Source organism: Leguminivora glycinivorella, chromosome 17, assembly GCF_023078275.1.
Source record: "Leguminivora glycinivorella isolate SPB_JAAS2020 chromosome 17, LegGlyc_1.1, whole genome shotgun sequence".
NCBI lineage: Eukaryota > Metazoa > Arthropoda > Insecta > Lepidoptera > Tortricidae > Leguminivora > Leguminivora glycinivorella.
Window position 1 is genome coordinate 11,925,094 of NC_062987.1, and position 108,566 is coordinate 12,033,659.

The following is a 108,566-nucleotide window of genomic DNA, read 5'->3' on the forward strand; positions in this document are numbered from 1 at the left end:
GCCTCTCATTGTTTGTATTGCTGTATTCCTTATTTCTTACTGCCGGAGTATTATGCTTCCAATTTTATCACTTATCTATGTGGATAAAGTATCCATCACGCTTTGGCAAGTATGTCAGTGTGAGGGTGACATATGTCTTATCGACGTGGATAAGTGATAAAATTGGAAGCATAATACGCCGGATGCAGTAATGATAAGAAACCTTTTGCTACAAAGTAGATTCACTCTTAAACAAGTATTGCATGCACTTCATGTCTATGCAATTGCCATCGCCTGATAGCCGCAAAGATTGCAGGCCGGTGACATTTCACGCCCCCACTGACCGTTCGACCCATAATGATAGGCCGCGATGGTTATATATGGCGTATTGTGACGTCGGCATTCCGTTTTGTAAAGGTCCCTTTAGGTTTATGTCCGATTGGATATTCCTCGATATGCGTATTGGGGAGTAAATGTTATTTTGTATGTAAGACAAGTAGCGGATTGTGGCGGAGATACAGATGTTCTAGGGGGTACTTTATAGATTTGCTTACGGGGCAAACGTTACAATATTGTCTTAGAAGCTATGAACTGCTTGCCTCATCAAAATTTATGATCTGGTGGAAAGTTGTAGGGGAGACCGGGGCTATGAAGTTGACTATAGGGGTAGGTTGACTAACTATTAAAAAATTGAGCCAAATATCAAACTTGAACCAACCAGTGATACGATATGAGGTACGAGAGGCTCACCGGTGACTGAGCGGGGGGAGGTGACGGACTTTCGTACCTCACTGGTTGGCCCAAGTTTGAATTTTGGCTCAATTTTTTAATAGTTAGTCAACCTACCCCTATAGTCAACTAGCCCCGGTCTATCATAACGAACGTTTTGGTACATCTTTTTCAATAGTGAGATGGAGAGTGCTGTCGATTCTGAGTAGAATGAGCCCTAGGAGACAGGATTTTTGAGAAACAGGTTTCACTATATTTTTCTGAAACGCCCAAAATAGACCACCAAGTAAATCACTAGTATCACTACAATATTGGGACTCTTGTCATTGGTGATCGCAACATTCCGAGTTTTTGTTCAGCGTAGAAGGAAGAAAATAACAATGTAGTCGAACAACCGCCCTATTACTAAACCATTTCATAATTCCCATCACAATCAGTAAACACCATAAACACCTACATCTGACCGCCGCATTAGGCTATACATCGTGGTCATACATCACAGCAAATGTCACCTACTAATTGTAGAGATTAATACTGTTCCTATATGCGAACATCGTGTCGCGGCCTTATAGAGATGAGAGGAAGCGTGATTACGTACATTGGGTGGCTTTCCATTTCCATGCATGCGCAGTCAAATGGCATGGGGTTTAGGTTTAAGTGATTGTTTTGTTTCTATACAATTCATTCATTACCTGCGAGTATTCAGTCTAGATTCATTCCAATATGCTGAAAGTAAACGGTTGTCTTTAGTGCTTTCTTCACTTTTTAATTTATAATTACTTATCCCGTGTGGTGACGGGTTAAGAATTTCACCACCCCCGTTCTTTCCGTGGGTGTCGTAGAAGTCGACTGTGGGATATGGGTTAAATTGAAATGTCACTATTAGAGTAGCACTGAAACTTAGTAGTTCATGTGCTCTGCCAACCCCTTTATGGGATACAGGCGTGATTATATGTATGTATAAGTATGTATGTAATTATAACAAAAAACGATATGTTTTTACTATTAAACCTATCTCTCCTGTGTGCTAATAATGTTCCGAAGGTTCTCAAGAATTCTATCCTAGATCATACTGATGAGTAACCATATACAATATTTTTGTTAATGTAAGCGTCTTTGAAAAATCGAGAAACATCCATAAAAAAATAAAAAATTCCCCTATTGAATAATATGTTTTCAAACTGGATTTTTTATTTAATGACATGATAATAGTTAAACAAATTCAAGTTCAATACGTACTTGTGCACATGAGGGATATCAGTTATAAATACTTACATATAATCCATCAACCTGGATATTTTGCAAACAAGACCTAGATCGCACAGTCAGATCAAACAAATCGCTATTGTTAGGGCCACTATCTTTATTAGCCTTCATAGAACCAAGGGCCGACGCACTACGTCAACAAAACATGTGGAAAATCCGCGAATTATGACTACAAATACAGAATAGGTATACCTAAATATATAGCTTTTGGCATACTATAATATGTATAACATACAAACATGTAATAGCCTATACAGAGTGGGGCCTGTAACAAAGGCGAAGAATTGAACTGTAGGATATTCTCCTTATACTGATCAACATTTGTTCAGTGACTTTTAAAAATTATGAAGTCTTGAAATTTTTAATTTTTCATATAAAATAAATATTAGCTTCAATGTACGCCATTATTGTTGTCATTGACGTTGTCTGTCACACTTTAGACTTAACAGAATTCGCAATACATTACCTCTTAGAAAAAACTTTCAAGGGTGATAAAAATCAAAAACAAGTTATTTTTAAAAGTCGCCGAACAAATGTTGATCTTTATAAGGAGAATAGCCTAGAGTTAAATTTTTCGCCTTTGTTACAGGCCCCACTCTGTATACAAATACTAGAGCAGGCTTATGTCATTCATTGTCATCGGAGCTTTGTCAGGAAGTGTTTTAGTAGGGGCAACTTACCTACTTTATTGACATTTGTTTTGCGAACCGACAAGGAGTGGAAGGCCCTGCCTGAGTCTGTGTTTCCACATGAGTACAATCCAGGTCTCTTTAAAGCAAGATTAAATAGGTATCTCATAGGTAAGCGTGCTCCACCGTAGACCGCATCATGACTTACCATCAGGTATGATCGTGGTCAAACGTCTACCTATTCACACAAAAAAGGGGTCTACGCTACGCTAATTGTAAGCAATATAGAAGATACAATTTTCATAACCCATAAGTCCGGTTAGAGATTGTGTAATAAGTACACCCAATCAAGATAAAAACTCAAAACTTCTAACACGCCAACTCCATATCTCGTCCATAACTAACCTAAAGCGCAAACATCCGAGCAACTAGCACAAGTCCAAAAACTTTGGCACTTATAAAGTTATCTCTGGTTATCTCTCGTAAAGGACGCTATTTTAAGTTTCGGACAGTGCCCGCATGCGACTGAAGTGGGGTAAAGAATATTTATCCGTACGAACGAACGCTCGCGAAATCTTTGGCAAAACATTGGCGTTAATGCATGACGAGTCATGTTATATTGATTTTAAAATGCGTTAATGTAATTATGACCACCGTTCACCAAATTGTTTGAGTTCAGTAGTTGACTAAGCAATTAAAACGTTTAAAATTACTGTATAACTTTGGTCGTCATATTGCTTTTTGCAACGATTGTACATAAACGAAAAACTTTTTATTTTAAGATTCAAAGGAAAATCAAATTCGATGCATGATTTGGAATTACAATGTCCTGAATTCCAAATCATGCATCGAATTTGATTTAATGAGGTAATTGACGAAATTATTTTTTATGTTGTTGATGGTTTTTGTGTAATGATTATCCTAAGCTTCCAACTTTTCCGAAAGCAATAAAAATCTTATCTGAATTACTCAGAAACAGAAAGTTAAAAACCGTATATTACCTAACATAGGCATTTATATTGCCATGCTCCTAATAAATTCATAAAACCTAGTAAAAAACTCAAAGCCGACTAAGTAAATAGATGTGGCATAATGAAGAGTATGAAACAGCCCCGGCCATAGATTAGGCTGTTCAGCCGCGCTGTCGCGGGCTAATTGTTGGTTGTGCAAGCGGAACAATGCTGCGTGCATGCATTTACATCCAGATTAGGAGGTACAGAGAGCTACTAACATCAGGACTAATCTCAAAACTCTCAAAACATTTCGGAAGGAGGTAGGGCATAGCGAATGTCATTTCGCTTTGTGTTGTAGGGCACAGCACAGCGGATATAATCTCGCTCAAATCTAGAGAAAGAGCCCAACTGGGAAACTACCTCCGCCTTACAGAAAACCGCAGCCAAATAGCACTAGACCCTACTCATATAGTATTGTGTTCCTGCGGGTGAGTAAGGCTGCCAGAGCTCAAGGAGGGTGCGGTGTGTTGGTGACGGAAGGACCTATGGAACTAATTTATTCCGTCTATTGTCCTTTGAGTCGTCCGCAACCCGAGCCCGTCTTGGAACTTGTACACTCCTTTTTGCTGTGTACTTAACACAGCAAAGGGAGGGTACAAGTTTCTAATGGGTTGGGGGCATGTGACACTCCTCGAGTTGCAGGCGTCATAGGTTGCGGTGACCGCTTTCGATCAGGCGGATCGTATGCTTGTTTGCCACCGACGTAAATAGTATTAAAAAAATACAATTTGAAAGGTGCATACTATGGATATAGTAGAATCACACATTGATCACCCTAAAGTTGGTTAAAGGTTAAGCGCCTTCTTTAAAGCACGGCCTTCAAAGATAACAAACACTAGATAATTTTAGACCGATACCACGGCGGCCGAGGTGGTGTAACGGTAAGGACTTCAGCCGCGATAGGAGGAGACCCAGGTTCGATTCCCCTCAGTGGGCTTGCTTGCTTTTTTGCGGTATATGTGGTATCTATTTCAGTTTATTACTATAGATAGCGTTCAGAAAGATCCACTGGCCTGTGTCCTATGACATAATAACCAGATTACATTCACAATCCGTTTAGTCTTTCTACCTTCCGATACTCTTTGATATGACTAACATTTGCCTTAGACTTATATTGCCCGGGATATAGACCGTGATTACCTTTTTGATTTCTGTCGAGCTCTCGATATTTCGACGCAGTTGCATGCATCATGATCACGGAAAAGGTAATCACGGTCTATATCCCTGTCGATATAAGTCTAATGAAAATAACCGTGAATCAAAACTCTTAAAATTTGCCTTCTCCTTTAAGATCTTACCTCCATTCCTCCCTGTAATGTAATTTAATGTAAGAATTTAGACAATGCCAGGACCATTATAAGTTCCATATGACGGATGGTTATTGCCAGCGGAGTTGTCGACGCTGGTCACTTTACATTTGTATCTGCTTATTGTGCTGATTAATAGCTATTGGTTTGAATAATTTAGGGAGATCGTGTAAATTTATATTGCGAATACGATTTAGAGTTATAGTTAGAAGTTAGAATCGAGTAGGTCTGGGTTGCTGTAAGGTTGACGTATTTGTCGAGATTGAGCTTATACAGGAAAATATGTAATTTAATCTAATATCAAAGACACACAGAGATATTATCGGTTTATCTATGGCAAACCGGTTCATAAAAACGAGCTGTACAGACGAAATAAAGAAGAAATTTGCTTATTTAATTTATTAGTCAATTCGGGCACATCAATACACACCATTCTTACGTTATTGGTAAGCGGGTTCTAATAGTCGAATGCCCCTTGTAGAGCACACATCATATCTACCTGATACCCGATGGGACAAGAATTTCAATGTCTTGACTGATTCAGCCGCATTGACATTATGTCAAATTTTGCACTCATTTACAATATGGCACGTATATATAGTCCACGAGCATACCCCACGCATCCTTTGCATTAAACTTATTCAAGGCGGTCGATAAGGCCCCTGCCAATGGTTCAGAAAAATACTCTCGTGTTGACTGATTTCGCCGCATTGACCTCATGTCAAAGTTTGCACTCATTCACAATATGGCACGTAGATATAGTCCACGAGCATTCCCCACACATCCTTCGCTTTAAAACATTATTCAAGGCGGTCAATAAGACCCCTGCCGATGGTTCAGAAAAATACTCTCGTGTTGACTGATTTAGCCGCATTGACCTCATGTCAAAGTTTGCACTCATTCACAAATTGGCACGTAGGTATAGTCCACGAGCATACCCCACGCATCTTTCGCATATTAAAACATTATTCAAGGCGGTCATTACCATAATAAATGTTAATAAAGTCGCCGCACATGCGCATTAGCCGCTCGTAAATCTCTCGTTCGCTATTGGTTTTCAGAGCGGCCTGTATCAATTATGGCGCGGACTTTGGTGCGCTCGCGCAGGCATGTTGCTCTGCTCTCTCTCTTGGTGGTCCTAGATTCGAGGTTAGGATAAAGATAGGATTAATGCCGGTAATTACACAAGCTTGCTTTCTTGCAAAGTTAGTTTTTAGGCTCGTTTTGATCTACAACCCCTTGAATGATCTTAGTGTGTATAATTTGACTTTTTTTTTTGTAATTTTCTAATTATAATATATTTACTAAACTTACCGGATCGGACCACCAATCCTCTCAGACAGCTCTCAGAGTTTAAGTTAAAACATTGAAATGTTGGAATGTGCTCACAAACCCATCACCGGGATTCAGCCCTAAGAGCATCCGAATTACAGGCAAACCTACTACACGATAAAAATAGAATATAATAGAATAGAATAGAATAGAATAGAATAGAATAGAATAGAATAGAATAGAATAGAATAGAATAGAATAGAATAGAATAGAATAGAATAGAATAGAATAGAATAGAATAGAATAGAATAGAATAGAATAGAATAGAATAGAATAGAATAGAATAGAATAGAATAGAATAGAATAGAATAGAATAGAATAGAATAGAATAGAATAGAATAGAATAGAATAGAATAGAATAGAATAGAATAGAATAGAATAGAATAGAATAGAATAGAATAGAATAGAATAGAATAGAATAGAATAGAATAGAATAGAATAGAATAGAATAGAATAGAATAGAATAGAATAGAATAGAATAGAATAGAATAGAATAGAATAGAATAGAATAGAATAGAATAGAATAGAATAGAATAGAATAGAATAGAATAGAATAGAATAGAATAGAATAGAATAGAATAGAATAGAATAGAATAGAATAGAATAGAATAGAATAGAATAGAATAGAATAGAATAGAATAGTAATATTTTTATTCGTGAGCACTTAACAACGATAACAATACCTCGGTTTATAGGGAGATCGTAGCCGAATGGCATTTCTGCGACGCGAAACGCCTGTAGTCTGGCTCTGTCGCGCCAATACGCAAGAGCGATAGAGATAGATAGCTACGAGAGAGATATTATCGTGAGCGTTTCGTGAGCGTTTGTGCATTCGGCTACGCACACAGTTTACCAAACATAACTGATGAGTTTTAACACGTCATTGCTAAGAAGAATCGAGATCCCTACCGAGATACTTAATTTAGAATCGTCATCCTCCTTGCGTTATCCCGGTATTCTCCGCTTTGACAACTAATCAAAATTTGGCGTAGACACTAGTTTTACGAAAGCGACCGGCGTCTGACCTTCCAACCCGGCGGGTAACTTAGGCCTTATTGGGATTAGTCCGGTTTCCTCGCGATGTTTTCCTTCGCCGAAAAGCGATTGGCAAATATAAAATGACCGACATAATTTATAATACGTTGTATAAAAGTGGAGCATACATGCCGACGCCCGGGGCGTGCATAATCCTGCGCCCACGTGTGATGTCCCCGGGACTCGCCTGTCGCTAATTGCATGCTTTTAACTTTTTCGCCTATTTTTACATTCAATTTAGTCCTAAGATAGTCCTACATTTTTTTATAAAAGTACAGGGCCTGCCCAACTTAACAATTGTTGATCTTGTGATGATGATTTTAATTATCGTAGCATCATGATAGATTTCGTCGATGTATCTTTGGCTATGAAGGCATGACCCTGATATGTAACTAGTCCAATCACAACAATTGTAATGTTTGACGAAACATGGTTATTTTATTTATATCAATACTTACACTGGTGGGTATAAATTAAAATAAATAAGTATGTTGTTTACGTTTGTGTTCTCAATTGTGCAAAAAAGATGAAGCGAGTTATCTGATAATCAATTAATCACATACAGAATGGTTACTCTATTAGTACTCATGTTTATTAAATTCGATAGGTACTCTTTTTAATTTTTTAAGGAGTATGGAGGTAAGGTGAAGCACGAAGTACGACTTTACTGGTGTCGCTTAACTTCAAACTCGGGTTTCCATTCTGCTTTAAGGTTGATTATGTATAAAATATATATTATATAATTTGAAAAATAATCAAGCTAGTAGAATGGAATTACCCGAGTTTGAAGCTAAGCGACACACTGGAGGACGTACAACCGGTAAGACAGAATCGTAGATATATTTTTAAGGAGACGAAGTGGCCGATTTGAACGTAACATATTAGCATGATATCCAAAAAATATCATTAAAAACTATTAAGTGATATGATTCCAATATCATTCTAATATCGTTTAAAATCAGTGCTCGTTAGCCTGACAATATTAGTCGCAGGCAAAGCCTAAATACGTAGGTATGGGAATAGTTGTAGGAAACATAATAAAGCCTGACCCGGGTTCCATCGGCGCATTGCATTGCATGGTGCAACGCTGCAGTCGTTATCGGTCAGGCACTGACCTTTGAGGATGGCTCGGGCTATAGGTCAACCGTGGTGAATTCGGGACTCGGAGAGGCGTAAAAGTGCAGTGTTTTGGAATGTACCTCTATCATAGAAGAGGATGTTAGTAATGTTGTAGTGTGTTATAGATGGATTAGTAAAAGCAGATACCAGAGCACATATCGTGACTACTTTGAAAAAATCTCGTATCTCATGCTGCTCCTCAAAGTTAAAACGCAGTAAGTCTATATGCATTCCATACATACTTACTACAATTTTCTTTTTATTGACAGACGAAGATACAAGTTTTTTTAAAGTAAGTAGTGACGATATTTAAAATTGCAAACGGGACTTAATCGCATATTATTATGTACAGAGAGCAGAGTCTGGGGGCCGATTTTTGAGTCTCACGGCGTTCGAATTCAGAAAATTGTCACTGAAAATAATAGGCAATTCACTGTTTTCAACCGGTATTTTAGTGACAGTGAGACTCAAAAATCGGCCCCCTGATCTAAGACCACGGTCATCCTTGAAACGTCGGAGGTCAGTGTTAAAAACATAAGAATACCTACGCGATGAAGTCCCGTTTGCAATTTTAAATAAGGTACAGAGGGACAATTTCGACTAGGGGTCAATTGCAACTGATCCATTATTTTCCATGTTTTTTATTTAATAGAGTATCCAACGGTTATTATATGGCACGTGTGCGTAGTGGATACATGTGGAACTCAACTTAATAGTGTAATAATGAAAAAAATGGATCGGTTACAATTGCTAATTGTTAATTTTAACATGTCCTAAGATGGCTGGTGGAATCGACTGTATCATAAATGTAAAATATCGATGAAATTGATTTACATTGGAGTTTCACAATGTTGTTTACTTATACCTATAGTGTTACTTGCAGTCCTATCCTACATTTTTCTCTTATTAACATATCGGACAGCGGGTATGAAAATAAAAGCAATGGAAAATTATAAGCCAATATTTTGCACGCCAGTGCATCACGCCAGCCGAATTCCGGTCATTCGTCGCACTAAAAATACTGCACTTGGGGCCACTGCTCGCCAGTTGAAGCTTTTAAAATTGGGTATGAACGTGTTAAGAGGAAACAGGACGACCTAAAAACCAGTTTTTCACACAAATGTTTTAACAAACTTGATGTTTTCCTTTATACTTTATCGGTGACAAACGAGCATACAGCCGTCTGATGGTAAGAAGTTTCCGTAGCCTATGAACGCCTGCAACATCACAAGTATCATGAGCGTTGCCGACCCTAACACCCTCGTAGAGATGCAATGTTACACCTTTTGGGGGACGCTCGGCTAGATGGCGCTAATATTAATATATCGTCACTACTTTGAAAAAAAAACTTGTATCTTCTTCTGTCAATGAAAAGAAAAATGTAGTAAGTGTGTATGGAATGCATATAGACTTACTGCGTTTTAACTTTGAGGAGCAGTGTGAGCAGCGCCGGCCCGTGCACTCGATCAGGGTAGAGCGAGTTTGAGTTTCGGCGCCCTTGGGAAGAAATTTTACTGCGTAGGAAAATAAATCGCGAGCGTAGCGAGCGCGAAATTTTTTTCATAGTAATGCCGTAATTTGAAGATGAATGCAATACAGAATTTTATGGATTTCATCATATAAAAGGGACAAATGGTTGAACAGGTTGAACTTTCGCAGTCACACCCTTGTATAGTTACGTGTGGCTGAACATGGATATCATCAAATAAAATAACAAACAAAATGGAACACTATAGTGGCCAAGTCAGGGGAGCACATTCGGAATTTTTCCTAACTAAAAGAGAATATATAAATGTAAGCGCGAGCGAAGCGAGCGCGATTTTTTCCCTATTGACTCGATTTATTAAGACTCACCCCGCCAGCGGGGAACCCGCGAACTTTCAAGCTTTTATCTTCTGCAGAGCTGCGGGCTTTGACATACTTTGGGGTATTTTGACTTCACAGGGCGCCTATGTTCCCGACTCTTAGGTCTTATATTTCGCCATCACTATTGTTTTTATAATATTAAGAGTTAATTAAGAGATTAACTGCGGACTCGATTGTCACCGTGATGCCCATTTCGGTATTTTGCCATTGCCACTAAGTGATCTTATTTAAGTTCGCTCACCATCTGCTGTGACTCTCAAAATTGCGCCTCTCTGAGACGTTTTGAACCTTTGGCTTTATGAGGAACTCCGCTTTGGACTATCGGGTACACATATTTTTGCATTTGGATAGCGACGTAACTTTGTCGTTCACCGCACCGCGCAACAATGTGGTTCGTCAAGGTCTAGAATCCTCCTTTTACGGCGCCCAGCAACAGCGCCCTTATGAATGTTGGTATATATATGTTTGCAATGTGGTGCAACTTTCCACCTAATCTGAATTACAAATCTAGATTTTCAATAGCTGGATTCATTCCCGACTCCTCTCGCCATTTTGTGATTTGTGCGCGCCCACGCAACGTATAATTTTTTTGAATGGATTTTTCCACATTCTCGATTTTGGCGCCCCCTTACCATGTGGCGCCTAGAGCGGCCGCTCCACTCGCTCTACTGCCCTGAGTGTGAGATACGGGATTATTTCAAAGTAGCGACGATATGACATTTTAACACATATCAAGATAAGAATATGGGCCAAATTGTCAAAACTGAGGTTCAAAAGTTTTAAGCTTGTGTCGAGAGATGGCAGTCTATGCACTGTGATTACACATTTTACTTTGACGTAACTCTCTATAATACTCGATCCTCTTTGCAAAAACCTAGGGACACAGATTTGATTGAAATACGTCAATTTGTGGAGGAATATTTCCGAGCTCATACGAGTATAACCCAGCAACCTTCAAATCAAGAGTAAACAGGCATCTTCTGGGTGAGCTCACTCCATCGTAGGCCACGTCTTTGCCTTTGGCTAGTCTGTGGCCCATTTACAATAAAAAAAAGGAAAATGAAGACTACATTTATAAGGAGAATAGGTCGTCTAGGTATAGGTCTCTTAAGGATGTCCACACGCGGTCAACACATGTTTTATGATGTTTATAACACCAGAGTGTGACGCTGTTTATTTTTAAGTCTGAAAGCGCATTTGTATAGTGGACTACGGGTATGAAGATTGATAATGAGTAGTTGAACTGTAAGTTTAAACTCATTATATTACTTGGTAAGTCTTGCACATGACTGGCACAAATAAGTCCAGAACAATGTTCAGTCAATAGTAATTTGTACTGGTTTTGCGTTCAATGTAAGGCGTTACAGCTAGTCTAGTTACTCCTATCTTCATACCTAATATATATTTTTCATTACACCCGCACTTTAAATGTGCTATTGCACGCAGGCGGAGCGTGAGTTATAGAAAAATCGTTCTCCCAAGAGAATAATGAATTTCTTGTACCGTACTTAACTTTTCTACATCTATTTACATATTTTTTACATTGCGAGTGTGATGAAAAATATTGTGAGTAACTCGGGGAGTATGAATATTACCACAGAATATATAATAGTACAAGTACAGAAGGCTCACTCCTTTGATGTTCACAAAACGCGCCGCCATTCTAAATTCTTACCTACATTAACAAACGGACCGCACGCGTGCAGACGACATTGAATTTTATTGCGCCGCGCGAAGGTCGTCGCCAGTGAATGGGCCGCGAACTCGCGGCCGCCGGCATGTACTTGTAGCGCGGCGAAAGGATCGCGGAGTGAGCCGCCCTTGATATTACAAACTCGAGTCTTTCAATCGCTCCGGCAAGCCGTCGCGATTTAACTTAGTCTCGTTAGTAATATTCAACTTCCTCCCCTTGTTGCACAATGTACTATTAATGTTATCACCGTTATAATGTAATGATATTATTCCGATACTTGTTACTAAAATGCAGAAAGGTAGGTATTACTGGTATTAGATTTGGTATTAGTTATTAAATGACAGTAAATATACAGATACATTATTTAGCCGATACTGTGACTGACAAATGAAATCGAAATTTCGTTGCATAAAAATATTATTTCTTGTCAAAAATTACAGTCTAATTAAGCTTTAATAAACAAGACCCTGTTTTTCAGCATATTTCACCGCTTTGCCTCCACATTTCAAGTGAAATTCTTTCAGAGCTATAACGAGTCATACAGACAGACAAAAAGACGTCTTTATGCGTCTGCCGACCACTGGCTGGGTGCCAACAAAAAACATCCGCAAATAAATGGTCACCGACGGTCAACTGAACGGTCTTACAGGCCCATAAAAACATATGCTGACATCATAACTGTATCTAAAGATGTCATTCAGTTAGCATGCGTCTTGCTCGCGCCAATACAGCTATGGGAGAGCACGAGTGAAACGCACGATATTTAAATGATATCCTTTAGATGTCCTAATGATATTAGTGGAAGTTAGAACTGGCTTGTTGGTGGTAAGTATTTTAATGCTGACTGAAACTGATTTGGATGCATTTCAAAAGTGCGTTAACATTGCAAGGCTATTGCCCTTTATGGAGAAATTTAAATGGAATTGGGTTAGTAATGGTTGGTTATGGGTAAGTTCTTATAATTTTATGAATAATGTAAAACACGAAAACACGGGGAAAAGACTAAAGGAGCCCACTTCAATTCCATTTTAAGGCGTATATTTAAAAATCCATATGCGCTATGAATTCAATATTGAGACCACATTAAACTCCATCCGCGCTCCATTTGTTCCACGAAGTTCGTTTTCATAGCTTTTGGTTTCTTAAATTCAGTTCTCATAATATGGCCGATAACCCCAAGAATCACATCGTGAGGAAACCGGACTAATTCCAATAAGGTCTGGTTCACCCTTCGGGTTGGAAGGTCAGATGACAGTCGCTTTCGTAAAAACTAGTGCCTACGCCAAATCTTGGAATTAGTTGTCAACGCGGACCCCAGGCTCCATGAGTCGTGGCAAATGCCGGGATAACGCAAGGAGGATGATGATGAGCCCCAAGAATGTATTGTTTGCGAAAACGATAATAAACAGCATGACGAGGCTTATTATTATACTTATTACTTTGAGTCATGGAAACTTTGAGTCATGACACTAGTTGCATATGATCTAAACATATAATATATCCGTACCAGTCTTTTTTGTCCCATTTGCATTGCCATATCACTCCAGCTTGTTAATTTATGTATGTTTTTTAGGTTAGACCACGCTGCTTTCTGTGTCGCGGAATGCCCATTTTACTTGAGGCTGTAACATTACCGCAACCGCATATACACCGATATAATAGTCTTAAGGATGTTTGTTACATGACGCGACCACATCAGTAAAACAAATTATATTTGCTTGTGCTTTGTAGCCTTTTTCGCTGCGAATTGCACCAATAACACGTTAGTTACGTTTGTTGCCACCGGGCTGGGTGGCGCTAGATGCGGCAGGCTGGGCTGACAGCTGATGTGGTCGCGTTCAATGTAATGTAGTTGATAATGTTTTATTAAAATTTGTGTTCTGTTATGTTTTCCTTTTTTTCCCGTTTTTTGTGATTTATGTGTATTCTTGGTTTTTTTATGTAAATAGTTTTATTTTTTCTGTCTCTTTTCTTCATTTTCTTTTTCTTTTTATTGTTGTGTGTTTGTTATCTGTCGTGGCATCACCGAATGGGCCCTACGGAAGACCAGCGCTGGCTTCCAGCTAGCATTATGCTGAGTTGGGTCCATTTCGTGATGCGCACTTACTTAATGTTCTGTTCTCTGTTTTTTGTCCTATTCTTGTGTGTACATGTACGTACGTGTTTGTGAGCGTCATGAATAAATGTCTTTTATCTTTTATCTTTTATCTTTTATCTATTATAAACGTTATAATAATCACAGCCGACATGCAATGTTACCAAAAATGTAAGTAAAAAGGTCAACACGGGACAATATGACGATGATTTTGCATAATTTTATTGATCTAAATATCCGTAGATCATTGATCATTCGGTCAATAATACGTGTCAAACGTTTCGCGATTGGGTAGGGCTGTTCCGGTATGGATCGATTGTAACTTATCGACTTCCTTTGTATCAAACCATACATAAAGAATATTTTATTCTGTCCCGCTATATTACTAGAAATTACACTAGTCTTAAGTATCTTTAAATTGCGAAATATATTTTGCGTAATATTTAAAAAAAAATGCCAAAACCTATACATAATTCAGCTATTTATACCAGAATGCGTAGCCGAATGCCCAAACGCTCACGAATCGCTCTCGATAATATCTCTTTCGTAGCTATCTATCTCTATCGCTCTTGCGTATTGGCGCGACAGAGCCAGACTGCATTTCTGCGGCGCGAAACAAAAACGAAACGCCGTGAGTAAATTTATTTCATTTCTGCGGCGTTAGGCATCGCAGAAATTCTGTTGCGCGTGTGTGAGCGTACTAAATGTACTAGAGAGCAGAATCATTTGCGAGTAGATCGTTCTAGTACAGTGCAGGGAATCGTGTCTTTTGTACTATTAGTACATGTACTACACAAGCCTAATAGTTAATGCAAAACCTAACTACCGACAGGGCACCTATGGCCTATGGGTACCTATTATATGTGTAGGGTAGTGTAGAGGTTTCGTTTTCCAATTAACTTTAACTCCTACGCCATTAAGGCCCACTTACACCAACCACTTAACTCAGGGTCAGTGGGCTGTCAACTGTCAAATTCCATTTAACCCTCCATTTTCGTTGGTGCAAGTCCAGTTAATGGGCCCACCTTAGTTGGTAGGTAGTTAGAAGGTTGTCAATGGATTATTATGCAACCTGTACCTACATATGTAATGTAGGAATTCGAAGATGTATCAACTTTCATTGATATTACCTACAGTCCAGAATATTTGTAGTACCTATATTTTATAAAACGTACATCCACATGTATTCAATATCAAGTTTATCGATAAAAAGCCACATCCCTATAAAGTTTGTGCAAATCTCAGTGACCGACGGTGCGTGGCAAATGACTCGATCGATCATACACCGCTTTGTACTCGGTCCGCACTCCGCACCTGGACGAAAGTTCGGTAAACGGAATAACGACGCGAGCACGTGTCTTGGTAAAAATATGTGTGAAATTAACGGAACTAATCGAGGTAAACCTAAGCAAAGTAAAAATTGTGACACACATAACAAACATTAATAATCATTAGTTAACGGTAGTCATCTATATAAACGATAGTACTCAATTTTTTTTTAATTCAGTGCTTGGTGAGGGTCAATCGGTCCTCGCTAGGAGTACGGGCGGCCGATTGCCATTAGATACATCATGGCAAGTACATAGCCCGTGCCATGAGTTGTTTGAATGTTTAAATACGTCACAGAAAATGATATTCACTTTATGGGAAAGGGAACAGCACCCCTAAACGCAGCACTCACTAGAAATAAAAATTTCATACATTTGCAGTCTTTCGACCAACGGTACTCCTACTGTTTAGGTACAGAGTACGCAGTTAGCAATATACCCAATATTACGTTCAAGTAGTTACTACTTAAACCTGGGCCTAATGTCGGTTATACCTAATAAAGCATATTTTACACTATGGATCAGGGTTAAGTATATAAGTACTAAGCAGGAGCGGCTTTCCAGTGGGTTTATAAACTAACTACACTGACCTTCAAAGTTTTCATCTTCCGATCAAAATAGTTTTGATGTACCCCCAAAAAACAAGTATTCCAATAACCAAAAGAACCCTCATAAAACAAAAGTCATCAAACTTTGAAATCAAACATCACAATTGGGCCAATACCCACCCCCGCATGTCCAAACTTCGCGACCCGCTCACAACCCTAGTTTATGCCCAATAAAAATAACCGGTCCAGCTTGAGATATTCCGGATATCGAGAATTTTCCCACCCTCAAAAATTTATTAACACAAAAACCAACACATACTCAAACCGATCTATTCTGAACCCTTTTCACTATAAGCTTAAGTTGAAGCAGACTGCAATAAATGTTGTAGATTTAACAAAGTCTCTCCCTCACAGGCGATTTGCCCCATATGTCGAGACAAGTGAGAAGGCTCCTTAACGCACTGGACACCCCAAATGAGGGTATTTGGAGGAAATCGTCGGGTTTATTGGAATTTCCTGTGGGTTGTTCTCACACGTGATTTACAGGGGTTGATGGAGCGGAAGGGACGACGGTCGTGGATGAATAAAATTTAAATAGAAAAGTTTTACAAGATTATTGGAAATAAAGTTGTTCTATAAAATACTAATTGTAAAGTTTTGTCTCCCGTAATTGCGTAGGTATTTTAGTAAACTTTAAAATATTTGGTAACAAGCCTGTCATAAATTCATATGTCGATTTTTGAAAAAGCAAATTAGCAAATGCGTCACGTAAAATTTGTCTGGAAGAGGTCGTTTTTTTTAACCATAAAATCACATCTAATATCATGTTTTTTTTTTATTTTAAAGTATTTGTTGTAACGTCCTATGTAATATTAAATTATATGCATTATGGAACTCGTGTCGGGAGCACTTAGTCACTTAGACTCTTGGTTTGCATTACCACATAGTCAGCATTATCGATATTACCATGACTATTATTGATTTGAAATCAATCTTCATAAGGTAGCGTAAAGAACACGAACATTAAGAACAAGGGTTTGAAATTGAATTAATAAAAAGTTATGTTAATGGGTTAAACCGCAAAATTTTGCAAAAGTCCTAGGCCGTATGAGATAAAATTATAATGAACAAAATAGATATTTATCGATAAGATAATCCACGGAAATAAATCAGATATCAATTCGTTTATATATTTACAAGTATATCGATACCAAAACCTTACATCCCTTGTCAAAATCATGAAAGGGCAGGTCACCCTCACAGCCTTATGATTGAAAGGCGACACTGGTCCTAGGCCGTAAGAGATAAAATTATAATGAACAAAATAGATATTTATCGATAAGATAATCCACGGAAATAAATCAGATATCAATTCGTTTATATATTTACAAGTATATCGATACCAAAACCTTACATCCCTTGTCAAAATCTTGAAAGGGCAGGTCACCCTCACAGCCTTATGATTGAAAGGCGACAAGGCAAGGGTCACTCGATCCGCGGTCAAGCCCTTTCGGCCCAATTGAACCCACTTCCGGCCCGAGCGGAAGTCTGAATAAAATGAATTATTCAAGGGCCATGTGTGATCGAGGGCTTTTCTTGGGTTTTTGTTACAAAGTTAATAGGGGATAATTAGCTGGCTTTGATTAGCAGTTTTTGTTTTGCGACAAAAAAAATAAAAAAGTGACTTTACATTTTTTAATGGCCTATGCTAAGGGCCAACATCAGGGTACGTAGCCGAATGGCACAAACGCTCACGAAACGAAATGCTCGTAGATATCTATCTCTATCGCTCTTGCGCATTGGCGCGACAGAGTCAGACTACCTTTCGCGGCGTTTCGTTTTCGTTTCGCGTCGCAGAAATTCCATTCGGCTGCGGCACCAGATGGACTTGAGATTGAACCTACAATATATGCAAATTATATGGGAACTGCTCGGCGCCGCCGACGACGTTACAATCATTCGCTATGCTGTCGGCGATCAGGGGCCCGTTTTTCGAAAGGTACAAGCCTTGTATTACAAGTGTGTTTCCTTGACAACCCATACGATTTGACAGTTCGCGCACTTGTAATACAAGGCTTGTACCTTTCGAGAAACGGGCCCCAGGGGCCATTTCTCGAAGCTACAAGTTACAATTTACAAGTGGTCGGACCGATATCACGTGTGATTTAAGTTTTATTATTGGCAGTTTAATGAGGTACAGTTTAAGCACAGTTTATTGATATATGTTCCAGAAGAAAGTTCCCACACGTTGGGGCGATACGAGGCTATGCGCCAAGCTGACGTCAGAACGGCGTGTCTATGTAACTATCTATTTAATGTTTAATTGCTGAGGTACAGTTTTCTTCGCCATAAGTACAGTTTAGTACAGTTTAGGTACAGTTATTTGGTGCAAATTTTGTGATTATTCAGATATCTCTCACGCCATCCTGACAGATACACCACTTTAGTGGTTCTTGATGTTAAAAGGGTCAAGGAGATATCGTGAGGATTGCTTTGGAGGCATACTTTAACACCACAAATGCTGGTTACATTTCATATCTTTGTCAAGAAAAGACTGTTGAGGAAACCAAAGTGTTGAAATGGAAAATACGTAATATTGATTTAAATTTATTACAAAATCAGTGTACAAGACAGTAATAAATATATCACAAAAAAAGCACTAACACTTCACATCATTGTTAGTCTAAACTTTTACTTCACGTGATGCTAATTCATGGTTTCAGTCGTTTGAATCTAATGAACTATTTCCTTAAAACGTGGGTCGATCACTTCAAGGATAAACCCACCTTTGAAAAATAACCAAAATGTCTTTCTATTTCTATGGTTCTAAAAGCGTAGTCATTTTAATCGCACTGCTTTCTTTTTCTAAATACCAAGAGCGCGTAACTCTGAAGGAGAAGTAGAAGCATTGTGCCGAACGACGTGGGTTAGATTTCTACACTCAATAGACAGGTTTAACAAGCACTGCATTGCGACATTGTATCTGTCACACGGAAGCCTCAAATAACATCTGCAGAAGCAGTGGCACGGTGATAAAGCAAAGCACATTGGAAGGCGTCTTCCCAGCAGTAGATGATAGCGGTTTGTGCTTACTGTGCTCAGGCACTACCTACAAACATGTTTATTTGTTACACAAAAGCTACCTTGGCCACTGTATGCAGTAGCAACAGTACCGTGACGAAGAACAGCACGTTTGACGGCGTAGTTTTAGTAGCTGTGGATAATGCCTCGGTCTCCGTTCCTGTACTTTCGGAATGCGCGCGAGGTACTATGGGCATCGCAAACGCTTGGTTGTTGCAGCGGTCCCGCTAGAACAAACAAAGCTTGTCGAATAAACGAGAATAAATACATTAAGCAGACAAAATCAAGTTAAGACTAATATGATCGTTATTGATCATAAACTTTTTTCGTGTCGGACTTTCACACTTTTCTCACATAATACATCTTGCATCAAGAAGTACCTGGGGCCCGAAGCAACCGATGTAGCTTACGCCTTGTGTTTTGTAAGGTCCCTTAGTAGACTCTGGACTGCATAATCTTTTTAGGTATACTTACCTCAGTCAGTCCTACGCTCGGCTGTGTCCGGGAAACCAACGCACCGGTCGGCGCAACTTATTTTAAGTTGGATATCACAGTTGTGAAGCACTTGTCTTCTAAGATCTGATGTCAATGAGTGGACTCTGTATAGTTTACCTCACAGCACGTAGTGTCCGGTGAGCCAACACAGCCGGTACGGCAGCCTCGGATGACGGCCACATACGCTTTGTCCTTCGATATTACTGTTGTGAAGCACTTGTCTTCTAAGTTGTGACATGTCACTGAGTGGACCCTGGAAAATAAATACATAACATCACTTACAGTTCTTTGGTGAGGGTTCTTCATTAAATGGATTGTAGTGTCTACCATGACTTTTTACTAAAACTCGATATCATAAAAACGTACGAGTATTTAAGCTATCATAACCATGGTAGGTTTTGAGATCTCTGTTTTCATTTTCCATATATTATTATATGTCTATTTGTCGTTTATGTGTCAACGATAATTGATACTGGATATGTGGCTTGTCAAAAATATCAGGCTAACCTCGAAGCTAAAAGAATAAAAGAAGAATTGCGCATTAAAAGACGCCCGATTCCCGTCTGGCCTCAGGTGAAAAGTTCCACGTTAGAGTCTTCAATGTATGATAGAAGTCTCACCTATATTTAGCAGGGTCGAGGCACGACCGTAGCGGCATCTCGCTTCTGTACCCACACACGTAGCACTCGAGGGGAGCCCTCTTCGTTGTCCTGTTGAGCAAATTTTATTAAATTCTACACTATAGTGACTTGGTGACATATATTGAAAATATGTAGTATAAGATGTCCATTTATTGAAAGCTAGGCATAGGGCCCTCTGAGACAGGCGTTCATTTAACGCTCCTACGCTGTCCTGGACGCATCGTCCTAAGTGGTGCAGGCAGGTGCAGGAAAGAGTACGCAATTTCAGGCTATTCCCTCTAATAGTAAGGGCCAGGCAATAGGTAAGTTAGGCTTGTTAGATGCCCGAAGGGCAAACAGTGTAGAAACAGTTGTCGTGTCTGGTTTCGTACAAAAAAGCGAAGTCTTACAATCAGTAAGTCTATGGGGAAGAAAATTTCCAATAGTTCAACTGGTAAGACTACGCGGTAAGACTATAGGTCCAAGTTCGAGCGAGGAGCAACGTAACCTTGGAGCTAAACATGAGCTGAAAACACGCCACCACCATTACCTACCTGGCTTATCCTCAGGTGCCATTAACGTGCTCCACCTTCAGGCGTCTACTAGGTAACTATTTTAATCAGCTTAAACTAACCTGCTAGGCGTAGGGCCCACTTCTGGGACAGGCGTGCCTAATACCCGCGTCCGCCGTCCCGGTGGTATGTCCATCGTGTCCGCCCGTTCTTCGTCTTCGTCCGATTCGTCCGTGTCGTCGTCTTCCTCGTCATCGTTATCCTCACCTCTGTGACAGCTGAATATATGTTAGTTCGATGACAGACAACCGGGGTCAGGATCATATGTGTCTAATGTGAGTAATGTGTCTATGGTTACAGGTAAATTCACAAGAGTTAGCACGAATGGAATGATCGAAATTTGCATTGTGTGTGTCACCTGTATCGGTATTTCATTCGGTTAATCTTTCATACACATCTTCTTCCTCGGTTCCTCATGGCTGAGGATCGCGACCACATGGGTTCATTTTGCGCACCAAAGCTCTCCCTTCAACACGATCTGCTACAGTTCTAAGTTCTAATAATAGGCGCCTGTGTTCATTGGCAGGCCTTCGTAAAGTTCATACACATAGATATTTTCATTTACTCATTAGTTCCATTCGTGCCAACTCTTGTATAATTGGTCTGTACACGAAATAAAAATATACCTATACCTGTCACATTAATAATCTTCAAATGCGTATTTTCAAAGAAATGTTAAAGTATGATTATTTCAATATCAACTTTGTATTTTAATATCACGTAGATTTGTCAAATGTGGCCTACCTACCAATTGAAACAGTCCTTAGGCTCGATATGAAGTTAATAATGGATCCTAAATCTACGTTATATACGCTATCTAAAGGTGCGTTTCACTTAGTGTACTGAACAGTTCTGAGCGAGCATTCGTTCGTTCGTGCGCAGATGCAAACACTTGACTTCCATACCTTTATCGGTGCGGTCGTGCGAACGAATGCTCGCTCAGAACTGTTCGGAACTATCAGAAGTGAAAACGCAGCTTAATAGTAGGTACTTATAGTTCCTTGAGTCTTAAGTAAAATTAGTGAGTGTCACTTGGAAAAATATAAAACGTCTGGTAAAAATTACGGCCGCCAAAAATGGCAACGGTAAAGCGTAAATGGCCGTCAGGTCGAACTAGCAAATATTAAAACATTAAACTTTTATACTAACTCTACATAATATTTTTAATCCTAGATGTTAAGATAAAATATTGTCTTCGGTTACCGCGATAGTTACTCATGAAATAAAACTATGGAAACGGATTAAATCGCGTATAATGAATTTAAAATACATCCCACGTATGGATGTATTTTAAATTCATTATACGCGATTTAATCCGTTTCCATAGTTTTATTTCATGTTAAGATAAGTTAGATATTAACATAAGCTGTAGTCCGTACAAATGTAAAACTTAAGTTTAGTTTTATACCTACTTATCTGAAATAAATATTTTTCATTTTCATTTTTTCATGTTATAAGAAAGGTATTTATGGTCAGGACTCCTGCTATAAGTATTGTGTTTTTCTTTGGAATGTACCTACTCGTACCATTGTTTATTTTAACGTTACTTACGTATTGAAAATAATTTCACTTTTATTACAGCAAGTCTCCCAGGCACTGAAACTAAAAAAATCTTTGTGTGGAAATTATATTTCAATATTTTGATATCTTTAACGCAGATTATAATACTTTAATATATTTTTTAAGTAATAAGTCTTGACATGAATAAAATCAACAATAAAAGTAAATAATTTTAATTTAAAAATCCACACAAAGTTTTTTCTACTTTCATAGCCTCGGCAATTTGCTGTAATGGAAACCCAATTTTCTACAATGTATAAATGACACTGAAATTAAAATTGAATTGCATTGAATGTAAGGTCTTTGACTCCTCTTTTATCATACAGAATACTATGATGGTTAAAAGTGCATCGAAACATCTAGAAATTCGGTGAAAATTCGTGCTATCTTTTTCTGCCAAAGAACTGGATAAACGCCCGTCATTTAGAAAAAAATACTATATCAACCTTTAAATGCGCGTTTGTGGACGAACAATTCCGACATATAAATGGATCCTTAAATTATACCAATGATTTCAAAATGACAAGCGTTTTTATGAGCCTTGGAAAATAAAAGAGCCGCCATAATAACGAACTACATAGGTGTATTATAATCGAAATCCTAAATATCTGAGCGGCCGAGACGCGCAAAAATATCTGCCCACGCCTTATCGCCTTGACATTAGAAGAGTATTCAGGCCCCGTAGCCGAATGGCATTTCTGCGACGCGAAACGCCACCGAAACGCCGCAGAAAGGTAGTCTGGTCTGTCGCGCCAATACGCAAGAGCGATAGAGATAGATAGCTACGAAAGATATCGTGAGCGTTTGTGCATTCGGCCACACACACAGATATTTGTGAGCACCTTGATTACTCCGATATACACGGTGTAACATAAGGAAAACGAATAATTTTAACAGCGTATTCCTCATCATATTAGAAGAGTAAAATGTCATAAACTTTTCTGGTTTTCGCCTACTTTCAGAGTTATAAACACTTAAAAAGAAAACAATTATTATTTCTCAGAACAATAATATAACTATCCTCGTTGATAGATGTCAAAAAATAACTAGTAATTCATTGCAATAAAGTGTTTCTTTTGTAAAAAATAAATTTTAGTGCCACTTTTACGAATATTTACTTTTATGTGAAAATATATCCAAAAAAATACACAAAAAAAATTTTTTTTGGTGAAATTTGCTTGACGTCATATTACATTTTATCTTTATTATGCCCTTGCTCATGTTACACCGTGTATGAATATGATGGCGACTGTACTAAAGAGCATAAAACAATACTAACTCTTCATCATCGTCGTCGTCCTTGGCATCGGTCCTCAGGAGCAGCAGCGCCAGCACCAGGCAATACTTCCACCGTACCATGGTGTGCGCTTCGAGCCCCACCCTGTGTAAATAAATTCAATTTTAGCACGTTCCCTGTCCAAGCCCTGTAGCCGAATGGCATTTCTGCGACGCGAAACAAAAACGAAACGCCGCGAAAGGTAGTCTGGCTCTGACGCGCCAATACGTAAGAGCGATAGAGAGAGATATCTACGAGCGTTTCGTTTCGTGAGCGTTTCGTGAGCATTTGTGCCATTCGGCTACGTACCCAGTGCTCGGCGGGGCAATTAAGACGATACGGAGGGGTCAATTCTCCATACAAACGCTCTCGACTATTTCCTCCCTGGTTTTTGAAGATAGAGCAATGATTTTTTCAACACAGATTGTTATTATTTTTTCAGTACAGATGGTGTTTTTTTTACGCACTAGTGCGAGAAGTGGTTCATTATATGCCAGGTCGAAACTTCGGAGGCTCATCTGTACTGAAAAACGTCGTACGATACACGTGCGAAAAGGAAATTCGTAACTCGTGTCGATTTAAAACACTCCCTTCGGTCGTGTTTTAATTTATCGCCACTCGTTTCGAACCTCCTTTTTTACGCACTTGTATCGTAATGTACTATTATCTGTGTCGGACCGTTTTGATTTTTTTGATATTCTGCTTTTTAAAGACTCTAGAGCCAATCAAAAATTTCCAAAAACGGCCTTTTTCATTGTGGCGCAAAAAAAGGTGTGATACTCAAGATTGGTAACAACTAACCAAAAAAGCTAAACGGTCCGACATAGATTATTTCATTGTTATTCAGATTCTCAAATTTCGTTCCGATTAATTAAGTTTTGAAGGAGGAAAGAGTCGAGAGCGGAACATCGATTTTAAAGATTTTTTTGAAATATCTTTTGACTGAGTTGATCTTAATGGACAATTTTTTTTCGATAAATCTAGTTAATAACACTTGTATATTTAACTAAAATTCCCAAGTTGAAAGGGGCCCCTCCTTTCCATTTTAGCATTTTCGCTACCGTATCCTCTTAACACGTGCAATCGTCAAAGGTCTACTCAGATGACGCCATCATCTCCTGTTTAAAGATTTGTTCTATGAGACTTGGCTTAAAAGGCTGGTGTCCAGAAAAATCTTCGGATAAAAACTATATATTTTGACGCAATAGAATTGTAGGGAAACACAGTGCAAGCAGCGATGACGCCCTCTGAAAAGTAATTCGACCATCTAACCTCTTACGATAAAAAAACTTAGGTACGCAAAATTGGAACCAACTTTCACCAATAAGAGTTTTGAATGATTCACGGTTATTTTCATTACACTTATATTGAAAAATCAAAAAGGTAATCTCGGTCTATATCCCGGTCAATATAACCAGTTCACCAGTTCGGATTTATCACTTCGGTCGTCATTAACTAACTTACTACGTTAGGTGACACTCTCCGATGTTGAATGCACTTAAATCGCTAGAAGTATATGCCTATAAATTCGAGGAGGAAAATGCGAATAATGATGTTAAATCTGCTTCTTTTAAACTAGTTTAAGTGCAAAATCGCTAATATTGACGTAGTAGTCAGCACAATTACTGCTACATATGTATAACATTTAGTTATCCCGAAAAACTACTTACATTCATTCTCAACTAGACAATCGATAACCGATTTACAATATATTCGCATTCACCCGGTTTTTTTAGGATACAACTATACAGCTAGATAAAAGATATGATCAAGTAAAATAAACAAGATTAAATGACTTACCCTAAATTCAAATAAACATTAAATTTATCATTTCATTTTCCAAAACAAATTAGCGTATTTTTATTTTTAAGACGGCTCGTACACGATTTTGACACGGTTTTCAATTTTGTTTTCCGAATTTCTTTGCTCTTTTAAAGAGTTGTCATAGACTCTCGTCTTTGATCGCCCAAACCACGGAGGTTTACATCTGAGAATGATAGATATGCCGGGACAGAAATAAATAAGGGCAAATCAAAAAATATTTCTTATATGAAAGGCTTATCTGCTGTTTTTATATAATCATATACGGCATACCTAATAAGAAATTGCTCCGAATTCAGGACTGTGTACGGCGTAAGTACCTTTAAAATTATTAATTACTTCTGAAACATTTTAAAGGAAAAACTGCTCCGTTTGGCACTTGTCATTTTCCTATAGTCACAGGATAATAATATTGTCTTCAATTAGCGCGATAGTTAGTTGCTCATGAACATAATCATAGATAACCTAACCAAAAAATTAAAATTTTGAAAAAATCCCCGACATAGTGACCGATTTTTATGAAACATGGCAACATGAAACAAAATCTAAAACCTAAATCGGTTCATTCGTTCGGGAGCTACGATGCCACATACAGACACACACAGAGACAGACCGACAAACAGAAAGACAGACACGTCAAATTTATAACACCCCGTCGTTTTTGCGTCGGGGGTTAGAAATAATATGTCAATAAATATGAGTCTAAAGCGAACTATATAATCAAATATTTCATACATTTTTTTCTAATAAGAAAATATAAATCGTTCGTAGTTTCAAAATGAAACATACGAGTACATGTATCACATGTGCTCAAGTGCGTCATCTACATGTGTGGTGGAGAACTAGCTATTCGCCACTAGGTGGCGCTTTGGATGTAGGGGCTACTATTATTTAAAGAGTAAGCGCTTAGGTATGCCATCCTTTTCTGCAGTGTTTGTGAAGTTACGTGGTTAATAACATTCGGAATAGGTTATTTTCCTATACTTAATAGTTTATGCAGTGTACGAAATACAGCACTACATAAATTATAATGAAGAAAAATATGGACAGTAGTTAAAAAACTGAAAAAGAACAACAATGTTTCCACAACTCCTTAGATGGCTCAGGATTGGATTAGGTACACTAAATTAGAAACAAATAAAGGCATTAAGGCGTTTTCCAATTTACTGGGAATTAATTCCTGAAAAAAATCGAATAGGACGGGTCTAATTAGGAATTGTAGTCATTAATTAATATTGACGAAATGTAAAGTGAGCTTAACTCTCTCGAACACACAAACTACGCTCACTTTATAATTTATTTGAAACTAGCGTTTGCCCGCGGCTTCGCTCGCGTTGGAAAGAGACAAAAAGTAGCCTATGACACTCCATCCCTTCAACTATCTCCACTTAAAAAATCACGTAATTCGTCGCTTCGTTTTGCCGTGAAAGACGGACAAACAAACTCACACACTTTCATTTATAATATTAGTATAGATTATTTCATCTACCGTAATAGGTGCACATCAAAGCATTCCGTTATTGTTATACCTGTACCTACTTGTTTATATTAGTATAAAATAACGTGTTTCTAATGACGAGTCTATTGAAACACACTTTTGAAAATAATTTTCGCCATTTATTTGAATCTTTTAAATATCCTTATCAGATTTTGATCTGAGTCTGGGAGCCGATTTTTAATTTAGACTGCTCGATTCTATCATTTATAGTTAAATTCTTGAATGTTTTGAAACCGATTAATAAAAGCTAGTCCTACTTACATCCCAATTTTAATCGCTCGTACCTATTTCAAAAACAATTCGATGAATTGACGACCTAAATAAATTTTAAAAACACTTGGAATAAATCCACAATTTTGGACTAGAAATAGACGTTTAGATTTTAACTAATATTAGGTACCTACGTACGATCTAGGTATATTAAGTTCTTCCTCTAACATGTTAATTTAAGCCCGTTGTGCCTTTGAAACTGCTAGATAATAATTCTATTTGTGTTTAAATAAATCATATTTTTATATAATGAAATTTTAGTAGGCGATTTTGGCCCGAGTTGCAAGCAAATCTCCGACCACTGATAATTACCTAAGCAAGTATAATATAATTATTATAATCTAACTTCTCTAAGATAAGTTCGCTGAAGCATGGCATGCAATGATTATGCAAATCGTCTTCGCCACTAACATTAATATTAGTTTAAAGAAGATACAGTTGAGTTCACCAACATCTTTAAAATATTTATGGCTTGTAAACATGCTTGTGAATTCTATCAAACATAATTGGAAATTCATTCAAAACTAATTGAGACGGACAGGAATTAAAATTAATTTTAACGAATTTAACTATTACTGAAACTCCTGTACTAAAACTTTTTCAAGGTAGGTATAGTAGCGACCCCTAAAATATGACGGAAAATTCTGAAAAAAATTACAAACGTTTTTAGTGGCAGAGAATATTTTTAGGGGGTGAGACATAGAACATTCTAAATTCGATAAAATAAGCAATACCAAATACGTGGGTATAATATAATGTTATTATTTACGTATTCATAATAAAATAGTACATTACGATACGAGTGCGTAAAAAAGGAAGTTCGAAACGAGTGGCGATAAATTACAAACGACACGAGTTACGAATTTCCTTTTCGCACGTGTATCGTACGACGTTTTTCAGTACAGATGAGCCTCTGAAGTTTCGACCTGGCATATAATGAACCACTTCTCGCACTAGTGCGTAATAAAAATACCATCTGTACTGAAAACGATTTTTAAATGGCATGCACCTAGGTAGGTACTGCTTATACCGATCAGCCTACAGGGTGTAATCGTTAAGTGTAGCTAGGGCAATAATTCCGTAAATATAATACATATCAGAAGACTTCCAATTTATATACACACTGCACAGTATATGCGATTAAGTCCCGTTAATGTAATAATAAGATTATGCACACTTGCATTTTTACCAGTATTTCAAAAAGGTTATTAATGTTTTACTCTTTCGACATCAGTTGGAAGTTTTCTAATATCTCGTATATTATCGGAATTATCGCCTGGCTACACTTAATAATTAAACCCTGTTTAAGTATGTAGAATTGTAGATACGAGTAGGTGTGACGTTTAATAACGTGATTAAGGTTTTCTTTTAACATTTGACCTGCCGACCTTTTTAAATTTGGATTTCTCTCAGTGATTTTAATAATTTTCGACTCTTCGTACCTTCTTATTACATTTTGAGTTCGACTTACAATACTGCTAATACATGCAAAATACCTAAGGCCACCTAGCTTATCAAGCTCTCATTGCAGCGTAAAACTCATGAATAAATAAACAGCTACGTCATTGTAACTCTTTCATGCACGCAGCTCTTTGCGGCGCCGTCACAAAGCGACCGGCGATCCCGAATGCCGGTCCTCATTAAAAAATGAAACCCCGCAAACATCAGCTCCACAAAACCGCTGACTCGTCAAAGCCAAAAGCGCTACCTACCGGCGAGTAGCGGAACTATGCGGAACTACACCACTCGCGGAACCAGCCTCTGTACTTTTTTAATTAGCCTCATACACTGAGTGAATGCGTGAAATACGTTAGGTTTTTTCCGTACGCGGTTAGTTTGGTAGCTTTGAGCAAAGTATGTTAATTCACGAGTGTACTCCGGCCTTTTGAAATGTTCGAAAAAGGATTTTCCCCGCGCAATAAAGCTTATTTGAACGCTTTGAGTGCGCATAGTGCTTAATTAGCGACAAATTCAATACGCTCCATCTTTTACTGTTGGTTACATTTTATACTGCGTTTTGGCAGAGTCTTGTTTACGCAAGTCAAGGTGTCGACGGCGTCGCGTCTGAACTTGGCAAGTCTCAAACTTCTTTTATCTCAGTCTAGGTTCGTTCAAAAAGTGCAAACTCTGTACAAAGTTCACTTTCGCCTTGTGAACTAATTTTTCGCTCGGTGTCAAGTTCAGGGCTGCGGGGGGTGTCGCGGGGCGGTGCGGGAGGGGAGGGCCCGTTATGATAAAATAAAATATTCATTATGATTTGCTCAGCGCTTGTTCGCGGCTGTAGTCACGCCGTTGCGGTTTGGCTCCTGCAATGTGTACGTTACATTACAACGGTGATAATTATTTTATTAATGGCGACTTTTATTTCAAATTTAAAAAGAAAATCAGGCTATTTTTGACTAGATTTGATTAATATAATGCAGCAGGTTACAAGGAGATGCAAAATTATGTGTCTACTTTCTAACCAAAACTATTGTTATTGCATTTCATATTCCAATCTGTATAATTTACTACCTGGCAAATCATACCTCCAGAATAATTTAATACAAAGTATACAGTATGTAAACCAACGAAAACCATTTACTGAAGCCTGTTAATATTTAAGTTACACAGAGCAACTTTTACTATGGGACCAACACCCAAAACGCGAAATAAAAATTTACTCTCCCATAGGAAATACTTACTATAAAATAAAACTACCTATGAAACTGTCAGAAGATATTTTCGTGATTTCGGGGTTGATCCCATAGTAAAAGTTTCTCAGTATCACCTGGACATTTACGGGTTACAGTAAATGGTTTTCGTTAGTTTACATACTGTATATATTATCATTAGCTAGGTATAGATTTGCTTCTAAATGTCCTATTTAATTTATAAATAAAGATATTTATGGTTTCATAGACTTAGTCAATAATAATATCTATTTATTTAGGTATTAAATATTGATTAATGCACGATTAATGGATATTACTAACAACTGAAGTTTAGTAACCAACTGAACAAAAATAACTCAAGTTAGATTCCAATTTAAAGTAGCGCTATCACTGCCATCAGTTCTCCGTCTCAAGAGGAGCCAATCCTCACCGACCGCACTGTTTTAAAGAAGACTGACGTAAAAATCTTCCCTGACCTATCCCACAGCGAAAACGAGAGCGTCTCTAAACGATTTTTTCCCTTTCGCCCTAATTAGTCCATTAATCGGTGGAGACGAGACGGCGAACCAATTTGTACTCGATTATCGTCGATTGTTGATTTGACGACTTTATTTCTTCGTTTCTCTGTTCTTTCCTTTCTGAGAATTTTTGTTTTAAATTGAGCGTTTAAAGTTTCGTGATATTTCTGTATTGCCTATTTTCACTTATAATTAGATTTTCTGATCCTTATGGAAGAAAAAAGTTTTCAGAATTTCATGTAGGTATATATTTTTAATCCATACTAATATTATAAATGGGAAAGTGTGTGTCTGTTTGTTTCTCCGTCTTTCACGGCCAAACGGAGCGTCAAATTGACGTGATTTTTAAGTGGAGATACTTGAAGGGATGGAGAATGACATAGGCTACTTTTTGTCTCTTTCTAACACGAGCGAATCCGTAGGCAAAAGCTAGTGTACATATAATTTGTCCGTTTTATAACTGTAAACTTTACTAAAGGGAAAAAGAAATAGAGAAATAATTAATCACAATCCTAACACAAAAAAACAGTGTGCAATTAATATACCTACCTCTGGAGTTGCAGGTGTCCTTAATAGTCAGGTGTTACGGTGCCTATTTTTACTATAAGACAGACCGCATGATTGTTTATTGTTACCGTCATGAATTCATGATATAAATAAATGCAACTAATTTCTTGTTAATCGCTTAGCTTATGGATTCGGAAATACTTCCTAAGTTAAATATCCGCTGTATTATTATTAAAGTTTGGTCCATGTTTCTATGTTACGGCCTAAAGACTATCGTACTATACAAATATCTCGTGATACTTCTAAATAGATTAGAGCAACAAACGTTCTCTAACTACGTACCTACTCACGAATTTCAATCAAAACTCCAAGAAACAAGACGAGGATAGGAATATCAACCCCCCAAACGTTGCTCAAACTAAACCTTCCCTAATTCAACCCCGCCAGTAACTAACATCGGCAAATGAGACTCGCATGCCAACCGCCGACACAGTATAAGGATAAATCAGTAGTTAATCTCCGGCAGCGGCCACGCGGTCGTTACTACTGCGCAAGGTCACGCAGGGTTGTACCTGTGCTACTGTCCTACTCGTAGTAACTGTGTATGGCGCTATGCTAGTACCAACGCTCTTTCTACCTTTTTATCTAATAAAGATTCAAGTACGTGTTTCTTTCTTAAATACTGACGAAATCGTATTTACATAAAATGTTTGAATAGATGTTTGCACAATATTTAAGTAGGTACCAAACTTTTGAGCTAGATAGATCGCAGCATCTACCTAAATGTCGTTACAGATAAATCCTTATTGATTTTAATGTGTCATTCTAGCTTTAAATCTCACTTTTACGCCATTTACGTAAGCAATAATGTACCTAACACTGCAAAAATATAACAACCACTTACTTTTCTGTGTGTCTAGGAATTCTAAAGAACATTCTGACATTTCCGAATTTTGAGAACTGTTCTCCATACACCCATAAACACTACAGTAACGAAAATATGTCTTCGGTGCTGACGTCATTTTCTCCCGAACTCAACACGTCAACACAGCGCGCGAACGCGGCCCCGACTGTCCAGCCCAATACTTACCAGTTTCGCATGTATTCGGTGCATATATGGAGAGTAGTTTTCGACACACCGCGCGGAGTGAAGTTTGTTAGAAGAGTTATTACTGCTTTATACTGTGCCGCCGATTCACAGAGACCTGTGTTCCGCCGAGCGTGTTTTACAGATTAGGTACGTAGACACCAAAACCGTTGGGTTTTTGCTAAAATAGAGAGCGACCTGATTCTTACCATAAATTGAATATAACAAGATCATACCATCCCATACATTAAAATGCGACCGCCTACGAACGCGCTTACACTCCACCACACATAGATGGCGCCACAAAAAAATGCCTTGTTGCCACCGATTATTTGTAGATTGGCATTAAGTGTCAATTCCGAGCCGTAAATCTATGTCAAAAGTGACACTTAACGCCATCTACAAGTATAATCGAAAGCAACAAGACATTTTTTTTTGTGGCGCCATCTATGTGTGGTGGAGTGTAAGCGCGGTCTTAGGCGGTCGCATTTTAATGTATGGGATGGTATGATCTTGTTATATTTAATTTATGTTCTTACAGATCCGATTTTGGGTTCGTGTACCTCAGAATCATTAGCAGATTCAATCCTGTTTATAAAAAATGGCCCACAAATTGGCGCGACTGTATGTCGCCGCGACATCAGTCACACGTATTTTGTAACTGTATTATAGCAATTCCCGAAATGTTTGTACATTTGGATCCCGTCTTTGATTTTGATAAAAATTGGTAGGCTGATAGAGACCATGATGCTGAGCAAGATCCACTAGGTTTCCTTTTTTTTACCGAACATGTATAGAAAACTGGTAACAAAAAAGGAAGGTTTTATACAAACTACGTAGGACATTTTGGGAAACCTAGTGGATCTTTCTCAGCATCATGGACTCTAGAATCAGTCTACCAATTTTTATCAAAATCAAAGACGTGATCCAGATGTACAAACTTTTCGGAAATTGCTCATTAATTAATATCTTAAAGATGAGTTAAATAGACGGTGAGACAATCTCGCGGCAATCATGTGCTAGCCCTGCTGTGGGCTGTTTCACCAAAGCACATCTCGGACACTGGCGATCAAATATATGAAAGAGGTGCGTTCTAGCACACATTCTAAGCTCGTGTAGGTGAACGCGTACCATGCTTGTATCAGTGAGATATGACAGGTCGACTGTTCGCGTTTTTGACAGGGGGTAACTGTGAGGTAACCGAGAGGAGGTGGGCGGCACTTTCAGCGGGGATCGGGAGTGGCCAATGGCCATACTGTACGATAGTACTCTTTATTATACTGTGACCAAAGTGACATTGACACTTGACACTGACATTGATGTGCCTATTTCTGGGTTGACAAGTAACATTGTTACTCAGCGTCAATATTTCCTTGTGGGACAGGCAATGAACGGCGAAGTGTCAATGTCGGGCGACAAATTGTCACTATTCTGAAATAGGCCACCGATAAAAATAATAATTACCGATCAAAACGTCCTTACGACAAGCGACAAAGTGGGAGTGCGGCGTTTTGCTGGAAAATTATACATACCTATACTAGTCATATTAATTATTTTTATTTATTTATTATTTATTTATTTATTACAATAATTAGCACTAACAGTTAAACCTTACGTACTAATTTATAATAATTTATATGGTAATAAAATAAAGTAATAAAATAATATAATAAGTGAAACAATTACAATTAAATGACATTTAAAACAATTCAATTACATAATAATAATAAATGGGATGTTGAATCAACGATCATTGTTCCGATAGTCGTTTCAGCGAACGGTCTCATAGCGAAGAGTCTCGACCAACATCTTAAGAGACTCTCGCTAGGTGGCTGGATCAAGGGCCAGATGCAGAAGGCGGTGATCTTGGACACAGCGCGGATAGTTCGACGGTTCCTCTCTCTGCAGCCCTAACCAGTGGCACCCTAGGTTAGGTTTTTTATAATAATTATGTTTATTGTCCATTAATATCCTGAAATTTTAAAAAGTGTGAAAATCTTTTAAACCATATTTTACTAAACCTTAAGAGAAAAGATAAATAAAGGAAAAAAATACAATTGATAAAAATACAATTTCGCGATTCATACAATTAAAAATACAAATTATGTACCTGTGATATATTATATATGTGCTCTATCTAGTATATGAGGTGGTCTGTGACCCAAACATGTAAGCCAGCAAGCTAGGGAGGGGAAGGTCTCGCAAAACTGGCGTTGTCAGTGTCTGTCGAGTTCACATCCAAGTTATTAGACATTTCGGAAATTCGGTTTCGGCAAAGCCTGCGGCGCTGCGGTGATACGAGCTCGATATATAACGGGACCGCTACCACGAGTATTACGTTACTCGATAGCGTGAACGTCAAGAAAAATTACATGTAGAAAATACACAGCGTCCTCAAACGACGACGAGTTAACGGTTACTTACCTACTGAAACCAACGAGTTGGCTAGAGTAGTGCTACCCCGTCTTTTTCCGAATAATGGGCGCGATGGTCACCAGTTTGCGACATATTACAAATACCTAACTAAAATACTAGAACCGAAAATTATGTTTATATTTTCTGTGACTTTTACTATATCGGGTAACGGAAAATTTCGTGGTTGGGGCTTTGGGCCGCGTAGTTTGGATTCTCCAATGTACAAAGCTTTGAAAGTTGAGCATTAACTTATCGATGAGGTATTGTATGATTACTGAGAGTTTTAGTGTAAGGTTTGGTGGATTACATAATACATGAATAAATAAACAAATAATTAATACAATTATTACTATATTTGGATGTGTAACACATTGGTACGTACATTACATTGACGACTAAAGTACAAAAACAAAATTAATATTTCAGGTGACTTAAATTGAAAGGCATAAAATAAAATCTTATTGAGGTCCAAAATGAAATTACTTTCTAAGATTTCGAAAAACACATGGGGTAAGTTATTTAAGAAGATGTACAAAACGCAAGAAGATTAGTATGTTTTGTACCTACTAATAACACAGAATGAACACAATCCCAAAAGTAGGAGTAAAAGCAAAAGATCCACCGGCAAATGCTGTTCCGCAGTGCAAGCACCAAGTCTGGCTCTCTGTCGCGCCAATCTAGCTCAGATAGCTACGAAACAGATATTATCGTGAGCATTTGTGCATTTAACTACCTACCCTGAACATCGTCACCCTAAGAAAAATAAAAATATCGACAGATACTATCGACAGTGTCCCACCCCTAATTGACATCCGCTGAAAACGCTGGAGCCCGCAGTCGAAGCACTTAAACACAATCTTCATATCAACCTGAGAATAAAAAGCATCGATAGAAACTATCGACAGTTTCCCTTCCCTAAGTGACATCCGCTGCAAACGCTGTAGCCCGCAGTCCGGGCCGGCAAACACGCTCGGTAAATAACAGTACATAACATACGTATATGTACGTATAGCACATGCTTGTCGGGTTTACGGTTTACATTGTAGGGTAGGTATACGGTTACGTAATTAAAGTTTTAGAAGGCTTTGTAAACTTAGTAAAGTACAGCGGGGCAAATCTCGACTGAGGGGCCAATGTAACTGGTCCTTTTTTTCCATGTTTTACAATGTGTTTAAGAGTGTCCACCGGTGATATATGAACCGCGTGTTCAGTGGATACATGTAGAACTCAACATCAAGAAGAGTATGATTTTAAAAGTACCTAATAAATAAAATAAAAAAATTTACTAGCGTGCAGTATTTTTATTTAATTCTGTTTTCGTGTAGTTTCTTAATTTTTAGTGAGGCCAGTTTTCTAATGAATAAATAATAGAATATGATGCTGCGTAAGTTGCGTTCTATAGACTGGTCAGTGGTCACAACATTTTTATACATATTTATTTCTTCTGTAGATAAGTAAAATTTCTAAAGAACAAAAGGAACGCCATACTAAGCTTGATATTTTGGTTATTTCTAGTTATATTCAAAAACGTTAACCATAAAAATTACTTACATTTCATTGGGTAAAATGTCATGATGTCAAATGGTTAGTTTACATTTTTTACAGGTATACTGCATATTGCATGCATAGGTATATGTATAGGAGTTTCTATTAAGGTTCAAACTGAATGTGGGCCATTTTTTTTTCAAAGTTGTCCATCCCACTTTTTTTGGATTTGGAATTTGTATGTAGTTTCCACTCAAAATCGCGAGATCTTTCAGTCCTAATAGGAGAAGAAAAGTGTCCCAAGATTTTTTTCTCATTCCGTTACCATTTTTTCGTACATTTTGTATGGCGGTAACGGAATGGAATGTTTGAAAAATGTATGGAAATCTTAGGACATTTTATTCTCCTATCAGAATCGAAAGACCTCGCGATTCAATTCAATTCAAAACCTTCAATGTCTTAACAACACATGTCAAAATACAAAAGTAATAATACAATAAACAAGGAATTAAAATAATCTTAAACAACTTAGTAAAAATAATGATAAATACTAAATATAAATAATAAAAAAACACAAGAAATTAAAATAAAATGTCAAAAGAAAAAAACACACATTCATCATCACTTACTATAGAATTCACGGACCGTAAAAAATGCCTTATCAATTAAAGAGTCCTTCAGCTTTTTAACAAACAACTCATAAGAAGCCGCTTCTTTAATGTCACGGCTCAAACTATTGTATTATATTTTGATACCCACCACCTCCAATGATTTTGATGATTTCGCGAGCCTGACTAATACTGATTTAATATCACGATCAGTCTTTCTCTGGTCAGGTCGACGTAAGAAATATTCATTCTTGTGTCGATACATATATTTTGCCACCTCAAATATCTATAAACATAGCACCGTCAAAATTTTTAATTCACGAAAAAGCCCTTCAGTCGGAGTAAACGGCGGCACCCCAGCCAACATCCTATCAGCTCTTTTCTGCAGTAAGAAGACCCTGTCTCTATCAGCCGCTAGCCCCCACAGGTCAATACCATAAGCAAGGATTGAATTTACGTATGACCTAGTATTGATTTACGTACGTGAAGGTTTTCACATGTTTTCACATGTAATTCTGAGTATGAATCGCGTAAAAAATACCCATGTTACAAAAACAGTGGGGTGGACAACTTTGAAAAAAAATGGCCCATGTAAGCCTCGAGAGATTCAGGGGAAATTCGAAGCCCGTCTTTGTCATGCAACACGCAAATATTTGGCAATACACGGAATATTGCTCGGATACGAGCTTCGAGGCTGATTTCAGGAGGAATTATGTACCTATTAGCTTTTGCCAGCGGCTTTGCTTGTGTTAAATTCGAAAATTGCGGAATGCTCCATCCCCCATATTAGAAAAGTGGGGAGTTAGAAAGAGACAAAAGTAGGCTATGTCTTCACTTCTTGTTTTGCCGTGAAAGACGAAACAAACAGACGCACAATTTTCCATTTATAATATTATTCGGTGTGGATAGCGTAGATAAATATGTTTTCGACATGATAATGTTTCATTGATTAAACACAGTAGTATACCTACAGCTTTCAAATTTGACTGTGGGTAAAGAAAGAAAGAGAAGGAAAGAGGGTAAAGAGAAGAGAAAGAGAGGTGTGGCAAAAGAGAAGAGTGAATAGTAGTAGAATGTACATCCGTACATTCTATCCACTCTGGACATTACAGAGAACATGGATAAGGTACAGCGGGGCAAATCTCGACTGTTTTTTTTTCTTCCTTTTTTCCATGTTTTACAATGTTTGCATTATTAAATAGAGTTTCCACCGGTTATATATGGTAGACGTGTTCAGTGGATATATGTAGAACTCAAACATCATAGTGTAATAATGAAAAAAATGTATCAGTTACAATTGCCCCCCAGTCGGGATTTGCCCCACTGTACCTTACAATATTTTAACCCGATCGCTTTTGATTACAAAAGTATGAAATTTCAGAAAAAGACAAGCTTAAGAACCGGGCCTTTAATGATGAACCTCACATAACTAGATACCACCCGATCGATAAAAATGCAATAATTAGATTCTGATTTTAACAGTCATTTCAAAAAGATACAGTTTAATGTACTTTGCTTGATTTTCTCAATAGAAAGACCCGATTTTTCTCATCCAATAGTATTTTAAAAGCAGCTCAACCACAAGAATCAACAAACTTTCAGCTAACAAACGGTCCAAAAACATACATACGAAATGGCTTGCAAGACTTAAAAATATGACGCACTACATCCTATACAAATTTTTGTTAAAGTTCTCAGAAATAAAATGTCATAAATGCTTAAGAAATAGATTAGGCGTTAACGCCTCCTTGATATTGCGGTTGCGGTACCCAAGGCTAATCAAGAACGAATAAAGTTTTATAAGACCTAGAAATGTATATGAACTTACATCCTTTTTCTTTTGCTACTTACTCTCCAAGGAGCTCTAATGCCGTTGATTTTCCATCAAGTTCTACATTATTCATTAGTTGCCGACATACGTATATATAGGTACTACATATGTGTGTAGATTGTTCTAGAAATTCGGTGTAACGTGGCTTTGTTTCCCATATTATGTATTCTGCGGATGTAGATGTGTAGGTGCGCTTTCAGTTTTGCTGAGACAGTGATTAATTGCTGAGCAACTTAGGTGCTACGAACCGGATACACCTATTTCAAATTAACAATTTTGGCTAATACAATGACTGAATTTACACATTAAGTACTTGAGTTAGTTTTCCAAAAACATACATACATACGAAAACATACATACGAAATGGCTTGCAAGACTTAAAAATATGACGCACTACATCCTATACAAATTTTTGTTAAAGTTCTCAGAAATAAAATGTCATGCTTAAGAAATAGATTAGGCGTTAACGCCTCCTTGATATTGCGGTTGCGGTACCCAAGGCTAATCAAGAACGAATAAAGTTTTATAAGACCTAGAAATGTATATGAACTTACATCCTTTTTCTTTTGCTACTTACTCTCCAAGGAGCTCTAATGCCGTTGATTTTCCATCAAGTTCTACATTATTCATTAGTTGCCGACATACGTATATATAGGTACTACATATGTGTGTAGATTGTTCTAGAAATTCGGTGTAACGTGGCTTTGTTTCCCATATTATGTATTCTGCGGATGTAGATGTGTGGGTGCGCTTTCAGTTTTGCTGAGACAGTGATTAATTGCTGAGCAACTTAGGTGCTACGAACCGGATACACCTATTACAAATTAACAATTTTTGGCTAATACAATGACTGAATTTACACATTAAGTAATTGAGTTAGTTTTCCAAAACCAAAGAGGATCGAGTATTATAGAGCCCCCATCATGTCAGCAACACAAGGCTCCTTGGGCTTACTGTTGAACTTCTAAACCTGTCAATGTTTAATGTAGGAAATTTTGTGTAGTTTATTTAGTGTTACGTACACAACTGGTGCAACGCAAATTCCAGGAAAATATGTGAAAGCGTTAGATCCGTACCTATCCATGTAGTAAATATGTACCTATCAATAAAGTATTCTACACCAACTGCTTAAGGGCTAAACTTATACCAACTATACGTACACTATTCACATCAGTTACCGTCTATTCCTTACCAACACTAGCACTATCAAGTAATCTAAGTCAGTTCAAAGGCCTCATTACGCTAAGAAATAACGCAACAGTTTATCCAGAAACTTCGATTCAGCTGCGAATTTCGCCAATTTAGGAGAATTCGTGCAATCATAGAAGACTAGGTACTTACTCGTCGGCAGCGACGGCAACTGATTTGACTGCACTTACGACTCCACATCTATGTTAAATATTTAAACTACCTACAATAATCGCCTAAAAGTACTTACTTATCTAATATTGTAGACTTAAACTTACTTTTATCAGCGATGTTGGTTGTGAAGTGAAGTAAAGAAAGGAGCGAAAATATTATCAACAATACAAAACGATACGATACTGTTTATTTACCCAGACAACCAAACATAAATAATACGTTCAGTAGTAGTTATAACTACTGAACAAAATTAACAAAATTATGGAAAACAACATAATACAGAAAAAAGACAAAGATATTACATGCTTTTTTTTAAACTATAGTTTAAAAAAAAGCATGTAATATCTTTGTCTTTTTGTCTGTATTATGTTGTTTTCCATAATTTTGTTCATGTTACCTGTCGTGAATGTTTTTTCACCGGATTAGATGGTTTGTCCGGAAGATCAGCGCTGAAAGCCGCCAGCAATATGCTGAGGTCAAACCATTTCGTGGCACCTTCTCGTTTTTGTTTGTTCCTTTTTGTTATATTTTTCTCTTTTGTGTGTGTGCAAATAAAATTAAAAAAAAAATATTTTGAAACACAGTGGACCGATTTTCATCAAACATGGCTAAGAACACTCCCGACTATGTCAGCTTTCAAACAAAAAAAAAAACTAAATCTAAATCCGTTCATCCGTTTCAAAGCTACGATGCCACAGACATGTCAAACTTATAATACCCCGTCGTTTTTGCGTCGGCGTAATATAAGTAAAATACGAAAATACACAACACACATTTTCTGCTTGTCTAAAAAAACTAAGCCAAAGGCTATTTCCACAACCGCCCCATCTCAAAACCTACGTCTTTCATCGTGATCAAAACCAAGTTACACCCCCTCAAACCTAGGCAACTAAATTGGGGGCGGAAGGGGTGGGGAGATGGAAGCCCGAACTTGCTTAGATAATGTGCATACATTAAACTAAGACGGAACTAACGCGTACCCTGATGAAGGAAGTTCTCGTCTAATTACGGGGTGATGGGGGGGGGGGGGAGCAATGAGCGCTTAACTGATAATCAATGGGTAAAAAACCTTTGGTGTAACTTGACTATGCTTCGATAAGATATGTGTGATGCTGATGATGCATAGCGAAGTTTTGACAACCAATATATAGGTATATTGATTACAAAGTATTTAATTAGAGCTGTGCTGAGCGTGGATTTGGAATAAAATTTTAATGATGAGGGTAATTAATGTACCTTAAAAAGGTAATTATTTTGTCAGTCGTATACTTTAGTCGGAACAGTCGTGGCCATTGGGGTCGTAGGTCAAATCTATGTCTGCTCATCTTAAACATAAATGCCCTTACCGGAATTCGAAGACAGGTCCAGAAGACAGTAGTAGATTGATAAGGAAGCTTTAAATCGAACAATGAGAAGTGGTACTAATTTCGCTTACAATGTTCGACCCAAACATTCAAGTTGAAGCTTGTAGCAAGGATCATGTAATACGGGACAGACAAAGCCTGTACAAAAATTCGTACCCCTGAAATGTATGCCTTTTAGGCTTAAAACTATATAGCGCTGTTCCGCAGCCTGGAAGTGGCCAAAATCATATTTTCCCGAAATATTTTTGCGTGTTTTTATTTTTTATAAAAACAAATGACATGCTTCTTTATTTTAATATCATGATATCACATTAATACACATTTTTGAAAAAAAAATAATTTTAGGTAGGTACCATCAATGTAGGCTTATGATAGTATTTAATAGGTGGCGCTAAAAAAAATGAGGTACGATTCTTAGAATGGAGACTATAAATCCTATATTAAATTATCCCTGCTTGTAGAAATATCGGTGCTTTTTGCTAATACTTACATATATAACTAATATATGACCTAATTTCCACTTTCCTCCACCAGGAATAAGCCTTATCTTCGATTTCAGGAACGTCGGAGCATATTTGCAGAGATCATCCAGCTTACAGCTCATAAGTCGATCCACGGGAGACGTTAGCAAACAGCCTTCAAGACTGCTGATAAATCTAGTATTTACTTCAAATGTACGGGGATCTTGTAAAACTGCTTGCAGAATTTATAAAGGTAGAAAAGTTACAGATGCTTATTGTAGTGTAATCTGGCAGACAGAGCAAGAACACAAGTTTAATTACCCTCAAGAAATATTTAGGTAAGTAACGAATATTAGATTTTCATTTTTGCCATAATCAGTAAATTCAGCTAATTGAGAATACCTATACTTTACAGTTACAGTTAATTATGTCGACGGATTAACGACTAATCTAAAGGAAGTTTTAGGTAGTATATCGCAAAATGTTAATATTTTCATCTGTGATACTGCATGAGTCGGCAGAAGCCTGATGCTACACAGGGCTTCTTGAAGTTTTCCCTTCCGATGTCTGAAAATTTTTATCTATTGTGTCAAAATTTGTATTACAGAAGGATAATACGACCTGCCTGCCCTCTCCACCGCCGTTGACTTCTATGTATGCAAGTCATCAATATCTTGGTAATATTCATTCACGTAACACGTCTTTAATTTCCCGTAAGTTCATTAGACGTCACGTCATGGTAGCAAACATGTTCGGTTGCGTAACGGCTGATCTATGCCGCACTAAACCCCGAACACAAACAAAGCAAAGCGATTGCACATGTCCCCCGCAAGATAAATAACCCCGCGCCTGCCACCCACTACAGTGGGCTGAGTTACAGTAGGATACCGTAGACTTACCGGTCACTGTCAGTGTCAACACTGATATATATACGTACCTGCGCTAATCTAAAGTCAGTGTAACGTTATTTAATCATAATCAATGGAATCAAGCGTTACTTTGAGGAAAGCAATGTTATTCAAAATCTAGAATATTCCTTTACTAACAATCATTGGTAACACGTCTTAGTCATTCAATGCAGTGGTAACCCGTATTTTAAACGTGCAATTAATTTTCCCACAACAAAAATAAATACGCAATTAAATATAAAAACCCACCACCAAAAATATAAGACATCAGGGTACGTAGCCGAATGCCACAAACGCTCACAAAACGCTCACGAAACGAAACTATCGCTCTTGCGTATTGGCGCGACAGAGCCAGACTACCTTTAGCGGCGTTTCGTTTTGGTTTCGCGTCGCAGAAAAGCCATTAGGCTACGGCGCCAGATGTCAATTGCCGGAGTTCGAACCGTCAACATCTCCTGAAGATGCCTCGTGTCGAGTTTTTTGTCGTGTAGTAAACAAATTAGTTAATAAGGACGAGGAGCGTATCGGGAGTCGATAAAATGACAGACTGTCAAACATATTATTATTATTTATTAATAGCCTACATGGTATCTCACTGCTCAGCAATATGCGTCTAGGTCATCCCGACATCTCCGCCTGGGTCTGCCAGATCCTCGCCCGTCTTGCGGCACCCAGACCGTGGCAATTTTTGCCCACCTCTGTGGGTGCATGCGACAGACATGGCCGGCCCAGTCCCTTTTCAGCTTGGCGGTCTTGACTTTCAAACATATTGTAGTTATATAAATCCACACTATAGGTACGTCGTAAATCTACTGTTCCTGTCTCTTCCACACACAATTGCTTCCACCCAAGGCATCTTAGAAACGCTGACAGACGGCATTTACCTGACGCGAAATAGAGCCCATGTAGTGAGCGGCTCAAATTGCGCCCCCGGCCAAATTGAGAGCTCACTACATTATGTACTATCCTGTGTGTAACTACTCGTGTACACTGTACATAGTACACGCTCTAGATTGCAGAAAGGTAAAGGAGAATTGTAATGATAAGAAAGACGACTTGGAAATGGCTTGCATAGAAAAAATATCTACAGCCGAGACGGCCTAGCCGAAGTGAATCGTTGATACTACGTGTCGATCGAAATACAACTGGGTCTGTCGCACCAATATAATACGGAAGATTGATAGAGATAGTTAGCAGTTAGCTACAATTCGTAGGTTACTTATAATTGGAATTTCCAATTTCCACCTGGCGGCGGTTAGTGGGAAGTTTCAGAGCGCCAATTGAAATGATTCTTATTGGAATCATACCTACCAGTTAGCCGTCATTCGCGCAAACATTTTTCTCGCACAACACAAATGAGTAACGATGACGCTAAATAGGGACTAAAAATACCTACTCATATTTTTTCTGATATTGTTCATTGGCTATTTCCATCATCAATAAATTATATTTATACGTAAATCATCCGAAGCGCTAATTATGCTACTTCTTGCAATTTATACTCTTAGAATTACACCACCATTACTTTTGCTGCTTCTTTTTTGTAGACAGGTAGTATTTTGATCAATCGAATCACATTTTTTTCTAGACACACATTAGTCTCCGTATAAAAGTACCTAAATAATAAAGCAAAATACATTCATTTTCGTGTCACTTCAGCTAAGCCGTGTGAACGTGGAATGAAAGAAAGATGAAACATTCATTCAAGTGAACTGAACATGAACCCGAGTGAAATCACAAAAAAAAATCATTGCCATTTGCATTCTAATTATATTAAAATGTTTACCAATAAAAAGGTAATGAAATAATAAGAAAGAACATCTAAGAAAATGTGTTATGGGTTTCCAATAAGATCGATATTAGTAGCGACATCTTGTGTCGAATAGCAAAACTACATACACTAACTACAATAATATAGACTCGGCAGATGGCAGCACTGCACTCTACCAATTAAGTGAGCTATCGTGCCATCGTAACATGATGAAAGCGCTAAAAGCGCTCTGCATAGGATTACTCATTACTCATAAGTATATGCGTGTGTGCGTTGTGCGTTCAAATGTAATTTATTTCAAACAAAAAGTCTCTTGTGTTTGTACGGTTGTACACAGTGTAGCAAATAGTTTATTTTTCTCGATAATATGTACAGTCAGCGGCATAAACAAGTGATGATATCTGTACCTTGTCGCTTTAAATCGTTTAACAATTTCGTATGACAATTCAAACAAGACGTGACGTTAATGTGACAAGGTATAGAAATCATCACTTTATGCCGGTGACTGTACCTCAAGTAATTGATCGTCGATTAACGATAGGTAATAATTTTTTGTTAACTGTTTTGAGTAGGTATGTAATTAATTGGTGATAGTGATGTCGAAAATTGCGCCCCGCGCGAACGGGACAAGCGGATAAGACGGTTGGCGAAAACGAAATACGACGAAAGAAAATTTACGATATTTCCACTTTCAAGAATTTCACATAAAATACAGAGTGATTTCATTAAGTGTTAGTTTGCTATTCAATTTGATCATACTAGCCCTGCGCTGGGCGGGATTGGTAAGCCGTCCCGCAGGATTGGGACAACCGGATAAGATTGACGCCTGGTAAAACCAAAGCGCGGTGCATGTTTCCGCTTACAAGAATTTAACATAAAATACAAAACAGTTTGCAGGGTTTCAGAAAGTGTTAGCAAGGATTATTTATGTATAGGTACTTAGGATTTACATATACTTTATACTAAGAATCGTATCCTCGATTTTTTAGCGTCACCTATTAAATACTATCATTAACATTCATAACTACACTGATGATGCCTACAATTTTTTTTTTTTCAAAATGTGTATTGACGTGATATCATGATTTTACAATAAAGTTAAATATATCATTTGTTTAAAAAAAATAAAAGCACGCAAAAATATATGGGGAAAATATTTTGGCCACTTCCAGGGCTGCAAACAGCGCCATCTAGTTTAAAGCTTATAAGGCCCATACATTTCAGAGGTACGCTTTTTTGTATGGGCTTTGTCAGTCCAGTATTAAATCGTTCTTGGTGTTAGTTTGCTATTTGATCGTAGGTAAATCCTACTTCTATCACACAATTCACGCAGCACCGCTCCTGGGGCGTGATTGATAAGCCGCCCCGTGGGATTGGGACGAGCGGATAAACTCCGACGTCTCCGACAACGGGCGAAACCGAAGTGCGGTGGAAATATAATGGGAAATATTTAAGTAGTTAAACATTCATGAATAGGCTAGTTCCCTATACTTAAAATATTTTATGCGGTGCACGAAATAAAGCACCTCATAATTAGAAGAAAAATGTGGACAGTGGTTATGTTTAAACATAATTGATATTTAATAAGTCAAAGAGAAAGATATAAAGTAAATGAATTGACCGTGACGTATTTCATAGTAATTCCATATTAGCAAATCGTTTCGACAGTTCTTAAAAAGAAGCTGATTTGACTAGTAGCAAACTAGCCTATTTTGTGTTTTTACTGTACCTGCTAGTGGGTACCTAAATCGTTTATGTTTAAATTTAGTAAATTAGTCGACACATTGAAGCGTAATTATTACCTAATTAATATTTACCTGAAAAAGGTACAGTCAGCTGCAGGGAAAACTGATCCATGGGCGTTGAATTTTTGTGGCAAGAAGGTCAACTAAATAAATCTCTTTTATAAATACTTACCTAGGCCCTATGATAACCCTAACAACCAATAAAATAATAAGATTATACTACAAATCACAATTAGATTCCACAAAAGTTTGTTGCCGTTCAAAGTAGATTTTATATATATATCATAGTAAATTTTACTTTTTTCTCAATGATGTTGTGTGCAGGTAATTGAAATATTGATTGAGCTTGATCGTGTTACTTATTCTAAAATCATCGTTTAAATATGTCTAGTATCTAGATTTTGTAGAATTATAGCCTTAAGTACCTACACAATACCTATTAGGCAATTTCAGTCCTACCGAAACCAGCCGTCGCCTACTTAATCAAATCCTTTTATTATCCTAATACAAAGTCACCTCACAACTCAGTGATTTACCTTAAAACTTTAAAGCCAACTTAAGCAAGCCCAGGAGTAACATAACAAATGGTGCATATCTCCACTACGGCTTACCTTCTAACATTATTGATGACTAAAACAACCCCACACCCCCGAACGGACCAAAATCATTGATTTATATAGTATTTTGTAAGGACCTGGCATGGTGCTGCCAAAAATGACGCCAGCACAGCCGTGTCGGTAACACCAAAGAGAAGAAACAAAAGAACTTCTGAGATCTACCTATGAACCTCATCTTCAGCCACATAGAGACGGTCGAGAAGCTCCTGAATATCTGAAGGAACTTAGGGTCGTAGGGGTATTGCACAAAAGATCCCAATGGGTAGAAATTTATCTGTAAGGATCCCCGCAGATTTAAGAAAAGATAAGGCACCACCAAAGAGAATAGATAGACGACTATTTCAAAGTAAAATATTAAGTCACAGTGCATCTATGATTCACACCTTTGATTCATTTGGTTTGGTTTAGTTTTTGGACCTGGTGTGGCGACCTTTGGTTGACGTTGTCTAATAGCGATACCGTTTCACAAAAGCTCCCTCGTGAATATTCGCAGTTCCGTTAAAATTATATAAATTGCATCATCCTTACTTTTAAAATCTTTACCTAAAATACGAAGTGGGGTCAAATGCTAACATTTAGCTCCTTAGTCCGAGATCTTATAAACCCACACAAGCAATAACAGCCTTCAAAATAGGCGAATACAGTTGGATTTCGTGTGAAAACGTTTGTGTTTAAAGCCTCAAGTTTTCGTTGAAGTTTTGGGGAGTGAGGAGTTAACCCCCCAGGTGGTTAAGCCATTTTACCACGTTAGGCGGTGACGGTCGCCTGTAATTTTGGGCCTAATGCGACTATTCCTATTTCAAGTTACGCTTGGAGGGTTAACTGAGGGCTGGTTGGTGAGATAAGCGCGAACGACGCATATGGGGGTTATGTTCTTATGTTTAGGTAAATTGCCTTTGATATAGTGGATTTTAGACTAGTAATACTAGAGGCTAACGTCTACTGAAATAAAATGTTTCCATTTTTGTGTTTTTTAATAAAATTTTCTATTTATTCAATCAATCAATCGTTTATTGCAAACCATGGTACCTACCTACTTCAAAGCACATTTTAAATATCAAAAAATATTATACCAGTTCGTTGGATTGTGGTAACTAAGCAGTTTGTGAGTTCTAGTGGTCTACAAGTTTCGACCCCATAGAATAAATGTTATGTTTTATGCTCAATAAAGAAATTATGCATAGTTAGGGTTCCGTAGTCAACTAGGAACCCTTATAGTTTCGCCATGTCTGTCTGTCCGTCCGTCCGTCCGTCCGTCCGTCCGTCCGTCCGCGGATAATCTCAGTAACCGTTAGCACTAGAAAGCTGAAATTTGGTACCGATATGTATATCAATCACGCCAACAAAGTGCAAAAATAAAAAATGGAAAAAAATGTTTTATTAGGGTACCCCCCCTACATGTAAAGTGGGGGCTGATTTTTTTTTTTCATTCCAACCCCAACGTGTGATATATTGTTGGATAGGTATTTAAAAATGAATAAGGGTTTACTAAGATCGTTTTTTGATAATATTAATATTTTCGGAAATAATCGCTCCTAAAGGAAAAAAAGTGCGTCCCCCCCCCCTCTAACTTTTGAACCATATGTTTAAAAAATATGAAAAAAATCACAAAAGTAGAACTTTATAAATACTTTCTAGGAAAATTGTTTTGAACTTGATAGATTCAGTAGTTTTTGAGAAAAATACGGAAAACTACGGAACCCTACACTGAGCGTGGCCCGACACGCTCTTGGCCGGTTTTTTTTCAATGTTTTCACCTCCTCATTACGACTTTGTCACCATCGAAGCGCATGTCTTCAATGTTACTCGATTCTCAAGGAACCAAAATTGACTGTAGACAACACAAACGCATTTTCCATTAACACTTCCAAAGCCCAACAAACCGTAAATGCCTTTATTTGTATATACATAGATATATATGTAAGTATATACCTACGGAGGGGTAAACTCTAAACAAAGATAAGGTACCCAAATAGGTGCGAGCGCGGCCAGAATATAAATTGGTCGAACTTGGTAATTAAAAGCGTTTCTGAGCCCTAGCGGTCTACAAGACTATTTATTAAGAGGGGGTAGAGCAGGGAGAATTTTCAGAATCTGTCAAATTACCCCATTACACACACAAACACCCTTCACTCACACTACCTCAATTTACTGTGAAAGGTCAGTGACCCTTAATTTTTTTCAAGAGTGTTATTTTGAGTTTGTAGTCAACTACTGACCTCCTTTGAGAAATTAAAACTGTAAAAAAGGTAGCATACAAGAAGACTGAGAAAAAATACGCGTCATCTAGCTTTCCTTCTCTGTCCATGTCTCATGTGACTTTAATTTACCTAAATATGTAGATAACGTTCCTTACTCAGTTGATTGTTTACCTAGGTGTATTTCAAATTACTTTGCACTTCATTTTGCGTTACTTTTCTATACTTAGATTAAAAATCGTCAGCCTGCCTATCCCCGCAAACATTTTTCAAAGACGTGTGTGAAGGCCGATACCTCCAGGCAAACAATTATGGTCGCGTGCTAAATGATAAAATTGATAAAACATCAGCCCTATCGCTTTATTTGTAAGTGCGATAGGGACGGCCCGATGTTTTATCATTTATCGCGCGACCATGATTGCCCTGCAGGTCTTCAGAGGCCTGAGCTGTGCATTACGTATATGCGGGTTGTATTAAAGACTATCAGATATTTTCTTTATTCTTTTTGGTCGTTAGGTTTTTTTATTTAGTTTATACAAAAATAAAGCATGTGTATAAAATAAAAACCTAATGAATAGAGTACAGCTAGCAGCAGTCAAGTCAGAGACCCAAAGGAAGACAGGGAATATCGACGCATATCTTATCATATCCAATACCGCCATCGCTATCTGCATCAGACTCTTGATCTTACCCAATTTCCTAGTCTCTTCTCTTAATTTCAGTTTCTTGAGTTGAAAATGTTGAAACTCATACTTAGCATTAAATAAAACACAAATACATATAAAAATCACAATATAATTTTAAATTATGGCTTAGGCCCTGTACCAGTTGCAGTCGCCACGTCTGTAAAGCCACTTGTAGTTTCTTTTAAATGGCTAAATACCTAGATGTTATGTCATAAACATCTGTGACGTGACTGAAAATTAAAAAACATCGCTCAGAGATAAGGTTCAAATTAGCATGGCAAAAAATACAACAGTGCAGTCAAAATACGAAAAAGCAAATAACAATGTCGCCGTATTTCAGGCAATAAGGGCTGTTTTCTCAAATATGAAAAAATCTCAAAAGCAGAACTTTATTAAGACTTTCTAGGAAAATTATTTTGAACTTGATAGGTATAACAATTTATAAAAGTTTTACAGAAAAAAATTCTGAACTAAGTTTGTAACTATATGAAAAGCATTTTTATCTCAGATTGCATATTTTAGTATCGTAACGATTTTTCTTTCAAATAAAAAGAGAATTATTAGAAAAGGTTCACGGTGTCTGCCGTAAACTGGGGTTACATTGACCAATTTGGGAATTTAAACTTCTCTAGCTTCTACATTTAATGGGTATTTTTACCCATTAAATGTAGAAGTTAGAGAAGTATAAATTCCATAATTGGTCAATGTAACGTAACAAAGAAAGAAAAAATGGGACCATCAACTTTTTTAGTCTTTTCCTGCTAAAAATCTAGAAAGGTAACAAAATAATGTACGCAAAAAAAAACGATGTTATCAAACTTAAACTGACATTGGGGTTACTTTGATACCCTATGTATTTTTTTAATGGTAATCGAATGTAATCCCTTACAAAAGTATTTTATCTCAAGAAAAGATAAAAAACGGTTCGCAGAGTCAAATATTACAACTCTTTAACGCTATTTTGGGGTTACTTTGATTAAAAATAAAAATTACCATCTTCGAAAAACCACCTTTATTTGCAATTGTTTCAATATTTATCACAAGAAGAGATCAAATTATCAGTCTCAACAAGTACCGTGACATAATCAGACAATAATCAACTATGTGTCATTATGGTCAATGTTACCCCATGCAAGTGATCAAAGACACCCCACATAGTAAATAATTAGTAATAAATGCCTAGTTTGACTTTATGATACAACACTCAATACAATGGTATAGCTAAACACATGTCTGGCAAGCTAATATTCACTGAGAACCTTTTACTTTAATACCCACTACGTTAGTTAAGAAGTTATTTAAACATGAAAAATAGCAACAAACTATGCTTATATTTTGACACGTTATCCGCACTGCCCACGACCATACTTACTTGTTCACTGCGTCAGAGCACCATATAACTATAAAGGTTGGTTTAGGGTTATCATATGTCTAGATTTCGATAAATTTATTTTATTAATACATTACCGACTACTCATAACATATTAGTTCCTTATTTTTTGATAAAATAAATATAATATGCTCGTGACAGGTCAGGTTTTGTTCGTTCAAAAATCAACCCTAGCACTTTTCTCTATTCACCCCCTTCCCGACCCTATTCACCCCAACGTTAGGGTGAGCGAAAATTACTAAATAAAACGACATATTTTCAAAGACAACCCGAAGTTCACACCGCTGGTAGATTTTTTGTATAAAAAATTAGCATAGCACATATAAAAAAAACTGCTATCGACGTTCAAAAGTTGGTTTTGGCCCTATTCACCACAAATTAAGTTAGTTCATACCCGTTCCGACCCCATGAACCCAAGTAGCCCAAAGTACAGCGCCATCTCTAGGTGAATTGGGTTACTAATTTATGCAAACTACTTAAGTCGCAATAGATGTCATTTCATTTAGTATTTTGGAGGTAACTAGTAAAGGTAATTTAGTTTTACAATTGTGCGAAAATAGATTCTCATTTGGCCGGATTTTTTAACCGAATTCCAAAATTCAAAAGGTTATAAATGTATAGTTTTTTTTAAATATCACTTCTGGTCCAATTTAATATCCCACAAATATTAACGGCAAACTGATAATGACTTAAGTATTTTTGAAATAAATTTGTGACAAATGTGGGTAGTTTAGTAATTAGGCGCCGATTGATTGTGGGTAGGTTATATTTTCGCTCTCTGCTAATAAATCTTGTATGGAACGGACGTGTTTTCTTTGGTGCCTCTTCATCAGCGCTGATCTTCGGCTGGGAGCATACCTTACAAAATTGAATGCCGAAAAAAAAGTTTATCAGCAAAAATTACTTACTTGAAAATAAAGTCATAACCGTTTTCATACTTATGCATTGAAATAGATATCATGCACGAAAGTAAGAATGACAAGGCCTCCTGGTAGTCCTGGTGGGTGAGCCGGGAATCGAACCCGCCATCTCTCTCGCTATACCCTAATCCTCTAAGTGCCACTTGCACCAACGAATATGGAGGGTTAACCTGAGGGTTAACCCACCATTTTACATGGAATTTGACAGTTGACAGCCCACTAACCCTGAGTTAAGTGGTTGGTGCAAAAGGGCCTTAAAGATTCATATACGAGGTGGTCAAAATGTGCCTATCAGAGATAACATACACTAGAGAAATTTCGTCGGGTGCCACACGGCGGGCGGGTGGCCTAGTGGTAATGACGTTAGCTGCGTAAGCTGAAGACCCGGGTTCGATTCCCGGCTCGGCCACCAGTGGGCCTTGTCGTTTTTTCTTTCGTGTATGATATCTATTTCAATTTATGTATGTATGTATGTGAACACTTTATTGTACATAAGACAAGTTAGGACATAAAAATACAGTATAGTTATGGTGTACAAAGGCGAACTTATACCTATAAGGGATCTCTTCCAACCTTTGAGCGAATTGAGAATTTATTATTTATATAAACTTGAAAATAACAAATCAAAAATTATTCAATAAAATAATTTTATTTCTTCCCTAGATGTATAGTTTCATACTTATGATTTTTATTTTAAGGTAATCCGTTTATATTATAGCAACCATGGGTGATTTTTGTGGACTTAAGTAGAAACGTTGACTTGTGGTTGACAGAAGTGTGATTAACATTTCTAAATGTTAATTTATTGTATCTAGTCTAACTACGAAGCAATACATTGACGTATAAATTGCGTCCATATACAGAGAGGTCATTCATAAAAACATCACTTTAGGTAAGTTATATATCTTTTATACAATTTGACAACCATTGACTACACATCCCGATTCACCCCTCTTCCGACCCTAATCACCCCCTTCGTAAACCTATTCACCCCTTTGCGACCCGTTTCCCCCATTATTGATCCTATTCACCCCTCAGGCCGCGGATATTTGTTCATCCCGTAAAAGTTCCCCAACACAGTTGCATCGCTTTCTTCATGAAAACCATTATAAAAATGAAAATATGTCTTATGATTTTCTGTTAAACATAAACTTTAGAAGTGTAGGTATACACTACATTCAAAAGGATAATGAACAAATTCTTAGCAAAATCTCACACAAAAATGAAGTTAAAATGAGTAAAAAATCCAATAAATTTGAATGCCTACTTTGACAGACATTTTCATGTCTGTAAATATATTATTTACATAAATCATAAAATATATTATTTAAATATAATAGCATTATATACCCCGGGAACCCTATTCACCCCAAATTACGGTATTTATTAAATTGTCAATATGTAAAATGTCGGAAACTACGGAACGGAACCCTACACTGACCGTGGTCCGATGCGCTCTTGGCCGGTTTTTCTTCTTAATGATATGTAGAGATAATATAAAAATTCACCTCCCAATTTATAATTATTAATATTATAATAATTAATTATAATTATAATTTATAATAAGTTTTAAAAAAATCATTTTTGGCACAGGCTTTACCTTAGCCGACTGTACCTTTCTTTCAAAAATCATCTATTGCTCTCCGAGATGTTTCTAAATACCCCTTACTCAATGGGGATACGACGTTTCATAACAGAGTTCCTCTGACCACCTTTCTGCTCCATCATCAGATCACCTCCATGATACCAGAATATTGCATTGTCACGTGATTTACATAAGTGTGCAAAATTTCAGCTCAATCGCAAATCGGAAAGCGGGTCAAATTTAGCTTCTACGTTTTGGCCCAAACTAAGATATATTATACTAACAAGGCAAGTTGAATAAAAGCTTGTAAAAAGGCTTCTGATATCAGATTTGTAATAAGTTTACTTGTCATAGTTTAACAACAGATGAGACAGACATATGCACTGACAATACTGCACGTGTTTCGTGAGTCTGATGTCAAATCACCTCATACAATTTACCGCTCTAAGGCAACTAAGGTAGGGTTTGTTATTGCACTTTAATTACATATTAATGATTTCTAGCCCGTAAGATATATATTTGTTTTAACAATGGATAGATATTTATGCGAGTGAGAGTGTAATTTAGATTTTATTTATAAGGAATCAAATATTTTTAAGCTACCCGATCAGATATTTCTGCGGATAAGGACACTCCCCACATCTGCCGTCTAGCAATCGTAGCGTCGGGCCAACTGTATGGCTAAGCCGCGCCGACGCGGCGTCTTTTTCCATACAGTTGGCCCGACGCTACGCTCGCGAGACGCTAGAAAGAGAGACGATGTTTTTGCCGGTCACGGAGCATCACAAATATTTGCCGGGAATATGTCGTCATATACTTATGGTCCCCTATAGAAAATTAGATATTTTTGCACGGCCGTTCATAGTCATATAATATGCTGGTGACTGTTCCATGAATATTTGGTCTAGTCTAGTTGAGTGGAGAAGTGCCATTCAAAACGAGCGTTAACTTTCTAAACAACAATATATTTAGGTACTTTATAATTATTATTGTTTTCAACTTACGGTTACGTGTTCGTGATATGCACAGAGCAAATCTTTAATGAAATTGAGACATTTTTTTATATATACAATTAAATTTGAACTAGAAGCACTAAACCTATACCCGCTCGCATTCCCCTTTTTTCTATTCTAAGTAAGAATCAATTAATAAGTATCTGAATATATGTATGAATAAATTAAATTGTAATTGTTTACATACAACCTGTGAAGTTTGGTTGACAAAATTTGACGTAGGTGCTGTCATATATATTTTTAAAATGACGTACTGTTAATACCAGCGTAATGAAAATGTATTCCGATGAGTAAAAGAAAACATGAAACTTTTTTCAATTCAACCGAACTAGAATGAAATCATTTATACTCATTCGGTTGTGTTCGTTATTTTCTTTAATAATGTGATATATTTTTATTTATTTTTTATGCACAAGCCATGCACCTTTAAACTTTAAATGAGATTGGATCTCCACCTGACATTATTGATTTACCCTATTTATTTTGAGCACAGTTTTACACTGGTATGGTTTTTCGTGTACGTACACTATTTTCTGTCAAAATATTTGTCAAATTTAAACGTCAACGCGGAGCGACCGGCGACACGTCTGCCTCCGATGAGCCGCTCAGGGCGTCTAATCGAAAGGAGAATTCTGACAGCAATGGCGAATGTATGGAAATTTTACGATAGTTTAAATTTAAGGTAAAATTTCTTTGTTGCCTTTGAGAGGAAAAATATAAAAAACCTCAAAACCTGTAGTCCATTTATCTGGCTTTTAGAATCACTTAATGTTATAACTAAAGTATTGAATTTTTTTAACAAAGTTTACTAAACGGCGACATACGTTTTTCTCATTTTAGGTCAACTTTGTGTGGGTTTAGTTATTACACCGCTAATAATTGGAGATTGTGAATAGTCAAAAGTTGTAGAGACACTCTTTAAGATAATAACTACATTTATTTTATTTCATTTAATTTAGAAATGTGAGCAGCATTTGTTAAACGCCGAATGCACTTTTCGAGGATTTCGTACGACCCCCTCTTAACTGATTCGGATATTTTTTATTTTGTTGCATTTATAACACATTTTGATAAGGGGTAACGCTGCCAGCCTTCTGGGCACCATAACATATAGTGACGACTTAGGGAGTATTTTTAACCCCCGACGCAAAAACGACGGGGTGTTATAAGTTTGACGTGTCTGTCTGTGTGTGTGTCTGTCTGTCTGTCTGTCTGTTTGTCTGTCTGTCTGTCTGTCTGTCTGTCTGTTTGTCTGTCTGTCTGTGTGTGTGTCTGTCTGTGGCATCGTAGCTCCCGAACGGATGAACCGATTTGGATTTAGTTTTTTTTGCCCCAAAGCTGAGTTTATCGGGAGTGTTCCTAGCTATGTTTCATGAAAATCGGTCTACTATGTCGCGGTCGGGGGTTTTTCAAAATTTTAATTTTGTGGTTATTTATTTATAAGTTATTTTTAAGTTAGTACACAGTTTAGTTTAGTTAATGTATTGCCTTTATTGTATATATTTATATTACTTATCTTATAGTATTTTGTTGGAGGAGGAAAATCTGCTGCGCCGACCCCAAATAATGGGAAGAGGACAAGAGAATGATGATGATGATCTTATAGTATTTTATAATTTTATGTTATTATGTAAATAATTATGTTCATGTAAAAAAAAACCTTTTGATAAGGTTTTGTGGTTACATGTAAATTCAGTGAAGAAACATAATAGTTGACCGCTGTTTGACCGTAGATATATTATGTATATCTTGTAAACCCCTAATCAGCGGGCGTGCGATAAACTTTATCGCATCGGTGCGTCCCTGTCGCAAACGACATCGCCGAAAAAGACGGCCTGACGTATCGTTTATCACGCGACCATGCTAGTTCAACACACAACAACATAAAACATAATACATTTATGATTAACTACAGTATGGGGTTCTTCAAAAAGGAGTGTACAAGTTTCTAATGGGTCGGCAACACGCATGTGACACTCCTTGAGTTGCAGGCGTCCATAGGTTACGGTGACCGCTTTCCATCAGGCGGACCGTATACCTGTTTGCCACCGACGTGGTATTTAAAAAAAATGATGTTTTTCTCCTCAGTTGGGATGTGTAGGACTAAGGAGTTCTTGAAAACTACCTACAAGACATAATCTATTATTATAAAAAACTGGCAAAGTGTGAGTCGGACTTACCCGCTCCGGGTTGCGTACAAACTAAGGTGAGCATTTCTTTTTTTTTTGCCACTTTTATGAAGTGTGATATTTTTGAAAAAAAAAATGCTATTTCTTCTCAGAATTACTAGCCTTTTCAATCCTAGTAGTTAAAAAAATTGTCCCATATGATTTTTTCTTATTTTGTTACCATTTTCCGTACATGTTGTATGGGGTAACAAAAGAGGAAAGTAAAAAAAATGTATGGAAATTCTGGGACACTTTTTGTCTCCCAGTGAGATTGAAAGTACTCGTGATTCTGAGTACAATTGACCTAAAATTCACTAAAACAATAAAAAAAAATATTAGCAAAAAGAAATGCTCAGGTAACTTTTTATGTAATTCAACTCGATACTTTTACCGATATTCTCTACCTATTCTACTTCGGTAAGAAAACTAAATTGCTAATCTATGTACCTATCTTGAAATATTTTTTTATCAACGCGTAAAGTTTGTCATGACGCAGCAAAAAATATGGAAATTATTTTTATCTTCCTGTAAAATATACTTTTAAGTTCTACACAAAACAAAACTGAAAATGACACTATTAAGAAAAAAAAGCGGCCAAGTGCCAGTCGGACTCGCCCACCGAGGGTTCCGTATCCGTACAAACTTTTAAAAGTTAAAGTAATTTCATGTTTCTCATATAACTCTAAAGACTCGAATAGAAGTACAGGTACTAATGAGCATTATTGTGTATAGCGCCATCTCTCGGTGAATTCGCTAACTAATTTGCGCGACCTGTATAGTATGTTGGTTTTTCAGGGATAATTCTTTATAATGTTAACCGATTTCGATAGTTTTTAGTTTATTTGAAAGATGAATGTATTACGTAACACCTCGTATTCATTTTAAGTACGATATAATTATATCTGGAAGGGTGGTTATATTGTAAGTTAAAATCTGAAAAGTATTTTGTCAATTAAGAAAAAAGTTTCCAAGATACAGACACGATTTTATTTTTCTTGTAATATTTAGCATAAAACCAATATTCTGTAAAATTTTCATGATTTTTCGTTGGTAATCTTCGCAGATAAGGGGGGAGGGGCGGTATTTTTTTTACATTTTTCTTAAAAATTCTGTTTTTATTCACAACAAAAGAAAAAAAAGTTTATTTATGATCAATTTGAGCTCTTTTTAACGATACCCCACTTGACCTAGTAACTTGAAATTTACAGTTTGCCCCCCTTTCATTTTGGCCATTTTCTACAAATAAAATTATTACATTAATAAAAATTATGCTTTCGATTTGTAGAAGTTAACAATGTTCATAACTATGCCAAATTTCAAATCGATAGCATAAGTAGTTCTCGAGATATTTAGTAATGTGACAGACGGACAGACGGACAGGGTCGCACCATAAACCTTTTGTACCTTTTTGGTACGGAACCCTAAAAAGGTGTAGTTATGTGACTCTGGAATCACTATTTGCGATAGGTAATAAAAATACATGTTGGTTATATATTTTTTTCCCCTCACTAGCTCGGAAACACGTGTTTTGTCCTTCAATACCAGCTGGTAAAAACGCATTTTATCCACTAGTGGGTAAAGTTATTTGACCTTGAATAAAGTCAAATTAACTGCTTTAAAATTGATAAAAGCAGGTGAATCTAGTAATAAAGATGATTTACCACCTGTGTAACTACTGGAAGCAGTGATAAACGCATTTTTTGCGTTGTAGTTTCCTCGCTATAATGAGGGGAAAAGTTTTGTGTTACACTCGGGTGCAAAATGTATTTTTCCCCTCACTAGCTCGGAAACACGTGTTTTGTCCTTTAATACCAGCGGGTAAAAACGCATTTTATCCACTAGTGGGTAAAGTAATTTGACCTTGAATAAAGTCAAATTAACTGCATTAAAATTGATAAAAGTAGGTGAATCTAATAATAAAGATGATTTACCACCTGTGGAACTACTAGAAGCAGTGATAAACGCATTTTTTGCGTTGTTGTTTCCTCGCTACAGTGAGGGGAAAAGTTTTGTGTTACACTCGGGTGCAAATGTATTTTACTTCTCGTGTGTTAAAAAACTCGCAAGTTCAGGATTCTATTATCGAACCACTCGCTTCGCTCGTGGTTCAACTATAGAATCCTTTCACTTGCTCGTTTTTCAATTCCACACTCGGCGTTAAAATACAACTTTACCCCCTTGTATAACAAATAACTATTACTTCTCGTGTGTTAAAAAACTCGCAAGTTCAGGATTCTATTCTCGAACCACTCGCTTCGCTCGTGGTTCAACTATAGAATCCTTTCACTTGCTCGTTTTTCAATTCCACACTCGGCGTTAAAATACAACTTTGCCCCCTTGTATAACAAATAACTATTATTAACAAGGACTCTAAACAAAACAAAGGTAATAATTAAAAAAGAATGCAGCATAAATCATATTATGCCACATCAAAATAGCCAAGTTGCAAAATCACGAAAAATCGACGCCAACCGCCTCGACACCTGAACGACCAAAACCAAAAATTAAACAACGTCCTTTGTCGGTGAAAACGCTAAATTGAGGAAATTTCCATCCATTCTCCATCCAGCCGTCATCCGCGCCTAAGCCCAGCTTCAATTTCAATAGAACCCCCACATACTCCCTACACCCTTTAGGACGCCCCCACTCAGACTATCACACTCACTCTTATGTTAAAGCTTCTAAGTGCGAGCGGGACGCGGTTACCTACAGGGCTGGTCCGAAAGTTAGACATATATTATTGTATTATATGATCGTAGGTGGCGGGGGTGAAGATTGATGCCGCGGGCGGGGGGGTAGTTTAGGCAACCCTACGTAACGAAATTTACTCAACGTGTGTGCGTGGCCTCATATATCTCAAGGAAAATTAGGTGAGGAATTAATTTTCAAGTTTTCAATAAAGAGGGAAAAATTGGTGTATGAATATCAGAATATTAAACGGCTTCGGGCAAATTAGATATGTGTAGGGTTTCAATGTTTTCTTAGGTGGTTTTGTTCGTTGATTTTTGGGTATTATTAGTGATTGGTGAAACCGTACCTTTATACCTATTTGATTGGTAATGTTTTCTTCGATTCGATTTATTTCGTCAGACTTGTAAAAGTACAATTTCTAGTTTTATCTTAGCTGTGAAATTTTAATATTTAAGTTGTAGTTTATTCAGTGATTAGAGCGGTGAGAATAATAATTTGAGTGCCTAAATTGGTCATAGATATCTAAAACATTAGTGTACACTCAACAACACAGCTTTGAATACAAAGTGCCAAAAATATATATACACACTTTAATGTACAGGCAATAAAGTTCTGTATACATATGTTTGGGACGGTGTATTCATAGCTGTATGGTTGACCGTACAGAATAATCATAGCAGTGTGTGCTTTTAGATATTTTTGAGCTACTCAGCCGCTCTGTGTGCGTAGCCGAATGCACAAACGCTCACGAAACGCTCACGATAATATTTCCTTCGTAGTTATCTATCTCTATCGCTCTTGCGTATTGGCGCGACAGAGCCAGACTACCTTTCTGAGGCGTTTCGATTTGGTTTCGTGTCGCAGAAATGCCATTCGGCTACGGCGCCTGATTTCTTTATAAATTTCTTTTAGGTTTTTTTTTATAAATAATCTTTTTATGCCAAAAAGTAGATAAAGCATTATTACCTTAAAGTACACGGCAAAATCCACAAAGTAAATTCAATAGGGAAGTTGGTAAAGTTAGCAGTCGACGTTTAAAAGTTTAAAGTCTTAGCGATCGGCTAACAAGTTTACGCGAACTTGAGATTTTCTTGTTTTTTCGGTAAGTAAAAAATATAAGTTCGAAAAATAAGTACAACATCCGTCCTTTTTCTTCACGTTGGAGAAACACAGACACAGACCTAAGATCATATTTCTATGATAAACATATGATAGTGAACTATCGGCCTAAATCATCTCCGTTTTTATTTTAATTTTATTGAACTAGATTTTTTAATTTATGTTTTCTTACTTATGCTTTCTTTGTTAAAATTATTTACACAGGCAATTTACACACTTAAATAAATAATATCTACATTAAAAAAAAGAAAATACATGCAAAATAGGTTCGTCTAACGTTATTTTGCTGGCGATATTTAACCAAAATAGACAATCAATAGTATATTCCTTTTTTCATGAGACTGTACCAACATCAAGGACTTTTAACCTTGAAGCTCGAATCATCTGGCCACTTACAAAGCAAGCCATAAAAAAGAAAAATCTAACCGCTGATTGGGATTTAAAAACAAAAGAGCAATGATAGCGTTCGATATTCAAAAGTTCAAAGTCAGTGGAAACTCCATACTCCGTGGTACGAGTACTATCACCGTCTGCTTACTTATTCGACGGTAGCGTATTTTTATCAGACAATCAAAAGCATTCCTTTTTTCATGAGACTATACAAACTTCAGGGACAACCTTGAAGCTCGAACCATCTGGCCACTTACGAAGCAAGCCATAAAAAAGAAAAATCTAACCGCTGATTGGGTATTTAAAAACAAAAGAGCAATGATAGCGTTCGATATTCAAAAGTTCAAAGTCAGGGGGAACTCCATTGTACTAATTACGCAGCAGACGGCGCGCTTTCACTTTCGCCGTCGCTCGTTTTAATTATTTTTTTCAGCGTCTCGGCGTCTGGCGGGAGGTCGGGAAAAATGGCCGTTGGGATTGGGTGGATACGGCGAGAGTTGTCTGGGGAAAACACGTTCCAGAAAACGGGTGTCCTAAATAATAATAGACCAACATTTGAGTACGTTTTACAAATGCTTTGATCAAAACTGCTTTAAAGTACTTAAAGAAGGTTCTACCATAATTCCTAATACGGATTCACGCTTAAAGTTGGGGAAAATAATAAAATATATGTAGATAAGGATCTGTTTAAAAATAACACTTTCAGTACAGATAGTGCTTTCTGCCCGCACTAGTGCGCAAATTGGTTAATTTCTTGTCCGCTTTGTGTGATAGGGCACAGCACAGCGGATATCATCTCGCTCGAATCTAGAGCAGAACCCAACTGGGGAAGTACCTCCGCAACACAGAACAGAAGACCGCAACCAAATAGCACTAGACCCTACTCATAGTGTTGTGTTCTTGTCGGTGAGTAAGGCTGCAAGAGCTCAACGAGGGTGCGGTGTGCTGGAGACGGAAGGACCTACTCGTACGTACGGAACTAATTTGTTCCGTGTACTGTTCTTTGAGTCGTTGGCAAGCCAAACCCTCCTTAGAACTTGTACACTCCTTTTTGCTGTGTACCTAACACGCAAAAAGGAGTGTACAAGTTTCTAATGGGTTGGAAACGCGCATGTGACGCTCCTTGAGTTGCAGGCATAGGTTACGGTGACCGCTTTCCACCAGGAGGACCGTATGCTTGTTTGCCACCGACGTAGTATTAAAAAAAAGTGCAAACGGTCATGTGTACCTACAGGAAAACGTCGTACGATACAAGTGCGAAAAGGAAATTTGTAATTCGTGTCGAATTAATATGTGACGAATAAAATCTGATCAGGTAAAAAAGTACCTACTCTATGACTTGGCGTACCGCTTGCGTTTACCCAAATTTGCAACATCCTAAGTAAAACAGAAACTCAAACTCCCAGCTCGCGCTCGGCATATCCCCGCTATCCTGTCTCCCGCGAACTTCGTTCAATATTTGATACTTTCTTCGTGCATTTTTTTAGCCCGCCTTATTAATGAAAAGTAGGTTAGTAACTTTAAGAATGAAAGTTACTACGTTGGCGTAGGTCGACGAACTTCCAGCTGTTTTTGTTTTGTTGACATTTTCACCTGCTATCTGAGACTGGGGGGTAAATTAAGAGATGGGAAAGGGATTGCAGGTACTTTATGGGGTAAACAAATTTGAATGTTCTTGATTTAAATGTTGCCGAAGCACAGCGAATGGACAATAGTGATATCGCACTTTTATAGCCCTAGAGCTATTTTAACACATTATTTTTTCTAAAATACTTATTTGAGACTTTAAGCATCAATTTTATTCTCGACCAATGTTTCTTTCGGTCTAATATGGATGAATTATAGAGAGAGATGACAATAAAATTGACTGAACTACGCTAAGGAGCGTAAACGATTGATATGCTTGCTATAGACCACCATTATCTGACAATATAACAAAAGGATATTAATCTAGATTGAGTTCAACTAAACGAACTGTAAAAAAAATGTTCAGTACATAATATCTTGTTTTTTTCGCACTAGTTCGCAAAGTAAATAGTACATTTCATGTCAGGTCAAAACTTCAAAGGGCCATAAACCACTGTACTGAAAAATGTCGTACGACAACTTGCAAAGAGGAAATTCGTAACTCGTGTCGCAGTCGTATTTTAATTTTTCTACTCGTCGACTTTAATCTGTCAATTAGGACACCACAGACTAAACTATACGTGCTGACTTTTCAGTGTTGGATAGTCTTTGACACTTAGTCAACTATAATATTTCATTACACTTCACATTAGATAACTGAAAAAATTTCAAAAACAGAACTTCATACAAGTTCTATACTAATTTGCGATACCTGGCAAATTTTTCTGCATCTGAAACATATTTTTTTTATCTACCGCATTATCGACCAATCAGAGACAGTTATTACAAACAATTGGTTGCGAGGTAATTCGATGTTGATACAACGGTGAACGACGCTATTAACATTAATTTAAACTTGAATGATGATATGTTTCGTCCATTGATGATGAACATGATGACTCATAGAAAAAGTATTGTATACAATAGTGATATAATTAAGCTTTTCACTCTCGTACCGTACTATTACGATTGTATAAAATACTATTATCGCCACTCGTTTCGAGCTTCCTATTTTCCGCACTTGTATTGTAATGTACTATAATCAAATACTTCATTAATGTCCAATGTATTTTTTAAACAATCATAATCAAATGTTTATACCTGACATCAACTGACATGTAACTTGGCGTTATCAATAAACTATTGTATTGTATTGTATTGTATATTCTATCATAATATGTATTTTATGGAAAAGTGTCGGGTAGCAGATACTTTAAACGCGTTGTTTCAACCGCTATCTACTTACTATTTATACTGGCTGTACAAACGTCAATAACATATTTAATACCGAACCAATAAAAATATTAATCCATACCGTTCAACCAGACCATGACAGGGACATCATTAATTATCTATTAGAAAATAATCCTTTTATACGTCAAAACCCATTGGCAGCGAGTGGGATTACCTGACCCGATACCCATAAAAAAAAAACAAACAACGCGCGCAACCCTATTCAACTACCGGTTTTTTTGCCAATCGAACGTTGACGCTAATTGCGAATTTGAATTTTGTTATTTTTTTTATAAGTACGCAAAGTATACTAGTTAATTAAAAAAATAGGAGATTAATAGGCGAAATAGTTAACGTGCAAGTATTTTTAGCACTTTAGATAAACTTAAAATGTGTTTTAAAAATATGTTCCGTAAGTTATGACGTTGAATATGACCCAAAAAATAGTGGTAAATTAGCAATATCTAGTGGTAAGTTTTATTCATAATAATATGACGGCTTTTAAGTTAGTGTGAAAAATGAATTCGAATATTATTTTTTTTTTTTTTTCAAATAGGGTTGTCAAGCATTCCGTTACGCAGCTTTTAACCCTAAGGAAGTACTTTCATACTCTCCACGCTTGCCTCAGGCGACATTTAAATCTTCCTGAGAATGCATAATAACCGTCAGAATCAATATCAACCGGCTTCGGATTACCCTTGCACTCAAAAAACCCTTGGGTCACCCCTACCTGAGGGTGACATTTTTTATTTTTTATTCACACTTCCGTCAAAGCATATGCAAAAAGGACTGTTATTTTCTTTGATAGATCGGAAATAATAATTATATGCATAATAGAACGGATTAAGGGTTACGCACTTTCTGTCGGTGACGTTTTCTAACCCTGTTCCTGTCACCTTGCCTGTGTCAGATGTTCGAAACTGTATTCAATACAATTTAATAATATGCATTTTGCAAGCTGAACGTACCGATATTTCACTAATTGATAAGCTTGGATTTAAATAAGGGTGGTTTACAAAAGCAGTTTCATTTTATGCAAATTGTATCGATTTATTTGTTGAATATATTACCTCACGATCGCATATCGATTTTATTATTATTTAGAATTAGGTGCGCTGAAATTTGAAATTCGAATTTCACGCGACGGTTAACCCTCCAGCGCCGTAGGTGTAAAAGCGGCACGTCGTATAATAAAAAAAAGTTGAAGCACTCGAGGCGAGACCAAGGCGCGGGAACTACAATGCCGCCCGGTCGGTATCTCGGTATGCGACCTCTTGACTCCAATCAAATAATTACTGGCCCACGGTCGAGAACACCCTCCGTGGAATATTCAAAATGGCCGGCCGCTCTAGTTTAATTTATGCGCCTGATAAAATCTTCGGGATGCTGAATGCGTGCGGAATTTTTATGTGTTTGTAGAAGTAGGTACTTCACATTTTGCTATAGAATATAGAGTAGTGCCGGTGTTGGTGCACTGCTTCAAGTATTTTTAAATTAAAACAAACGATTACCTATCCTATATTACATTGGTATTTTTATTGGACGTAAAAGTATTTATTATGATAATTATTTGCAAGGCACTATATTACTAACATTTTGGTTCTAAATGTTGAATTTTTAAAGAAACAATCTCTATTTGGGATTTTTATCTGTATAGTATGGATAATCCTTTATTAAGCAAACTTGTATTATTATTTGTTACTTGACTAAAGCTGTGTCCCGTAAAACATTACACCCTTGACACACCGCATACGAGACTAACAATAGGATGCAGATTCAGGCACCGTATAGATAAATAATACATTTTGATTTATAATAGACGTAAAAAAATACTCTTCATTTATCGGGAATGCATAAATAGAGTCCATTATTCGACTTTGGGAAGTGCAAAATATGGGTGTAACTTTTTTATAGCGGCGTCTGAATGCGTGTCAGTGAACGGGTTAGGGACGATTTTTTTTAAAACACATTCAAAATAGTTCGAAAATATTTTACGGGTGCATTCATTGGTGATTTGATTTATTCCAGTGACATGCAGATATGAGTGCTCGTTAGATTTATTTGACTGCTGTTTTTGCATTGAATCTCGCGTTACGCATGATCGGTCATGTCAATTGGCAGTTAGTGTCTATTGACGTTTTCGGGGGATCAGTAATTCAATAATGTCACCCGCATGGATGCAAATTGTAACTGGCATAAAATAAAACAAGATATGAGAAAATACACGCGAGAAAACTGAAGGTTGAGGTTGTAAAAAAAATACCTTGGTTTATCTGTGGCATTGTTCCACAGATAACAGAATCCGTGTTCCGCAAGCCCCTAATCTACATAATAAAAAGCGTAGAGCCGAATGCAGAGATAATGCTACAATGGCTGAGGCCGCAGGAAGGGTTACCATTGTCTAGCCGGAATAACTCCCAAATTAATGAGCAAATGCAAAAAATGTTGCACAATCGAGATATACGATCTGTAAGTGTGGTTCTCAAAGTTTGAAACTAGGTGAAGTGCGTCGATTTTTTTTTTCACCAAAAAGCTTATTGTTTCTTAATTTTCCGCCAAACTGTAACCCGTTTGCTGGCGAATAATGCGCAAAGTAACTCTGTAACTGATTAAAGTAAAACCTGACAGCAAAATTCCTTATATATTATAAGTATTATAGTGAAGGATGAAGTAGGATGATGTTATTTTATACTTGCCATAGTAGTACCTATATTATATAGCTAATAATAAGAAAAAATCTTCTATGTAGAATTCTTATTTTGACTTTAGATTATTGTTTCCATTTTAGTTTTAACTTATTAATATAAAAAATCCATATTATTATAAATATTAAAGAATATGTAGGTACAGTATACCTATTATTAATTAAGTTAAATCACACACGTTTATTTTCTTAGCTCGCTTTACAATAAATTAACTAACAGCATTCAAATAAACTTAAATGTACGATATCACATTCCATACAAAAATGTACCTGCAAAAACAGCTGGCAAGGTGCGCAAAGTTTGACAACCCCTGCGCTACCTACTGATCTAATTTCCATGCGCATACGCAACAAAAGGGGTAACTTTTATTCACACTTCTAACGTATTAACATTAGTGTGTTCCTGCTTTTTGACATGTAGACATCTCGTGAGACAAGTCAGATCAGAAGTGAGAAAAAAAAAGATAAGATTAGAAGTGAAAAAAGAAAATGGAAAGTGAAGAAAATAGTGATTAGTGGTGTGATGGAAAACAGTAAAAAAGGTACCTAGAAAGACGTTTAGCGGTCTAATGTGTTTTCAAGACCTGTGGAAATTACTTTAATCATAACTATTCTGATAGTAGTAGGTAGTAGTAGTAAAACACTTTATTGTACCAGAAAACAATAAAACACACAAGAAAAGAGCTTATCACTAATACAAAAGCGAACTTATCCCTTTAAGGGATCTCTTCCAGTTAACCTTTGAGCAATTGAAGTTACCTATGTTTTGACGTAACGTGAAAAACGTGAACAAAATATTTTAAAAATAACTTTAAAGTGCGTGACGACTGATATAAATAAAGCATTTAATATGGAGAATATCGCTAACATGTGATTTACGGTGGCTTATATTTTCATATTGTATCACAACTGTCAAATAGCTTACGTACCAAAAACACGAAAAGGGCGCCACTGTCGCGCATGCGCCAATAGCTTCCCTTTTTTTAAACCCATATCAAAACGAGTCGAAAGACCTCCTACAGTATTTATGATGGTTAAGTGCGAGTAACACTACTGCTTCAGCGATAGTGTTAAGAATTAAGACCAATATCTACCTAAATTTCGGCACACTACATATAATAACAATGAGGAGAGGACTGATTCAATCTCTATTTTTTTTATATGACAGTTATATATTTAAAATTAGTAAGGGCAAAGACATATAGACAGATAAAGTTTAAGAAAAAAACTTACCTCAGTACCATACAGAAAAAGGTACAGAGGCCTAGATGGCATTCATTACACCTTTGGGGTACGCTCAGCTAGATGGCGCTAATATTAATATTTGACATTTTAAAACATAACAAGCTAAGAATATGGGCCCAAATTGTCAAAACTGAGGCACAACATTTTTAAGCCTGTGTCAAGAGATGGCAGTCTATGCACTGTGATTACACATTTTACTTCGACAGTAACTCTCTATAATACTCGATCCTCTTTGCTAAGGGCCACTTGCACCACTCGCTTAACTCAAGGTTAGTGGGCTGTCAACTGTTAAATTCCATATAAAATGGTGGTTCAACCCACCATTATCGGTGGTGCAAGTGACCATAACGGGACTTAATCTTGTATTTACTATCTTTTAAACACTACTATTGTGGCGTAGGCGAGAGGCTGGCAACCTGTCACTGCAATGTCACAGTTTCGTTTTCTTTCAACCCCTTATTTGCCAAGAGTGGCACTGAAGCTTTAGTAGTTTCATGTGTTCTGCCTATCCCTTTATGGGATACAGGCGTGATTGTATGTTGTTGTTGTTATGTAAACACTACGTTTACAATTTGCCGTTTGAAATTTTAAATATGTGTAAAAATCGTTAACGTTTAAATCAGTGTCATGACAGTTATAGGTATATTCACCTTAAGGGTCAATTCAATACGCGGAAAGAGTAAGATTTTAAGTCACGATTTTATAGCATGTTCTATTTATTCACGATGCGAATTCAAGTGATAATCTATCTCTAAGGCCCACTTGCACCAACCACTTAACCACACCTCGGACACTGGCGATCAAATATATGAAAGAGGCGCATTCCTAGCACACAGTCTAAGCTCGTGTCGGTGAACGAGTACTATGCTTGTATGAGTGACATATGACAGGTCGACTGTTCGCGTTTTTGACAGGCGGTAACTGTGAGGTAACCGAGAGGGGGTGGGCGGCACTTTCAGCGGGGAGCGGGAGTGGCCATACTGTACGATAGTACTCTTTCTTATACTGTGACTTAACTCAGGATTAGTGGGCTGTCATCTGTCAAATTCCATATAAAATGGTGGGTTAACTCTTCTTTTTGGTGCAAGTGGCTCTTAATAAGTGTTACTTTCCCGATATATGTATAGATCCATTAATTTCCTGCTGTAGTTCAAATAAACACTCAATGAAGTTGTGACGCACGTTAAGTAGATTCAGGGTATAATACATTTTTTTGTGATAATAACAATCAGACGAACATAAGTACCTACGCGACCTGTTTTATAAAAACCATTTTCAAGTCTGACATTTTCGGATTGATAAAAATTTGATCTGAACCTAAATATTCCTGGGCGTTTTCCAAAATAAATCTCGAAAATCGAATTTCACCAGATCTGGACGTGTCTGGGCTCATTCTTCTAAGAATCACGAGCTGATTCGATCCCGACGATAAAAAAATGTGTCCTATTTTTTTTTCCTTTTACGTCACGATTTTAGTATGAACTTACCTACTACGTGCGCGACGTATTGGAAACTCGAATTTTGTATGGAAAATTTGGGACATATTTTTTTATCGTCAGGATCGAATCAGCTCGTGATTTTGAGAAAAATGAGCCCAAACACGTCCAGATCTGGTGAAATTCGATATTCGAGATTTATTTTGGAAAATTTTGTTGACAGTCCACAGATTGACGGATTTCCACACAAACAATACATGACATAAATTATGGATACAAATGGACGAAGCAAATGATTAATTGGATTTTATAAAACTAAATTATGATATAAATAAATAGGTATACAGAAAATAACTAAATAATAAGATTCCTATATTTCGGCGGCGATGACTGCTTTCCATCAGGCGGCTCGTCTGCTCGTTTGCTGCCAATTTCATAAAAAAAAAAAAAACTGCGATATAACCATTGGCTTAACATAGTGCACATCATTTCATTCAGTTTCATATGTATACAGAGTGGGGCCTGTAACAAAGGCGAAGAACTCTAGGCTATTCTCCTTATACTGATCAACATTTGTTCGGCGACTTTTAAAAATAACTTGTATTTTTATTTTTATCACCCTTGAAAGTTTTTTCTAAGAGGTAATGTATTGCGAATTCTGTTAAGTCTAAAGTGTGACAGACAACGTCAATGATAACAATAATGGCGTACATTGAAGCTAATATTTATTTTGTATGAAAAATTTAAAATTTAAAGACTTCATAATTTTTAAAAGTCACTGAACAAATGTTGATCAGTATAAGGAGAATAGCCTACAGTTCAATTCTTCGCCTTTGTTACAGGCCCCACTCTGTATATAGTAGTTTCATTTGAGAGATGCGACATCAAACCCCCCTATAACCTTAGGCGTGTATAAATTTTTATCTGGACCCTCCACAAATAGCCCTAAGCGAATATTCACTTACGACTCATAACCTTCATACGTTTATACATAGCGACTTTCATCTCCCTTTGCCTTGTGTTGACGAATTCATACTAATATTATAAATGGAAAAGTGTGTGTGTCTGTTTGTTTGTCCGTCTTTCACGGCAAAACGGAGCGACAAATTGACGTGATATTTTAAGTGGAGATATTTGAAGTGATGGAGAGTGACATAGGCTACTTTTTGTCTCTTTCTAACGCAAGCGAAGCCGCGGGCAAGAGCTAGTTTTTAATAAATATATGGTGTAACATGAAGAAACCGAATAACTTTAATCACGCATTTCTTTTTTTTTTATATTGTGGGGACACCGTCCTTACACAGATCAACTTAGCCCCAAACTAAGCAAAGCTTGTACTATGGGTGCTAAGCGACGATATACATACTTAAATAGATAAATACATACTTATATACATAGAAAACATCCATGACCCAGGAACAAATATCTGTGCTCATCACACAAATAAATGCCCTTACGCCTTTACGCTTACGCCTTTTTATGCTTTTTTAACATAAAATATGAGTTTGAGGTGAAAACGCAGAACACGTGTCCCTTATTTTTTCATGTTCTCTAATATATAACGAAATCGGTACTTAATTATCAATATCATTGAACAAATCTCCCTGAAGAATTTAGAGGGTTTTGTCACTTTTCAGGACTTTGAAGGACAATTTCTTCCAACAAGATGAGTTTGGGCCGCTATAAAAAAATACGTGTCTGCTATTTTTGACTACTCTATAACATATATAAAAATCAATAAAATCGGAGGGGGACAGAGGGTACCTTTCCTTGTTAGCTTTGTTATACCGATCGAAAGGCTTCATCATGAAGATTATTTTTTTTCTTAATAAAATAGTATCGGAAATAAAAGGAAGACCATGTTTTAACGTTATTGGTAAGGCCATTGTTGTCCATACAATTGAAAAAAAAAACCTTTGAATGCAGTCTTACAAAGTTTTAAAAATAAAATAAAGTCTTCTTGCAGCAAAATATCCTATCTATGATATTTTAGTAGTTACATACTTTCCCTCCATGTGGCATAGCAATGTCGTATTCCCATCGAGTAAGGGGTTGTTAGAAACGTCTCGGAGCTCAGTAGATGACTGTTGAAAGAAAGGGACAGTCGGTGATAAAAGCTTGTGCCAAAAATGATTTTTTTGCAAAAAAACTTATTACGTACATCTGTATTTAAATACATAATAAAATATATACATAAACAGCTGTACATGTACTTACATAGCCCCTCGTATCGCGTAGGACGGCACTTCCGATCCTCCCTCGCTAAACACCGAGCTTCGCGTCTGTGGAGCGTCTAGCGTCCTTTCTCACTGAAAATGTAGCTAATGAAGCTATCCTGTTTAAAAACTAATTTAAAAAATGGGCTTTAAACTTGTTACTAAAACACTTTCAATGGAATTGTAGGTAAGAAAACCGGATATTTGTAAATGACATGTAAAATTATCAAAATCATGAACTCTTTGTCATTTGAATAGTGTACATACAAACTGGTTGCTAATTTAATTTTGGAATTTAAAAGGTGCTTCTTAAGTGTGTACCTAGGTATTAGAGCGGCTGCGAGCTAGCTTTAGAGTCAAAGGGGTCAAATTCAAGTTTTTCATTTGCTCGTCGGCTGCATGCTCCAATTGCCCAGGCTCCCTGAATATGTTTGTCTAGGTATTTACAGGTAGGTACCAGGATTATATACAATTCGCAGTTAAAGAAACAAGACACAACACAACAACAAGAGCTATGAAATTAAATTACACAATACTTTTAGAAAATGAAGTCAGCTTCTAATAATAAAAACACAAAACAAATGCCAATCTACGTACGATCCACGCCACTTCTATTCCAGTCCGTCCGGCATAAGCCAAACAAGGCGAGATGACGCCCGAAATATCCAATAACCATAGTTTTACAGCCCCTCCCGCATGGAAAATCGATCAGCCACCCCTCTTGATGGATTATGGCGCCTTTATAAAATAAAAAGAAAAACATTAGCTGCCTCCTTTGGGAAGCCTTTGCCGAGATGTATTTTCGAGGCTGTCAGTCCTAATATTTGTTTAGGCTTTAATGTAACGCATGCTCCTTTATGTTTTGAGAGCCTTTGTGGTTTGTTTTTATATGTGAAAGTTGGTGCTTTTACATGAGTGACTTTATAAAAATGCTTTATTTACAAAAACACAAACGCAGTAATCGAGTTCATCTGAGGTAAATGCGTCGCTTGGTGCATATGCATCTTTTGAAGATATCTTCGGATCGCAACATAATACATATACCCAAATCCTGTACATTAAAACCTTCAATGACCATACTTTTATCATAGTACCTACTCACTTTATAATGCTAAAGTTGGGAGACATATTTTAACAAACCTATGCTTTTAACCCGAATTATCAACTGAGCCTGTACAGAGTAACTGCTGTAGTGTAGTACTGTAATATGTACGAGTACATACATTTTCCGTGATTTTTAATCTATCGAATAACGTATTCTAAAACGTCAAAGATTCATCGTAGAGGCTCTGGACCGGCTACAGAACAAACCAACACATTTCAAATTTAAATCCACGTCGAAATCTAAGTAAACACCGCCCAGGTACATTTTCAATTCCCGAAACCGTGTCCAAGGCAAGGTTTATATACAGCGGGGGTGTCACCCCCAGATACGGGGTGATTTACCGAGGGTCCCCACGACCCTTATCAGGCGTCGTTATGACCATGTGAGGGTGAAGTTATTGTACGGTTACAGGGTGGGGGGTGGTGGGAGGGAGCACTTTGAAGGGACATAATATGTTATTATTTTTAAGACGCGTGGTGTTTGCTTTCGATCTAGCTTAAGGTTTGGAAATGGCGTTTGCGATAAAGTTATGTACATAGTAAATTTTCTAGAGATACCTATATGGACTCTAACTACTACATACTTAGAACTGAATCTTGTGTCTTTCTTCTTTTAGTGTAGTGATTTACTTAAAGAGTTACATTATATTTTGTGATGTGCTACGACAGATAATCCTACGGTACTATTTAGACAGATTTTTAGCTTGCTATTTTTTAAAAACTACGCTATTGTATAAATAAACTAACACATTTTAGAAGGAGGAGAAGAAGCATCAGTGACCATACGTATTTAATTGAGACAAATGTTTTCATAATAAAATCACCTGAGGAAAATTTGTCACTTGGTACACAACAAATGCGTCTTTAACGAAGTCTCCCAAAAAAACAATAAAGAATAACTTTGAGGTTTTCAATAACTTTGCATACAATCATTAATTCCTACTCTGTAAGTAAGACCAACCAGGTTTTTTAATGCATCTGGATTTTACAATGAAATCCGTATTTAATGCTTTTAAACGCGTTAGGAATGAAATTTTGTACACAAAGAAAACAATAAAACATTACCCGAAAATATTTCATAAATTACAAAATACGAAATGCCCGACATGTTTCGCAAACCATTGGTCCCTGCAATAAAATTATATACGCCTACCAAATAACGGTCCCCTCGTCATTTTGCATGCAGAATTTAATTTTAGAATCCGCGCTCGTTTCAATATAGGTAATATTCGAAATTTATGTTCCATGTTTGAATTTGAATGTTGTCCTTCCGTCGTAAATTACGTCCCTTGTAAGTTTTATTTTTATGCCTTGAAATATTTTGGTCGTTATAGTATTTTGTGATGGCTTTAAGGCGTTGCCGTGAGTTGCGGATTTACATTATTACCTACATTTAAAAAATAGGTAAATAAATATCTGCGTATTAAAGTTATCTAGTATAAACGTTTTTGAATGATCTCGGAGCAGCTTTTGCAAATCTTAAAATCTTAATTTAATGTTAACATTTCCTCTTCGTCATAACAATCATTACTAATATTACACGTTTCAATGTTACTACAGAAAACAAATGAATTCAATGGTTTCAAATTACAAAATAATAAAACACACACAATTAACCCCCAACACCAATAACTAGTAAATTAATACCACTTTTGGGGAGGAAAACACCCTGTTAAAAACGCGTTAAGAGCAGAGCAGACTAATATAATTTTTCTGCATTTTCTCCCCTAACTAATTACGAGTCATTTTATTAATAAAGAAGATCGTTACAATTAGGGTGATACCGCTTAATGAATGTTAATCATTTCCCGTATTTTATTATTTATAATTAGGACAGATAAAGTTAGGGAAACATGAAGCAACTCTGATGACACAAACTTTGAGAAAAAGGTAGACTCCTTTTCTAAGAGCCAACAAATTTTTTTATTTTAAAACTTGTTTGACTGACAGTGCAAAAGTACCTATTTTTTATCTATAGGTAAGCAAAGATATGTCCATGCTTACAACATCAAAAATACATATAATAAACAAGTTCTATTAGTCTTTCCAACAACAACTACGAACATGCCATTAACATTTTATCACAAAGCATCGAAATCCCGTTCATTTTTCTCCAATTTGCTGGTCATAAATTTCACCCGGGCGTGTTGCCTACTGAAAATATTTAACCATCAATGGTCGCGTGGGCTCACGGGTCAACCATTCTTTAAACTATTTGAATAACGAATGATATACGGTTTGTTTATTGGCGGGCCTGTACGTTCCTTTTTTGAATTTCATTATTCGTTGACCGACGCGCGTCGGGTCGCCGTTGGTCATTCTAGAAGGGGAACAAAGTTTAAAAATAGAACGACGTATGTGTTCACAAACTTGTTAAAAATGCGCTGTTTTATAAATATACTTATGCTACTAACCCTCGCATGTTGCTACATTATGTACAAAAGTTTTAATATTTTCGCAGCTTGGACTGGACTTACCGGTTTTTCGGTTTGGTTTATTGGAAATTTTACGACTAATTTAAGAATATGTGAGCGCACGCGTTCTTTCTAAAGGTTAATAGTTTAGGGTTCAAAAGTTCAAGACGCCGGTTACTAGGAACTGGTGGAACTTGTATTTAGTCTTTTGTCAGATAAATTCAAAGCTCTGATTATAAATGGTTAATGAAATATACGGCTTGGAACAAGATAATAGTATCTAGAAATCGGTATAATTTCTAAATCTGGATACTTGAAACGTTAAATGTGTTTCAAGATTAAATCCAAACGTTATTACGTTGGAGATTTCCAGGAAGGGTCCCCTAGGAAAACGGCGAAAGTTTCCCTTTCTCCCCGCTGTTTACTTTTACACTAGTTACAAGGGGAGACGTACGGACAACTTGAGATGTTTCAAGTTTTCGCGGGATGCGTACATTTTTATCTTTTATACGATTATTTTTCATTCCAGTAGCTCTACCATCGTTTAGACTGCAACAATAACAGGAGATCCGTTTAACATATTCATTTGCAGACAAAATCTCGATGCAAAGTAATATTTTTGGTCCTCAAAAAAAAGGTTGAGTATGGCTGGTTCAGAAAAAAAAACAGCGTAACTATTTGGGTTTTCGGCAAATGATTTTTTAAAAAAAATGATAAGACTTCGATTAGCATTAAAACCACAACTATTTTTTTTTTAATTCAGGCATTCTAATAACCTTATCTCATTAAATCGGCCATTGATGGGAAGTTTTTTCTAGACATTTGAAAAGAGATTTTTCTATTTTTCTAACAATGGCATTTATAGGTATAAGGTCAAGTTTTTATTTTAAATATTTATGTTAGACTAAGACCTACTAACCGAAGTCATCTAATACCGGTATTCTAAAAGCCAGTAAAAGTAACCTTCCAGTAATTACCGGCACTAGCCGAATGCGAGGAATACTAAGCGGGCCCGTAATTGCTTATGTAACTTCGTTACCCTCTACGTGTGAGGCGTGCATAATTAAACTGGTCCTGGTATTTACTGTCAAGTAAATGTCAATTTGGATTTCAGTATTTGCGTGTGAAGAGTAAGAATCAAAAGTGACAGATGATACGTCAAAAGTGACTAACATTCTCTAATAACAACAAAGAATATCGACCCGGTTTAAAATTTTATTTGCGGTAAATATGAAATCTACGTGTATCAAACTATTTTCACCAAGATAACAAACATTCACCAATTAAATCCAGTCGAAAAAATAAAGAGTATCTATACTCTGTCAAACAAGTCTGTCAGTAAATAAGAACAAAGAAAACTATAGGTATCCTTTTCTATAGCATCCTAAAGAAAAGGATGCATATAGTTTTCTTTGTTCTTATTTACTGACAGACTTGTTTGACAAAGTATAAATGACAAGAATTGATGACTTTCAACGCCTTTTCCATGCTTTCTTAATACTACTTTACGTCCAACCGATGTTTGAGACAATGTTTCGGTTATTTCAAAGATATATGTACAGTCTAAGAAAAAAACGTACCTCAGAACCATATAGAAAAAGGTACGGTGGTCTAGATGGCGTTACACCTTCGGGGGACGCTCGGCTAGATGGCCCGAATATTAATATTTGACATTTTAACACATATCAAGCTAAAATATGGGCCACATTATCAAAACGGAGGTTTAAAAGTTTTAAGCCTGTGTCGAGAGATGGCAGTCTATGCACTGTGATTACACATTTTACTTTGACAGTAACTCTCTATAATACTTGATCCTCTTTGGTTATGGCGAGAAAACTGCCGATCATTCCCTTTGCCGAAATTTACAATTTACTATATTGTATTTGCGGTACCCTGAGTTTGACCAAAGTTTTGGTTTCTGCAAGTACTTTTACTGCGATGTGATATTAATATCAATATGTTAGTGTCAAGAGTAATAACGGTTCTTTAAACAAAAATGTCTTTCAAACCCGTCATTGCAACTGTCATCGCTCTGCTAAACGCACTAGCACTCGTTTTTAGACCCATTGGGAGGCGCTTCATTTGGTAGTGCTTATCAGCCAAAAATGCCGTGTATTGCCTACTCTTAGGGTCGAGTTTTACTTGATAGTATCCTTGATTAAGGTCCAAGGTGCTGAAATAAATTGCACCAGACAGTGAATCCAATATCTCGGTAATATTCGGTAATGGAAATTTGTCATTCTCTATACGCTCGTTAACTTTTCTGTAGTCAATTACGACCCTCCATTTCTTTTCCCCGCTGGAATCTGCTTTTTTAGGTACTATTAACAAAGGACTAGCCCATTCCGAATAGGACTCTTCGATTATGTCATCTCGTAACATTTGATCGATTTGTTTTTTAATTTCCGCTTTTTGAGAGTGAGGCAATCTGTATGGCTTACTGTAAACTGGAGATTCATTAGGCTTTAAATGGATTTTTTGTTCGTAAAGGTTCATGGTATTCAGCTTATCACCTGGTAGGTGAAAAATATCGGCAAACTTAGCGCAAATACTTGAGATGCTGGCGTTTTCTTCCGAATTTAAATAATTCAATTTTAACAAAGAAAGCAACAGTTTCACTCTTTCGGCGTTATTTGGACATTCATCAAAATTAAGAACGTCAAATTCCTCCAGTCGCCTAATTTCGGGAGTAACACACTTAATCCTCACAACCTGCTCTCGCGTGTTCAATAGTTTAACAGTCAAATTACCATCCGTACTTCTAGACAAAGAATTTGCTATGAAAATACCCTCGCATACTTCGCTGGCATAAACAACAAAATCTCCCGCGACATTAATGGGAACTTTTACAAAAATTTCACTTCGCGAAGGTAACTCAATGAATGATTGTTCGTTACTGCTATGTGTAGAGTAAACGCGTACCGGTATAAAGGATGTGCGGTTACCGTTTTTCAATTTCAAAACGTCCGTTTCAAAATCTATATTGCCTCTATATTTTTTAAGAAATCCTGACCCAGGATCCCGTCCGCGTCAACCGGTAAATTTTCAAAAACATGAAATTTGTGACTAAATGATTCATTTGTCTCATAAAATAAATCGAGATAGCTGTAACCAACAGATGTAATTACACCGCCTAGCCCATTTACGTTTGTTGTGTGTGGGTGAATCATCGGAGCTGTTGGTCTTATCGAACCATATTTGACTGCACTCAATGACGCTCCGGTGTCCAATAGCCATGTCAACGACTTTCCATTTACGTGAAGCTGAACTGAATTCACGTTACCGAAGGCCATAATATAAGGTAAGGTGTTAGTTACGAAAAAACTGAAGATCAGACGATCTGGCTGGTGACTCGTTCGTGTCATTGCACTCACGAGCCGTGTTTACGTACTGCTTATTATGGGGCTTACGGGGTCCGAAACCGTTACCATTATGCCCGTAGCTCTTACGATATCCATGGCCGCGTAAACCACCCCTGAAAGCGCCACCGCCTCTGCCTCTGGGCAAGTAGGAAGCGCGTCCTTCGGTTTTCCTGTACTCGTACTGCGGGTGTCTCGCTGCACCTACCCTACTGTTGAAATATACATTTCCACGACCCGAAGCTATTTGGGCTCTTGCACCCCTACCGCGCACCGCGAACACCTGCTCTGAGGGTGTTGGTGTCATCGCAATCTCTTCATCCTTAGCACCCTGTATTTGCGTCTTTAAGAGACGTGTAATTGCGAGCCGATATTACCGTACTTAACCGGTCATTTCGCAAACCACTGGTAAACCTGTGAATAGCCTGCCTTTCATTAAGGGGTTTTAGAACACTGTAAGCACTCGAATCACCATTGGCTTGTGAAATTGTCAGCTTGACAAAAATATCCTCTAAATCTCTACCGAACTGCTCTATACTCTTTCCCGCCTGCCTAGCCGTCTGCAACTGTTTCTGCAAAGCGGTATTATGTTAGTGTCAAGAGTAATTAAAAATCCTTTTCCAGACGAGATAGACGAAGATAACGGTGATCATCACTCCCATAGCCAAAAAAAAAAAACGAATTGAGAACCCGCTTCCTTGAGATTTGGGGCAGCGGTTAAAAATAGCAAAATTCGATCAATCTTGTACAACCTCCCCAAATTATTATATTTATTGAACTAACTACTTATCAGAAATTAAATGTTCATGTAATTTGATAGACTAGTATTATTCACTAACATTATTACTAAGCTAATTTATTCAAACAACAAACCCTTTACGTTTAATAAGGAGCAGAACGCAAACTGTAATCCTTTCTCAAACATTTACTAAATCCATATACTGCGGCTTCGCCGACTATATACCAAAAGTACATACAGTGTGACCTCTGGCCTAAATTACACACACACATACACACACACATATCCATAAAGCGAAAGCACGCGTACCGAAAATTTTGCGTACATGTTCGGACCCCAACGCACACATGCACACCTACACATATGCACGTATGTCGTGTGTGAACGTGGGAGGGACGTGGAGTGAGACAGGGTTATGGGTAGGTGGGCCAGTGTGAGAGGGAGGGTTGTTGCAGGACGAGCGATACAACAAATCAATACGAGCGGTGGTGACCGGTAGCCATGTCACCCCCGCTCCCCGACCGCACGCCCCCCCATTGTCAAACGGCACAGAGTATCCGAATTTCCACAATGAAGCTTTTGTGGCTTTTCTTTGTTCTGCAGTTGCTTTATGTGACAAGTACCGCTTTTGTATCGGGAGGTAAACGATGTTGAGATTGATTTTGATTTTATTAGGAACTTGTGAACGTTGGATAGCACTCTCATATTCAAGCGTAATAAAATAATAGAAAATTTACAGGACAGAATTTAAAAATCGTGTTGATTTAAATTTCTCGTTGATATTTCCTATCGTCATAATTATTCTGCTAATGATAAGTAAGTTTGCATTTTATTTTTCCTTTGGAAAATAATCAAGTTAGAATCAGCAGATTATTTGTTCCGAATTTATCTTCATATCTTATGTTCATATGTGTCGGTAAATATGTTTAATAACGTAGAATATATTTTAAAATAAATTCATACTACAATCGTACTATACTATGTTGAACAGTTTAAGAAATTGAAGATGGTAAGATCTTCAACACCACTTTAATGTTGTCTGATGGCCAATGATAGTAAATAAAAATAAAATAAAACAAAGAAAAAACTTAAAAAAGGTTGTTCTGCCCTGCGCTACTCTGTGGCAGAAAATCCGCTTGACCGCGCGTTCGGGAGGCGCGCCGCGCCAACTTTAATACTTCGAGAAAAACGCACTTCGCTACTTCAAATCTAATGGATTTGCCTACGTTCTTTATTTAAAACGAATTCATTTCGGATATCTTTGATAATTTTGCTTTAGTTCTTTGTTAGAAAATGTTTTATAGTCGGGAGAGTATTACTATGGAAAATTGAGTCTTGAAGGATTTAGTTAAATCTGTAGAGTTATATGAATAACATTTGGGTGAGAGAGTCAGACTCGCATTTGGCAGGTTTTTTTATATTAGACATGGAATTTTGCAAGGTTTGAAAACGTAACATTTCTCTACTAATATCGTCCTTATTTGTGTTAGAAAACATTGCCTATTGTTATCAGGTTGTGTATAAAAAAAGTTACCTACCTACGAGGGACGTTCAAAAAGTAATGAGAATGGATATGTTCCTGTATCTTGATTTAATTTGTCTTAACTTGTCCATGTAGCAGTACTAATTAAAGTGAAATTGCATAATTCAAATTTTTACTACTTTCATTTGTTTTTCTTTGATATGTAAATAATTGACACAAGGTGGGGGATGAAAATTTTCAGTAAAATAAGAGCATGTTTTCATGAATATTTTGACATGTCGTGAGTTCATTTCTGACATGAATATCAAAAATAATCATACTTTAAATTAAAGCTGGGTTTATCCTTTGTTAGTATAAGTTTTTTTTTTATAACAGCAATAAAAAAAGTTCGTATAGATACATTTTCAAACGGTATGGTATCCAAAAAAAATCTAGGTGCTGTTTTGGGTCATGTTCACGATTTTTACAGATTATCACGAAAATTGAGAATATAGATTGGAAACAAAATTACGTTAGTATTAAAGAAGAACATATAATCATTTTAATATTAAAAAGAATGATTAGTTACAATAAGAACATTTTAAACAAACAAATAATGAAGTGAAGTGCTTACTGACATGGTATTTAGACTATCGTTAAGATTTTAATTTTTAAAGGGGGCAAAAATATAATAATTGGAAAATTAAATATGTAAATAAATCACAAAAGAGTTACTTTTATTTATAAAAATATAAGGATACTTACATTCTTATGTTTTAATACTCATTATCATTACTCATTGAACACCCCTCGTACCTATTAAAAATCTCTTTAAAATTCAGACTGTGGAACCAGAATCATGCACTCCAGAATCATCTATTCAAAATCTAAGTACCTACATACAACAACGATATTCGTGAAAGTTTTGTCACTTTTCTAGAATAAAATGGCCATAAACAACATCAGTCTAGAGCCTTTTGACTGTTCTTATACCCCCTAACACTGCATTTTCATACATAAAACATTGAAAAAGTCCCAAAACATCGCAAAAATACTCGAGGTCCCTAAATTCGGTCCATCCGGGGAAGGGTTCTAGGTGTCATAAATTACTGGGCTGTTTATCAGGGTGGGGGTCGCCCTTAGGGTTGTCACTGTTATTTAACCAAGTATAATATACTATATTCTTCTTCTTCGTTTTGCACTTTTGCAGGCTTAGCGCTAGGGTCCGCTACCCTGCTCAGTCTTCTCCACTTCGCCCGGTCTTCGGCATTCTTAGGTGTGAGATTGTTCTCTTGGGTGTCCGCTCTCACGACGTCCAGGCAGCGCAAGCCAGGCTACGTAACCGAATAGCACAAACGCTCACGGAACGAAACGCTCGTAGATATATATCTCTATCGCTCTTGCGTATTGGCGTGACAGAGCCAGACTACCTTTCGCGGCGTTTCGTAGAAATGCTATTCGGCTACGGGGCCAGTTTACTATAGTATAGGTACAAAAAGGAAAATATAAGCTTACTGACGGTCTGAAGTCATTCTTGGCCTCTGCCACCAAAAATTGTAATGCTTCACTATCCAGCTGACGGTGCCCATTTCGCTAAGTAATTTTTACATCAGGCTGTTTTTAATCGCTTGCATCTGAAAGTGACAAAAGACAACCCACATTGGGTACTCCCAGAAATATTATATTTCGATGAGACTGGACAAAGTAACTGACTAAGCATGACTCGAATTTAAATCGACGTCAAAAAAATACTAAACGACGTTTCCTGAAACAAAGACGTACCTAATTATTGACACTTGCATACGTATATTCTATGTCGTATGTGTAGATACGCGTATATTAAAGACCGAATAGGGTCGTTACTTGTCATGTATGTGTCTGACATGATTTCAGATCCCAAATATGATGATGATCTATGATTTCTTCACATAATCGTCTTGATTTCAGATTTTCTTAGCCACAAATTTTCACGCCCTAAAACAGTGGCAGCCCTATTGGGGGGTGGCCCCCGCGGTTTTGCAGTTTATCGTCCCTCTGTATGAGGGTGAATTACAGGAGGGTAGGGAGGATTTTGTATGGTCATTGGGGGCAGTGAGGGAAAATGGCGGGTTTCCAGTGAAGTAGGTATTTGGATGTTTTGTGGAAGATTTAAATATTATGTTAGAATACTTAGAAGATTGTCTCTAGTGTTCTTTCATTCAGAAACGTTACATATCGTTTTCTAATTCATTTGTTTCAGATAAGCTATTTCCAAAACGACCCGTTTGGCGCGCTATTCTAAATCACATACAAAAATAGGGTAACCGATATGTACACTAGAGAATCAACACGGGTGCAGAATGAATAGTATAGGCAACTTGCGGTTCTAGACTACCGGTGACCGCTTACCAGTAACCCATTATATTACGCGTATAAAATAAAAAAAATATTCTGAATTAATAAAAATATAAAACAAACTCTGTTCGAAATAATGTCAAAGTACCTTACAAGCCGCAAAAGAAACAAAACTAAGCTCACCCGTAAACTTGTTTAATGCGTTAACAAAAAACTTCCGAAGTTCGGGTGGTAAGGGAAAAAGTTCCCGTTCATGACTTTCTTTACGAGCTTTCAACACTAAAACTTCATTTAGAAAAAAAAATTCAAAACAATTTGAAGTCCGAACTTTCGTCTCACTCTTGTTTATGGAATACAGTTTTAGTGCGAGCGAGCGCAGAGAGTCAATACGTTTTCAATATCAATTTGATGCGTCGAATAGGAATCCATCGCGATATTGGAGGTTCGCAATTGGATTCAAGTAGACGATTGATCAAACTTTTTTAAATGTTCTATACCTATATACGTGGGAGTTCTACTTATCTTAAGTGCAATAGTATATCTGTAAGTAATAAAACTACTACCAACATAATTATTTCTAAGAAGTCCCCTTTTGTGTGGTATCTTGACGATGGTACCATTGGGGGAAAGCCAAGCGAAGTCATGGAGGACCTAGGTGTGTTGATACCAGCATTGAAAGAGCTGGGTCTGGAAGTAAACCCGACCAAGTGTGAGCTCTATACGTGCGGGTCGGTGTCAGTGTCTGATTTAAACAGCTTGCACTGTCTGCTGCCCGGGGTTAAAACGGTAGATAGATTAGGGTTATCTTTGTTAGGAGCGCCCATTTTCCCGGAAGGAGTCGGCGCGGCTCTTCAAGTCAAGAAAAATGCTCTAGTTGCTGTTCGGGACCATTTGCTTAATTTATCATCGCACGTTGCCTTGACTCTATTGCGGAACTGCTTTGCCACGCCTCGGATGACGTATATTCTCCGAACGTCCCCGACGTGGCAATTTGTGGACGAAGCGAGGAATATCGACCGTGAGCTCAGGGCGACTTTGGAGGTGGTCTTGAATGTAGAGCTGAATGATACGCAGTGGGTCCAGGCGGCTCTTCCCATACGATATGGTGGCCTAGGAATACGCGCGGTTGAGGGATTAGGACTAGTCGCGTTTCTTGCGTCGGCGCACGGGGCGGCGGATCTTGCCACTCGCATTCTCCCCTTAAATGGTGGCACTTCCGCGGTCCCGTTGGTTGCTGATGCATTAGCCAAATGGTCGGAAACTATCCCAGGCGATAAGCGTCCGGATAACCCAGCGATTCAAAAGCAGTGGGATGACTTGTGGAGCAAGCACGTCTACGATTCCTTATTGGGTGATGCATCGGATTCGGACCTGGCACGTCTTAAAGCTCTGGAGCGTCCGGAATCTGGGGCTTGGCTACACGCCCTGCCTTCGCCTCAGCTTGGAACGCTCTTAGACAATGACTCTTTGAGAATCTCGACGGCTCTCAGGTTGGGGGCGAGGGTGTGCGAGGTTCATCGGTGCCGTTGTGGAATATTGGTGGGGGAAGATGGGCACCACGGCCTTAGCTGTCAGAGGTGTGCTGGCCGATTCATTATTTCTATGGTTTTCATTGTTTCCACTACTTATATTGAATCTCTGACCACTGATTGAATCACCCGTCTAAACTAATGAGAATTGCACCAATGGAAATTTTAGTAGAATATTCCGAAAACAAGTGCCTACCAAAATCGTTCAAGAAATAAATTGAATAAGGGGACTCTCCCAAAATAAATCTTACAGACCGCGCCACCAAACTTGTCATTGATAGATTCAAAACCGTCGTCGTAACTTGAAAACTCGGAGTAGGCACCCCTTCCAAACTTCGGTACAACATCGATCGCTGACCAAACTTGCCATACCTATAGATAAATAAATGCTCCTATTTTACCCTTATGGCCGGCACGGACCGCCGCCATCTTGGTTACCCCCCCGCCCCGCCCACGCTCAATCTTGCCGCACGTGCCCCCTCGATCTAAGGGGCCTTTGAAAGGCCGAATCCCACTAATACTAATGTCATCTACATGTGTGTGTACAAATATGTGCTTTGTTTTTGATTAATTTGGCAGCATTTGGCAATAATGTGTCCTGATATTTAGTTGACAAATATGTAAATCAATCTACTATCTATTTCTGATACACTTCTAAATTACATTCTTCAAAAATAGAGTCTTATAAAAAATAACTAGGTAACTTTGGGGAAACAAAAACTTAGTTTGGAATGATTATACAATCATTGTTTATTATTTGGTTTATTTAACAACCTAACTATACCAGTGCAGCATCTACTTCACAGATCATTAACGTGAAGAATGAAGATTATATCCTTTTCTATAGAAAAGTATGAATACGACCCATGCATTCCTCCTTGTCCGCTTTATAAATAAGCCTGCAGCTTTAATAATAAAATTGCAAATGCACGTTTGAAAGGAAACTCGAGGCAATTTGCTGGATCTTATTGTGCTCGGAATATGTCTTATCTAACGACTTTATGTACGTCTCCGCTATGTTTATGTATGCTACCCACACATGCCAGCCGGTCGGTAAATATTTATAATAATTCCGTTATTACGAATTTTATGACGGGGTTTATGACGTCGGTTTATGACATGTTACGGGCATAAAAGTCGAGATTTACCCGTAAAGGCTTCGGTAGTGAATAACTTAGTAGGTCACGCGATCAAGCAGTGAAACACTGTTATCTACTCCATAAAGAACAATTACCCGGCTAATGATTTGACCTGTTCAAACAAGAAATTCCAAAGACCAATAAAGCTTAAAAGCAAAGTCCTTTTCAAAGCGAGTGATAAAGAAGGGCTCTCAAAAATCGGGATTAAATAAATGCCTACGCTATTATAGCAACTGGCACCAAACATTTGGTAACGCGAAGCCGACGAATCCAATCAGTCACCTCAAAGATGTTTCAAACATAATTGGCACGGCGCTCAAAGAAAATACGCGGTTACCGACGCCCCCAAGGCCCAAGAGTCGCGCAACGCATTACCTAAATAAAAAAATCACGTCAATTTCCGAAAAGGATTTCCATCAGAGCCGATACGGTGACTTAGCACGAAACCCGAAGGTGGCGCACACATGCACACGTGAAATATTCACTCGCCACTCCGATACATCATTCATTCGTCCGCTGAGTACGGCTCGACACCAATCTTCCATTTGGCAAGAAAATCGATACACGTCGTGGCCATATAAGCATTCCGGGGGAGGCAGACAGGGAGACTTAGAGGGAGTTAAGGTTTAGTCCCGAATATTGAATTTCCCTTGGGACAAACCCGTTTCGCTTTGTCCCTTCGCTCGGGGTCGTGTGGGCCGTGAGATGCCCGGGCCTCCGCCTACCTAGCTACACTACCTATGACGGCTTAGATACGTACACAATTACGTATAGATGCGTGAGTGTACGTACGTGCGTAAGTGTTGGATAATAATATTGCGAGGCGGCCAGGCATACGTGACTTTGAGCCCGTTTGACGGGCCCCCGGCTATGTGCTCTCTAGCTGTATATACCTGTGCGTATAATATGCGTGTATTTGAGTAGGCGTTTTACCCTATATGTGATATACGGGCCTCCCTTTTACGTGAAAGCCTTTGAATTAGCTCTCTTTTAATAAAATGCCGTACGCACGCTTTTTTGTAGAAACACGTTACTTTCAAAATTAATAGCTTCTTTTCTATAAGCGAAATGATTGGATGTTAAAAGGGCTTTCACGTATTACGGTAAAGGTGAAACGTTGTTGGAAAGGTTCTTGAAAATAAGGTTACGTCACAACAAGGACCGAATAAGGAGAACCCATCAGCATGTGATCTACCACTAAAATAACATAAAAGAAGGTAGTCGGCATATTATGTAGGACTTGTAGGATATGTCTGTGGGTTTTTATACAAATATCAAAGAAGTTCTAGCAAATTACACTTTTTCTGGGCCCTGTTAAAAAACAATACATATTTTATCTAGTATAGTCTGAGTCTAATTAGATTCTCTCTGGGAGCGTAGGTTCGTATCCTACCGGCTGCGCCATGTAAAGTAATAGGGACCACACAATGAAACTACATCAGTTGATTATAGACTGAAAATATCAAAATTAGTTTGAATGATTTTTGCTTGCATTTCGTTACCGGCCACCCTACATCACCTGCTTCAGTGTACTATTGACACACCATTTTCAATTGAAACTGATTTTACTTAATTTTGCTTAACTTCATTGCATAGTAAATAAACTCCAACCATATTTCCACTATCGAAAAGTATCGTAGAGCCTAAACTAATATACTCATCTAGTCATACTAGCTCTCTATAACCCTTTACCAATCAAATCCGTCGCATTAAACTCGTATTAAACAGACTGTTAAAACAACTTAACTATCCCTACACCCTCCATATATTACAGTCCCTCAGCCCCCTTAGTGTACAGTACCGTACAGGGTTCATTTAATACTGTCTTTGGCAATTCCCTTGTAGCGTGACATCAACTTAAGTACAGTCGAGTACAAGTTTTATATTGTAAATATTCTTTATAGCCGCTAGCAAAGAAGATCGAGTATTAAAAAGCGTTACTGTCAAAGTAAAATGTGTAATCACAATGCCATCACTACCATCTCTCGACACAGGCTTAAAACTTTTGAACCTCAGTTTTGACAATTTGGCCACCAGTCACGAAAAAATGGCTGTTCCATAGAAATGAGCGGCATCATGACAGTCGAAATGCAAATTTTTTTTTGCGATCAGCATTGGTTCCATAATATTCATTATGACATCAAAAGTCACTATGCAAAGTTTGAACGGTCCTTTTTATTTCAGTCTATATATTAAAGTCTCCGCCATTTATATTAGTCCCTCAACCCCCTCATGGCAGGGTTTATAATACTGTCTTTGGCAATTCCCTTAATGTGTGACGTCAAGTTAAGTGCAGCCCTTGGAGGGTTGAGTCGAGATAGTCTCGGTGGAACGCCGATTAGCTATTTAATTGATGTATATGTAAAATGATTTAATTATGTAGCTGTGTGTTTGTATAGGCAAAGAAAATTAAGGTTTCTGTTAGATTACCAAAGGCGTTATGGATCACAAAATTGTTGTTATACCTCATAATTAATAAAGATTATGTATATATTATATTATGTATGGCAATCATGGTCGCGCGATGTACGATAAAACATCAGGCCGTCCCTATCGCACTCACAAATAGTGTGAAAGGGTTATATCATTTAGCCTGATGTTATATCATTTATCGCGCGACCATTGATTGTCTGGTGAAAGAAAAAAATAAACGACTTTAATTTGTTTTTTTTTTCAGGTCATCAAGAGCAGACAAGACAGTCATGGAAAGAAGAAAATGCTTCAATTAGAATCTTTTTTCTTTTTAATTAGAAATTTCATAACTATAATTTGAGAAACTATGTGTTTAGTTCCAAAAAGCGGTTGTATATTAATAAAACAATATTTTTCTTAAGTACTTAATTTCTGTTAGGTACTAGGTATTTGAATTTCTTAATTACCTAAGAAAAAATGCACAGAATTTATTGACAAAGCTAATTGTATACGTAACCGTGATCGTACGAGTTATCAGGTTTGTAAGATAAGATAAGATAAGATAAGATTTATTGTCAAAGCTGTGTAGGTACATAGACAGAATCACCAACACAAAAATTGTATTTCTTTTAGATTTCGCAAGATATAATCCTGCAAGATAATATATACTAGCCGCCAAGCCAATCTATATCTGCCACAATAAGATAGAGACAAATTCCCGCCGCTTGCCACCGAGGTGCCAGTTCATATATTCACTGGTTTTCTAAACATCGTGTGTATAAATACTGTTCTTGAAAAATACATCTTGTCTCACATTACTTAAAGTTTATTTCTATTTGCGCAATGTAGTAACATACGAGGTGTCGAAAGTAATTGGCACAGTATTATATGTGTGTACCGTCAATATTTTACGTAACTTCGTATTAACTTTTGTAGCTTTTGAAAAATTTACTTTAAGCTTATATAGTAAAGTACGTTTTAGATTCAATATGTTGATTAAATATGAGGTTGTGAAGGTAAATATATGGTGTTATGTGGAACTAGTGAATTCGTACCTGCTGTGGTTAATGCCGTATTGTTGGCATGTCGTAGATTGAAAACTAGAAAGCTTAATTAATGAGAAATACTTATTGACTTCATAAACTGTGATATTTGAATATTATGTTTAATAATCGGAACTATGGGAGCAAAACTTTAACAAAACCTTAGAACTGACATAAATTTAAAATAAAACCAAGATTATTATTTTTACATCAGTGTTCAATTTGATTCTATACCTGAATCCAAGATTTCTAATACATTACTACAAGGATATTAATATTTTCATGGCTGTAAAGTACTCTAAAATGTTCACTTAGCAAGTTTTGTTAAAGTTTTGCTCCCATAGTTCCTATCATTAAATTTATGTTAAAGTAAGACTGTGATAATCGGTTACAATCAAGGATAATTTATATAGGATTTACATACTTCATATTAAGAATCGTACCTCGATTTTTTAGCGCCACCTATTAAATACTATCATAACTACAATGACGATGCCTACATTTTTTTTGCAAAATGTGTATTGACGTGATGTCACGACTTTAAAATAAAAAAGAAATATGTAATTTTGTTCTTATAAAAAATAAAACACGCAAAAATACTTGGCGAAAATATGATTTTGGCCACTTCCAGGCTGCGAATAGCTACATCATCAGGGGTACGCTTTTTTGTATGGGTTTTGTCAGTCCAGTAGGTATTAAATCGTTCTTGGTTAGAATTAAGGTATAACTTTGAAATATAAGTAAATAATTAATGTAATGATGAGAAGACAGACTGATATTTTATTTAATTATTACGCCAATCGTTTTAACAAAATGTTGCAGATCACATACGTTTTTCCGATGTTTTTTTTTTTTGGTTTGACAACACACGCTGTACCTTATCTACAGTGGTGCCATCTCTCTTAAATTTTCAGTGTGCCTCCTTATTATCATTTCATACAGTCAGCAGCAGAAGTGCCGTAGCGGGCAAGGTGTTCACAGTTATCCTAACACGCTCTTATTGACTTAAAAATAAGATCGTGTCAATGTCAATTTCATTTTGAACACCTTGCCCGCTACGGCACTTCTGCTGCTGACTGTACCATATCCCTATACTGTACCTAGTACCTGTTTTGTGTTATATGTTATATTACATGTCCATTGGAATTATTATTATTATACATGGTTTTAATACAAGGTTCATCAGGCAAAATGACCTAACAACTTTATTTACCTAAGTCTAACTAATATAAACTAAAACTACATACTAAACAAAACTATAACTAAAACGCGCAATGGCAAGTGATACTCCTTGAGTTGCAAGCGTCCATACTTCCATAGGTTACGGTGACCGCTTTCCATTAGGCGGGCCGTATGCTTGTTTGCCACCGACGTAGTATTAAAAAAAAAAAGAATTTTTTTAGAAGCCTGATGCGTCATCGAAACCTATTTTAGTTCCCTATTTTCTACCCCAAATGAAAAACTCCACATTTCCCCATATCGGCACTACTTTGAAAAAAACTTGAATCTTCTTCTGTAAATGAAGAGAAACATGTATTAAGTATGGATGGAATGCATATAGACTTACTACGTTTTGTCTTTGAGGAGCAGTGTGAGATACGAGATTTTTTCAAAGTAGTGACGATATATCGATGCCGTATCGAGATTACTCCCGCCGATGTGCGGTGACAAAGCTGTACCAATATGGCTGACAAAGGAACTGATTGGGAACCAGAAGCCGAAATAGGTTCGCTATTTTTAGGGAAAGGACATTCTAGCATCATTTTATACACGCCAATGTTACAGTGTAGTGAAGGGTTAATGTTTTCGTCCATTTGATTTTAGAATTTGAATAGGCATTCTTAAAAAAATTTAGTTTTTTTTAAATAAAGGAATGTTTTCTTATGAGTGAAATTTGCTATGTCCATTATTTAGAATACTGTAAATGAAGTTTTTCTACTCGTCGACTTTAATCTGTCAATTAGGACACCACAAACTAAACTATAAGTGCTGACTTTTCAGTGTCGGATAGTCTTTGACACTTAGTCAACTATAATATTTCATTACACTTCATTTTAGTAAACTGAAAAAATTTCAAAAATAGAACTTCATACAATTTCTATACTAATTTGCGATACCTGACAAATATTTCTGCATCTAAAACACATTTTTTTTATCTATCGCGTTATCGACCAATCACAGACGGTTATTACAAACAATTGGTTGCCAGGTAATTCGATGTTGATACAACGGTGGACAGCACTATTAACAATAAATTTAACCTGAATGATGATATTCTTCACTCAGCATCAGCAAGCTTCGTGGCCTAAACACGGTACTCGACTGAAAAGCTTTGTATTATAACACGATTGTATAAAATATTATTATGTGATTTTTTTCTACATAACCTGGCCCCGTAGCCGAATGCCATTTCTCCGACGCGAAACGAAAACGAAACGCAGTCTGGCTCTGTCGCGCCAATACGCAAGAGCGATAGAGATAGATATCTACTAGCGTTTCGTTTCGTGAGCGTTTGTGCCATTCGGCTACGCACCCAGGTCTTAGGAGCTATTTTTAGTGACTTTCTGCCCACATACATACATGTCCTACAGTATACTACGTACGTCGTACAGCGCTTAGTTTTTTTTTAATTATTATGTGTGGGCTTACTCGCGGCCACAGACTAGTCTATGATGGAGCTCGCCCAGAAGGTACCCTGGATTGGGAGGTTGCTGGCCTGCCGGGTTACCGTCCATTTGAAAAAAAAATGTTAATCTTTCTAAAATTTTTACATACAGGATTATTTGTTCTTAAAATTAATAAATTATTTTTCTTAATTAAAATTGTCTATCTCTTTTTTTAGAGTAGGTAAGTACTTTCCCTCTAGGTAGGTAATAAAAAATGGCACCCTGTATATTTTCCCTAAAATATTTATTCAACGGCCGTTTTTTAGATATGTACACACAATACACATGCACCAATTACTATTAGTAACTTTGATCGGCAACCCTACATTTCTACCAACTTACTTTAACAGCTATACCAAATACTTTAAGCATTAATGTCTCTGCGTTAAGGTCTCTAACGTATTCAGTTTAAGTTGGTTGTTCTGCACTTTCATCGAGATCTTTCGAGCTTCGGTCGTGCATCACGTTCGGGAACTCCTTTGATGCTCGCTTGTTACCGGCAACTAGTACAATGATAATAAAAAATATTTCTTACTAGCTTTTGCCCGTGGCTTTGCTCGCGTTCAATTCGAAAATTTCGCAATGCTCCATACAACCCCCCCCCCCCCCAGAGAAGTGGGGAGTTAGAAAGAGACAAATAGTAGCCTAATATGTCTTCTTCCCTTCAACTATCTTCCACTTAAATAATCACGTCAATACGTTGCTCTGTTTTGTCGTGAAATACGGACAAACAAACAGACACACACACTTAGTGTGGATAGTATGGATTTGGTGTCAAATAGCTGCATAAAAACAACTTTAAGTATTTTCGATGTTTTATACTGTGATTTTAGTCACACATACATACTTACTCCATATAACGTCACACACTAAGTTTTTCTGTAGGTTTAATTAAAATGTTAAAGGTAGGTTTAGTTACAAATAGAACAATAACACCTACAAGTAAAATTAAAGCGTGTGTAAATACAGCGACAAATAGTTATTTGTTATACAAGGGGGCAAAGTTGTATTTTAATGCCGAGTGTGGAATTGAAAAACGAGCAAGTGAAAGGATTCTATAGTTGAACCACGAGCGTAGCGAGTGGTTCGAGAATAGAATCCTGAACTTGCGAGTTTTTTAACACACGAGAAGTAAAATACATTTGCACCCGAGTGTAACACAAAACTTTTCCCCTCACTATAGCGAGGAAACTACAACGCAAAAAAAATGCGTTTATCACTGCTTCCAGTAGTTCCACAGGTGGTAAATCGTTTTTATTACTAGACTAGATTCACCTACTTTTATCAATTTTAAAGACGTTAATTTGACTTTATTCAAGGTCAAATTACTTTACCCACTAGTGGATAAAATGCGTTTTTACCCGCTGGTATTAAAGGACAAAACACGTGTTTCCGAGCTAGTGAGGGGGAAAATATTTTGAGAAAAACACATGATTGAGAGCCAATTCTGTGCAGTCAATAATTTTCTCTAAAATATTATTTTTCCCAGGCAGGCAAGCACGGCCCCGCGATAAATGATATAAGATCAGGCCGTCCCATTCGCACTATGTGAAAGTACGATAGGGACGGCTTGACGTTTTATCAATTATCAGTGCTACCATACTATCGGTGCAGAATTCTCATTGGTGTTGATTTTAATTAGTGGCAAAATGGAACCTTACTCGTAATTTAAATACAACAAGAAGAAGAACAAGATGGTATTGTAATTTGTAATTATGCATGTCAACGTAAACCTCTTAACATAAAAACTTTAATTAAGTATGTAGCACATGTTCCTGAGCTTGAGCCGTTTACTTGAACACTGATCCTTCGGTGGCCCCTTCTTAGTGTTGAGTTGACAGGGACTCGAGCGTTTTGAATCTGGAACTCTAAATTTTAACAACTCTACTCGATGCTTTCTCACTCGACAACTCGCAAAGACGCAGAACTACGCTGAATGTAGAAAACACGCTGTCAAGTTTTTTATTCAATATTTAAAGTGCAACTCAAACGGACACGTAGTAATAGTCGTATGTATTTGATGATGCAAATCTTTTTTTACGTTTTATTATCTAAAGATAGGGCGATGAGAGGTAGGTATGGAAGGACATGCTGCGCCGACCCCAAATAATTGGGATAAGGGCTTCAAGCGAATGATTATCTAAATCTAAAGCATCGAAGCAAATACTTACTGCAAACAGTCGAGTCTACATCAAATTTAAAAGTCCAGCTATGAGTCTAAAAAACTGCGATCGAGTCTTACCCATCACTAACCCTTCTCCCTCCGCTACGTGAGTAATCCGACCGAACCGGATATTACGTTGGCCTACCTTTGAACATGTAACGTATCACATTCTCGAAACTCTTCATGTATATGGGTTATGTCGAGAATTTGCGGAATATTGGTTATGAGGTAACAGCAAAATATTGACAACATTATACTTTAGAGAACTCTGGTATTGGAGTAATTCGACAAATCAATCATAATAAATATATGTCGGTAGAACATGTATCTACCTACATATATACGTACAATCTTTCCCTACTACCCTACCTTTCCCTACCTACATATATATAATCTTTCAAACCAATCAAAATCTTATTTGACATATCAATCCTAAGCCTTCGACTCTTCAATAGGTAGGTATACCTCAGAAAAAAAAAACACAAGCAGTTAATAAAACTTTGCCCGTCCTTACTACTGTATTTTTTATCGGGAATGTGTTGACCATCAGAAAAAAAAAAAATTGGACACAATATAAGTCAACAAATAGAACAATAAACAGAACTGAATCGCGTCTACACCTACCTACCAAAATATAATTTCCATTATACCGGAACGCATGAATACGAACTCAGAACAAGTCACCAACTCGAAATCCATCAGTTTCTGGCTGTCACGAGGCCATTATCCAAACATCGCGATCAAAGAAATAAAGATTAATTCTCGCCCTCCCAAAACAAAGAGCGCTCCTACATTCGCACAAAGGCCCAGCACAAAAGGGTTAAGTTTAGTCTAAAACTCTGCATGTGACTTTAACAGGCATTGTTTTAGCGATTGTGACCATGAAACAATGGAATTAATTCGATGCATGGCTATTATGATTCGAAATTCAAAATTTTAATACCATTTGGTCGTTGCTCGTCAGTCTCGGAATTAAAATAATGACTTACGAAATGCTGTGTAATATGAAACTTTTGAATAGGTTTTGTGTTAGAACGCAAAAGACAATGTGCAAATTTAAAAATACTGTTCTTGGAATCCGTTGACTTCAAGGGAACTATTTTAGAAAATAAATTGTGAGTTTCATGTAACTCGTTACAATTTTGAAGATATGAAATATCAATGTTATAGTTTTCCATTTTTTTGACAATAAGTAATAAAGTTGAAAATAAATCTACGTAGTTTACGTACTTACATACCTATACCTACTCTAACGAAGCTTAGGCATTTAATTGAAACCTAACAACTAAATAAATTCTATCAAAATTACATAAGTATACCGGGTGCCCGGAAATTAATGGACAACCTTTTAACCACCAAGAGGGCACCTTATACTGGTCCAGAAAATCGACATTAAGTATGGTTTTCGAGAAACTTTTTAAAATTTTAGGTAGTATTAAAATTTTAAAAAGTGTGAAAATCTAGCTTAAAGTCGATTTTCTGGACCAGATGGATAAAAGGTTGTCCATTAAAGTATAAAACAGTAGCGCCAAGATATTGAAGTTCCGAAAATACAATCCACGCACTTAATAAACAACCCTTTGAACTTGTTTAAAACGTGAACCATACATAAATAAGTATGTAGGTAAATAAAATTTATTTTCAATCTATTCCAAAGTAACTTGTTATCTGCAAAACGTTGTCATTCCTTTTACTTTTTTTTTTTTTTACTTTGTGTCGCTAGTGGAATCAAAAAGTCCGCCAGAGCGTAACATTCGTCGTCAAATGGTAATCATGGAGTCATACATTATGGTTCAAATATCACAGGAGATGGTATCGTCTGATTTTTTTGCGAAATGAGAAAATAGATTTGACTGGGGAGTTGTGAGCGTTCTATTTAAGTAACTGAGGAGGTTCAAACATTTCGTGTAGGTATTTACTCGAAGTATGTACAAAATGTGATATTTGAATGCTCGAGGGAATGGCCAAGGTGACAATAGCATGTTTCGAAATAAAAAATGTTAAGTATAGGGATGTGAGATTCAATAAAAATTCATGTGATTATTTTCATAGATTATTTTTCTTTACATGGACATTATCTGTGAACGATTATTGTTCTTAGAAAATTTGGTTAGGTCCATTAATTACTACCTATACTATGTATGCTAGGTATCTACTAGATGACTTCATGAATTTTTCAAAACAATATTTAATATAACAATGTTATTTACGTGCCTAACCAACAATATCTAACACTAACACACTTCTCCGTCATCATAGAATCTAATAATACTTACCTATGTACAAAGAAACCTGCTTGTTAGTACATACATTACATGGAGGTACAATAATTACATACCTAAGCATTCCCCCTTTAGTTCACGTCTTCATTCTCCTATGCACATAGCAAAGTCAAATTCCCAACTACAAGCCCCGAACTTCGAAGCCTCAGCTCATATTTAACTTCAAAATACAACTAAAGCATTTCCACCCCAAATAGATACGAAACATTAATTTCCTCGCAGACCAATTTATCGCTTCTAATTCAACCCTAACAAGACGCTGTCCGTAACACATACCCACACATATATCTTTAAGCCTTCCGAAAGTAGCTTCGCTCCACACATGGCCACGCACACATACATAGTAAGCCGCAAGGCACGTAACATAAGGAGCTTTGAAATTAATTTAGCTCGGAACTAGCTGGCAAATGGATAGACGTGAGCCGGGCGAGGGGGGTAAACCCCCTTGGGGAGGGGGGAAATTCGGCGTTTAGAGCCTGCGGTGAGGCCGGTTGTGCTTACCAGTAATTGTGTTCGCTGGTGTGTGGCGTGCGGCGTATATGGGTTTTTATGGCGTGTGCTTTAATTAAGGTAGGCCCTAAGGCAATGATTTGCTTTGATAAGGTTATGACTGTAAGACTTTGTCATTAGTTCAGTACCTACCTACCTAAGGTAGGTACATCTAAGGATGACTCAAGCTATCAGGCATGTAGTTGTTTTCCACCGTATTGCTATCCTCTCTAGTTTTTGTAGCTTTTACCAACTTATTCATATTTGTTCATGACACGTTGCTATATATCGAACATACTCAAACCATAAGGTACAACGGGGGGCAATTTCCAGTACTCGAAAGATTTCCCATTTTTCAACTAAAATTTATTGTAATGTGTGTGTTCCTATGTACTTACATTTCTGAGGTTGTGCAATAAAGTGGATTTGTATTGTATTTTATTGTATTGCCGTTGAAAATATTTCGGTCAGTTGAAATTACGAGTACCCCCAGTCGAAATTGCCCCTTATAATGTGCACTTTACACACATATGATTTTTACTTGGAAGGCTTGAAAGAAGTCTTTGAACTAAAAATGTACCTAATTTCATAGCTCCACTCAATTTTATTTTCAAGATAAAAAATAAGCCACAATCACTCTCAATCCCTCAACCAACCCCCTTCCGCACTATACGCCCACATATTAATATTATGATATATTATGATATATCAGCATGCTAATATCCTGCTCGCAACGCCAAAGGCTCTACAATATCCGCCCGTGTGTCCCTTACAGATCTCGTCACATAAGGCCGGATACAGACGAGTCTAAAGGGGTTCACTATCAGAGCTACTATCATCAGTTTTTGACATTATTCGATGGCGTACAGTAAACGGCCATAAAGAATGCACATCAGTCTTTGGAAAGAGACAATTAACGTCACTTAAGCAAGAAAGAGACAACGCTCTACGAAGATGAAAACCCGATGTGCAGTCTTTATGACCTTTTACTGTAAAGGATACGAACACAAAATTGTATTTAACAAGTAGGTACGCTGCCCCCCAAACGGATATTTACTGGAACCAAAAATATTTTCAGCTACCTACTTATACTCGTATATATTTTTCCGTTACATTCTCATTCATTCGTTCATTCTTTTTTCGTTTCATTTATTCCTTACGTAGAGGAGAATGGGATAAGACGTACGACCTATCTATCCTAAATCATAAATTAAATATAACAAGTTCATACCATCCCATACATTAAAATGCGACCGCCTACGAACGCGCTTACACTCTACCACACATAGATGGCGCCACAAAAAACGCCTTGTTGCCACCGATTATTTGTAGATTGGCATTAAGTGTCAATTCCGAGCCGTAAATCTATGTCACAAGTGACACTTAACGCCATCTACAAGTATAATCGAAAGCTACAAGACATTTTTTGTGGCGCCATCTATGTGTAGTGGAGTGTAAGCGCGGTCTTAGGCGGTCGCATTTTAATGTATGGGATGGTATGATCTTGTTATATTTAATTTATGCCTAAATAGTCAAAAAGCTCAGGATTCCTAAGATAGCGGTGCGGGGGAACCACACCAAGATCTGCATGTACATGTACAGTGAGCTGCAAAATTGCATGGAGATGAATTCATTGATAAATTCGCCATGCACTTTTGCAGCTCACTGTACATGCCCAACACACACCTTGTACCGCAACTTGTATGGGAACTGCTCGCAAGAGCGGATCCAGTTTCGTACTTATAGGCACTGGTCCCATCGCGAGCTAGTAAGCTATGAGCTATTGGCTATAAAACGAACAGAAGATAAGCACTCCCGTGCAAATAAAAGAGACACGGCGATTTTGATAGCTCACCGCTGGGCGAGTAGCTATAAACATCGCCGTGTCTCTTTTATTTACGCGGGAGAGATTATCTTTTGTTCGTATTTATAGCCGATAGCTCATAGCTTACTAGCTCGCGGTGGGACCAGTGCCTAAGGGGTCACGTGGTCAATGAGTATGCCCAGGCCAGGGCCCAAGGATGGGTGGGGGAGGCACGTGGTCAAAACCTAGGCTCCATTCCATGACCCACGAACACCCCGCGTTTTCACATTATCCGACCCGATATCGGATGTCGGACCGATATCCCATACATTAGAGGCGTCATCTTGGATTTTTTCTATTGAAATCCTTCCGACATCCGATATCGGATCGGATAATGTGAAAACGGACCGATAGATTACATTTACACGTTTAAATAAAAAATGTTTATTTCGGACCAATTAAGAATCCATAGAACTTGTATGGTATTTAGGTACATCATTGCCATCGACAGAAAATCCCCGCAGATACTGGTTTGACATGCAGCAATTTTTCTATTTTAAAGTAACGAATGTCATGATAAAGGGCAAAGTTGTAAACTTCACAATTCGTCTGGACTCAGCCTTACGTAACCCGACATATAATACAACGTACTATGCATATGTTGAACGGGATTAGGCCCTGGGAGTGCTGTTGTGGGGTTTAATTAACTTTTAAGGTTCTGATTAAAATTTAGCTTCGGCAGGTATTGATTTTCTTTGCACGTGTATTAAAAGAACAAATTCCTGTATATTTAGGCCATAAACAATACCTCTTTCTTATTGAATATGTTAAAAAGAGATGGCAATGCATTCACGTGAGAATTGCGATTAAACATGTAGCAAGATATCAACTCAAAAGTCAATTATCTCACTCATGTGCATAAAAATGGTTTCTTCTCGATAATGTTCGTTTTGTCATGCCACTTCAGTCACCCTCAGTTCAGTAGGTAAGTACAAATCTTGTATTGAGACTGAATGAAAAAAAAGTGGAAGGGTCAGTTAGAAGTGGAAGACCTAGGCGAACTTTTCTCGACCAAATCGGGGAAATATTGCAAAAAGGCCAGGTCAGAAGTACTCAAACCGACGAGCGTGTATTGAGAAAAGTTATGAAATTGTGTGAAGCGAAAGTGGTTTGTCAGGATCGTAGTAAATGGAAATCCGTGATCTCTGCCTACCCCTCTGGGAAACAGGCGTGAATGTATGTATGTATGTATGTATTGACATGCCGTGAAAATACGATGGAAAAGCATTCAGCACTACATCTGTGTATTCCGTCGTTAGTGGGTTAAACCTAATTGAAAATTAGTAGTTTACGTACTAGAGGAAATCTTGTGAAGAATTTTCTGGGTAATAAACACTGGACCCGGATAATCCGGGTCGTCATATCCGGGTGCCACTGCCCCATATTCTTTTATGACGTCACTGTTAACATGCGCTGAGGAGTGGTTATCTTATTTATCGCCCAAAATTGTATGATTTCTTTGCCATAAAAGACACTTTAGACAGTGTCCTAAGATTCAAATCGCTTCACTGCAGGTACGTGTAGTCTGTGAGCGCTCTTATCAAAATACTTTGTATACATAATTATATCTGATACCTATCATACAAAATTAGTTAGCCGTAGCTGTATCACGTTTCTCAATTACCCTTCTCTCTTCACGCTAATGCCTAATCAAACGATGATTCGCTCAACAGCCAAGAATATATACCTACTGAGATGAGTTTGATATTTTAATCATGTTCACTTTCATTATTTAAGTATCTTGCGACTCGCCCGCGCCAAAAGGTACAATATTTATAAGCGGAATCGAATGACATCAGTTCCAAGTCAATCTGATATCAGTGTTCCTTCAAATAACCCTCTTAAAAAATTCAACAGATCCGACTATTCGCTTTAGATTGTACCTTCACATGGACACAAAATTCATTTTGAGAAAACGGGGGTGGAACGGTTGCAAACGACACAGTATGAGGCCAGTAGTAACTCTTCTAACAAACGTTCACCGCGCGGTATGTATGTATGCGTGTCGTTTATTTATATATATTGTAGGTACGCAACACATGTAAGCGAATGAGAATGAACGAGAATGAATCATTCTATTAATACAGCGAATCAAAGATAATAAGTTGAACTTCTGAAATTGACGAATGGAAACCATCGGCTTAGAAAGGTTACATACATACATACAATCACGCCTGTTTCCCATAAAGGGGTAGGCAGAGCACATGAAACTGCTAAAGTTACAGTACCACTCTTGGCAAATAAGGGGTTGAAAGAAAACGAAACTGTGACATTGCAGTGACAGGTTGCCAGCCTCTCGCCTACGCCACAATTTACCACACATCCCACAGTCGCCTTCTACGACACCCACGGGAAGAAAGGGGGTGGTGAAATTCTTAACCCGTCACCACTCGGTTTAGAAAGGTTAATTCAAGATAATCAAAAGTCGTCTTTATTTTCTTAAAAATAATCTTTTCAGTACAGATGGCATTTTTTTACGCACTAGTGCGAGAAGTGGTTCATTATATGTCAGGTCGAAACTTCGGAGGCTCATCTGTACTGAAAAACGTCGTACGATACACGTGCGAAAAGGAAATTCGTAACTCGTGTCGATTTAAAACACTCCCTTCGGTCGTGTTTTAATTTATCAAATAGAGCAAATGGCGGGAAACCATTAAAAAGGCAGCACAATGCACTCGTTGCGAACTTCCTTTTTTACGCACTTGTATCGTAATGTACTATTTTATGACCTATTTCCTTGTGTACGTGGCCAAAGTTATTAAACTAGTTTATGAGCGAGATGACAATGTATGAACCATCGCGAGCAAAGACGGAAGAGGCATCAACGAGTAAATAAAATGTTATTAAGATTAAGTCCATACTCTGTTTAGGAGTTTTCATGGAGGGTACTCCAGTAGATATACACTGCAAGGTTGTGTGGATGTCAATTAGGATTTCTTTTCTCAGAAGTTGATTTGCAACGCAATATTAAAAAAACCGGTCAAGTGCGAGTCGGACTCGCTCACCGAGGGTTCCGTACAAACTTTCAATAGTTGAATCATCAAAATGTTATTCATAGAACTCTACAGATTTTACTAAATCCCTCAAGACTCAATTTCCCACATAACAAGTAATATTTTAATATACAATTTTATTGGTAGACAACGTCCAAATAAAATCAAGACTATTAGGCTTCAATAGTTTACGACTTACGACATGTCGCAACGACGCTCCTGAACCGACCTCATTATATCAGGAAAAACGCGATGTAGGAAATGAGCGTTCAATGTACAGCGACATCTATCGGCAAATTGAGTAAACTAATGCGCGCGAGCTAGTATGGAAGATGATTTTTATGGAATAATTGTTTATTGCGTGAACCGATTTTAACCATTTTGCCTCTATTTGAAAGCAGGTAATTTCATTGTTATATTGTTAAAAAATACAGGTACAATAAACACCCGCAAGGGTGTTGAAATTGAAAATGTAAATCTGAAAGGTTTTTTATAAATAAATAAAAAAGTTGTCAAGATACGTGTACGATTTTATTTTTCCTGTAATATTCATTATAATACCCATGTTTGGTGAAAATTTCATACATTTATGTTGGTAAACTTCGGAGATAAGGGGGGGGAACGGTACTTTTTTTTACATTTTCCTTCATTAAACATTTTTTTTCCACAACCAAAAAATTATAAAAAATAGTTTTGATATGTACAATTTGAGCTCTTTCAAACGATACCCCATTTGACCTAGTTACTTGAAATTTTCAGTTTGCCCTCCTTTCATTTTGGCCATTTTCTATCATTTATATTAATTAATTAAAAAAAAAATACTTTCAACTTGTAGAAGTTCACAATGTTTATAACTATTCCAAATTTCATATCGATAGCATAAGTAGTTCTCGAGATATTTAACAATGTGACAGACGGACAGACAGACGGACAGAGTCGCACCATAAGGGTTCCTGTTGTACCTTTTTGGTACGGAACCCTAAAAACTAGCTTGTGCCCGCAGCTTCGCTCGCTTTAGAAAGAGATAAAAAGTAGACTATGTCACTCCATCCCTTCATCCCTTCGACTATCTCCACTTAAAAAATCACCTCAATTCTTCGCTCCGTTTTGCCGTGAAAGACGGACAAACAAACAGACACTCACACTTTCCCATTTATAATATTAGTTTAGATTTTTAACTAAAAGTAGCTTTCAAATTTCGATAAGCATATGTAAAAGCGCCATAAAAAATAAAAACCAATAAAATCGCTTTCTAGCTATTTATTAGAAAGAGAGGGGACTAACATACTAGCGATACCGAGTCATAAACTCGTTTACGAGGGATGACAATGTATGGCCGCGGGTAAATAGGACGAACGGAGTAAATTCAATTAGTCTGCAGTGTTTAGGAGTTGTAAAAAAGTACTTTTGAACGCAGTTCTTTATACTTATGAAGTAGGAAATAGAATGAAATGAGAAAATAAATATAATAAGATCTTCAGTAACACTGTTGCTCGATTCAAAGTTTATGTGGGTAACATTTTGACAGATTTTGTCTTTCTAAATCCAATTCCTCTTTGATCAGTTTACCTCTTGTGTTTTAGACGGGTTAGTAGGAGAGCTTACGCTTACAAAAATGTTGACCAAAACATATCTTCCATTTTTCGAACTTGATTTAACATTTAAAAAAAATCCATATCTTTACACCAAAACATAAAAGTTAAGAAAATTATTTAAATAAGTAAGTACCATCAAAAAATTTAAGTCCTTATTTTTCACTAAAAGCGTAAAAATAAAAGCATCAAATCCAGGCCAAGTTCAAAAAAATGGACGTCAACGATAATTCACAACAGAGAATTCACGTCTCTTGCCTAGCGTTCTCGAGAGCGAGCTACACTTATCTAAGGAACTCTTATTAAATCCTCCCCAACTAATCCTTTACGAGATGTAGGGACAGCAAGGAAAATCGAGTAACCTTGTACACATACTTAAATATTTTAAGATATACATACCTACCTATTACCTACATTACTAAGATTTTTATGACCAGTCAGGATTAATTTAGTCATTAATTAGCTTTGTTAATTATCGAGTATCAGAATTGAATCAATACCTAGTGATTTTTTTCAAAGAATATGCAAAAGCTTTTGTACAAATTTGGAATCAAAATAGACACTGATTTGACCTTATAAATGTACATCTTGCTGGCCTTGCTGCTCTTTCTGTTCTCTCTGTTTGTGTTGGACCTCGCTAAACACAAACTATAGGTTTTATAATCCATTTCCCATTGCAACATACCTGCTATCATTTCAAGTATATTTTACAAAATGCTCGTACCTACTCATCAGTAAGTTTTCATCTACATCTCTTTAGCTACTGTACTGTCACACAAACTCAAAGATATAAACTAAAACTCGTCCCAAACAACTGTCACATATCTAACTAAACCAAGTTTCTCTGCCGACGCTACCTGTAATTAGTGAGACCGTACATACCGTATACATACAACGTAATTATGTACGTACGCTAAAATACTCGCTGAACAATTTGGAACTAGATGCGAACTGGAAACCGCAGCAGACGACGGCCATCTTGCGTTGCCATGGCAACCGGCCACGAATTGTCTACCTGGAACGTAAATAACTTGGCTGTTGTTTACAAGTACACTATGCGAAACGGAAGGCAGGAATTCTTAGCCAATAAAATGTAGATTGTAGTTATGTGACATATTTTGCGGATAATAGGTATCTACCTTATCCGTAAACTAGACCAGACAAATTAAATAAGTTTGACTTTAAGAAGCGACATCGTACAACCGTATCTTAAATTGATATCACGATAGGTATAACTAGTTACAGTATCGATGCGGTCGTAGGTTAACCCATGTGTTTACCCGTGGGTTAACCCACCATTAGGTATTATCAAAGAGGATCGAGTATTATAGAGTAGAGAGTTACTGTCGAAGTAAAATGTGTAATCGCAGTGCATAGACTGCCATCTCAAGAGATGACACACGCTTAAAACTTTTGAACCTCAGTTTTGACAATTTGGCCCATTTTATTAGCTTGATATGTTTTACAATGTCAAATATTAGCGCCATCTAGTTGAGCATACCCCAAAGGTGTAATGCCATCTAGGCCACCGTACCTTTTTCTGTATGGTACTTAGGTACGTTTTTTTCTTAGACTTTATCTGTCTATACGGAAGTTATATATGTCTTTGGTATTACTTAAGTAAAAAATAAAAAAACAACTGCAATTTTTCAATTCCTGCTTAAGAAACCCCCTTATAAAATACTCGAAGACATATTAAAGTCCCCCTCACACTCACATATCCCATAAAGGCACGCACAGGATTTCAGGCGGTGCCGTCAGTCGTGACGATTCGGTTTATTCCAATAAGCGCGAGCCATTAGAGCGGTCCGCGAGTATGAGTAGTACCCGAACGGCTGGCTGGTTGCTATGGAAACGGCTTCTGTAAAAAAAAGTCACAAGCTAATTTTTTTTTTGGGATTTTATGGCCTGGTTACGAGACCTTTAAGCCAATCACAAGCTAACTTTGTATAGAGGAGTGTTGCCATTCATTAGTATTCCATATAATAATATGAAAATATCGCAATTTCGCTTTCTGTCAACCCCTTATTTGTCAAGAGTGGCACTGAAACTTGAGGTTTATGGGATAGAGGCGTGATTGTATGTATGTATGTACGGTATATGAAAATATATAATTTCTAATGTCATACCATTTCGTCGCGACATTAGGTACAATTAATTGTCAATGTTGTCCTAAATTAATTTGTCATCTCTTTTAGTCTCCACGTGGTCCCTATTTCATAGTGCAATCAGAAAACCAAACCTGCTTTGATTTCATTTATTCACAGTGCACACAAACCAGATTTTCCGAAAAATTTACCCGCAGGTATATAGAGAGCTTTATCGAGATCTTCAAGGTCGGACCTATCGAAGATCAAGATCAAAACCTTAACAAATTATTATTTCAGAATCGGGCATTAATTATATTACCTATGTACCTAACTTAAACACACCCTTAAACACAGAAAACTTATTAGTCAAAAAATGCGTGAAATCAAATTTGTACGGGAAGTCAATTCTGAACACCAACTTTTTTGCCACATTTTCCACTGACAATGTCTTTGTGTAGATGTCTGGGTGTACACATACGTTACTTAAGTACTCAACCTATCCTTATACATATAGGTCCCTAAGCAGTCGCCAACTCGCCATACAATACCTGCAAGAGGGGCAGACACCCATAGTTGCGAAGCACTCTTCATTTCGAATGCCTGTCCACGCTCCCCCCCTATATACGAGCGGTATGGAGGCGGCAAACTAAACTTAAATTGAGCAAGTTTCAGCTTAAAATCAAATTTGTGTGGAGCAACGGATGTGAGGTTAGATTTTATAGGCGACGTTAGTAAGACTTCCTGGGTACTTGGTGATAATACTTGTTTATGTTTAGCAAGAATTATTTATATAGGATTTACATACTTCATACTAAGAATCGTACCTCGATATTTTAGCGCCACCTATTAAACACTGATGATTCCTACAAATTTATTTTTTTCAAAATGTGTATTGACGTGATAGCATGATTTAAAATAAAGAAATATGTCATTTGTTCTTATAAAAAATAAAAACAGACAAAAATATTTGGGGAAAATATGATTTTGGCCACTCCCAGGCTGCGAACAGCGCCATCTAGTTTTAAGCCTAAAAGGCCCATACATTTCAGGGGCACGCTTTTTTGTATGGACTTTGTCAGTCCAGTCCAGTATTAAATCGTTCTTGCTTTAAATAAAATAATGTTGCTTCCAGAACAAAACTACCGCATCCAGTCCTCGCAAGTCCTTATCCTCTGTAAGCGATGAAAGGACGTGTGACGCCCTCCATTGTGGTTTGTCTCCGCCGTCCTCGACTCTGCAATTACGGAACACCTGACTTGCTGAGATGGACCGCCGACTAATGGGTGGGGGAGGCTGTGCGCATGAAAATTGTGAAAAGCGCTGAAAATCGTGAAAAGCGCTAAATATCGTAATGTGGAATCAATGTAGAATCATCATAATCCTCCTTGCGTTATCCCGGCATTTGCCACGGCTCATGGGAGCCTGGGGTCCGCTTTGACAACTAATCCCAGGATTCGGCGTAGGCTAGGTAGGTTTTTACGAAAGCGACTGCCATCTGACCTTCCTGCCCGAAGGGTAAACTAGACCTTATTGGAATTAGTTCAGTTTCCTCACGATGTTTTCCTTCACACATAAATTCCGAAAAACTCATTGGTGCGAGCCGGGGTTCGAACCCCCGAACGGAACGAAAGTCCCACGTACTTACCGCTAGGCTACCAGCGCTTTGGAATCAACGTAAAATATAAATGCATATTTATGTACCAGAATACCGATAAGGAAAAGAGTACATTGGCAGATTTAAGATGTAGAAAAGAAAGATTTAATTGGAAGTTGGAAGTACTTATCCCACAATGTTGCAACCTCCTCATTCCATAACCAACCATAACTAAGTAGTATTCTGAATTAAAACAGAAGCGAAGGTGTTTTTGCCAAGAAATGTGAAAATCGTCAAGAAGAATAAATCGGGAAAGTAGAAAAAACGCGCCATTTCAATAAGCAATTCTTTGTAAGTATACCTACCTTTGTAAGAAAAATGTATGTACGTATACGTTACCTATACATTCGCTGCTATTAAACACCTTAGAACCATGTTAACCAGGCTTCACCTCCAGCTGTCCTTAGAAGCTTCCAGTGCCCTCTAGTGCCCCCCACTCGACGCACAAGCGGGCACCGCCTGTCCTGTCCCGCCGTGTGCCGTCAAACGAACATGTAACCCCCTCCCAAGCTTAGTTCACCAACAAACGGGACAAGTTACAAGACTGAGCGGTGCAACTAATCTACTACATAGCGAGTTTGTTTAGGTTACACTCGTGTGCTCGAAAACTTCGTACTTTTTGATATATCATAATTGAAACATGAGTAAATTTAGAATTTTATTAACTAAGGACTGATTCGTAACAAATTTGACAAATTCAGCGTGCTTTTTCTTAGATAATTTCTAGTTTACATTCCACCATTGAAATTGCCAGAATCACAAAATTATTATATTTAAAATCATTTTTAAATGCAAATCTCAACTAAATAGATAAATAAAATTAAAGTGAACGCTGAAAATAATTCAGCGACAAACTGCTGTCAAAATCTTGATTTCTGTTGACGAAACTTGCATTTAAATAATTTTCAACACTACCTGGCAACCAACATTATACCATATCTGAAAGGCAATTTGTTTACGATTCCTGAGAAACAATGAAAATGTAGACGTGTCTCCAAATATCTAATTTACCAGGAATTAAGTTGATGCGGTATTAGTTATCTGGCATTGGTTACTTTTCGATAGAGAAATCTACAGCAAAAATTGCTGAAAGAATCTGTTAGCAGATTTTATTTAATAATACGATCTTTCAATTTTATTCTGACAATAGCTGGATATCATCCACGATATTTATGAAGCCAGCGGCTTGAATAGCCAGTGCTCTCGAAATCGGAACGAAAGACTTGATTTAACGAAGTCCCACAGTATTGACCCATTAACCGGTATAGGATGTAGTGTCCAAGAAATTTGTTCATTGAAATGACACCCACGATGAGCAACCAAAATATTTTAAAAAAGGTAGTCCTTGATAGGACTAAAACTAAGAATGTGTCAAAAATAATAATCACAATGTTGATACAAAAATGTAATGTATTTATAACTGTATTTTATTTCTAATTGTAATATTGTTGTTATTTTAATTTTAATTTAATTATAATAACTTATTTTTGACATGTAAATGAGATGTACATTTATCAATAAATATATCTGAATCTGCATCTGAATCTGAAAAAACACTGTCGGATGTATGATGGAGGGCATACAACAAAACTTACAACATGAGCAAAAATATATGGTCAAGTATCTCGCTCAAATCTCACGCCTGTACCACTCCCCAGCACGTGTAGCCTCCCTGCTTAGGCGACCAAACAGGGAGGCTCTACCCCACGAACATGATATATACCCTTAAACTTAAACGGATTACCTTTGATATATTACGTGGATTCGCGATTCAATCTCCCGGCATGGATAGTTGATCTCCCTTAGATGTGATTGCTTTTTGAACGTACATCGTAATTAGGTGATGTGGATGTAAAGTTTGCTTTGATGCCAGTGGTTTTTGGGTTGAATAATTTATTGCATGCTTCATTTAGGAGAACGGTTAATGTCCAATATGTAGTCGTAAATGGTTCAAAGGAAAATTTTCAAATGAGACGCATAGTATCTTTTAACTTCTCGGTTTTGTCCGATTTTTGAATTTTTGTTTTGTGTGTATTGGCGAGGGTAACAAAATCGCTTGCTTGAAATACCTAAGTCTATTCGTTTGTATATTTCACACTTATGTACATATTTAACCTGTGCAGGATCTCCTGACTCAGGTACTGTGTACTGT

The 108,566-nt window shown here is 37.2% G+C and overlaps 1 protein-coding gene across 1 annotated transcript; it reads right to left on the minus strand.

Annotated features, from left to right (window-relative positions):
* Positions 1–18,756: 18,756 nt before the first annotated feature.
* On the minus strand, positions 18,757–71,114 carry LOC125235636 (glycosylphosphatidylinositol-anchored high density lipoprotein-binding protein 1-like). The gene is made up of 6 exons (XM_048142234.1): positions 71,087–71,114; positions 23,547–23,648; positions 20,770–20,916; positions 20,136–20,225; positions 19,633–19,768; positions 18,757–19,247 (listed from the first exon to the last, which is right to left on the minus strand). Coding segments are annotated over exons 1-6 (657 nt in total). The 5' UTR covers positions 71,089–71,114; the 3' UTR covers positions 18,757–19,067.
* Between the last annotated feature and the right edge of the window lie 37,452 nt (positions 71,115–108,566).

Coding starts and splice junctions, on each gene's coding strand:
- LOC125235636 (XM_048142234.1), bottom strand. Junction 20,917..23,546: donor GACGACGACGATGATGAAGA/GTTAGTATTGTT, acceptor CAGCTGTCACAG/AGGTGAGGATAACGATGACG. Junction 20,226..20,769: donor GTGGGCCCTACGCCTAGCAG/GTTAGTTTAAGC, acceptor TTTGCTCAACAG/GACAACGAAGAGGGCTCCCC.